At 46.0% G+C, this 144,179-nt stretch overlaps 1 protein-coding gene across 4 annotated transcripts; it reads left to right on the top strand.

Moving 5' to 3' along the window:
• The first annotated feature begins 51,143 nt into the window (after nucleotides 1–51,143).
• On the top strand, nucleotides 51,144–119,312 carry TMEM45B (transmembrane protein 45B). Of its 4 annotated transcripts, none has more exons than XM_063941961.1 (6): nucleotides 51,144–51,230; nucleotides 109,185–109,376; nucleotides 109,639–109,848; nucleotides 109,962–110,146; nucleotides 118,105–118,250; nucleotides 118,841–119,312. In XM_063941961.1, the coding sequence occupies exons 2-6, from the start codon at nucleotides 109,193–109,195 to the stop codon at nucleotides 118,953–118,955; spliced, it is 840 nt and encodes a 279-aa protein (XP_063798031.1). In that variant the 5' UTR covers nucleotides 51,144–51,230; nucleotides 109,185–109,192; the 3' UTR covers nucleotides 118,956–119,312. The 4 variants fall into 4 exon arrangements, with proteins under 4 accessions (XP_063798031.1, XP_063798029.1, XP_063798030.1 ...); XM_063941959.1 differs by having other exon boundaries at nucleotides 51,160–51,279; XM_063941960.1 differs by lacking the exon at nucleotides 51,144–51,230 and adding an exon at nucleotides 51,290–51,378.
• Nucleotides 119,313–144,179: the final 24,867 nt, after the last annotated feature.

Genomic DNA, 144,179 nt, shown 5'->3' with positions numbered 1-144,179 from the left:
CACCTGACTCATACATACAGACGTGTCCCTGCTCTTTGTGACGTCTATTTTCAGCAACTGCAATTGGTTGCTGCAAATACTGCGCTCGTTTCCATAGGAATGCATGGTGCGTACGCACCCACAAATTGGTTGCGGGTATGGTGAGCAGGAACGTATCTGTATAATAGAGCGTATACTTTAAGGTCCTTTAATAATCAAAGCTGTCTGCCCGTTGGCTGCAGTTATCAGCAAATTAAGTCAAAGTTGCTATTTATTAAGATTATAATGCAGGAGATATGGTAGATCTCTCCTGCATTAATGTCTGTGTCATATCACACATCTGGCCCCATACAACTCATGGAACTGTTGCAAATATACTATTCATTAAGCTCCAAAAAGTACACATTTTTGAAGCTTGACGATGATAGCTAATTCTAAAGACGGTAATAGCGCACTTGAATGGAAAGATGTTTCGGACTGCGACAAGGGGTCCGTGTACAGTAGATCCTTTCACCTCTTCCGGCTCTTACTGTGCTCATTCGTGACCTAACGTCATGTGTGTGCAGTAATGCTGCCGGCCCAAAAATCAATTGCTGTCATTAGCCGTGAGGCTCGGAGGCACTTATATATAGCCCCGAAACATAATCCCAAATGGCCGAGGACAAGGTTACATTTTGGAGCATATATTTCAATCCTGATAGGTCTATGAGGGGTCTGTTTACTAAGCCTTGGAGAGAAAATGGAGAGAAAATGGAGAGAGATAAACTACCAACCAACCAGAACCTCACTGTCATTTTACAAACACAGCCTGTAACATTGCAGTTAGGAGTTGATTGGTTGGTACTTAGGGGTCTATTTACTAAGCTTTGGATGCAGATAAAGTCGCTGGTAATAAAGTACCAGCCAACCAGCTCCTAACTGTCATTTTTCAAACACTGTCTGTGGCATGGCAGTTAGGAGCCGATTGACTGATATTTTGGGGGGAATTTAAATGTTTGAAAAGTCAGTTGGTTGTCTGTTTTTTCCTGTCTATTAGATAGGAAAAAACAGACTCCCAACTGACTTTTAAAACAATTGAATATCCCCCTTTATCTCCATCGACTTTATCTCTCTACAAGGCTTAGTAAACAGACCCCTAAATCTACAAATACAAGATCAGGTAGACACACATACAAATGTTTTCTGAGAATGACCGATTCATCAAATATCCTTTCTATATGTGGAAGATGCTGAAGGCATACATTGGCAGATATTCTCTAGTAATTATGCTCCAACCCTTACTCAACCATACATCTGTTGTCCTTTGTCTAATTAATACAGTTATGATCATAGATAATTGCTGAGTGGTTTCAACATTTGCAACAAGGTGGGTAGCCAAAAAATGGAGTCCTGAGTCCTTTTCATCGTAACACTCTCAATATGTTATCCCTCTGTTCAGTGTCTGACTGGGGTATGAAGGGCCCAACGGGGGAATGCAGTGATAGGGGCCCATACTTAGGGGTGTGAACCAGCCTACAAAGGGGGTGTGGCCAGACTCCACAGAGGCTTAAAATGCATAATAGTTTTGTGCAGTGTAATGCAACATATCTTCCATGTATGATAGAAGTAGAGATGAGCGCCTGAAATTTTTCGGGTTTTGTGTTTTGGTTTTGGGTTCGGTTCCGCGGCCGTGTTTTGGGTTCGAACGCGTTTTGGCAAAACCTCACCGAATTTTTTTTGTCGGATTCGGGTGTGTTTTGGATTCGGGTGTTTTTTTCAAAAAACACTAAAAAACAGCTTAAATCATAGAATTTGGGGGTCATTTTGATCCCAAAGTATTATTAACCTCAAAAACCATAATTTACACTCATTTTCAGTCTATTCTGAATACCTCACACCTCACAATATTATTTTTAGTCCTAAAATTTGCACCGAGGTCGGGGCTGCCGAGTGCCGACACAGAGGTAGCCACAGCCGTGAACTACCGCACTGTACTGTGTCTGCTGCTAATATATAGACTGGTTGATAAAGAGATAGTATACTCGTAACTAGTATGTATGTATGTATAAAGAAAGAAAAAAAAACCACGGTTAGTGGTATATACAATTATGGACGGGCTGCCGAGTGCCGACACAGAGGTAGCCACAGCCGTGAACTACCGCACTGTACTGTGTCTGCTGCTAATATAGACTGGTTGATAAAGAGATAGTATACTCGTAACTAGTATGTATGTATAAAGAAAGAAAAAAAAACCACGGTTAGGTGGTATATACAATTATGGACGGGCTGCCGAGTGCCGACACAGAGGTAGCCACAGCCGTGAACTACCGCACTGTACTGTGTCTGCTGCTAATATATAGACTGGTTGATAAAGAGATAGTATACTCGTAACTAGTATGTATGTATAAAGAAAGAAAAAAAAACCACGGTTAGGTGGTATATACAATTATGGACGGGCTGCCGAGTGCCGACACAGAGGTAGCCACAGCCGTGAACTACCGCACTGTACTGTGTCTGCTGCTAATATATAGACTGGTTGATAAAGAGATAGTATACTCGTAACTAGTATGTATGTATAAAGAAAGAAAAAAAAACCACGGTTAGGTGGTATATACAATTATGGACGGGCTGCCGAGTGCCGACACAGAGGTAGCCACAGCCGTGAACTACCGCACTGTACTGTGTCTGCTGCTAATATAGACTGGTTGATAAAGAGATAGTATACTACTAATATTATATACTGGTGGTCAGGTCACTGGTCACTAGTCACACTGGCAGTGGCACTCCTGCAGCAAAAGTGTGCACTGTTTAATTTTAATATAATATTATGTACTCCTGGCTCCTGCTATAACCTATAACTGGCACTGCAGTAGTGCTCCCCAGTCTCCCCCACAATTATAAGCTGTGTGAGCTGAGCAGTCAGACAGATATATAATATATATAGATGATGCAGCACACTGGCCTGAGCCTGAGCAGTGCACACAGATATGGTATGTGACTGACTGAGTCACTGTGTGTATCGCTTTTTTCAGGCAGAGAACGGATATATTAAATAAACTGCACTGTGTGTCTGGTGGTCACTCACTATATAATATATTATGTACTCCTGGCTCCTGCTATAACCTATAACTGGCACTGCAGTAGTGCTCCCCAGTCTCCCCCACAATTATAAGCTGTGTGAGCTGAGCAGTCAGACAGATATATATAATATTATATATAGATAGATAATAGATGATGCAGCACACTGGCCTGAGCCTGAGCAGTGCACACAGATATGGTATGTGACTGAGTCACTGTGTGCTGTGTATCGCTTTTTTCAGGCAGAGAACGGATTATAAATAAAAGTGGTGGTCACTGGTCACTCACTATCAGCAAAACTCTGCACTGTACACTACTGAGTACTCCTAATGCTCCCCAAAATTAGTAAATCAAGTGTCTCTCTAATCTATTCTAATTCTAAACGGAGAGGACGCCAGCCACGTCCTCTCCCTATCAATCTCAATGCACGTGTGAAAATGGCGGCGACGCGCGGCTCCTTATATAGAATCCGAGTCTCGCGATAGAATCCGAGCCTCGCGAGAATCCGACAGCGTCATGATGACGTTCGGGCGCGCTCGGGTTAACCGAGCAAGGCGGGAAGATCCGAGTCGCTCGGACCCGTGAAAAAAAACATGAAGTTCTGGCGGGTTCGGATTCAGAGAAACCGAACCCGCTCATCTCTAGATAGAAGTGCACAGTCTGGAACCTGATCCCTAGAGGAAGGAGTGGGCCCTCAGGCAGTGAGGCCCACAGGTGGTTTCCCCTGTACTCCTGTGGGCCAGTCCGACCCTGCCTCTGTTCTTACTTTTTAGCAGAAGTTGTGGAAATGTATGTTCCGACAAATAAAGTTATTTGACAATGAAAAAAACAATTTAGCCACTCCTCTGTTTCTTCCGTTGTCACTTACCAAAGTGGAATTTCAAATATGGAATGTTCCTAGAAAAATATTTGCTGAAAGTGCCTTTCTGCTGTTAGCCCACAGGCCACTTGCCAATCCCCAAAGTGTGGGGGAGATTTTCTTATGTATTTGGTTGTGCCTCCACCCCACATGTTACACTGAATATTTCTCCTTCATTACGTTACCTGCAGAATCTCATTCTCTCTCTACTAGTTTTTAGGTTTATTTAGAATTTTTAGATTTTTTTTCTGTATTATGTAGTATTCTGTATTATGGGGGTAATTCCAAGTTGATCGCAGCAGGAAATTTGTTAGCAGTTGGGCAAAACCATGTGCACTGCAGGGGAGGCAGATATAACATTTGCAAAGAGAATTCGATTTGGGTGGGTTATTTTGTTTCTGTGCAGGGTAAATACTGGCTGCTTTATTTTTACAGTGCAATTTAGATTGCTGATTGAACACACCTCACCCAAATCTATCAAAGGTTCTTTGAGGAAGCCCCTGTGGGAGGAGCGAAACGCGTCAGAAGCTGAACTGTTGGACCCCAGCTGGAGTTAGACCCGTAGTACATACCGGCCACAGCATTCATCTGCTGGTTGTTTATTCTTGAGTGGAGAGGAGCCGTTCACCGGTGCCCGCAAACGGCACGTAGAGGTGGAGACCTGTGGAGCATTCAGACCGAGCAGGACAGGTTGTAGCAGGCGCCAGTGCAGGTGCCGTTTTCCCCGCAGCTAGAAGCCAGTGTGGTGGACGTCGGGATGTACTCCTGCTGATACTACTTGCTCACACCTCACGTAAGATTCCGGTTGAAAACGGCTCTCATTCATTTTACTGACCTATGTTGGATTATTACATTCAAAGGAACTTTGATACAAAGTGACTGTCTATTGGAAACATCTATTATACGGGTTCTACCAGCAGCTACACTTGATCTATTTTTTTGACTTTGTAAATCAAGTCATTTAGCTATAGAGCTAGTTTTTACACCTCTGTGCACAGAATATGCTTAAGTCCACCTCCTTTTATTGGAAAGTATATATACTTGTCATCTTAGATGTTTAAACTACTAAGACCGGTCTTGTTTTATGATTTGTGATTATTCATATATTATTAAACATTTTTAATTCAATAGGAGTCTGTTATTTTTGTCAGCCATATCATATAAATTTATAATATAGCGCAAAAGTTTCTAACAATTGGAGTTTTGTGGTTAATTGCACTTGGGTGGCCCAGTGCAATTTGATTGACCTGCTAACCCCAGGTCATTAACTTTTTGCAGCTGATTGTTATTATATCCAAAAGGGTTTTTTATAACATTTGATATTAGCGCCTGATAAAAAAGTTTTTTTCAGTTGTTCACTTTGGGGCTGGTGCAGATTGGAACACAATTCTGGTTGGCTAACAAATCACAATTGTTTTTATACTGCACGTGCTCAGAAACCAAGATTACACAGCACTATGGCGTCACCTCAGATACATCTCCATTAGCAGCTGCAGAGGCGTTACTGGGTAGTAACTGGGGGTTCACACATAGGCGAAGTTGTGGGTGTGTCGATGGAATTGCAGGCTATGCAGAGTTGTGGCACATGTATAAATAACGCCTGTTCTCAGATAGATCTTTTCGCACTAGCGGTCTGGCTTGTGCAAATGTGTGCGAGTAATTACAGCCTCTCTGTCCTTTTAAAAACTGGACTGAACTTGCATCCGTACTGGAGCTTTAAATGTTCATATTGGGGGTCATTCTGAGTTGATCGTAGCTGTGCTAAATTTAGCACAACTACGATCATCTTCCCTGACATGCGGGGGGACGCCCAGCACAGGGCTAGTCCGCCCCGCATGTTAGTGCTGCCCCCCCCCCCCCCCTCAGAAGTGCAAAGGCATCGCACAGCGGTGATGCCTTTGCACTTCAAGAGTAGCTCCCGGCCAGCGCAGCTTTAGCGTGCTGGCCGGGAGCTACTCGTCGCTCCCCGGCCCACAGCGGCTGCGTGTGACATCACGCAGCTGCTGTGGCCCGCCCCCCGTTCGGTACGGCCACGCCTGCGTTGGCCGGACCACACCCAAGAAACGTCGGCCAAATGGCGCCGTTCCGCCCCCTCCCGCCCAGCGAGCGCATCCCTGCTACGGCCTTCGGCCATCTGGCACGCGCCGGCGCACTACGGCGCCGGCGCATTACGGCGCCGGCGCATTCGCAGTAGGGACCCGTTCGCTCTGCTGCGTTAAAAAGCAGCGAGCGAATGGGTCAGAATGACCCCCATTGTCCTTCATTTAGATGACAATCCTCTTCCTAGTCTTTCAGTTATGTGCAGTAATTAGCTGTTACAATGTCTGTACTTAATCATCATGACTGTACAGTACACAGGGAGACTGAAACACATTCTATTACACCTTCATTTTTCCAGTTCCTATTGAAATGGAATTCAGGCGCAGTGAACAGCCTAATATGAAATGCTCGGAAAGGTAAGCAGCTAATGTTAGAGGTTTTCTCTAAAAAATTTAAATAATGTAAATTTCAATATCAATTTCAGCGTTACGTTAAAAGTATTTTAGGGGACAAGTAATGGATTTCAGACCTTACAGCTGTTCCGCAGCAGTAAAAATTATGCTTTCCTGACACATGAAGCCTTGTGGTGAGGGACATCCTCCCCCAAACCCGCCCCTCGCCCCGCCCCCCACCCCCCATCTCACACACACACACACACACAAAATAAAGTGGCAGGATAAGCAATAATCTATATTTTGGTAGGTTCTCTTTGGGAATATGAAGATAATTTAGGGGAATGGGGCATTCGCAAATCTCACACCATTGGGTTTGTGTCCATCTCTGATTTAGCCACAAGGATACTAGAAGGTCCACGTCCTTGATTTACAAATAATGAGCCAAAAAACCTGGATAGAAAATTTCTGTTGTCAAGTGACTTAGCTGGGCTTGTTCTTTCATGGAGATCATGAGTTCTATAGTTCCCCTCAGAATTGTTGTTTTCTTGGCTTCCTAGAACTTGTAGCCCAGTTTGTTCCATTTACTGAAAATTATATTAAGATATCTGCAAGATATGGAAGATGGAGGAGCAACTACATGTCCTCAACCACATTTAAGGACTGTGATGGCACTAGTTGCCAGCCTGTCAAAATGACAGCACAACATAACAGTAATTGTCAGCGCCTGCGGCTGTGTGCGCCCGTACGGAGAAGTATTTCAAGTTCTCCATCAGGCACCATCTAGTGGCCGCTGGCATGCAAAACACTTGAATAGAGGTAAGGAGCAGCGTAAGCCTTTTAGTATATAGGATATGAGCAAAAGTTATAGACACAGTAGTCAGGGACGGCTCTAGACCTTGTGGCACCCAGGGCGAAAGTTTCCTGTGGTGCCCCACCCAAGGTAAAATAGAGTTGGAGAGCGCCCAAAAATAGGGGCATGGCTTCTTCATAGGGAAGGGGCTTGTGAACCCCTGTAGCAGTGCCCCCTGTAGCAGTGCCCCCAGTAGTTGTAACCCCTGTAGCTGTGCCACCAGTATATTTGCCCCCGTAGCGCCGCTTACAAACACACACACAAAAAAAATACTTACCTGCCCCGCTCCTTCCCGACCGCTGCTGCGCTGTCCTCCGTCTCTGACCACTGGCTCCTCTCTATGGGATAGACGTCATGGCGTTTCTCCCATAGCAGCACCGCACAGACACTAGAGGTCAATTACGACCTATAGTGTCTGTCAGTGGCACCGGCTGCATGCAGGCCAATCTAGCACCAGCGATAGCCGCTATCGCTGTGGGGGGTACACACGGAGCGATAATGCTCAAATTCTAAGCAATCTACTCAGATTGCTTAGAATATCGCTCCGTGAGGTACACACGGAGAGATCCGTGTTTAAAATCTAAGCAATCTGACTAGATTGCTTAGATTTTAAGCACGGATCTGTCGTGTGTATGCCCCCCCAGCGATAGCGATGCACGGCCCCTCGCATCGCTATCGCCGGTGCTAGATAGCGGGTCGCTCACTTCAGCGCTGTGTGAAGTGAACGCCCCCCCTTGCTCAGCACACATTGCGCTTTGCTGAGCAGGGGGAGAGATGTGTGCTGAGCCGTCTGTGTTAAGATCGCTCAGCACACATCTCTCCCGTCAGTACTGGCCTTAAGCGAAAGCTCTGGAACACCAACTACTGTAGATAGATACATTTGAAGCTGCCAATTTACTTGTTGAATGGGGAAACATGCTTGAGGAGCTGAATGCAACAAGGGAGAATTTACACAAAACAAACATTTGTTTTCGATGAAGTTCTGTAGTGACTCCTCAGTTTCTAAGTAGGCGATGTCCAAAAAAACATTAGTCATCTGTCAAAATGAAGCTAAAGAGAAGACACCAGCAATTTCTACTCAGATGAAGAGTATGCAAAAAAAAAATAGGAGAAGCAGAAAGGAATGATGAAGATAATATTTCAGCAAAAGAAAAATGAATCTGACACCATAGACACAATAGCAGACCATCTCTTTGTGGAGCTTGTCAGATGTTGCATATCCTATCAAGTCATCAGTGAATGTTTTGTAATCATTAAATCCATGAGTAATACCCTGAAGGAGCTGTGCAGTTTAACCGGTACTCTGTAACTCAATCATGGTGAACCTGTACGGCTTTATCTCTGAATACATACATTGCCTCCAGGAAGTTTGCATGGGAAGACGCTGACGCTGGCCTCACCGCTGTCACTTCCCACGTCCCCAAATGGTATACTGTGGCTTGGGGGTCACTGCGTGCGATCAGTGTTCATGGAGGACTCGTTCTGTCATGCACGAAAGGGGTCCTGCGTATCTACAGTCCCACAAACATCGGAAATATACAGGATCCATTGAATTACGGCTTTCAATCTGAAAACACAATATGTGACTCAAAATAGGGACTGTCATTGTTTAGGGTTAGGTCCACTCTACAGTATTTGCGGAAGCATTTTGGCATGGCAGATAGCTGATCTGCTTCTGCGTGTTGAGCCTGCTTCAGATCCAAAGTAGCTGCATCTTCTGGGGGTTTTTTTTTGTTGCACTGCACTAGAGGCACATAGCATAAATGTGTCCTGGTTGTGTAGATGGAATTACAGACAGTTGGGGGGGGGTTAGGTGCACTTAGAGATCGGATGGATCATTTGTACCCAGTATAGGTAGGTAGAAATGTGCGCTGATGTTGATGACAGCTGCTCTCACTAGCTGATGTGTAGGGTCGATGAGACTGACTCGGAAGGCAGAGATGCACATCTATATTACTTTCAAGCATCAAGTGGCTGGATGGCTTGTGAGTGACTAAGAGGTCTATGTACTAAGCCTTGAATGGAGATAAAGTGAACATAGATAAAGTACCAGCCAATCAGCTCCTAACTGTCATTTTTCAAACCCAGCCTGTGACATGACAGTTAGGAGATGATTGGCTGGTACTTTATCTCCATCCAAGGCTTAGTAAATAGACCCCTATATCGGGCCTTTTCTGTACAAATAGAAGAGCATTGTGCTTACTGGTTCAAAGCGGTCTGAGTATGGTATGGGATACCGGCAGACAGAATGCCAGCGGTCAGAGTACCAACCCTGGCATGCTGATTGGTTGAAATCCTGACAGGGGCACCGCACTAAATGAACCCTAATCCCAACCCTGACCCTCCCCTCCTGCAGCCTAACCCTCCCTCTCCGCAGCCTAAACCTAAGCCTCCCTCCCTGCAGTCTAAACCTGACCCTCACCCCGCAGCCTAACTGACACTCTCCCCGGAATACATAATTCTGAAAGGTACCAATAGAAAATAGGTGTTGTCTAAATGTGACATATACATTGATGACTGCTGCCGTGAATAACCACTTGTTCCAGCGGATTTGTAAAAGCATTAATTGTTTATGGTAATTATAAGATTAAACTAAGCATGTTGTTCATTCTCAGCAGATCTATGTAGGTCACTTGCAGATAGGTGGAGAATTACATTTACAGAGCAGAAAGCATGGGAGTCCTATATTTCTCCTACGTCCTAGAGGATGCTGGGGACTCCAAAAGGACCATGGGGTATTGACGGGATCCGCAGAAGACATGGGCACACTATAAGACTTTGAATGGGTGTGAACTGGCTCCTCCCTCTATGCCCCTCCTCCAGACTCCAGTTCGACTCTGTGCCCAGAGTGACTGGACACACACTAGGGGAGCTGTCCTGAGTTTCTCTTGAAAGACTTTATGTTAGGTTTATTATTTTCAGGGAGCACTGCTGGCAACAGGCTCCCTGCATCGTGGGACTGAGGGGAGAAAAGCAGACCTACTTCTGTGAGTTTCAAGGCTCTGCTTCTTTGGTTACTGGACACTATTAGCTCCAGAGGGTCTGATCACTTGGTGCGCCTAGCTGCTCGTTCCCGGAGCCGCGCCGTCACCCTCCCTCACAGAGCCAGAAGAAAGAAGCCGGGTGAGTAAAGGAAGAACAGAAGACTTCAGTGACGGCAGAAGACTTCAGAGTCTCGGAGGTACCGCTCAAGCGGCACTACAAGGGTGCAGGGCGCAGGGGGGGCGCCCTGGGCAGCAATATACCTCATATATATGGCCTGGCAAAGTGATATACAGTGCATAGGCACTGTATAAGGACCCCCGCCAGTATAAAATGTAAAAAACTAACGGGACTGAAGCGCGCCGAGAAGGGGGCATGGCTTAGTCCTCACAACTCTATACAGCGCCATTTTCTCCTCACAGAGATGTTGGGCCCGCCAAAACACTGTTGAACAGCTAACAGTGTAAAATGAGGGGGGGCACAGTTGTTTAGTGCAATATAGGTTCAACCATGCAGCACTATACATATGTATATATAATGAGCGTGTGTAAAATGAGTTGGTAAAAGTTTCTGTGTTTTCCCTGTCAGATACTGGAATCTACCCATTTTAGCAATGTCGGTGGGTGTTTAGTACACGTGTGTCAACATGTGTGAATGCTCTGCCACAAACAGATATGGGAATCCCTCTGTCGGCATTGCTGACTCCAGATGGTACTTGATTTGTGAGATTAAGTGTCAGCATGTCAGTAGTTGTAAGCTTTTCCAAAGGAAACACTGTATGGGAGACACAGACGTATGTGGATGACCCTGTCGGCACCAACTATTATGGCTGGGTGTAAAATAATGTAAAAAAACCTATACCTGTATATATATATATATATATATATATATATATGGTACGATTGCATTGAGCTGTAGCTCAAGCACAGACGTGGTAGTATTTGTGGGGGCGTGATAGTGAAATTATGTATATATTTCCCTTAGACCCCTCAGGGTCGCAAAAATTTTATTTTGCCCAGTTACTACTCCCTGTTGTCGACACGAATAGTATGTTTTATGTCGGCCATAATGTTTCCTGATTAGATCCGCAACATTGGCATTCAGTACATATCCATACACATTCAGAACACATTAATGTCACTATGAGATGTAATGTATATATAGATATATGTGTGTATGTGTATTTAAATGTGTATATTCATATTACAATTTATTATGAATGCTGAAGTAAAGTTATTCCTTCTCATGTGCTGGTCGCTCTGTTGATGAAGCTCTAGGTCAGCCGTGACAAGATGGTCTCGAATCCTCACGAGGAGTCCGAGTGTTTATTCTTTTCCCGCCATGGATAGAATAAAGTGAAAGTCAACCCCAGGTCTGCACGGGGCCCTATCACAACGGATCGTATACAGGAAGCTAAGTGATATTTTAATTATATGCTTTGATGATATTTGCATTACATACGCATGGGGGAGTGCTTGTATTCAGAAATGGTCGGTTACCTTGTCATCCGATATAATTACCCTGGGAGAGATGGGGTATTCTTTCAGTTGGGTCTTATCTAGAACATTGCAGCATGCTGCCGTCCGATTACAAGAGGTAGGGGACTCTTGGGTTCGCGGGCCAATTCCATGGCCGTCTCGACTAGGAGGGCGTTGTGGTTTCACCAAGGGAATGCTGAGGCTGACTCCGAGAAATACTGGAGGATCTTTCCTATGAAGGTGTAAACTGGTTTGGGGATGGCTTTGTTAAGTTGATCTCGGCAGATACCACTGGTAAGTCTACCTTCTTGAGCTATGTTCCCTCACAACGGTTGGTGACGCCTTTTTTGTAGGATGCAGTCATTTGGACCGGTTGGATTCCGTTTGTTCCCCTTCTTTGCAGGTACTGGAAGGTGAAAAGGTAAGAGGTCTGCAGCCTTTTCAAGTTCACAGAAGCAGATATTGTCCTCTGTTTCTACCACATCCACTGCATGTCGCTGGGTCTATCTTGCTGGAGCCCACACCGGTGAGAACTCGTCTAATACTCTTCAGTCAGTCCTGGAATGGACTTGGACCAGTGAGTTAGGAATTGAGTCCAGAGGGGGACATACTGGAGTTTCCAGATGATTCCCCTCACTGTTTTTCAAATAGATCTTACCGATTCTCCTCTTGACGGGGAGGTAGTATGCAACGCCATACAAGAGTTGGATCAGGACGTTGTCCTGCTGTCCCTGTCACACACAAAAAAAAAAAAAAGTCTGTTATTCAAGCTTTTTCGTGCTTCTGAGCCCGGACAGCTCGGTCAGAATAATCCCTAAAGATTTCTACTTAAGAAGTTGAACTACAAGATGGAATCTCTCAGGGCAGGGATCTCCAACCTGTAAAGAAGAAAGAGGGTTTAAATGCGGTTTCATCCGCATTAACCTTACCTGGGTTTGCTATTCAGGATTGTCATTGCCATTTCACCGGAGTGATGGCAGTATGATGGTTTTCCTTCAATAATAAGAGCCATTATTAATCTGTACTGCAACGCTCTCCTGACTACGGCAAGGTCAAGAAACAAGTGGTACAAATTGTTGTTTCTCTCTGGCAGTTCTTCAACACATAAGAGATCTCAGGATCCGGAGTCGGATCAGATTTGCAACAGTGTAAACCCATCAATACGTTCCGTTGATGCAGAAGATGGTTGCGGCATTCGAGGCCATTCGGTGAGCAGGTCAAATGCCAGAGTGGTTTTTGCGGGACCAGTTGGACATGTGGTCCGGGTCTCACCTGCACATGCACCAGAAATTAATCCTAGTTTCCAGGTCCAGGATATCTCTCCTGTGGTGGCTTCACAGTTCTCACCTCCTAGAGAGACGAAGGTTCGGGATCCAGGATTAGATCCTGGTGTCCATGGATACAAGTCTCCGAGGCGGGGGAGCAGTCTTTCCAAGTGAAAGGATTTCCAGGGAAAAAGATCATGCCGGAGGGCTTGTCTGCAATAAGCATTCTGGAATTAAGAGCTATTTACAACGGAACATATTCTTTGCGATCTGCCCGTCTTAATTCTGTCGGACGACTTAACAGCAGTGGCGTAAGTAAGTTGCTAGGGCGGAATGAAGAGCGAAGCGGCAATGTCAGAAGCCGCAAAAGTTTTTCGCTGGGCGGAAAGGCAGGTAAACGCTCTATTGGCGGTCTTCATTCCGGGTGTAGACAACGGAGAAATAGACTTCCTCAGCAGACACGATCTCCATCCAGGAGAGTGGGGTCTTCATCAAGAAGTTTTCACAGAAGTGACAAGTCTTTGGGGAATTCCTCACTTAGACATGATGGCGTCTCGCCTCAACAAGAAACTTCAGGGATATTGTTCCAGGTCAAGGGACACTCAAGCAATAGCAGTAGACGTTCTCGTGACACCGTAGGTGTTTCAGTCGGTCTATGTGTTCCCCCCACTTTCACTCTTTTCGAAGGTGGTAAATATACGAAGAACAAAGGGTTCAGGCGATCCTCATGGTTCCGGTCTAGCCAAGGAGGGCTTGGTATCCAGATCTTCAAGACTTACTCATAGAAGATCCCTGGCCTCTTCCTCTACGAGAGGACCTGTTACAGCAAGGACCGGGCATGTATCAAGACTTACCGCGGCTGCGTTTGGCGGCATGGCGGTGGAACGCCATATCCTAGCCCGAAAGGGTATGTCCAGTGAAGTCATTCCCACATTGCTACAGGCTAGGAAGGGAGTAACGGCGAAGCTTTATCACCGTGTTTGGAGGAAGTATGTGTCTTGGTGTGAATCCAAGAAGGTTCCTACGGAAGAATTTCAGCTGGGTCGTTTCTCCATTTTTTGCAAGCAGGTGTGGATGCAGGCCTAAAGTTAGGCTCCATTAAAGTGCAGATTGCGGCCTTATCACTTTTCTTTCAGAAATAATTGGCCACCCTTTCGGAAGTTCAGACATTCGTGAAAGGAGTACTGCACATCCACCCTCCATTTGTGCCCCCAGTGGCGCCATGGGACCTTAACGTGGTGTTGCAGTTTCTTATGTCACACTGCTTGGAACCTTTATGAAAGGTTGAGTTAAAATTTCTCACTTGGAAAGTGGTCATGCTATTGGCCTTGGCATCCGCAAGGCGGGTGTCGGAATTAGCGGCTTTGTCTCACAAGAGCCCCTATTTGATCTTCCATGTAGATAGAGCAGAATTGAGAATTCGGTAACAATTACTGCCAAAAGTGGTTTCTGCTTTTCACATGAACCAACCTATTGTGGTGCCTGTAGCTACTGAAGCCTTGGCTGATTCGAAGTCTCTCGATGTAGTCAGAGCTTTGAATATTTATGTCGCCAGAATGGCTCAGATTGGGGAAACAGAGGCTCTGTTTATCCTGTATGCTCCCAAACAAAATTGGGGTTCCTGCTTCTAAGCAGACTGTTGCACGCTGGATCTGTGATACGTTTCAGCATGCTCATTCTACGGCTGGATTGCAGTTACCGAAGTCAGTGAAGGCCCATTCTGCCAGGAGGGTGGGCTCTTCTTGGGCGGATGCCCAAGGAGTTTCGGCGGTTCACACCCATTCAAAGTCTTATAGTGTGCCCATGTCTCCTGCGGATGCCGTCTATACCCCATGGTCCTTTTGGAGTCCCCAGCATCCTCTACGGACTAAGAGAAAAGGATTTACCGGTAGGTATTAAAATCCTATTTTTGTTATCATTATCATCGGCAACCAATCAGCTGCTACGCACAATTTTATAGAATGCACTTTATAAATGTTACCTCAACATTGATTGGTTGCCTTGGGCAACTTCTCCACTGGCTCACTTCTCCAGTCTTTTCACTGCTTAATGAATAGACCCCCAAGTCCTCTAATATGACATATCAGCTGTCAACTGATGACTGAGACTCCAATCAGTGACCCTCACTATGGAAATGAGCCCTTGCATCTATATTGTTTGCAACATACTTTATATGCCCCTGAAATCCTCTGTTAAGACAATGAACCTGTCAATCAGTGACAGGCAAGACATCCACTGTCGGCCAACGCGGACCTCTTTATTGGTCCAGATATGTCTGTCATAGGCTTACTCATAACGTTGGATGGCAAAGAACACTTACATCCGGTTCTCTTACTGCAATACTTGTGACAGTGTACAAGGGGGGTCATTCCGAGTTGTTCGCTCGTTAGCTTTTTTTGCAACGGAGCGATTAGTCGCAAACTGCGCATGCGCAATGTTCGCAGTGCGCCTGCGCCAAGTAAATTAGCACAAAAGTTTGTTATTTTACTCACGGCCTTACAAAGTTTTTTCATCGTTCTGGTGATCGTAGTGTGATTGACAGGAAGTGGGTGTTTATGGGCGGAAACTGGCCGTTTTATGGGAGTGTGCGAAAAAAACACTGGCGTTTCTGGGAAAAACGCGGGAGTGTCTGAAGAAACGGGGGAGTGTCTGGGCGAATGCTGGATGTGTTTGTGACGTTAAACCAGGAACGAAACTGACTGAACTGATCGCAGTGTAGGAGTAAGTCTCGAGCTACTCAGAAACTGCAAAGAAATGTCTATTCGCAATTCTGCTAATCTTTCGTTCGCAATTCTGCTATGCTAAGATACACTCCCAGAGGGCGGCGGCCTAGCGTGTGCAATGCTGCTAAAAGCAGCTAGCGAGCGAACAGCTCGGAATGAGGGCCAAGATCCGTTGACATTTGTGTTTGTGTTCTTTTCTGAGTTCCTATTGTGCAGAAATGGAACCCCACCAGTACTGTGGTGTGCCGCCGCCACTTATCCAGATTTAGCACACAACATACAGGGAGGGCAAGGGATAGGCTGCAGTGGGAGGTTGAGGGAGGGGTTTAAGGCTTAGGCACTAGGGCAGGGCTGGCCAAACCAGTCCTCGAGATCTACCAACAGTTCACATTTTCCAGACCACCTAGCTGGTGCACAGGTGTAGTCATTACTAATTAAAATGTGCTGCATTCATTCCTAACTGACAATTCTACAGATCTCCAGGAGGCCTGGAAAACATGAACTGTTGGTAGATCTCGAGGACCGGTTTGGCCAGCCCTGTGCTAGGGGAAAGGTTTGGGTAAAGGGGAGAAATACCGGAATGCTGCAGCTACAGAGGTCTGCACTGGCCTCGTGACGCTGGAGTGACCACTGTGGTCGGGAGAAGGTAAGAAGCCACTAAAGCACCAGGGATGGTTTGTTGACAGTCCATCAAGTCAACATAGCATCCGGGTAAACATGAAGAACATCCATATGGTCACTAGTGACATGCTGAATGTCGACAGTTCTAATCTGTCAGCATTCTCTTGATGACTGTTGACCCCTCTATTCAGAGCTCTGGATACGCCCTTCTTATGTCTTGTGCTGACTCTCAGGGGATTGAGTCAACAGAGTGTCAACTGCAGGGACCTCTGCTGCTGCTCCATCAGGGGTGTAGCCGCTGGGCCCCTGCAATCTGCATAAAACCTTGAGTGACTGGAACGGAATCAGAAGTATATCTAGGAGTACTCTAACTAGTATTAATTCACCATGCAAGTCCAAAAGACGTATCTCCACCTCCTAATCTTGTTGCACATATGTTGACACCTTAAAAACATTGAAAGAAAAACACATTATTTCATACACACACACACACAATAAGATTTAGCTGAGAAATGTATTATCTTGCCAGTGTACTCAGTGTCTTATATATTGTATATAAATAGGTGTGCTTGGTATTAAACTTCTCTAATCTCTACACTTGACATCTGCTTAAGCATATCCCTTAGAGATCTTAACTTCTTACAAACACATGAAGTGTTTGTTATGTTCTTATTACGCTTACAATAATCCCTTTAACCCATGAGTAGAGCTATTAAGAATTATTTTGTTTGTATATTGATTTGAAGATTATCCCAGTAATTCCCAATCTCCGACACTACAGTCCAGGTTTGAAGACCAGCCATGATTAAGCATAAGTAATAAGCCGGGATGGTGACTGCTGATTGGAAAGGAGCCGATGCGGGTCGCAGCCGGGTAGTACCCGTGTCAGGCTCCCGGCTGCGACCCGCACCGTCAGATGGAAAAGGGGTATTAATTAGCGCATCAGTCAGTTTGATTTAATCATCTTGGCTTAAGCATGGATAGCCTGAAAACCTAGGGGTAAATTTACTAAGATGGGAGTTCTATTTAAGATGGGATGTTGCCCATAGCAACCAATCAGATTCTACTTCTCATTTATCTAGCACCTTCTAGAAGATAATACCTGGAATCTGATTGGTTGCTATGGGCAACATCCCATCCTAAATAGAACTCCCATCTTAGTAAATTTACCCCCTGGACTGCAATGGCGGAGTTTGCATTATCCCAATGTTATACTGTATGCTATTATCCATGAATTCCATTTTATTATGTTTTTATTTGTTTCTGCAATATATATATATTGTTTAAATCTTATTCATTTAGATTTATAAATTTGGCTATCATCTATTTTGTTTTTGAAGTCACCTGCTAGAGGTCTACACTACAGGTAAGTCACAAAGTAAGGATTGTTTACTCCTTGAGTTACAAATGTGGACTTCCATATTTGCTATCATAGTATAGTAACTGACAAAAGCAGCAGGACCCTTACAACGGCACAGACAGTCCTGTTTAAATGTTTTGTGTTCCGTCTAACCGGTAACAGTGACACTTGAGGATGCTTCTCTAAAATGAAGCCATGCTAGATGCTCCATGCACTGCGTGTCACTCTTAAATGTTTTAGTAAATCCAGCTAGCACACTTCTAGAAAAAAGGAATAATGAAGTGGTAGCCCAAAAATGACACATTCACTTATTGAATGTAGCACCTACCCCTTGTTTTCATACAACAAATAAAGAGCAAAGTTAAAATTCTCTTTTTATCTACCAATCTGTCTAAACTTAATAAACTGAAGTTCCTTACGTGAGCCACCTAGTGCAATGAAATCATTCCTCTAAGATCTCTGGGCCGAATTCAGGGATATATAAGCAATGCCAATATTTACGCAGTTTAGCGATTATCGGTCAGCTGCGTATGCGTCACGGATGCGTCTGCGAAGTTGCTCGCAGCGAGGATTTCTTTGCAAAGTGATTGATAGTCAGGGACCGTTTGGTGGTGGTTACGGGGAGTTGCAACAAAAATGCAAATGTGTCGTGACCATTTTCCGGGCATGTCTCAGTCTCCGTCTGCGATCCCCTATGCAGAAAACATGTTTTTTACTTTATTTTTTTCTTGTGTGGCCCAGCTAGAGCCACATCTGCTCTTTCGAGGGGGATCGTAATAACAGCTTATAGTATAAAAGGATTTAAAAAAAATACAGTTTTGAACTTTTCCCCTAAGAGTCCACTATTATGGGCACAAGTCAGTTTTGCAGATAGGTGTTGTAATTTTTTTTTTTGTATTGTTTTTGCACCGTGCTTGGGTCCAGGTCAAGTATACGCAACTGAGAGTAACTACGGCCTTTTATAGTCTTAATTGAAAGCTGCCATGATAGCACTAGGCATAATTATTAGGAACTAAACAGAACAGAATTATGCCCACGCTAAGTTCGCGCTAAATCGCGTCATCGTAGCCCCGCCCCCCACTTCACAGTGCCGGTAATGGGGCATTGAAAAGCGGTGGGTGAGGCTACGATGACGCGATTGCACGATTGCATCACCACGCCCAGGGCCGGTGCAAGGTTTCTCAGCAACCTAGGCAAATCTTCAGCGCCCCCTCCCCCCATGAGGGGGAGGCAGAGACGGGCCCCAGACATAGAGAGTCAGGGAGAGAGCGACAGTGTCAGGGAGAGAGAGCCAGTGTCAGGGAGAGAGTGACAGTTTCAGGCAGGGAGGTAGAGACAGTGTCACAGAGTGAGATAGAGTGTCATGGAGACAGAGGGGTCATTCCGAGTTGATCACTAGATAAAAATGTTCGCAGCGCAGCGATTAAGTGAAAAACCGGCACTATTGACATGAAGTGGGCGTTTCTGGGTGGCAACTGACCGTTTTCAGGGAGTGTTCGGAAAAACGCAGGCGTGCCAGGAAAAAAAAAGGCGTGGCTGGGAGAAAGCAGGGAGTGTTTGTGACGTCAAATCCGGAACTGAACAGTCTGAAGTGATCGCATGCGCTGAGTAGGTCTGCAGCTACTCAGAAAATGCACAATATTTTTTTGTAGCTGCTCTGAGATGCATTCGTTCGCACTTCTGCTAAGCTAAGATACACTCCCAGAGGGCGGCGGCATAGCGTTTGCACGGCTGCTAAAAACTGCTAGCGAGCGATCAACTCGGAATGACCCCCAGTGTCAGGAAGAGAGCACGAGAGAGACAGTGTGTGTGTGGGGGGGGGGGGGGGGGGGCAGTGAGACAATGTTAGGGAGCTAGAGAAAACAGGCAGAGAGGAGCAAGAGAGAGAGTGTCAGGGAAAGACAGAGAGAAAGAGAGGGAGAGGGAGAGCCAGCAGGAGATACAGTACACTACCTGAGTACAGCACAACACAGTAGGGATGGCCATCGACCATCGATGATTCTGAATCATCGATTATTTATCCTTGATGTTGAATATTTTTGCCATCTATGGCAGAGAACCAGATGGGCTTCCGCCAATGGTATTGCACAGTACAGTATACACAGTTTATGGCACACATATACCATATATAGTACAGTTTGTGATATGTATACACCACATAATACACACATAATACGCACAGTACATATAGTATAACTAGGTGATTCATCGCGCCCTGCGGGCGCTCTTCACACCGTCGTAAGGGGCTACGCCCCCGTAACCCCTATATAAAGGTGAAGGTCTAGAATAGTAGTTGTCAAATGTATTGTGGTCGACTGTGGTTTTTGAGGTTGGTTAAATGTTGTATGGCAAAAGGGAAATGTGATGGTGAATGGTGTGTAGGGGGTTGTGAGTGTGTGAAGAGTGTGTGTAGGGTACGATGTAGAGAATTAGGATGGGAATGGAATGAAATGTATATGAAAACGCTTTGTTTAGGTAAAGTATGTGAAGTCATGTTTTACATTTGAAACACTTGATTGAAAACGACATTTTTTGTAAAGTGACTGACCATGTATGGCGGTAACCGTGGATGGTGGCTGGTGACTGTGTATTAGGGGTCAAGGGGTAAGGGATGGTGTAGGTGCTAGGAGGAATTGTATGTGTTGGATTGGTGTTTGTGGGGGACATGGTAGGGTGTTGGAAGGTGGGATGCGTAGGGAAGTTGTACATGGGGAGAGTGTTGTGATGAAGGTGGGTATTTGGGGTAGTGTGTTGTAATTTAGGAAGGTGGGGTGGGGATTGTTGTATAGGATTATGGTTGGCCTGGTGAGGTATATGGGGTAATGGGTGGGTGGTGTATGTGTGGACGGAGGGAGTTTTGTTGTATGGGGGTTGTGCTTGTGAGGTGCAGGGGGTGTGCTGGAGGTGGGTGAGTTGTAGGTGTGGGTGGAGTTGTGTTGATGGGTAGGTGTTTGTTTGTGACGTCAGTGTTGTATGATGTAGGTAGTGTCATTATGCAGGGAGGGATGGTATTCGGTGGTGTGGATGTGGAGGATGGTTGTTTGGGAAAGGGGTTGTGGATTGGGGGGATGTTATAGAGGGGCTGAAGACAAAGTGGTGTGTACATGATGTGAGTGTTGGGTGGTTATAATTGGAGGGGGAGGAAGGGTTTGCGGACAGGTATTTTGAGAGGGGGTGTAGGTTGTGTGTATGGCATGTTGAAGGGGGAATTGATGGGGGGTGTAGGGTGGGGGTGTATGAGGCGTAAGGGTAGGTTTAATGTTTGGAGTTAATAGGTGTACGTTGGATTTGGTGTGCATTGTGAAGGGGAGTGAAGGGACGGTGGTTGCTGGAGTGTTGTGTGAGAAGGGGTACATGGATTAGGCTGTATGGGCGTAAGAAGCTGTGGTTGTTGGTTGGCCAGAGAAAGGGTGGATAGTGGATGTGGTTGGCTAACTGTATACTGTGGCGTAGGGGTGAGGGTTGGGGGAAGGGGACTGAGGTGCTGCATTTGGTGGAGTTGTAGGTGTGTTTGGTAAAGGTTTGGGTGTTCAAAGGTGGCATGGGGTGGTATGTTTCGATAGGGTGATGTGTGTAGGGAGGTGAGATGTATGCATGGGAGTGTGGGTGGTGAATAGGCTTGGGGGATGTGGAAGGGTGTGTTGAGGTGCAAGGTGGGATGGATTTATGGAAGGGCTTGTGTGAGGTACTGTGTGTGGGTGTTACATGGATGTGTTTGTGAGGTGGGGTGGTTGCATTACAGTGGGGGGGTGTAGAGTGGTGAGTTTGTGGGTGGTGGAGGTTTGTGTTTGGAGGTGTATTTTGGCAGATGGTGCAGGTTGTGTTGTGGTGTAGGGGGTGGTGGATAGGGGTTGTAGTTGTGGAGAGTGTGTGTTGGAGATATTGGGTTATTGGGCTGCCCATGTGGTGTGAGTGGGGGTGTTAGAGAGGTGGTCATGGGGGTGTGGGTGAGGTAGAGAATAATGCAGCTGCTTGGTTATGGGTTTAAGGGGTTGCAGTTGTAAGTAGAGAAATATTGCCTTTACGATATGGGGTAGTGTTGTGGGTTTTGTGGTGTGTGTATGGTTTGGCTGAATTAGTTGGTTGCACAGGGAGAGCGGTGTGTGTGTTATAGGGTTTGGGTGCTGGTGTTGTGTTTTGTTGTGGTTTTTGAAGGGAAGGAGCGTGGTGGAGTCTTAGTTGTAAGGGGTGTGTAGTTAGGTGTGTGGTGTTTTGTGATTTATGAAACTGTGGGGAGTGTGTAGAGTGGGATTGCTGCCTGTATATGTTGTTGCGTAGTGGTGTGGGCTGATGGTGGTGACTGGAGGTGCTGTGTGGGATGCAGATATGGGTGGGTGGGAGGGGGGTGAAAGTTACCATGGGTGGAAGAGGTGCACATAGGATGGCCGGGTGGATGGTGGAGTGTTTTGTGGGCGCTGTGGTGTGTGCAGGGGAAGAGATGGGAGGGAAGGTTAGGGAAGGGGGGGTGTGGGTTAGTCATATGGGTAATGTTGTAGAGGAGTGTAGGGGGTGTTTTATTTGCTGAGGTTGTTTTGCGGCTATGGGGTTACTGGGGGAGGGTGATGGTATTGTGGTGGGGTGGTTGGGTGTTGGAGAGATGGTTGTGTCGGTGTGGCTATGTGTGTTAAATGTAGTGTTGGTGTGTTTATTGTTTGGCTGACCCTAGTTGTCTGAGGGTGATGGCTGCAGGAGTGTTGGTTGGTGGGTGGTGGTTGAGTCAAGATGGTTAAGGTGTTTTGTGTGTGGAGGGGGGAGAGTTAGATTAAGGCACATGTGTTTGTGGGGGTTTGGGGGCAGCAGACAGTGGGGGCTGGTAAATAGGCAGGTGGGGATGGTGGGCGGCATGTAGAGTAATGTGTTGGTGTGGTCCACAGCAGCGTTTGGCTGTGGCTCCTGGGCAGTATGTACATGTGGGAGTTATGATGGGGGGGGGGGGGATGCATGTGTGTGGTGCTGCGGGTGTGTTGCGGCTGTCAAAGAGCGTTGTATGTGAGAGGCTGGAGGTGGGAGCTGGGGAGTTGTGTTTGGGGAGGCAGCCTGTGGTGGATTGTGGTGCGGGTGTATTGGGGATTTAGTCCTGTGCTTCATGCGAGAGGCTGGAGGTGGGGAGGGGGGGGGTGGAGGCAGGCAGCGTTGATGCGGTGTGCGGGTATCTTGGGGCTCCCGTCCCCCGCCTTCATGTGAGAGGTGGGAGCTGGGGAGGTTGGCTGTGGTGGGTCAGGGTGCGGCCGGCTGGCGTGGTGCGGTGATGTGAGAGGCTGGAAGTAGGAGCTGGGGAGGGGGATTAGCGGAGGCTGCCTGTGTTGGGTTGGGGTGCGGGTGGCTCCCGTGTTGCGGGAGATGAGAGGCTGGAGGTGGGAGCTGGGGAGGGGGTTAGCGGAGGCTGTCTTTGGTGGGTCGGGATGGGGGGTGCGGGTGGCTCCTGTGCTGCGGGTGATGACAGACTGGAGGTGGAAGCTGGAGATGGGGGGGTTAGCGGCGGCTGGATGGGCTGGGTTGGGGTTGTGGGGTGCGGCCGGCCCCCGTGCGGTGGGTCATGAGAGGCTAGAGGTGGGAGCTGGGGAGGGGGTTTAGGGGAGGCTGGATGTGGTGGGTGGATCTGGGGGGTGCGTGCAGCGGGTGATGACAGGCTGGAGGTGGAAGCTGGGGAGGGGGGTTAGTGGAGGCTGGATGTGGTGGGTCGGGGTGTGGGGTGCGTGTGAGAGGTGGGAGCTGTGGAGGGGGGTTAGTGGAGGGTGGATATTGGGTGTGGGGGGTGGGGGCTGCTCCCGTACTGGGGGTGATGACAGGCTGGAGGTGGGAGCTGGGGAGGGGGTTTAGGGGAGGCTGGCTGTATTGGTAGCGGGTGGGGGTGCGGGTGATGAGAAGCTGCAGGTGGGAGCTGGGGAGGGGGTTAGTGGAGTGTGGTTGTGGTGGGTTGGGGGTGCATTGGGTTCCCGTGGTGCGGCCGCTGAGCAACTGGAGGAGGTTGCTGGGGAGGGAGGGTGGCGGAGGCAGGCAGCGGTGGTAGTTGCAGCTGTCTTTTGGTTGCCGTCCTCCGGCTTCATGTGAGAGGTGGGGACAGGGGTGAGTGGAGGCTGGGTGTGTTGGGTCGGGGTGGGGGGTTCGGGTGGCTCCCGTGCTGCGGGTGGGAGCTGGGCAGGGGGGTTAGTGGAGTGTGGCTGTGGTGTGTTGGGGTTCGGAGGGTTCCCGTGGTGCGGGCGATGAGAGAGTGGGGGAGGGAGGCAGCAGTGGTAGTTGTGGCTGTCTTGCGGTTCCCGTCCTCCGGCTTCATGTGAGAGGTGGGAGCTGGGCAGGAGGTGAGTGGAGGCTGGCTGTGTTGGGTCGGGGTGGGGGGTGCGGGTGGGTCCCGTGCTGCGGGTCGGGGTGTGTAGGGTTGCCGTGGTGTGGGCGGTGAGAGAGTGGAGGAGGTTGCTGGGGAGGGAGGTAGCGGTGCTAGTTGCGGCTGTCTTGCGGATCCCGTCCTCCGGCTTCATGTGAGAGGTGGGAGCTGGTGACGGGGGTGAGTGGAGGCTGGCTGTGTTGAGTCGGGGTGGGGTGTGCGGGTGGCTCCCGTGCTGCTGGCGATGAGAAGCTGCAGGTGGGAGCTGGGGAGGGGGGTTAGCGGAGTGTGGCTGTGGTGGGTTAGGGTGCGAGGTGCGAATAGCAGGTGTCATTAGGGGTGTGAGTGGGTGTTTGTGGTGGGGAAAGCAAGGGAGGGGTGTGTGGTACCGTGCTCAGTGGGGTGTCCGTCCAGTGCTGGTTCCCTGTGATGATGGTGGCTGTCCATCTAGGCACTGGTCACAAGCAGTTCCTATTATCCTATATCTCTTAGATCTATGACTTGACTCCACCCAACATTGTGACTCCACCCAGCGTTAGCAAATGAGTCACAAAGTCACAGATCTAGGCTAATATATAGGAGATGTACACTTACAGTTTGCTGGGTAAGATATATATATATATATATATATATATGCTCCTATGGGTGCCCGGCACTCCTGCAACTGATAGCAACGTCCCCGAGTGCGGGATACTTTCTGGGATAGATAGATAGATAGATATATATATATATATATATATATATAATATCTATCCGAGAAATGTCCACACACACAGTAAATCCAACAATGTGCTGGGGTGCTTCTTACCATGTTCAGAAGATAAACTCCTCATTCCAGGTGCATAAGTAATATGAAGGGGTGCACTCTCCAGGCTCTCATTAGAATCCAAATCACAGTGAGGACCGAAACGTCAGCAATACTGATTGTATCTATGTCTTCATAAAAGATTTGGATTCTAATGAGAGCCTGGAGAGTGCACCCCTTCATATTACTTATATATATAATACACACAGTATATAACACAGCGGACACACAGCGTAATCACACTGCTGTGTATATAATATACACAGTACAGTATTATAAGATATAATGCACACATATAGTGCACTGGGTGATATATACATCCTGTATATAGTATAAGTCAGTGGGACACACGGTGTAATCACACTGCAGGCCAGGCTGCAGCACATATATTAATAGAGACTCACAGTCACAGCTGTAAAGGAGGATACCGACCAGAGGGGAACAGGTCTATGATGGGGGCGGGACTTCGCGGCATTAGGCCCCGCCCCCTAAATACCAGCAAATTGGCATCCAGCCTGGGCAGGGCAGGCGGGGCCAGGATATGTCTCCTCCCCTCCCATCCTCCGTGGTTGAAAGCTGCAGCGTTACACAGCTTTCACTGTAGCAGCTTCAGCTCCTCCAGACCTCCACACAAAAAAACATGACACCGGGTGAGCAGGCGCCATACATCCCTCGCGGTGAGCGCAGTGCAGATCCTGTAAGTCTGTGACATCATTGATTTTGTTGCTTCACTCAGCGCCGCCCTCCAAGTGCCGGCGCCCATAGGCAGTTGCCTAAAGCAGCCTAGTGGTGGCGCCGGCCCTGACCACGCCCCTGTACCACCTCCTCCACACACCCCTCCAATATGACTTGGCTGCTCCTTCCCGGAGGGAGCAGCTCAGAAGTAGGCAAGTATGCATATACTGTATGTATACATAATAGAAAGACAGCTTTCAATTAATATAATATGATATAAAAGGCCTAGCTGGGTGAGGCTCACAAGCCAGCCCTGTATAAATGTTCCCCTCTTTATCTGGGAGGTGAGTACATGTAACTGCAGTGTAATGGTGTGCTGAGCCTATACTTTGTGCTAGTGTAGGGACTTGCAGAAAATTGGGGTCCCTTGATGTGGGCTGTAAAGCTTAAATGTTGTGATCAAAATATGACAAATCCCCTCTGATTTATTTGCTACACACACAGATGTGCGGGTATAATATTATTAGCGCAGCTAGGATAAAAACTTCTGTTTTGTGTACACAATCAGAACTTACACCACAGCTACTGTGGCTGTCTGGGTTTAGTATGAAATACCTACAATCAAAATCCCGACAAAGTCAAAATACTGACATTTAAAATACAGACAAAGGGGGTCATTCCGAGATGATCGTAGCTGTGCTAAATTTAGCGCAGCTACGATCGTTCACACTGACATGCGGGGGGACGCCCAGCACAGAGCTATCCCGCCCCGCATGTCAGTGCCGCTCCTGCCCCTCCCGCAGAAGTGCAAAGGCATCGCACAGCGGCGTTCAGTCCGGTCACGCCTGCGTTGGCCGAACCGCGCCCACGAAACTGCGTCCAAACGCCGCCACCCCCCCTGGCATGCGCAGTTCTGACCCGATCGCACCGCTGTGATAATCTGCAGCGTGCGATCGGGTCAGAATGACCCCCAAGGTCAAAATACAGACAAGGTCAAAATACAGACCTTTAAAATGTCGACAGGTCAAAAAGTCAACACAACTTTTTTTTTTAAAATGGGTGTGTATGTCAACATAGGCCGACGTGGACACCGTGTAAGTGTACCGCGTCCTCTCGCATGGGTCGCTGCGCTCGCCATGTTTCGGGCACGATGCTTTGCTGCGCTTGGAACAATATTATATTCCCCCTCCAAGTCTACTGGGATGGTAAAGTATGAACAAGTCGGTTTCAATGAAAAACTCATGTCGACTTTTTGACCTGTCAACAATTTGGTATTCGGTATTTTGACCTTGTTGGGATTTTGACCATCGGTCAATGGTCGTCTGTATTTTGACCGTTGGGATTGTGATTGTAGGTAAATTGACCGCATCCCGGCTGGCTGACTTCAACATTTCACCTGGATTTAGTCAGCCATCATAGGTGTCCCTGATTAAATGGATACTACTACGGTTGCGATGTATTTATCTGACCCGCGCTATGTTATATCTTATGGTAATATTACCCTAACTAGATTTCGTATATTTTTTTATGTGGTATCGTTTTATTTGCATGTGTTTATACATATATTGCAGTTAACCAGAATATTACATAATTCATCTTCCTTCAATATAAGTGTTGAAGATACAGTATATTTGTGCTTGGTTTATAGATGACACCTGGGACGTTGCTCTGAATTGAGTCTTCCCTCGGTGCCATTGTGTGATTGTGTATTATGAGACTAGTGGCATTATTTGGTATTATCAGAGCAACGACTTTATTTGAAGTGCTTAAGCTGTTTGACTACGGAGATTGCTTGGGTGTATGGTTTCTTAGGAATCTGTTAGCAAATGGGGTGGCAGAAATAGGCAACCACTAATTATAAGGTGTGTCTACTTGCAGTGTACATAAAACATTTTTATAGTGCCTAGTGTTGCAGTTTCAGTTTTTTTCCTCTCTCTACGCTAGTCTTTCCATCTTTCTCCTCCTCTTTCCCCTATTTCTGCTCCTGCCTTATTCCAGGTTTATATCCCCCTTTTGCCTTTGGCTGTCTCTTTTCCCCTGTACTTCCGATTTCTCTTGTGGCCCCCTTCCTGTTTTCTATTTCTATTGCTGCATTTTGATATGTACATCCATATAGGCTGCATTAAAATCGTGTACACAAAATACTTATGTAACTTTTTTAATATTTAAACCAGGGAACTGTCTGTGTGTAGTTTTTATTTTCTCTCCATGTTTGCATGGGTTTTGTCCCATAACCCCGAACAGAGTCGGCCATAGGCATAGGGAAACTAGGCAATTGCCATGGGCATTTGATATGTCTAGGGGCATCAGCAGCTTCTGCTGATTAAAGTATATTCTGTGTGTAGCATTTCATATGCAGATACAGCCACAGTCTCACACAGTATATAGGCATGCTGCGTATCATTTTAATCAGCAGAAGCTGCTTGTGCATCCTAGCCACATAGCAATGCAAATAAGATGCATTTTCATAAAAAAAGGTGCCCGACGTTAGCATTGAGGCAAGATTTATGAGGACACATCTGTATCCAAGCAGAGGCAGAGGTCACAGTGTTAGTGGCAGTGTGAGTGCTGTGTGCGGGTGGGTTGGTTCTGCAGTAGTGTATTAGAATGCTTAATATTTGTAGACACTCCTTTACTAATCTGTGAAAGCCTGTGTAACATGGTAACATAGAAACATAGAATGTGACGGCAGATAAGAACCACTTGGCCCATCTAGTCTGCCCTTTTATTTTTACCATATTTGATATCTCAAACCTTAATTGATCCTTATTTCTTTGTAAGGATATCCTTATGTCTATCCCATGCATGTTTAAATTGCTCTACTGTCTCACCCTCTACCACCTCTGATGGGAGGCTATTCCACTTGTCCACTACCCTTTCTGTGAAGTAATGTTTCCTCATCTTTCTCCTGAACCTCCCCCCCTCCAGTCTCAGTGCATGTCCTCGTGTCCTATTGCTTCTCTTCATTTGGAGAATGTTTCCATCCTGCACTTTGTTAAAACCATTGATATATGTGAAAGTTTCTATCATGTCCCCCCTTTCCCTTTTCTGCTCCAAACTATACATATTGAGATTTCTTAGTCTTTCTGGGTATGTTTTGTGATGTAGGCCATGCACCATTTTATTTGCCCTTCTTTGTACAGTTTGTAATGTATTAATATCCTTTTGAATATATGGCCTCCAGAACTAAACACAGTATTCTAGATGAGGCAGTACCAACTACCTATATCAGAGGTTCCCAAACGCGGTCCCCAAGGCACCCCAACGGTCCAGGCCCTAAATGTATCCATGCATTGCCAAAGGTGACCTAATTAGCAGCTCAGTCAATTTGATTTAATCATCTGTGCTAAGTCAAAGATATACCTAAATCCTGGACTGTTGGGGCGCCTTGAGGACCGCGCCTGGGTACCTCCAACCTATACAGTGGCATTATTACTTCTTTCTGCTGCTGATTCCTCTCCCTACGCAACCAAGCATCTGACTAGCCTTCCTCATTGCTGTGTTACATTGCTTACCTATACCTCCCAACATGGCCCTCTCCAGGAGGGACAGAATGCTCCGTTCCCGGACTTCCCTGTCAATGTCTGAATGCCATCACCTGTGGTGAAACACCTTTCCTCTCTATTAACCTGTTCAACTAAGGGGCCAGCAACCATAAATCAAGAGGAAGTTCCAGAAGCAGAGCATTTTGTCCCTCCTGGAGAGGATCACGTCGGGAGGCATGCTTACCTGCCACACGACTGTGACTGAAATGACTGGTTGGTTTGGGCCCCCACCAAAAAAGAAGCAATCAATCCCTCCTTGCACAAACTGGCTCTACGGAGGCAAGATGTCCACCTCATCATCATCCTCCGATTCATCACCCCTTTCACTGTGTACATCCCCCTCCTCACAGATTATTAATTCGTCCCCACTGGAATCCACCATCTCAGATCCCCGTGTACTTTCTGGAGGCAATTGCTGCTGGTGAATGTCTCCATGGAGGAATTGATTATTATTCATTTTAATGAACATCATCTTCTCCACATTTTCTGGAAGTAACCTCGTACGCCGATTGCTGACAAGGTGAGCGGCGGCACTAAACACTCTTTCGGAGTACACACTGGAGGGAGGGCATCTTAGGTAGAATAAAGCCAGTTTCTGCAAGGGCCTCCAAATTGCCTCTTTTTCCTGCCAGTATACGTACGGACTGTCTACTTGGATGCGGTCACTCATATAATCCTCCACCATTCTTTCAATGGTGAGAGAATCATATGCAGTGACAGTAGACGACATGTCAGTAATCGTTGGCAGGTCCTTCAGTCCGGACCAGATGTCAGCATCAGCAGTCGCTCCAGACTGCCCTGCATCACCGCCAGTGGGTGGGCTCGGAATTCGTAGCCTTTTCCTCGCACCCCCAGTTGCGGGAGAATGTGAAGGAGGAGATGTTGACGGGTCGCGTTCCACTTGACTTGACAATTTTCTCACCAGCAGTTCTTTGAACCTCTGCAGACTTGTGTCTGCCGGAAAGAGAGATCCAACGTAGGTTTTAAATCTAGGATCGAGCACGGTGGCCAAAATGTAGTGCTCTGATTTCAACAGATTGACCACACGTGAATCCTGGTTAAGCGAATGAAGGGCTCCATCCACAAGTCCCACATGCCTAGCGGAATCGCTCTGTTTTAGCTCCTCCTTCAATGCCTCCAGCTTCTTCTGCAAAAGCCTGATGAGGGGAATGACCTGACTCAGGCTGGCAGTGTCTGAACTGACTTCACGTGTGGCAAGTTCAAAGGGTTGCAGAACCTTGCACAACGTTGAAATCATTCTCCACTGCGCTTGAGACAGGTGCATTCCACCTCCTTTGCCTATATCGTGGGCAGATGTATAGGCTTGAATGGCCTTTTGCTGCTCCTCCATCCTCTGAAGCATATAGAGGGTTGAATTCCACCTCGTTACCACCTCTTGCTTCAGATGATGGCAGGGCAGGTTCAGGTGTTTTTGGTGGTGCTCCAGTCTTCTGTACGCGGTGTCTGTACGCCGAAAGTGGCCCACAATTCTTCTGGCCACCGACAGCATCTCTTGCACGCCCCTGTCGTTTTTTAAATAATTCTGCACCACCAAATTCAAGGTATGTGCAAAACATGGGACGTGCTGGAATTTGCCCAGATGTAATGCACGCACAATATTGCTGGCGTTGTCCGATGCCACAAATCCCCAGGAGAGTCCAATTGGGGTAAGCCATTCTGCGATGATCTTCCTCAGTTGCCGTAAGAGGTTTTCAGCTGTGTGCGTATTCTGGAAAGCGGTGATACAAAGCGTAGCCTGCCTAGGAACGAGTTGGCGTTTGCGAGATCCTGCTACTGGTGCCGCCACTGCTGTTCTTGCAGCGGGAGGCAATACATCTACCCAGTGGGCTGTCACAGTCATGTAGTCCTGAGTCTGCCCTGCTCCACTTGTCCACATGTCCGTGGTTAAGTGGACATTGGGTACAACTGCATTTTTTAGGACACTGGTGAGTCTTTTTCTGACGTCCGTGTACATTCTCGGTATCGCCTGCCTAGAGAAGTGGAACCTAGATGGTATTTGGTAACGGGGGCACACTACCTCAAGAAATTGTCTAGTTCCCTGTGAACTAACGGCGGATACTGGACGCACGTCTAACACCAACATAGTTGTCAAGGCCTCAGTTATTCGCTTTGCAACAGGATGACTGCTGTGATATTTCATCTTCCTCGCAAAGGACTGTTGGACAGTAAATTGCTTACTGGAAGTAGTACAAGTGGTCTTCCGACTTCCCCTCTGGGATGTCGATCGACTCCCAGCAGCAACAACAGCAGCGCCAGCAGCAGTAGGCGTTACACTCAAGGATGCATCGGAGGAATCCCAGGCAGGAGAGGACTCGTCAGACTTGCCAGTGACATGGCCTGCAGGACTATTGGCTTTCCTGGGTAAGGAGGAAATTGACACTGAGGGAGTTGGTGGTGTGGTTTGCGCGAGCTTGGTTACAAGAGGAAGGGATTTACTGGTCAGTGGACTGCTTCCGCTGTCGCCCAAAGTTTTTGAACTTGTCACTGACTTATTATGAATGCGCTGCAGGTGACGTATAAGGGAGGATGTTTCGAGGTGGTTAACGTCCTTACCCCTACTTATTACAGCTTGACAAAGGAAACACACGGCTTGACACCAGTTGTCCGCATTTCTGTTGAAATACTTCCACACTGAAGAGCTGATTTTTTTTGTATTTTCACCAGGCATGTCAATGGCCATATTCCTCCCACGGACAACAGGTGTCTCCCCGGGTGCCTGACTTAAACAAACCACCTCACCATCAGAATCCTCCTTGTCAATTTCCTCCCCAGCGCCAGCAACACCCATATCCTCATCCTGGTGTACTTCAACACTGACATCTTCAATTTCACTGTCAGGAACTGGACTGCGGGTGCTCCTTTCAACACTTACAGGGGGCGTGCAAATGGTGGAAGGCGCAAGCTCTTCCCGTCCAATGTTGGGAAGGTCAGGCATCGCAACCGACACAATTGGACTCTCCTTTGGGATTTGGGATTTCGAAGAACGCACAGTTCTTTGCTGTGCTTTTGCCAGCTTAAGTCTTTTCTTTTTTCTAGCGAGAGGATGAGTGCTTCCATCCTCATGTGAAGCTGAACCATTAGCCATGAACATAGGCCAGGGCCTCAGCCGTTCCTTGCCACTCCGTGTCGTAAATGGCATATTGGCAAGTTTACGCTTCTCCTCAGACACTTTTAATTTAGATTTTTGGGTCATTTTTTTACTGATCTTTTGTGTTTTGGATTTTACATGCTCTGTACTATGACATTGGGCATCGGCCTTGGCAGACGACGTTGATGGCATTTCATCGTCTCGGCCATGACTAGTGGCAGCAGCTTCAGCATGAGGTGGAAGTGGATCTTGATCTTTCCCTATTTTTTTAACCTCCACATTTTTGTTCTCCATATTTTAATGCGCACAACTAAAAGCCACCACAGGTATACAATGTAGATGGATGGATAGTATAGTATTATATATTACTTATGGACGACGAGTGCACTGACGACACAGAGGTAGGTACAGCCGTGGCCTACCATACTGCAGTGCTTATATATATAATATACTGTATAACGGACCCGGTGGACACTGTCAGCAGACTGCTAAACTAGTATGAAGAAAAAAAAAAACCACCACAGGTATACAGTGTAGATGGATGGATAGTATAGTATAATATATTACTTATGGACGACGAGTGCACTGACGACACAGAGGTAGGTACAGCCGTGGCCTACCGTACTGCAGTGCTTATATATATAATATACTGTATAACGGACCTGGTGGACACTGTCAGCAGACTGCTAAACTAGTATGAAGAAAATAAAAAAAACACCACAGGTATACAATGTAGATGGATGGATACTGGATAGTATAGTATTATATATTACTTATGGACGACGAGTGCACTGACGACACAGAGGTAGGTACAGCCGTGGCCTACCGTACTGCAGTGCTTATATATATAATATACTGTATAACGGACCTGGTGGACACTGTCAGCAGACTGCTAAACTAGTATGAAGAAAAGAAAAAAACACCACAGGTATACAATGTAGATGGATGGATAGTAAAGTAAATATTACTTATGGACGATGAGTGCACTGACGACACAGAGTTAGGTACAGCCGTGGCCTACCGTACTGCTTATATATAATATATACTGTATATAACGGACCTGGTGGACACTGTCAGCAGACTGCTAAACTAGTATGAAGAAAAAAAAAAACCACCACAGGAGTGTTTTTCAGGCAGACAAACGTATACTGGACTGGTGGTCACTGTCAGCAAAACTGTGCACTGTACTCCTGCTATAACTGCTCCCCAGTCCCCACAATTAGGCAGTGTGAGCAGAGCAGTGCACTCAGCACAGATATATCATGCAGCAGTGCAGCACACTGAGCACAGATATGGTGGAGCATTTTTTTCAGGCAGAGAAACAAAGGATTAAACTCACTGCACTGTACTCCCTAACAGCTGCTCCCCCCGTCCCCAATCCTCCCCACAATTATAACTAAGTCACTGAGTCAGTTTACTATTTTCTTTTCTAATATAATGGGGAGGACGCCAGCCACGTCCTCTCCCTATCAATCTCAATGCACGTTTGAAAATGGCGGCGACGCGCGGCTCCTTATATAGAATCCGAATCTCGCGAGAATCCGACAGCGGGATGATGACGTTCGGGCGCGCTCGGGTTAACTGAGCAAGGCGGGAGAATCCGAGTCGCTCGGACCCGTGTAAAAAAATGTGACGTTCGGGCGGGTTCGGATCCCGAGGATCCGAACCCGCTCATCACTAATTGACAGCATGTCTTAACATGGTCTTAATGTTGATAATGGACATGTCAACATAGTGTCAACACTGATGTTGAAGTATCACTGTTTTCTGCTGCGGGGTACACTGGGCTCCACAAGGATTAACATAGGGGTGTAGAGTAGGATCTTGATCCGAGGCACCAACAGGCTCAAAGCTTTGACTGTTCCCAAGATGCACAACGCCGCCTCCTCTATAACCCCGCCTCCGTGCACAGGAGCTCAGTTTGTAAGTTGGTGCCATGCAGTAAGCAGGCAATCAACAGGGGGGCTGCCCTTGCAACCCATATTATAGCTTAAATTGAAGAAAGAAGAAAAACTTTTGAAGACTTCAAGGGCTCCAGCTTTTATGTATGTCACATAAGACATATTTTGCTGCAGCTCCATCACTCCCCCAGCGACGCTGTATACTCCCGCGCCCTGGTTGCCGGGTAACTACAGCGGAGGCTCCGGTGTCTTTCCTGTCAGTCACACACACCCGCCGCTGCCCTCCAGGATCGCGTGGCCGCAGGTACAGGGTGAGGTAAGGGGTCTCTTTGGCCCGCTGTTAACCGCGTTCCGGCACGGCCGTGGGAGGCGGGCCGCGTGCGCTGGCGTGGACACTGTAATTGGGCAGCCGCTCCACTAGTCATTGGGACACTGGGCACAGGTGGGAGCTGCATGTCTCTCCCTCACTCCCTGTCAGCAGCCATCACAACAGAGCTGAGCTGTTCCTGGGACTGCTGGGGCAAATCCTCATCTGTAAAGCCGCCTGATCGCCAGCGCTGTGCATTTTACAGGACACTTAAGTATTCTACCTGTCACTGGGACAGTGTTAGTTAAGAAAGAGTGCATACATTCAGGGCTGTGTGGTACAAACACCCTGTGATATACATCCAGTATCTATTGTGTTTTGTTATATCTATTGTTTACATATATAGCTATACTGAGTATTACTTTGTATTGCTAGTCCAGTGCAGTTTTATAGTGTATAATTTCTACATGGTACGCTTGTGACTATATATGTGTGTGTGCATGTAGCTGCTGCGTGGCTTCCTTATCGGGTATTTCACTCAGCCTGCTGCTCCTATATTCTGTAACCTGACTAAGGGGGTCATTCCGACCCGATCGCTCACTGCAGTTTGTCGCAGCGCAGCGATCGGGTCGGTACTGTGCATGCGCCGGCACATGGCAGTCGTCGCTGCCTAGCGATCGCCTCTGAGACAGAGGTGGTCGCTGGGCGGGAGGGGGCTGAACGGCGACATTAAGCCTCCGTTTAGGAGGCGCGGTCCAGCCAACGCAGGCGTGGCCGGACCGTTGGGGGGGCGTGCCGCTGCGACTGCGTGACGTCTCACGCAGCCGCTGCGGCCAGCGGCAGTGACAAACAATTCCCGGCCAGCCTCAGGAGCTGCGCTGGCCGGGATTTACTCCAGAAATACAAAAGCATTGCCACTGTGCGATGCTTTTGTATTTGTGCGGGGAAAGGGGGGGCGGGACTGACAAGCGGGGCGGACTAGCCCTGTGCTGGGCATCCCCGCGCATGTCAGGGAAGATGATCGTAGCTGTGCTAAATTTAGCACAGCTTCGATCAACTCGGAATGACCCCCTAAGTGTTTCAGGTTTTTCTGAATAATATAGGTATTTCACAAGATATACTTGCTGTGTATTTTTCTTTGTGATTTATAGTCACCATATATCTCTTGGATTCCCAATTTGTGCTGACAGGAAGGTCACACTGCACTGAGAGTTCTTGCTAGGGTATATCGCTGCTAAGATTGTACCAGGTTGCCCAATATTGTGCTTACTAGTATGTCGGCTAAACGAGGCAACAGAGCTGGGGCTTCTCCCACATTGCGTGGTGGTGATGCCGCGGACATTTTGGAGGAAAATATGGCAGCTGAGAGTTCAGGTTCAGTGGGTCTGTAGCACCGGGGGCAACAAATGACCCACCTTGGGCTACCTTTTCCACGCTGTTAAACACGCTTGTAACTAAATTGGCGCCCCCTGTGGGACCACCTGTGCCAATGCAGCAGTTTATGGTCCCTGCAATTAATCCGCCATGGGCAGATCAAATCTCCACTCAGTTACAGCAATTGAACCGGTCACTGACTAAATCTAAATCTTACTCTCGCCCACCTAAGACTAAGACATCTTCTAAACGGGCCATTACCTCCTCACGATCCACTGCTATCCCGGACACATCCTCTGAGGAGGATGGTGCATATACTGACCCCACAGACACTGACTCAGATGCTTCTGATGGGGAGGGGAAGTCAATGGTGGATGTCCCTGATTTGATTGAGGCTATCAGGCTCATTCTTCAGGTCTCTGATGATCCTGAGCCTGAGGCTGTCTCTAAAAAAACGGACAGATTTAAACGTAAGAAGGTGGTTAAACAAGTTTTACCTCATTCTCAACACCTGGCTGACATACGTCAGGAGTCCTGGGAAAATCCGGGGACAAAATTCAGACCGAATAAGAGACTGTTGGCTCGCTATCCTCTCTCTGCGGAGCTATGTAAGAATTGGGAAACTCCTCCACCCGTAGATTCTCATGTGGCTCGTATGGTAGTTTCCTCTGCTCTGCCAGTAAATACCGTCACCTCTCTAAAGGAACTGATGGATAGACGTGTGGAGGGTTGTTTGAAAGCGATTTACACCCTAACGGGGGCTGTGCATAGGCCAACCATTGCAGCAACTTGGGCTGCTGAAGCTGTTGAGGCGTGGCCTCAGGAGCTAGAGGCGGAGCTGCCTTCTAATGCATCTGAGCATGCTCAACAATGTCTCTCGTATATGACCACAGCTTCTCTGTACCTTAAGGAGGTGGCCTCCGATGCCGGGGTGCTGGCGGCCAAGGCTGCTACTACGTCCGTCTTGGCCAGACGTATACTTTGATTGAGATCCTGGTCGGTGGATATGGTTCCAAGAAAACCCTGGAGGTGCTTCCTTTCAAGGGAGACATTCTCTTTGGAGAAGACCTCAATTAGATTGTGGCTGATCTGGCTACTGCTAAAACAGCTTGCCTACCTAGTACGGCTCCTTCCACGCAGAAGGCTAAAAGTACTTTCCCTTGGCCCTTTCGTCCTCCAGGTAAAGCAAAAGGTCAGGCGTACCCAAAGCAAGCTCGTGCTTCCAGACCTGCCAAGCCCAGACCGAAGCGAGCCTGGTCTACCCGTCAGCCTGCTTCCAAAACGGACAAGCCTGCCACATAACGGGGCGGGCCTCCCTCTGGGGGATCCCAGGGCGGGGGGCCAACTTCTAGGTTTCGCCCAGGAATGGTTGAAGATCACTTCCGATGCCTGGGTAAGGGAAGTCGTCACTCGAGGTTACGCCGTATCCTTCAAGAATCGTCCCCCTCATCGATTTTGCCTTACGGATGTTGCTCTGGATTCGGCATTCGGTGGTACATTCTCTCCTGTCCACAGGAGTGGTAGTACAGGTGCCTCTGGCTCAGAGAGGCAAGGGGTACTATTCACCGCTGTTTCTAGTCCTGAAACCGAACGGGTCGTCGCGGCCCATTCTCAATCTGAAGTCCTTGAATAAGTACCTACGGGTCTCCAAGTTTCGTATGGAAACTCTGCGCTCTATTGTGCTGGCCTTGGAGCCTGGGGACTATATGGTCTCCCTGGACATACAGGATGCCTACCTGCATATTCCTATTGCAGTGTCTCATCAGCAGTACCTCAGGTTTGCGGTGGGAAATCTTCATTACCAATTTCAGGCGTTACCCTTTGGTTTGACAACGGCTCCCCGAGTTTTCCCCAAAGTAATGGTGGTCATGACGGCTACACTCCGCCGTCAAGGGGTCAGGACCCTACCGTACTTGGATGATTTGTTGATTCTGGCAAATTCCCCAGAACTTCTCCTGTGTCATCTAGATCTGACGGTCCAGTTCATGACGGCCCACGGGTGGCTGATCAACTGGAAGAAATACTCCCTGGTTCCTGCTCGGAGCATGGTACACCTGGGAGCGTTATTGGACACTCACAGCCAACGGTTGTTCTTGTCTCAGGAGAAAGTCCTAAAGCTTCAGGACAGGATTCGATGCTTTCTATCTCGTCCGCAAGTGTCGATGCAATCGGCAATGCAAGTGCTAGGTCTCATGGTGTCGGCTTTCGACATGGTGGAGTATGCTCAATTTCATTCTCGCACTCTGCAGAAGTTAATTCTGACCAAGTGGGACGGCCTGCCTCACCGAATCAGATCTCACATGATCTCCTTGTCTCCGCAGGTCCGCCTGTCACTGAGCTGGTGGCTTCAGGACCAACGATTGAGCAGGGGCCGTCCCTTCTGGATACCCAACTGGGTCCTGCTGACGACGGATGCCAGTCTGAGAGGTTGGGGCACAGTGTTGGAACAACACTCTCTTCAGTGTTGGTGGACCAAGGAGGAGTCTCTACTCTCGATAAATATTCTGGAACCGCGGGCAGTGTTCAATGCGTTGACAATGGCCCAGCATCTAATACAGAACAGACCTGTTCAAGTACAATCGGACAACGCCACCACGGTGGCGTACATCAATCATCAAGGCGGCACTCGAAGCCGCATGGCAATGAGGGAAGTATCGCGGATTCTTCAGTGGGCAGAATGCCATCTGCCGGCCTTATCCGCAGTGTTCATTCCAGGGGTCCTAAACTGGGAAGCGGACTTTCTCAGTCGTCAGGACGTATGCGCCGGAGAATGGAGCCTCCATCCAGAGGTGTTTCAACTTCTCGTGGACAAGTGGGGCCTTCCAGATGTAGACCTGATGGCAGGGCCGTAACTACGTGTGTGCCAAGTGGGCTTGGCACACAGCGCAGTTGCCCTGAGGGCGCACAGCCAGCGGCATGTAATGAGTCAAATTGACTCATTACATGCCGCCTCTGCTGTGTGCCGTGCGCCGCAGCCGCGCTGGAGGAGAGAGAAGCGCCGGAGGCAGGTGAGAAGGAGGAGGAGGGAGGGGGACTGGAGCCGCAGCAGCGCTATTTCATTGGTAGTAAGCGCCGCTGCAGCATCCCCCTCTCCTTCCATATAGGCTGCCCGGCGCTGCTGTGGATGCTGGGATGCGGTTCCTCCATCCCAGCATCCACAGCAGCGCCAGGCAGCCTATATGGAAGGAGAGGGGGATGCTGCAGCGGCGCTTACTACCAATGAAATAGGTCCCCCTCCCTCCTCCTCCTTGTCCGATGCCTGCACAGAGGGAGATGCCAGCACGAGGAGCCTGTCAGCGGGGAGAAGGTAAGTATATCCCTCTCTCTCTTTCTCTCTCTCTCTCTCTCTCTCTCTCTCTCTCTCTCTTTCTCTCTCTCTCTCTCTCTCTGGGGGTCACCGTCTGCCATAATGTGTAAAAAGGGGTCCTGGCTGCCGCAATGTGTAAAAAGGGGGCCTGGCTGCTGCAATGTGTAAAAAGGGGTCCTGGCTGCCGCAATGTGTAAAAAGGGGTCCTGGCTGCCGCAATGTGTAAAAAGGGGTCCTGGCTGCCGCAATGTGTAAAAAGGGGGCCTGGCTGCCGCAATGTGTAAAAAGGGGGACTGGCTGCCGCAATGTGTAAAAATGGGGACTGGCTGCCGCAATGTGTAAAAAGGGGGACTGGCTGCCGCAATGTGTAAAAAGGGGGCCTGGCTGCCGCAATGTGTAAAAAGGGGTCCTGGCTGCCGCAATGTGTAAAAAGGGGTCCTGGCTGCCGCAATGTGTAAAAAGGGGCCTGGCTGCTGCAATGTGTAAAAAGGGGGACTGGCTGCCGCAATGTGTAAAAAGGGGGACTGGCTGCCGCAATGTGTAAAAAGGGGGACTGGCTGCCGCAATGTGTAAAAAGGGGGCCTGGCTGCCGCAATGTGTAAAAAGGGGGACTGGCTGCCGCAATGTGTAAAAAGGGGGACTGGCTGCCGCAATGTGTAAAAAGGGGGCCTGGCTGCCGCAATGTGTAAAAAGGGGGACTGGCTGCCGCAATGTGTAAAAAGGGGGCCTGGCTGCCGCAATGTGTAAAAAGGGGGCATGGCTGCCGCAATATGTAAAAAGGGGGACTGTCTGCTGTAATGTGTAAAAAGGGGGATGCTGTCTGCTGTAATGTATAAAAGGGGCTCTACCTGGTGTAGTGGCGCTACTGTGCAGCGTAATTTGAATAATGGAGACTACTGTGCACCGTAGTATGAATTGCTATTATTTTGTGGCCATGCCCCTTCCCCATGAAGCCACGCCCCTATATATTTTTCGCGCGCCTACGGCGCGCACTGCCCCTATCTTGCATGGGGGGGGGCGCCAATGTCGTTTCTTGCACACAGCGCTAAAATGCCTAGTTAGAGCACTGCCTGATGGCATCTCGACACAATCACAAGGTTCCGGTCTTCGGAGCAAGGACAGGGGATCCCCAAGCTACATTCGTGGATGCTCTGTCAATCCCATGGAACTTTCGGCTTCTGGGCAGGAGTCTGGTGTCACTCCTGCCCAGAGTTATACGGAAGTTCAAGCAAGAAGGAGGAAACCTACTTCTGATCGCTCCAGCGTGGCCCAGACGGCACTGGTTCTCTGATCTACAGGGCCTCTTGCTAGATCATCCCCTTCTACTTCCACAATGACCAGACCTCCTCGTTCAGGGCCCTGGTGTTTACTAGAACTTGGCACATCTGGCTTTGACGGCATGGCTCATGAAGCTTCCGTCCTGAGGGCCAAGGGTTTTTCTGAGGCGGTCGTTCAAACTATGTTGAAGGCCCGTAAGCCGGCTTCTGCTCGGATTTACCATAGGGTCTGGAATGCTTACTTTACTTGGTGTGCGTCTCACAATCATGACGTTTTCAAGTTTAGCACGGCCAAACTGTTGGCCTTCCTACAACAGGGCCTGGACTTAGGCCTTCGTCTGGCCTCCCTGAAGGTTCACATTTCTGCCTTGTCGGTTTGGTTTCAGAGAAAGATTGCTGCCCTTCCGGATGTTCATACATTCACTCAGGGCGTGTTGCGGATTCAGTCTCCTTATGTACCTCCTGTGGCCCCTTGGGATCTGTCGGTGGTACTGGAGGCCTTGCAAGAGTCTCCATTTGAACCTCTTGCCTCTGCTGACTTTAAGTGGCTGTCCCTTAAGGTGCTATTTTTGCTGGCTATTGCTTCAGCTAGAAGGGTCTCGGACTTGGGTGCCTTATCTTGTAAGTCCCCCAATTTGATTTTTCATCGTGACCGGGCGGTTCTTAAGACGCGACCGGGTTATTTGCCGAAGGTGGTGTATTCGTTCCACCTTAACCAGGAGATTGTGGTTCCGCCTTTAATTCTCCTGAGTTGTCTTCCAAAGAGCGGTCTTTGGATGTGGTACGGGCTCTCCGTATCTATGTGAAGAGAACATCTTCCGTTAGGAAATCTGATTCTCTGTTTGTACTGTTTGGTTTTCACAAACGTGGCTGGCCTGATTCCAAGCAGACTCTGGCCAGATGGATTAGAATGGTGATTGCACATGCTTATGTACAGGCTGGTCATCCAGCTCCTGCTACCATCAAAGCCCATTCTACTCGGTCGGTTGGACCTTCTTGGGCGGCCCACCGTGGTGTGACCCTTGAACAATTGTGCAAGGCGGCTACGTGGTCCTCAGTGAACACGTTCATAAGGTTCTATGCTTTCGATACTTCCGCCTCCCAGGATGCTTCCTTTGGACGCCGGGTTCTTGTGCCCACTACAGTGCGTCCCTTCCCATAAGGAACTGCTTTAGGACATCCCCGATGTTAATCCTTGTGGAGCCCAGTGTACCCCGCAGCAGAAAACGAGATTTATGGTAAGAACTTACCGTTGTTAAATCTCTTTCTGCGAGGTACACTGGGCTCCACAAGGCGCCCACCCTGACGCACTTAGCTTCTTTGGGTTGGTGTGGTATAGCCGCTGACACCCTCTCCTGTGGTGAGTGTGTGGTGTAATTGGCTACGAGCGATTGTCGTCTCTAGTACCTGCTACTGCATTGGGCTGGTTAACGAAACTGACCTCCTGTGAACGGAGGCGGGGTTATAGAGGAGGCAGCGCTGTGCATCTTGGGAACAGTCAAAGCTTTGAGCCTGTTGGTGCCTCGGATCAAGATCCTACTCTGCACCCCGATGTTAATCCTTGTGGAGCCCAGTGTACCTCACAGAAAGAGATTTAACAACAGTAAGTTCTTACCATAAATCTCGTTATTCTAACTAACCCTAACAGAAATGTCAGCATGACAACGTCAACATTTACATTTTTCAGGTGTCAACATTAATGGTGTCAACATTGTAACCATGCCACCATAATCAATACTGACCTCCTTTTGGCATTTTAACAGAGACCTTCTGACTGTATACCAGTGAGATGGTATGACTAAGCACTGCAGAACGAGCGACACTATAACAGGCTTGTGCACTAATCTTGTGTTGTATAAATAATGCTAGCCATTGCTACTCACGTTGTACCTAATGATTTGGTGTAGATTCATGTGTATGTTAGGGTTGTTGTGTAGGTAATGTGCAGTGGCATACAGTATATAGTTATATACTGTACACTGGGTGACAGAGTGAGCTGTTATATTGCAATTTTCTGGATTTTCATCTCATCATGACTACACGATGAATATTACTAGGAGGCATATATTGGATGTACAGTATTTATTATTACTAATGGTCAGAAGTTTTTAAATGGTTTATTACAGATTTTTTTTTATGTAGATACCTAGTCAGTAGGGGTTGTCATCGACCATCGATGTTTCAAAATCATTGATGGTCTACGTCCAATGTAAAATACTTTTGCCATCAATGAGAAAACCAAATGATTTACCGCCATCGATGGTACAAAACCATCCAGATTTTTTTTTTTCCTTACAATTGCCGGAACACAGAGCCGGAACTCCGACACCCGCAAAGCCCTGCCCCCAAGTTGAGATTGTCCCGCAGCCCCTTCAATAGAACAGCAGGCATGATCATCGATGGTACCATCAATGGTAACCACTGATGGTTAATCCACCGATGACCATCCCTACTTGTCCGTGCTTCTATATTTGTACGTTCCTGGTTTATCCGGCTGGGTCCACAGGTGATTCACAGGATGACAATGGGATATGATGGAGCGATAGCGGATTGGCACCAAATGATCACAAGCTTTCAGTCCTCCCAGGATGCAACGTGCCCGTCCATATATCCCTGCTCACTGGCTCAGGCAAATCAGTTTTTTGTTTGGTGCGGTAGGAGCCGGACTATGGTCTAGTGATCTTTCCTAACAACATCATATAAGCATATTGGAAAGAGTCGCTCCAACAACTCTCCGCTGGGTCGCAACAACGTACAGTGCTGTCTCGGCGGGCGTCTGTGTCGGATATACTAGCAGGTCCAGCAGACGTTACCAGGCTGTGGCCGGAGCACGGGGAGAAGGTAAGGCATCGGTTCCACTTAGAAGGGGAATACGGACACAGCCACACTGTTTTTAGAGGAGACTACCAAACAGTAGCTGGCGGCGCCGCCACCATGGGTGCTCCAGCGCTAGGCCTTAGGGATCATAAGGCACCAGGAATAGTATGAGGCTGCGATCCCTAGGGTTGATGTCAGCGGTGGGGAGTCAGACGCTCTCCTGGTCGTCCTTCCCCCCAGTTCATGACCAGTTTTCGTCGGTCTCCCGCCATGAACTGTTGCCTCACTTCCGTCTCAGACGCTACCACGAGGGGTCTCGGTCGCAGCATAGACCGCTGTGTCTGTGTTCACTAAAAATCTACCCGGTCGCAGTACAGGCATCTGTGTGACCGGAGTGTGTGTGTGCACGGAGTGTCTGTGTTCACTAATAGTTCCCGGAGTGACAGTGTACACTAGTAGCGTCTGGATCGAACGTATTTATCGATCTTGGAAATTAGGTGAGTCTCCCTATAGCCCACTCTACTGAGTACGGGCTATACAGCACTAAATTTCTATCTACTTTTGTTAGTATGAATAGTTAAGTTTAGTGCCCATTGCATATGAGTCTGTGTACATTACTGTGGTTCTCTTCGCATTTGCGTCTAAATACGTTAAAATCTGTATAGAACAGAATTCAATAACATACTTTGAAATGTGTTTGTAGTTGATAATATGCTCATATGACTAATATATAACATGTGACTGACTGCTAGTTTGATTGCTGACTTTATATATGTTTGTCAGTGGTTTCTTCTGAGCCTCAATGCTGGTGCATGGGTAGGGTCAGATTGATATCACTTTGAAAAAGTAAAGTGATTTCAGTCACAAATTGTGTAGTACACTGTGGAAGTGCTGATTATTTATCATGTCTAAGAGTGGCAAAAGTGACGAGGTTACACTGACAGTAGCACCAACACTCATATCATCATGTTTGTCCTGCAAAACGGTATTATCCTCTCAGGATCTGGTACAGGATGGTTTATGTGCAAATTGTTTTGCTTTTCAGCAGATTACAAGGCAGATCCCTGTTCAACGTCAGGTAGATCCACTTTGGGCAATGTTTGCACAGAGCTTGTCCAGTATAGCTGAACGGGTAATTCCTACAGCTTCAATACCAGGAGTACGGTCCACTCTTAACCTATACATGCAGCTCCCTTCCTACGGTATATCCCCAACAGCTTCTCCAATGAAACAAGCTGATAAACCGAGTGTAAATAAATCATCAAATTCACAGGCTACACAGGATGATACATCAGATGATGATAGCTCCATATAGTCTGCTTCAGCATACGAAGAACAGGTAGAAGGTATCAGCTCAGTGGATGTAGCTGAATTAATTAGAGCAATGAAAGCTCTTCTGTCCTTAGAGGATTCAGCAGAGCCGGTGTTAAAAACTAAGGCACCTGTGTTTAAACGTCCCAAAACAGTTAGTATAGAGTTTTCAGGACCAGATCAGCTGACGGAAATCATGGAAGAAGCTTGGGCTACACCCAATAAAAAATACAGAATTCCCAGAAAATGGGATTCCAATTATCCTTTTCCAACTGGGGACTGTTTAAAAAGTGAAGTGCCTCCTAAAGTAGATACGCATGTCATTCGATTAGTGCGAAAATCTATATTGCCTTTGCCATCAACGTCATTAGATGATGTCACAGACAGGAGAGTGGATGGGTTTTTGAAAACCATATTTTCTCTGTCGGGGGCAGTCATAAGGCCAGCTATGGCTTCAGCTTGGATGGCAAAAGCAGTAGCTGAATGGGCTGAGGTACTGGAAGACAGGCTTTCAGCACCTTCTAGGGAGCAAGAATACCATATAGCTCACATGAAACAGGCTGCAATATTCTTGGAAGAAGCGGCAATAGATATGGGTACTATTGCTTCTAAAGCATCAGCCTTAACAGTAGCTGCTCGCAGAGCAGTTTGGTTACGTACATGGAAAGTTGATTCAGAATCAAAAAAGGTTCTGGAATCTTTGCCTTTTGCTGGGAATATTCTGTTTGGTAAGGAATTGACAGATATTCTGGAATCAGAAGCAGAATCCAAGAAGGTCAGGTTTCCTGCCACATATAACCCCAGGCCTAAGGGTCCGGTTTTTCTGCCATTTCAGTCACAAGGAAAAGCAAAAGGAAAAAGTGATCGTAAGCAGCCCCAATACAATAAGTTTGGTAAGGCAAAGAAGCACTGGGCCACCAAAGGGCCAGCTTCCAAACCAGAACATAAGCCATCAGCCTGTTGGTGCTGGCCTCCGCCTGGGGGACCCCAGGGTGGGGGGCCGACTTCTTCATTTTGCACAGATATGGTAGCAGTCTACAACAGATGCCTGGGTGCAGGAAGCGGTATCTCTGGGTTATGGTTTCCCTTTCAAGAAGCAGCCTCCTCGAAGGTTCTACTGCACCAGCCCATCTTGGGTAGAGGCGAGGGCCAGAGCCCTGCAAAAAGCAGTTCAGAAATTGCTTCAGTCAGGAGTAATTATTCCAGTACCCCCTGCACAACGGGGACAGGGTTTTTACTCCAACCTATTTTTTGGTTCAGAAGCCAAATGGGTCGTTTCGGACCATTCTCAATCTCAAAATGCTAAACAAATACATTTGGGTACCACAGTTCCACATGGAGACATTACGCTCCATAGTTTTGGCCATTGAACCAGGGGATTATATGGTATCCCTGGATATACAGGATGCTTACCTACATGTTCCTATAGCACTGTCTCATCAGTGTTATCTCAGGTTCGCCATCCTCCAGCAACATTTTCAGTAAAAGGCTTTAACCTTTGGGCTAGCCACGGCACCCAGAGTATTTGCCAAGATTATGGTGGTTATGGCAGCTTATCTCCGCAAGCAGGGGATAAGAATTTTTCCATACCTCGATGACCTTTTAATCCTGGGACAATCCCAGGAATTGCTCTTGGGCCATCTCCAACAGACAATAACTTGTCTACAGGAGCACGGATGGCTCATAAATTGGGCAAAGTCATCTCTGATTCTGTCACAACGGATGATTCACTTGGGGGCTGTATTGGATTCAAGTCGGCAGAAAATATTTTTACCTCGGAACAAGATATCCAAGGTGCAGTTAAGGATTCAGGAGTTGTTACACAGTCAAACAATATCAATTCATGCAGCAATGCGAATGATGGGTTTGATGGTGTCAACATTCTACATGGTGGAGTATGCTCCTGACAACAGATGCCAGTCTTAAGGGCTGGGGAGCAGTGTCCAGAAAATTATGGTTCCAGGGACAATGGACCAAAGAAGAAAGTTGCCTGCCAATAAACCTGTTGGAACTTCGGGCCATATACATGGTACTGATTCAGGCAAAGGACACTCTGCAAGGAAAACCAGTCCAGATCCGCTCGGACAATGCAACGGCAGTAGCGTACCTCAACCATCAGGGAGGAACTCGCAGCCAAAAAGCAATGGAGGAGGTAAGTCACATACTAAAGTGGGCAGAACTCCATCTTCCAACCTTGTCCACAGTGTTCGTTCCAGGAGTCCTAAACTGGGAAGCGGACTTTCTCAGTCAACACACCATTCAAGCAAGCGAATGGGCTCTACACCCGGAAGTATTTCAGACTCTGGTAGACAAGTGGGGTTTGCCAGAGATAGATCTCATGGCGTCCCGTCTGAACAACAAAGTGCCAATATACGGGTCAAGAACAAAGGATCCCGGAGTGATCTTTGTGGACGCCTTGTCAGTGAAATGGGACTTTCATCTGGCATATCTGTTTCCTCCAATTATCCTGCTACCCAGGGTGGTGAGGAAAATAAAACAAGCAAAGGGTGTCGTGATTCTAATAGCTCCGGCTTGGTCCAGAATGCATTGGTACATAGATCTGCAGAGGATGTCGATGGATGCTCCAATTCTGCTCCCTCAATGTCCAGATCTACTGATGCAGGGTCCTTGTTATCACAGGCATCTGGATCGACTGTCTTTGACGGCTTGGCTCTTGAAACCTCTATCCTGAAGTCAAGAGGATTCTCACAACAGGTAATTCAAACTATGCTCAGAGCAAGGAAACCCTCCTCAGCTCGCATTTATCACCGAATATGGCAGGCCTATATTCATTGGTGCAGTGAAAGAAATATAGACTCAAAATCTTTCCAAGTTTCCAGGGTCTTAGATTTCCTTCAAGCAGGAATGGATAAGGGTTTGAAGGTGGCTTCCTTGAGAGTGCAAGTATCAGCATTAACTGTATGGTTCCAAAAGAAAATTGCCAATTTACAGGATGTGCATACTTTTTTCCAGGGAATGCTGCACATTCAGCCGCCTTTTGTTCCTCCTACAGTGACTTGGGACTTAAGTCTAGTTCTCAAAGCCCTTCAAGTTGCTCCATTTGAACCATTTAATAAAGTGGATCTTAAATGGTTGCCAGCTAAAGTTCTCTTTCTACTGACTATGGCATCAGCTAGAAGAGTGTCAGATTTAGGAGCGCTGTCATGTAAATCTCCTTTTCAGATTTTTTTTCCAGATAAAGTAGTTCTCAGAACTCGGTCTGGGTATCTTCCTAAGGTGGTATCTAAATTCCACCTTAATGAAGAAATTATAGTCCCGGCTTTTCAGGTATCGGGACTTTCTGCGGGAGAAGCGTCGCTGGACATAGTCCGGGCATTAAGGATCTACGTGGATCGTACCAGTGCCATCAGAAAGATTCTCTCTTCATTCTCTATGGATTTCACAAGAGAGGATGGCCTGCTACTAAACAGACGCTAGCAAGATGGCTTCGAATGACGATTTCAGAAGCATATTCTTGAGCTGATCTCCCTGTTCCAGCTAATGCCTCTGCTCACTCTACACGTAAGGTAGGTCCTTCATTGGCAGCACAACATGGTGCTTCAGCAGAACAGATATGTAAGGCAGCCACATGGTCTTCCATTAACACATTCATTAGACATTGGTGGTCATTCCGAGTTGATCGCTAGCTGCATTCGTTCGCTGTGCAGCGATGAGGCAAAAAAACGGCACTTCTGCACATGCGTATGCGGTGCAATGCGCACGCGCGAAGTACTATTACAATGAACGTTGTAGTTTCACACAAGGTCTAGCAAAGCTTTTCAGTCGCACTGCTGGCCGCAGAGTGATTGACATGAAGTGGGCGTTTCTGGGTGTCAACTGACCATTTTCAGGGAGTGTTCGAAAAAACGCAGGCGTGCCAGGAAAAACGCAGGCGTGGCTGGGTGAACGCAGGGCATGTTTGTGACGTCAAAACAGGAACTGAACAGTCTGAAGTCATCGCAAGCGCTGAGTAGGTATTGAGCTACTCTAAAACTGCACAAAAAAAATTGCCGCCGCTGAGCGATCCTTTCGTTCGCACTTCTGCTAAGCTAAAATACACTCCGAGTGGGAGGCGGCATAGCGTTTGCACGGCTGCTACAAACTGCTAGCGAGCGAACAACTCGGAATGACCACCATTATGCCTTGGGTACTTTTGCCTCTCATGACGCTGAATTCGGGCGTAAGGTTCTCCTGTCCAATCAGGAGCGTCCCCACCACTAAAAATTGCTTTGGGAATTCCCATTGTAATCCTGTGGATAACCTGTGGACCCAGCCGGAGAAATATACGTTATGGTAAGAACTTACCGTTGATAACAATATTTCTCCTATGTCCACAGGTTCCACAGGGATCCCACCCTGACGCACCTGATTTGAGGATCTTTCTACTCACTAAACATCTTCCTTCTTATACGGAAGGGTGTGCATGTGTGTTCATCTCGCTTGAATAGGGCTCTACATGATGCTCCTGCCTAAATGCTTTGGAATCCAACTGATTTGCCTTAACCAGTGGGCGGGGATATATGGACGTGCCTGTTGCATCCTGGGAGGACTGAAAGCTTGTGATCGTTTGATGCAAATCCGCTATCGCTCCATCATATCCCATTGTTATCCTGTGAAGCCTGTGGACATAGGAGAAATACCGTTATCAACGGTAAGTTCTTACCATAATGTATATTTTCCATACTAGAAGGTTCAGTTGCCCTATATACAGCAGCAGCTAGGGATTCCGTATCGCATAGTATACATCTCCCCTTCTTCTTTTTGGGGCTGACACAGAGGTGCATGCAATTGCATTCTGATGCTAATGACTCAGCTGCTGTCTTGTCTACAGAGCCTCCCACTGCCGGTGTCTCAGATCTGCTCCATGCATACAAAAGATGCAACAATCGGAACATCCGTTGAACCATCAAACTTCCGAGAATCCTGTTGTGTCACACCGAAAAAAAGGGAAAAAGTACTAAGAACACTAGTAATCAAACAAATTTTCATTAACTGTACAATTTAACATGGCGTAAAATTGAGATTCTTAGCACAGTTTTGGCCAAAAATGTGGGTCCATCTACCACGTCACGGTGACCTCATCAGGTGGATCCCTAACATCCCTAATACTGACATGTAATATAAGTGTATTCAGGTCTTACCTATCATAGTGCCCATTCTTATATGCAAATGCAAGGACCCATACTAATTAAAAACACCTAAGGGCAGGTGTGTGGGGTGCTAGTCCAGGTAGAAGGGTCTCCACCTTCAAGTGTAGATACATAAACAATTATAGAGTAAAGGGGGGGAACACCCTAGTTTTAAGCACGCGTAGTGCCACCTTACTGAGACTTATAGTGACCCTATGGTGTCTCAGACTGTCCATCTCAACTCAAATAGATACTAAAACAAGGCGCTTGTGACAATGTGTATTATATTTTGCAACAATTTAAATGTTGCAATGCTGTAGTGCAATACCTGTAAAAAGAAAAGGATTAGTAATGTTTACAGCTCCTTTTAGTTAATTTTCAGTCCGGCTTCTTGTCCCATTAAAATCTCTGTACGGGGTGACGGTGACACTATCTTTCCCTATACTACCCACCTTGTATACAGCAGTGGTGGGACGAGATCCTTATTCCAAGCGGTGAGTCTCAAAAACCGGTATTCCGAGCGCCCGCAGCAGCAAAACACGGCGCACTGGAGACGGAGAACACAGAAGAAATCACCAGTCTCCTCTCCGTTTCACAAGCCGGGATTCCGAGCAGCCGCCATAGCACAGCACGGGACATTGAAGACGGAACAGAGACAAACAGCGGTTACGAAGAGGAATACATCTCACCGCTTGGAATAAGGATCTCGTCCCACCACTGCTGTATACAAGGTGGGTAGTATAGGGAAAGATAGTGTCACCGTCACCCCGTACAGAGATTTTAATGGGACAAGAAGCCGGACTGAAAATTAACTAAAAGGAGCTGTAAACATTACTAATCCTTTTCTTTTTACAGGTATTGCACTACAGCATTGCAACATTTAAATTGTTGCAAAATATAATACACATTGTCACAAGCGCCTTGTTTTAGTATCTATTTGAATTGTTTATTTTTATCCAGGGCAGCTAAAACACTTAAATCCCGGCAACAGCGCGGTTTTTCTCATTTATAAATGTCCATCTCAACTAAAGTGGCCCATGTATCAGCTGGGTATCAGGCTATTCCCCATTCTCTCAATGCTTGGGTTGGAGGATCAGGGAAATCTGACGTTGGAAATCCTCGATTCACCGGATCTGACGAAAAAAATCATCGGGATCAGCAGTGGCATAACTAGATGCTTGGAGGCCCCTGACAAACTATCAAGGCGGGCCTCCATAGGTACCAGCAGAGCCAAACAGGGTACCGGGCAGCACCCTGTGGCCGCCCACTTCACGAATGAAGTGGTAGCTGAGAGTTTGGAACTCACCTGCCCCCCCCCCCCCCCCCCGCCCCGGCCATCTGAGTATAAGTCTATTTTAATGTTTAGAATACATATACAGTGTGTATTTTTATCATACTGCCCATTTTAATATAACATTGATAACCCTGTTTTATATATGTATCAAGTTTTTATTCCTGATGTATAATTACGACCATTACATGTACACATGCAGGGCTGGTAAAACAAGTTTTACCATTAGTTCACACAATTGTGTTTTGTTTAGTGAGCAGCCCAAGTGACTGTAAAATGGAAACTAATGGAATAATTCTAGCGTGTTTAACACAAACAGAAGTGGATTTACTATGCTTATGTCATTCTGTGCGAAGGTCACATAACTGTGTACACCTCCCCCAGGCTGTCCTGGGATGTTCACCTGTTACACATCTTCCTGCTGAGTTCGGAGGAGTGTGTAGACGGACAGGTGAGCCAGCACACAGGAGTGATCAGAGGAGCGTGGAGACAGCACACAGGTGAGATTGGAGGAGTGTGGAGACAGCACACAGGTGAGATTGGAGGAGTGTGGAGACAGCACACAGGAGTGATCAGAGGAGTGTGGAGACAGCACACAGGTGAGATTGGAGGAGTGTGGAGACAGCACACAGGTGAGATTGGAGGAGTGTGGAGACAGCACACAGGTGAGATTGGAGGAGTGTGGAGACAGCACACAGGTGAGATTGGAAGAGTGTGGAGACAGCACACAGGTGAGATTGGAGGAGTGTAAAGAGAGCACACAGGTGAGATTGGAGGAGTGTGGAGACAGCACACAGGTGAGATTGGAGGAGTGTGGAGACAGCACACAGGTGAGATTGGAGGAGTGTGGAGACAGCACACAGGTGAGATTGGAGGAGTGTGGAGACAGCACACAGGTGAGATTGGAGGAGTGTGGAGACAGCACACAGGTGAGATTGGAAGAGTGTGGAGACAGCACACAGGTGAGATTGGAGGAGTGTGGAGACAGCACACAGGTGAGATTGGAAGAGTGTGGAGACAGCACACAGGTGAGATTGGAGGAGTGTGGAGACAGCACACAGGTGAGATTGGAAGAGTGTGGAGACAGCACACAGGTGAGATTGGAGGAGTGTGGAGACAGCACACAGGTGAGATTGGAGGAGTGTGGAGACAGCACACAGGTGAGATTGGAGGAGTGTGGAGACAGCACACAGGTGAGATTGGAGGAGTGTGGAGACAGCACACAGGTGAGATTGGAGGAGTGTGGAGACAGCACACAGGTGAGATTGGAGGAGTGTGGAGACAGCACACAGGTGAGATTGGAGGAGTGTGGAGACAGCACACAGGTGAGATTGGAGGAGTGTGGAGACAGCACACAGGTGAGATTGGAGGAGTGTGGAGACAGCACACAGGTGAGATTGGAGGAGTGTGGAGACAGCACACAGGTGAGATTGGAAGAGTGTGGAGACAGCACACAGGTGAGATTGGAGGAGTGTGGAGACAGCACACAGGTGAGATTGGAAGAGTGTGGAGACAGCACACAGGTGAGATTGGAGGAGTGTGGAGACAGCACACAGGTGAGATTGGAAGAGTGTGGAGACAGCACACAGGTGAGATTGGAGGAGTGTGGAGACAGCACACAGGTGAGATTGGAAGAGTGTGGAGACAGCACACAGGTGAGATTGGAGGAGTGTGGAGACAGCACACAGGTGAGATTGGAGGAGTGTGGAGACAGCACACAGGTGAGATTGGAAGAGTGTGGAGACAGCACACAGGTGAGATTGGAGGAGTGTGGAGACAGCACACAGGTGAGATTGGAAGAGTGTGGAGACAGCACACAGGTGAGATTGGAGGAGTGTGGAGACAGCACACAGGTGAGATTGGAGGAGTGTGGAGACAGCACACAGGTGAGATTGGAGGAGTGTGGAGACAGCACACAGGTGATATTGGAGTAGTGTGGAGACAGCACACAGGTGAGATTGGAGGAGTGTGGAGACAGCACACAGGTGAGATTGGAAGAGTGTGGAGACAGCACACAGGTGAGATTGGAGGAGTGTGGAGACAGCACACAGGTGAGATTGGAAGAGTGTGGAGACAGCACACAGGTGAGATTGGAGGAGTGTGGAGACAGCACACAGGTGAGATTGGAGGAGTGTGGAGACAGCACACAGGTGAGATTGGAGGAGTGTGGAGACAGCACACAGGTGAGATTGGAAGAGTGTGGAGACAGCACACAGGTGAGATTGGAGGAGTGTGGAGACAGCACACAGGTGAGATTGGAAGAGTGTGGAGACAGCACACAGGTGAGATTGGAGGAGTGTGGAGACAGCACACAGGTGAGATTGGAAGAGTGTGGAGACAGCACACAGGTGACATTGGAAGAGTGTTGAGACAGCACACAGGTGAGATTGGAGGAGTGTGGAGACAGCACACAGGTGAGATTGGAGGAGTGTGGAGACAGCACACAGGTGAGATTGGAGGAGTGTGGAGACAGCACACAGGTGAGATTGGAGGAGTGTGGAGACAGCACACAGGTGACATTGGAAGAGTGTTGAGACAGCACACAGGTGAGATTGGAGGAGTGTGGAGACAGCACACAGGTGAGATTGGAGGAGTGTGGAGACAGCACACAGGTGAGATTGGAGGAGTGTGGAGACAGCACACAGGTGAGATTGGAGGAGTGTGGAGACAGCACACAGGTGATATTGGAGTAGTGTGGAGACAGCACACAGGTGAGATTGGAGGAGTGTGGAGACAGCACACAGGTGAGATTGGAAGAGTGTGGAGACAGCACACAGGTGAGATTGGAGGAGTGTGGAGACAGCACACAGGTGAGATTGGAAGAGTGTGGAGACAGCACACAGGTGAGATTGGAGGAGTGTGGAGACAGCACACAGGTGAGATTGGAGGAGTGTGGAGACAGCACACAGGTGAGATTGGAGGAGTGTGGAGACAGCACACAGGTGAGATTGGAAGAGTGTGGAGACAGCACACAGGTGAGATTGGAGGAGTGTGGAGACAGCACACAGGTGAGATTGGAAGAGTGTGGAGACAGCACACAGGTGAGATTGGAGGAGTGTGGAGACAGCACACAGGTGAGATTGGAAGAGTGTGGAGACAGCACACAGGTGACATTGGAAGAGTGTTGAGACAGCACACAGGTGAGATTGGAGGAGTGTGGAGACAGCACACAGGTGAGATTGGAGGAGTGTGGAGACAGCACACAGGTGAGATTGGAGGAGTGTGGAGACAGCACACAGGTGAGATTGGAGGAGTGTGGAGACAGCACACAGGTGACATTGGAAGAGTGTTGAGACAGCACACAGGTGAGATTGGAGGAGTGTGGAGACAGCACACAGGTGAGATTGGAGGAGTGTGGAGACAGCACACAGGTGAGATTGGAGGAGTGTGGAGACAGCACACAGGTGAGATTGGAGGAGTGTGGAGACAGCACACAGGTGAGATTGGAGGAGTGTAAAGAGAGCACACAGGTGAGATTGGAGGAGTGTAAAGAGAGCACACAGGTGAGATTGGAGGAGTGTGGAGACAGCACACAGGTGAGATTGGAGGAGTGTGGAGACAGCACACAGGTGAGATAGAACACAGGTGAGAGTGGAGGAGTGTGAAGGCAGCACACAGGTGAGATCGGAGGAGTGTGGAGACAGGTGAGATAGAACACAGGTGAGAGTGGAGGAGTGTAAAGGCAGCACACAGGTGAGGTCGGAGGAGTGTGGAGACAGGTGAGATAGAACACAGGTGTAATTGGAGGTGTGTGAAGGCAGGAGAGACAGCACACAGGTGAGAGTAGAGGAGTGTAAAGACAGGAGAGACAGCACACAGGTGAGATAGCATACATGTGAGAGTAGAGGAGTGTAAAGACAGGAGAGACAGCACACAGGTGAGATAGCATACATGTGAGAGTAGAGGAGTGTAAAGACAGGAGAGACAGCACACAGGTGAGATAGCATACATGTGAGAGTAGAGGAGTGTAAAGACAGGAGAGACAGCACACAGGTGAGATAGCATACATGTGAGAGTAGAGGAGTGTAAAGACAGGAGAGACAGCACACAGGTGAGGTCGGAGGAGTGTGCAGACAGGTGAGATAGCATACATGTGAGAGTGGAGGAGTGTAAAGACAGGAGAGACAGCACACAGGTGAGGTCGGAGGAGTGTGCAGACAGGTGAGATAGCATACATGTGAGAGTAGAGGTGTGTGAAGGCAGGAGAGACAGCACACAGGTGAGAGTCGAGACTTCATCCTTCCAGCAAATAGTTTTTACATTATCCAAATTACTTTCCAAAGTTTTCATAACAAAATCTTGTTGGTCCTCAGTGTTTTTCTTTACATACATTATAGTTGCATGCAGTTAGTATGTTATTTTACATTGTAGTGTTTTGTGACATTTGCATGTTTGTGTGTTACAAATATTCCCTAATAATTTATACACAGTTGGCAGCTGCGGTGCCACTGTCTTGATGAAAATGGGTAGCTTTATACAGGTCTTAAATCCTGTTCATAGAACCGTATTACTAGAAAATATAAACGGTGTCATTTACACCTGGAAAGTGTCCCTGGTGGGAGAGAGCACCTGCTGGAGAGAGTGCAGAGATAATTAAGGACCTGTGTGACTGATCGCCTACCTGCATTCATGGGAGTGGCAGACAATTCCACTTGTAGTGCGACACCCTGTTCTTGTAGTCACATTACTAATAGACCTGCAGAGCGGATATAACGTGTGAATCACGTGAAAATATGGATCCAAAGTACTGTAATGTGTTGTACAGGGAACAGCCCTCACCCAGGTGTACGCTGTACAAATAGACAGGTAGACTCTGCGTGGAGGAAAACACCTGTTCCTGCTCGCTGATAACACTTTCTGGCTTTGCCAGGCTCTCAGAAGAGGAAGTGTGACAACAGATTGTGGATAAATGGGCATTAAGTCATTCAGCTGGGGGGAGTGGTACCTTATCGCTTGTAATATGTAATGGATGTACACCAACATTCTATGCTGTCTCATGAGAGAATGGTCATATGTTTTAGGTAGGGGGCAAGAGCAGTGGAATATGTTTATCATCACCCAGGGAGCTTGGACAAGGGCCCTCATTCCGAGTTGTTCGCTCGCTATCTGCTTTTAGCAGCATTGCACACGCTAAGCCGCCGCCTACTGGGAGTGTATCTTAGCTTAGCAGATTTGCGAACGAAAGATTAGCAGAATTGCGAATAGAAATTTCTTAACAGTTTCTGAGTAGCTCCACACTTACTCCTACACTGCGATCAGTTCAGTCAGTTTTGTTCCTGGTTTGACGTCACAAACACACCCAGCGTTCGCCCATACACTCCCCCGTTTCTTCAGACACTCCCACGTTTTTCCCAGAAACGCCAGCGTTTTTTCGCACACTCCCATAAAACGGCCAGTTTCCGCCCAGAAACACCCACTTCCTGTCAATCACACTACGATCACCAGAACGATGAAAAAACTTTGTTAGGCCGTGAGTAAAATAAAAAACTTTTGTGCTAATTTACTTGGCGCAGGCGCACTGCGAACATTGCGCATGCGCAGTTTGCGACTAATCACTCCGTTGCGAAAAAAAACTAACGAGCGAACAACTCGGAATGACCCCCAATGTTTGTTATTCATTAACTACACAAATGTGCAGATGGTTATCCCGTTCCGCAGCAGTTTACGCCACAGGTCAGGCTGTGAGACCTGGAGGATCATTGTAGAGCAGATCTCTCCCAGTTTGCTGGGGCAGACGGCAGTAATCATACTTGTCTACTTTTGTAGAAGCATTTTAGGGAGATTGTGAAAACAACACCTATTAGCGCGGCATTTAAGTGCGCCGCCTGGGAGGCATGTATTAAAATTGACTTGCATAGAAATGTATATGAGCCCCAAAGCCGTTACGTTGTTTGACATATACTGTACATTAGCCATGAAAAGGAATCGGTACAATATCCCGGCAGTTGTAAAACCGAAGCCGGGATCCTGATGATGAAAAGACAGATAGGGTTGAGTAAGGGGTGTTCTCCCCTCTCCACACACCCCTAACCCTCCTTCCCGTATCTTAACCCTTGCCTCCCCCTTAGTGCTAAACCCTAACCCACCCGCTGAGGTTCCTAATCCTAACCCCCGTCCCTGCTGCCTAAACCTAACCCTCCTTCCCCTGCAGCCTAACCCTTACCTCCCCCGGGGATGCCTAACCCTGCCTCACCCTCTCCACTGCTTAACCCTTAACCTTCCCCACAACCCGCAGCAGCCTAAACCCCCCACCAGACGCCTTAATCTAAAACCCCTGCCCTAATCCCGAGATCATGGGGATACTTTCTTTCGCGATGCTGGCTGTTGGGATTCCGGCATCGGGATCCTAACCCCTTCTGAGTTCCGATGTCAAGATTCTGAAGGGTGTCGGTATTTCAAATGCCGGAATCCCAACAGCTGCCATCTTGACCGCATCCCCATGAGAAACCTTATTTAGAAATGCATGTAGCCATAGAGATCATTGGGGCAGATGTATTAACTTGGAGAAGCCATAAGGAAGTGATAAACCAGTGATATGTGCAAGGTGATAAAGGCACCAGCCAATCAGCTCCAATATGTAAATTAACAGTTAGGATGTGATTGGCTGCTGCCTTTATCACCTTGCACATATCACTGGTTTATCACTTCCTTATGCCTTCTCCAGGTTAATACATCTGCCCCATTGTGCCTACTAATCAAAGCAGAGGTATGGCACTAGTGATGCCAAATGAATGTATATCTTTGTTTTTGTTTTTTTACCAAGTATGTAACAGCCACATAAAGGGGGTAAAGTGCAATCAGGGAGATTGCTTGACTCTTCGGGGAATGAGGGCGATTGTTACTATTTCAGGGAGACTCCCAGAGATTGCTACTATTTCAGGGAGACTCCCTGGGCAGTGGTTCATCCAGATGGGAGGAGGTGCATATTGCATTTTTTCCTTAAAGGAAATCTGTAAGGACTGGAGTCACTGACATGAGCAGAAGTAGAAGTAATTGTACTGTTTGGGATTGTATGTGTGCTGTATGTAAATGAGCATGTACACCTACCAGTAACATTGTAGGGAGTAGTAGAGTAGAGGTGAGCAGTGCAAACGCACCTTATCCGTCATCAGCTAGCATTATTGGTGATCTTACTTTGCAACAAGGTTTCGTTGTTGGTGTAGCAGCAGCTACATTATGTGTGTATGGAAGTGGATGGTTGTAAGAGGTATTGTCTGTCTCTTGTTTGCTAAACTGCCACAGACAAGTTTTGAAGAATCAGATTAAGAGGCTTGAAAAACCGGATTGTGTCCTGTGCAGTGTATGTGAAACTAATGAGTTAAGGCTCAGATGGCTTTCAGTAATCTATTTATAATCTGTTTATGCATTGGATGCTTTCAGGCATTTCCATTGCCAGTTGTAGCCTATAGCAGTGGTTCACACCATGTCAGAGTCCATTCGCAGAATGGCAGCCAGCGATGATCAGCGATCCATCGGGGAAATGACACATGCTAAAAATGAGAAAAAGGTTGGGATAGGGGAAATGGGATTTTTCAACATATGTAATATACCGTACCTAATTTCCCATCCCAGCTGTCGGGGGTTCAAGACAGTGAGGCAAATGTATTAAGCCTGGAGAAGTGGAAAGCAGTGATAAGTGCAAGGTGATAACGTACCAGCCAATCAGCTCTAATATGTAAATTGACAGTTAGGAGCTGATTGGCTGGTGCGTTATCACCTTCCACTTATCACTGCTTTATCACTTCTCCAGGCTTAATACATCTACCCCATTGCCCCTAATACATGTGTGATGTATGGGTGCCTTAAGAGTACTCGGATACACAGCAGCACACATTGGTAGCTGAAATGGGGTTGGGCGAGGGGGGCCCTTAGACACTAAGGGGGAGATTTGTCAAATCTTGGGGACCTAAGTAATTAACAATCCATATAATGATGGACATTTTAATTTTTTATGAAAATATCCCCTCTATGTAATAAAGTTAACTTGCAGGCGTGAGTGTCGGAATGAGGAAGGGGGGGGACAAGTGGGTGGATTTATTTATCATATCTAAGAGAGGCAAGGGTGAGGAGGATACACTTTCCACAGCAGCACCAACACTCATGTCATGGATTATGTGCAATTTGTTTTAGCTTTCACCAAAGCCTCTTGAATAATCCGAGGCAGGCACAGGTTCAGGTTGAACCCCCATGGGCTACTTTTGCACAGTCATTATCCAGTATATTTGAGCAGATAATGCCAGCTCCTATACCAGGGATAGGTTACCCTATTAACCCTTACATTCAACATTCCACCTGTGGTTATCACATCCAGTACAGGAATCGGCAGCCTCTCAACAGAAACAGGCTGAAAGGCCAGTGGTAAGTAAATCACATAGACATGAAACAACATCTTCACAGTCTACACATGTTTCAGATGAGGACTCGTTGGAGGATGAGGACTGGTTGGAGGATGAGGACTTGTCGGAGGATGAGGACTCATCGCACTCCGGGTCTGCATACAGAGACGAGGAGGAAGGCCATTCTATCCTTAGAGGAGGCAGCGGAGCCTTTGTTAAAATCTAAGGCACCTGTGTTTAAACATCCCAAAATAGTTAGGACTAAGTTTCCTGGGTCAGAACAGCTGACTGAAATTATGCAAGAGGCTTGGGTTACACCCAGTAAGAAGTTCAGAAATCCAAGGAATTTGAATTCCCATTATCCTCTTCCATCTGGGGACTGTTTAAAAAGGGAGGTGGCTCCCAAAGTAGATACACGTGTCATCCGATTTATGCGAAAATCTACATTACCTCTGCCTTCAACATCATTAAATGATGTCACGGATAGGAAAATAGATGGTTTTCTTAAAACCATTTTCTCCTTGTCTGGGGCAATCATAAGACCAGCCATGGCTATGGCTTGGATGGCAGCCTGGGCTGATGCATTGGAGGATGACCTTTCAACGGCATCTAGAAAGCAAAAATTCCATATTGCACATATCAAACAGACAGCTATTTTTAAGGAAGAAGCCACCTTGGATATGGGTACATCTGCCCCTCAGGCATCAGCCTCAGCAGTAGCAGCTTGCAGAGCGGTTTGGCTACATACATGGAAAGCTGACTCAGAATCTAAGAAGGTGCTGGAGTCTTTGCCTTTTACTGGAGATATTCTTTTTTGTAAAGAATTAAACAGTATTTTGGAGTCAGAAGCAGACTTCAAGAAAGTGAAGTTTCCTTTCATACATAAAACCAAGCCTAGATTTCCACTTTTCGGCCCTTTCATACTCAAGGAAAAGCAAAAGGAAAGAGTTATGGCAAACAGTCTATATCTGACAAGTCTGGTAAGTCTAAAAAGCACTGGGCTACCAGAGGACCGGCTTCCAAATCATAAGATAAACCATCAGCCTGATGGTGCGGGCCCCCACCTGGGGGACCCCAGGGTGGGAGACCAGCTTCTTCAGTTTGCACAGATCTGGCAGCAGTCTACCACAGATGCCTAGGTGCAAGAAGCGGTATCTCACGGTTATGCGTTTGCTTTCAAGAAACACCCTCCTCAGAGGTTTTGTTGTACCAGCCCGTCTTCAGTGGAAATGAAGACCAGGGATTTGCATGAGGCAGTTCAGAAGTTTCTTCAGTCAGGAGTGATAATTCCAGTTCCTCCTGCACAACAAGGACAAGGTTTTCATTCCAACCTGTTTGTAGTCCAGAAGCCAAATGGGTCGTTCTGGCCCATACTGAGTCTCAAAGTGCTGAACAAGTACATTTGGGTGCCTCCGTTTCATATGGAGACTTTACGTTCCATTACTTTGGCCATGGAGGCGGAGGATTTTATGGTATCCCTGGATGTCCAGGATGCTTACCTTCATGTAGTGCTATCTCAGGTTTGCTATCCTCTAGCAACATTTTCAGTTTCAGGACCTACCATTTAAACTGGCCACAGCTTCCAGAGTGTTCACCTAAATTATGGTGGTACTGGCATCTTATCTCTTCCAGCAGGGGATAAGGATTTTTCCATACCTTGATGACCTATTAATCCTGGCACAATCTCAGGAATTGCTTCAGTGTCATCTGCGGCAGGCAATAGCTTGTTTGCAGAGACATGGTTACCTCTGAACAAAATATCCAAAATTCAGTTAAGGATTCAGTAGCTGCTACACAGTCAAAGGGTAACCATTCACGCAGCAATGCGTTGATGGGGTTGATGGTGTCAACATTCAACATGGTGGAATACGCTCAGTTCCACTCGAGGCCCCTGCAACATCTGATCCTTTCCAAATGGAATGGCTTTCATCAGACAATAAAAACGCAGACCATGGTCCTTCCTCTGGAAGTAAGTACAGTAGGTCATTAGCCTGGCGGCTGCAGATATCCCATCTGGACAAAGGGAGAACCTTTTGGATATCAGATTGGGAAATTCTGACATTGGATGCCAGCCTTCAAGGCTGGGGAGCGTTGTCAGGAAGGAGTTGCTACCAGGGGCAGTGCACCAAGGAAGAGAGTTGCCTGCCAATAAATATATTGGAACTTCGGGCCATATATATGTCACTTATTCAGGCAAAGGACATCCTTCAGGGGAAACCAGTCCAAATCCACTCAGACAATGCAACGGCAGTAGCATACCTCAACCATCAGGGACGAACTCGCAGCCAAAAACGCAATGAAGGAGGTAAGTCACACGTTCAAGTTGGTAGAACTTCATCTTCCAGCCCTGTGTTCATTCCGGGAGTCCTAAACTGGGAAGCGGAATTTTTTTCGACACGCCATTCATGCAAACGAATGGGCTTTACACCCCGAGGTCTTCCAGATTCTGGTAGACAAATGGGGGTTACCGGAGATAGCTCTCATGGCGTCCCGTCAGAACAACAAATTTCCGCACACGGGTCAAGAACAAAGGATCCCAAAGTGATCTTTGTGGATGACCTGTCAGTGAGATGGGACTTTTGTCTGGCCTATGTGTTTCCACCAATCGCCCTGTTACACAGGGTGATGCTAAAGGCAAAACAAGGAAGGGGCGCCGTGATACTAATAGCTCCGGCTTGGCCCAGAAGACATTGGTACACAGATCTGCAGAGATTGTCGATGGATGCTTCATTCCTAATCCCTCAACGTCCAGATCTACTGTCTCATGGTCCTTGCTATCACAAGCACCTGGATCGACTGTCTTTGACGGCGTGGCTCTTGAGACTTCTATCCTGAAAGCAAGAGGATTCTCACAACTGGTAATTCAAAAAATTCTTAGAGCAATGAAACCTTCCTCAGCTTGCATTAATCACCGAATATGGCAAGCCTATATTCATTGGTGCAGTGACCGGAAATTTGATCCTAGGTTTTTCCGAGTTTCCAGAGTCCTAGCATTCCTTCCGTTAAGAATGGACAAAGGGTTGCTTCCTTGAGAGTGCAAGTGTCAGCATTGACTGTATGGTTCCAAAAGAAAATTGCTAACCTACAGGATGTGTGCACTTTTTTCCAGGGAATGCTGCACATTCAACGTCCTTTTGTTCCTCCTACAGTGCCTTGGGACTTAAGTTTAGTCCTAAAGGCCCTTCAAGTTGCCCCATTTGAACCACTAAAACGAGTGGATTTTAAATGGTTACAAAAAGGAGAAAGACGAGATTGCCTGATAGTGGTGCACACTAATAATAATAAAATGTAACTTTTAATTCATATTATTAAAAACCATTGCGAAATATAGGATAAAATATAAAGGTGAGAAAGAAAAGTGTTCTAAAATATATGACTTCCTGCACACAGGGCGCCCGCAAACTGTAAGTTTTATATGCCTTTATGCTATGCAGATATCTGTATACTTTATTGTGTTTATTAATAAATGTTATATAGTTTCTAGCAGTGATTCATGTCTTGTTGTGTACTCATTATTAAATGTTATACAATTACCAGCAATCCACGTCTTGTTCTTTATTCCTTATTCTCGATGTAACCAATGAGAGTCATGTATGACAAAATATGCTGACATACAGTCTATATATAAGAAAATCACTTTAGAGGTTTTTAATGAATCAGTGTGGCCACAAAGATCCCTGGGTGATCACTCTCTTTAATTGTACCACATGAAAGTCCAAATAGACACAGTGACCCAATGTTATATGTACTTCCTAAAAAGATTATAATTCAATATTATCAGATATGCTAATTGATATAGAGATACATTTCTTTACAGCAAGGTATTTATAGGTGATTTTATTAATTTATATTTATACACAGTGTATATGTGACTCCTTAAAGTTAATTTATCCCAAAGGACGAAACAGTCCTCACTTGGCTGTGTTCTCAGGGTCTAATAGATATTGTTATATTACCTGTCTGTTCTTTATCTATAATGCACTCACACAATCTAGCTATAACTCATATATTACCACATATACTTTAATGCTGTAGTTAGTTTTGTGAGGTTAAATCTCCTCTATGTAGTCAACTATTGATAGAAATATTCATACAGTGTTTGTGTCCTTCATTAGCAGCACAATTCATACAGCCTGACTACAGCTCATGTATGGCTCCAAATGTTTCAATATTGTAGCCACTTCTCATAAAGTTGGCTCCTACCAGCATAAGCAGCTGTTAATAATACCCCTTTTCCACCTACGTACCGTGTCCGATCCGGGATGTTTAACACGGCTACAACCCGTGTCGGCTCCCCCGTTTCCACTACACTTCGACACGGGTTATTCCCGTGTCTGATCTGTTTCCACTTAACCCGGGTAAGCTCTGTAAAAGCCTATTGCTGTCATTACAAATGGACTTTTTACTGTCTCATCAAGATGATGTCATCAAAAGGACCAAAAGGGAGGGGTGGGGCCTGCTCACAGCATTGCAGCAATGGACACCGGTGCAGTAGCTGTGTCTAGCATGGAGTCGCAGACTGTTTGCAGTTTACTGCTGCTTTCTGCTACAGACAGCTTGATGCAGCTTTGTAGACGATAGCATCCTTAACTGTTCCAGTCACCTGCCTTCTTATTTCTTCCTCTCCCCGAATATTAAGCAGCTCCTTGATCTCTGTGTCTGACCAGATATGGCTAGCCATGTTGCTGTGCTGGAGCTTCTGCTGCTGTATATTGTCTGTTTGTTTGGAAGCTGCTGCAATAAAAAGATCTGTATGTACCCAGCGCGACTTCAGAGTGTTTTGTTTGCTGCCTCAATGCCTGCATGTGCCCAGCGTGTCTCCCAGGGATGACATCATCTTCCAGTGCCCCAGAAGCACCAATCAGCGTCTCAGAGCGTTACTCGGGTCTGAAAACACGTGTAATGACCGTTTCCACTGCACCGCTATCCGTGTCATTACCGTGTTCTACCCAGGTAAATAGCCGGGTTGGATTCCCGGGTCACTCAACCCGTGTTGACCCGTTTCCACCTACTAAAAATCCGTGTTGATGCGCGCCCCCGTGCAAAAACACGGGTAAAAACAGCTAGTGGAAAAGGGGTATAATGTTGTCACACTGTATCCGTGTTCTTCACTGGTATGGGTTACACACAGTCTACAGCCACACAGTCTAGCTATGACTCATACGATGCTGTGAATGTTACATTATTTTAACTGTTTTCGTGAGATTCGTTTCTTATCATTACGGACAGCTCTTGGATCATGGTTTCTGTTTAAATCCACAGTGTAGTTTATTTCTGTGTGGTTAGTGTGGATTATTGATGCACCCTTTTATTGCAAATTGCTCCACCTAGATGATTAACATAGTTAGTATGTATCCTTCCCTAATTATATATAGGAAGTTTTACTGTATATATGTCACTCATTAAATCTCATAGTAGAGTGTGCTGGTAATAATAGGTGACAGGGCTCGCTATTATTCTGTCTTTCCACACAATGAGGATGTATTATATAATGCTAAGTCTAATAAATGTCATTATATTACGTATCTGTTCCTCATTCGTAAACCACTCACTCTATCCAGCTGGGGTGTGGTTCGTTTTATCGACAGTATCTAGGTCGACAATGTTTAGGTCAACCACTATAGGTCGACAGTCACTAGGTCGACATGGATGGAAGGTCGACAGGGTTTCTAGGTCGACATGTGCTAGGTCGACAGGTCTAAAGGTAAACATGTGGATTTTATTTTATTTTGTGTCGTTTTCTTCGTAAAGTGACCGGGATCACAAATTAGTGCACCGCGTCCCCTCGCATGGCTCGCTTCGCTCGCCATGCTTCGGGCATGGTGCCTTCGCTCCGCTACCGCTTCGCTCGGCACACTTTACCGTTCCAATCGTAGTCCACGTGGATCGTTAAGTATGGGGGGGAAAAAAAATGTGAAAAACTCATGTCGACCTGTCGATCTAGCACATGTCGACCTAGAAACCCTGTCGACCTTCCATCCATGTCGACCTATAGTGGTCGACCTAAACATTGTCGACCTAGACACTGTCGATCTTCAGACCGGATCCCATCCAGCTGTGACTCGTATATTCCCACCTATGTTTCAGTGTTGTAGTTGATTTTTTAGGATTAATTCCCACCAGCACAGGTAGCTATTAATACATAAGGTCACACAGCATCTGTATCTTTTATTAGCAACATAAATCTCACGATCTAATTCTAATTTATGTGTGGCTCCAAATTTTTCAATAAGTTGCTATTTCTCATAAGGTTAGCTTCTAGCAGCACAGATGGTAATTAATTAGTATTGTTACACTATGTTTGTACCCTTTATTGGTAATCCACTTACACAGTCTATTCGCGGCTTACACAGTGCTGTGCATATTACAATGCTTTGGCTGTTTCAGTGGAATTAATTTTTGTCCGTGCAGACAACTATTAGAACATGATTTCTATTTAAGTCCAAAGTGTGTCTTGTTACTGTGTGATTCGTATGAGTTTGTTAGTGATTTCTTATTACAAGATATTCCACCTAAATAAACATATGTCATACATTGAGTCTCATGGTAAGGTGTGTTTGATAATAACAGCCCATTAAAACACTGCTCTCCGTGTGCTTAGTTATGCACGCTTTCTATATATATAATTGTACCCTTCGAGGGGTGTGACGTTAGCGTATCCACCTAAATCACTAACATGCTGAATTGCTGTGGTACACAAAACTATCTAAATACACATTTCTCTATCTAAATGATCGGTCCCTTCCGGGAGTGTGTCAGATCTGTGTTTCACTGCATCGGCATTAGAACAGTAGCGGACGCCGTGTGCGCAGGGAGGCCTGACGCACGTTTCGCAATTGCTTCTTCTGAGTAGAGATGGCTACTGACTCACTGTCTCAACACAGTGACTCGAATCATCAGGAAGTGTGAATGATTCGAGTCACTCACTGTTTGATGAGTGGAGACAGCTGCAGCAGCAGCCTCTCTCAGAGGGAGGAAACTCAGTGTGTCCTTCAGTCAGTGTGTTCTGCTGAGTGTCTTTAGCTGTGATTGGCCAGAGGCTATACCAGGTGACACCCAGTGGGAGGGGGGAGGGAGCAGTCACGACTCACCAGTCAGTAAGTGCTGTGCCTGATCCATGTCATGAATCATGATTCATCCTGAGTCTGCCAGTGAGTTGAGACAGTTGTACACTGTGTAGACTCAGTGACTCAGTGGATGGATCTGATTCATGCAGCATAAGCCTGCAGGAGGTGGAGCCCCTGTGGACAGGGCTCTCAGCTCAGTGCTCACTGATCCTGCTCAGTGTGATTGTGGGTGGCAAACTCCCTGGAGGCTAGATAGTGGATAATATAATAAATCCAAGCCCATCTAAGAGAAAGCCCATCTAAAATAACCAATTAGCAAAGTATGCACAGTAAAAAAAAAATGTTTTTATTTGGTTCAGTCACAGACTGAATGATGTGTTTCATGGCTGTTAAGCTTTCTCTCCTCAACCAGAAGTAATGTGCATATTCTGTAACTAGTATGCAATAAGTGGTTATTAATAATATATCAACATAACAGTGAATCTATGTTAATATATTATTAACAATCAGTGCATAAGCAGCTGAATCCCCCAGATACACTGCACAATCACTGCAGCTGAATAACTCCCTCCATGAGTCCAGCACTGATCTGCCAGCACTGGCAACTCACTGATTCATGGGGGTCATTCCGAGTTGTTCGCTCGTTATTTTTTTTCCGCAACGGAGCGATTAGTCGCAAACTGCGCATGCGCAATGTCCGCAGTGCGACTGCGCCAAGTAAATTTGCTATGCAGTTAGGAATTTTACTCACGTTTTTTTCTTTGTTCTGGTGATCGTAATGTGATTGACAGGAAGTGGGTGTTTCTGGGCGGAAACAGGCCGTTTTATGGGTGTGTGCGAAAAAACGCTACCGTTTCTGGGAAAAACGCGGGAGTGGCTGAAGAAACGGAGGAGTGTCTGGGCGAACGCTGGGTGTGTTTGTGACGTCAAACCAGGAACGACAAGCACTGAACTGATCGCAGATGCCGAGTAAGTTTGAAGCTACTCAGAAACTGCTAAGAGGTGTGTAATCGCAATTTTGAGAATCTTTCGTTCGCAATTTTACTATGCTAAGATTCACTCCCAGTAGGCGGCGGCTTAGCGTGTGCAAAGCTGCTAAAAGCAGCTTGCGAGCGAACAACTCGGAATGAGGGCCCATGTGCAGTCTCTGCAACACATTCCAGTACAAATGAGTCATAACTCATGTGCCGAGACACTGACTCGAGACACTTCACTGAACTGAGTCATCTGTTTCAACTCAGTTCAGTGAATCACTTTGCCCATGACTACTTCTGAGGCTAACCAGATTGCCTCCCAGATCCGGAATTTGTACCGATACATGGGCTCTCGAGAACCAATCATTATCCCGGTTCTCTGTGACGTACATTCCTCTCCCGTGATCCAATCTCTCCGGTCATGTGATCGACACGTCCACCACAGCGTACAGATCTGCCTAAGGTTGCTATAATCAATTACCGATATCAATCCAATATTTCTAAAATATAATATATTCCAGAGCATGATATATTTAATAAATACCCATTAGATATTCCTCATATAACAGTAAATACGGATGTCTTCTCTCAACCCGTATATAAATATAGGGTACCAAATCTAACATTGAAGTTTATTCCGACATAGTAATCAAATATCGGACATCCATCTCCATCATTTATCCATCAATTGGACCATTCTATTCATCTCCCAATGATTACTTACTGTATTAGAATTACTATATGGTGGGGGGTTCCGGTATGAATGGTCGACCATGTTATGGTCGACAGTCATTAGGTCGACCACTATTGGTCGACATTGACATGGTCGACGTGGACACATGGTCGACACGTGAAAATGGTCGACACATGAAAGGTCGACATATGAAAAGGTCGACATGAGTTTTTTTAACTTTTTTTGGTGTCGTTTTTTGCGTAAAGTGACTGGGAACCCCAATTAGTGCACCACGTCCCCTCGCATGGTGCCTTCGCTCCGCTGCCGCTTCGCTCGGCACACTTTACCGTTCCAATCGTAGTCCATGTGGATCGTAAAGTATGGAAAAGTTCCCCAAAAGAAAAAAAGTTAAAAAACTCATGTCGACCTTTTCATGTGTCGACCATGTGTCCATGTCGACCATGTGAATGTCGACCAATAGTGGTCGACCTAATGACTGTCGACCATAACATGGTCGACCATGTGAACGGATACCATGGCGGGGGACCCGTAAGTCTGTACTTTCATTAGTAATAATGAAGCTCCGTGAATTTGTGTATAATTGTATTACAAGTCTCTTCATGTGTCTAATTAAATTTGTACAATATTCCGTTATCTAGACTGTTATTAATTAATATTAATAAAAAAAATTAAAATACATTTTTTAATCCTCAATGTGCAAATAAAATTGTGAATAAGTGAAAATCGTGGTGCAGATAAATAAATATAATCCCATTTTACACAGGATTCTGTGTGGTTCACACACTATTAGTGAAAAATATTGTTACTTTAGTGATAATTTATATTGGTGTTGTGGAAAATTATATACATAAAAAATTATTATTGTGAACACATATCATTAGTGACTAGTGAGAAAAAATATTTGTGACCAAAACACTAAAAAAGAAGGTGATGTGATACAAACAACGTGATTAAAACTAATTGAAAAGTGAATTGTAATGAATTATTATTTTAAATGGTTGACAGCTAAAGTTCTCTTTCTCCTGGCTATTGCTTCAGCTAGAAGGGTTTCAGATTGAGGGGCATTGTTATGTCACCCTCCTTTTCTGATTTTTTTATCCAGATAGAGCAGTTCTCAGAACCAGATCTGGGAATCTTCCTAAGGTGGTGTCTAAATTCCACCTTAACAAAGAAATTGTAGTCCCGGCCTCCCAAGGACCTGACCTTTCTGCGGGAGATGCATCGTTGGACGTATTCCGTGCTTTAAGGATCTACGTGGATCGTACCAGTGCCATCAGAAAAACAGATTCTCTCTTCATTCTCTACAGATTGCACAAGAAAGGATGGCCTGCTGATAAGCAGACACTGGCAAGATGGCTTCGAATGATGATTTCAGAGGCATATTCTCAAGCTAATCTCCCTGTTCCAGCTAATGTCTCTGCTCACTCTACTCATAAGGTAGGTCCGTCATGGGCAGCACAACATTGTGCTTCAGCAAAACAGATATGTAAGGCAGCGACATGGTCTTCCATTAACACATTCATTAGACATTATGCCTTTGATACCTTTGCCTCTCAGGATGCTGAATTCAGGCGAAGGATTCTCCTGTCCAATCAGGAGCGTCCCCACCACTAAATTGCTTTGGGACATCCCAATGTTATCCTGTGGGTAACCTGTTGACCCTGCAGGAGAAATAATCGTTATGGTAGACTTACCGTTGATAACTCTATTTCTCCTAAGTCCACAGGATCCACAAGGATCCCACCCTGACACACCTGATTTCAGGATCCTTTCACTTACTAACCTCTTCCTTCTTGTACGGAAGGGTGTGCATGTGTGTTCTTCTCGCCTGATTAGGGCTCTCTATGATGCTCCTGCCTTGAGCTTTGGAAAACAACTGAATGGCCTGAGCCACGAGGCGGGGATATAGGGATGAGCCCATTGCATTCTGGGATGCCGAAAGCTTTGATCGTTTAGTGCCAATCCGCTGTCGCTACCTCATATCCCAATGTTATACTGTGGATCCTGTGGACTTAGAAGAAATAGAGTTATCAACGGTAAGTCTAAAATAACGATTATATCGTCCATATTAGCATGCAGGGCTATGGGCCCGGGTGACGTCAACCCCCCCCCCCCCCCTTCCCTCGCCCGCCTCAGGGTCGGCCGTCGGGCACCTTGGCGGCAAATCGTTAAATGTGTAGGGGCTTTTACCATGGGCAGTGTCATGATGGAGATAATCCCCGTTCCGGCTGCTCCACCTCCTTCCTCCCCATAGCCCTTCTCCAGCGCCTCCAGGGCCCTCCTCCGCAGTTTCTACATAATTCCATGAAAAATAGCTTGATAAATAGCGGAGAGAGATAAAGTGGAAAAGTTGCTCATAGCATCCCTTCAGCTTGTGTCATGTTTCCAGCACAGCCAATTTTCTTGTATGGGCAAATATTCTTCTTTATCTCTCTCCACGATTTGATAAATCTCCCCCTAGCTGTTTATTATAATTATAATTATTTTTATGTTGTTTTTTTTCTGTGATCAACAGAATATCACCAGAAAATAGAGGCAGCTGGCTGCCCAAAAGCATTATAGCACCTTCCTACTGACAGGAGTAAGATGGGGAACACATCATGATGACTATGTGTTTTTTTAGGTGATGGCACTGCCAATTTACTTATATTGCATGTCTGTACACACTGCACGATCCGGTGTAAGGACTATGCGATAAAGCAGTACATCCCGTATTCACTTGCATGTGGTCGTCAGCGGGGTCATCCCATCTGATGTGCAGCACATCACATGGGATGACCCCACTGATGACGCTCGTGCGATATGGACGATATATCGTTCCATTTAGCGTTGGAATGATATATCGCCTAATGTGCACCCGGCCTTAGGAAGGCAGAAACACCAGGCACATGTGTATATAGGGCCTTATTCAGGTTTGTTAGCAATCCAAAAAAGTTAGCAATTGGCCAAAACCATGCTGCACAGCAGGTGGGGTAGATGTAACGTGCGAGATTTAGATTTTAGTGGGATGTGTTCAAACTGAAATCTAAATTGCAGTGTAAAAATAAAGCAGACAGTATTTACCCTACACAGAAACAGTGTAATCCACCCAAATCTAACTCTCTCTGCACATGTTACATCTGCCCCACCTGCACTACACATGGTTTTGCCCATTAGAGAAAGATTTTGCTTTTGCGATCCATGTTGAATCAGGCCCTTATAGGCCCTACACACTGGCCGACATCAGCCAAAGATATGAACGATCTCGTTCATAAATGAACGAGATACCGTTCATATCTTTGAGTGTGGAGGCTCCAGCAATGAACGATGCGCGGCCCCGCGCTCGTTCATCGCTGGTCCCCCGTCGGCTGTACATGCAGGCCAATATGGACGATCTCGTCCATATTTGCCTGCACTTCAATGCAGCCGGGTGATGGGGGGAGTGAAGAAACTTCACTCCCCCCGTCACTGCCCCCCCCCCCCCACCGCTGGGTCGCCCGTCGGTCGTATCCGCCGTCGGGCAGCTCGGTCGCGGATCGGCCAATGTGTAGGACCCTTTAGTCAGCAGAGAGTTTTTGGGACCACCCCTGTGAGCATTATCTGCAGGGCCGGTGCAAGATCTTCCTGCACCCTGGGCAAAGCTCCAGCTTTGCTCCCCCTAGTGGGCTGGGATGAATTGCATCATTACACATACAGAGAAAAGGGTCAACACCCATGGACTTTTAAAGTGATAATGTATTTTATAAACAAAGTTACAAAATGTTGTGACTTTGCTCACAATACACTTTCACTTTAAAAGTTCTTGAGTGCCATCTATTCTGTATGTATACATGCTAGCCAGCATGTTAGGAATCATATAGGACACTGAGGCCAATGTCATTTTTTAGATATATTGTACATGGGGGGTCATTCCGAGTTGTTCGCTAGCTGTTTTCGGTCGCTGCGCAGCGAGCAGGCAAAAAAGCGGCACTTCTGCAGATGCGTATGCGGCGCAATGCGTATGCGGCGCAATGCGCACGCGTGACGTACTTTCACAACGGCTGATGCAGTTTCACACAAGGTCTAGCAATGCATTTCAGTCACACTGCTGGCCGCAGAGTGATTGACATGAAGTGGGCGTTTCTGGGTGTCAACTGACCGTTTTCAGGCAGCGTGTTTAAAAACGCAGGCGTGTCAGATACAAACGCAGGCGCGCCTGGGGAAACGCAGGCGTGGCTGGCCGAACGCAGGGCGTGTTCGCGACGTCAAAACAGGAACATTGATAATGTCGATATTATCTTAAACCATAAAGTTATACCTCTAAATGCACTTTTACCTTGGGGCCGCTTAAACCTTATACAGTTAAATACGCTTTAAACCCCAGCAGGGAAATGAGGACACAACACCGATATGTAGTGAACCACAGGGTTCTAAGGCCACAGTGGATTATTTCAAAAGGGATAACAGTACAAATTATACACTACAGGCTAACAAGATAAATCTACAACAGAATAATGGCTACAGTCAATGTACATACGTGAGAATGTTCGCTTGCGCAACCCGGCCGGTCCTCCGCTTATCAGGTAGAAAGCGTTCAGAGTCTTCTGCCCGGCCAGGCAACAACAGGCTTTTTATACACAACTTCCATACACAATACAATGGTCACTGTAATCTCATTGTCCATTGGACACAGAGATGCATCTTTACATTACAGGAGAGGTCATAGGTTGATTTGAAAAGGTGGGCGATGTCTTTCTCAACTGCTCTTGTGGGTGGTATCCTCTGGATTCCCGCCGCATACATAATATACAGTAAATAGTTTATATCTATATTCTACTTCTGCACATAACTATACGCAGGAACATGCAATCTTTCTCTAACCAAAACCGGAATGTTACCCTTAAAATACCCTACAGCTGGATACTAGACATCACCTTATAACCTTTGTCTGTCCCTTCCTATCATGCAAAGGTGAATCCCTTAGTCCTGGAATCATTTAAACTGTTGATACTTGCTGATGTGGTGTAGGGGAGCTATGTGTACAAAATGCACTATTTGGGTTAAATATGTAATGTTCTGATAACCCTCTATGCGCTCACAAACTCCGCCGTAAATACCCATACCCCGCACATGATCGCAGGAGCGATCCTACGCAAATTGCAGATATGTGCACGCACGGCGGAATAAGTGCACGCGCAGCGGGCATGTGTATGGGGTTAGTACATGGTGTATGCATTACAATATTTTTCGACTTTGACAGTCCACCCTTTGACAGTCAACAATAACTGCCACTATCTAAACATTAAACAGAAAAATATACAATACAATATCTACAGATGATTGGATGGTAGGAGGAGAGGTGTAGGTGGGAAATGTATGACCTAGTGAGATAGTAAAAGCATGTATGTATAAATCCATGTCTGAGGGGCATGTATCATCGTGCCGTATATGTTCTAGATAAGCTTCGAGGTATTGCGAAGTATACATTAAATCCTTCTCATCCCGTATTAAGGGTCTGTAAGTGTGCCAACAAACACTACCGAGCTCTTTTTGGTTTCTTGTTCCAACAAATGGGGTGCACATTTAGATGATGATACATGGAGGGGGAACATATGTGAGTGCTAATATATGTGGATATCACCTGTCGACTATGTGTGTCTCTAACTGAAGGTTGTAGAGATGAATATAAGAAACATATCAAAAATACATTCACATAACATTTGCGTAGTCATTCTTGGGTGTTGATTGTAGTCTTTTCCGGATGGGTGTATTTTTGCTGAGGGAAAACAAAGGAAAAACGGGTGAAAGAAACGGGCCGTGGAATCACGTCTTATCACAACATGGTCTCTATTGATGGGTCATAAATTAAATCTGCTGCTGTGCCAATGCCCCCGCTCCTTAAACTCATCAATTTTGTACTGCGCTTGCGCCGCGTTAAAATTCGAACACACCTAAATATCGAACCAATAATTATGACGACTCCCAGGATACAAAGGAGAATCTTTCCCACACTCATGATAACATTTTGAGCCCATTCTCCTAAACCCGAGAACCAATTGCGTGGGTTCAACCATGAGACCCAGCCGGTTAGTTCATTACTCACAGCAGTAAGGGTAAGGTTGTGTCTCCTTCGGAACTCCCACTTCAACTGCAAGATATCGTCCATCTTTTGATCTATGACCTCGGTTGGGTCATCAGTGCTGTTTGTAATATACGTGCAGCACTTCACACCATACTGAGTTGCCAAAGTGACACAGTACCCGCCTGTCACCGCTGTCATATAATTGAGGACCATCCTGTGCTGGATCAGTTCCATTTTGTAAGCTTGCAACTCCCTTCCTGTATACCTGAAGGTGTCATCATACATCTCGGTGATATTATCTATCAGGTTCGCTAGCGCGTGGATATACCTATAATTAATAATTCCTCTGGCGGTACGGGTGATGTCTAACGCGAGTAGGAATTGAATCCCGGTGGATTTGTGGATTAAATCAGAGGCTACGTGCTTTGTCCTATCTATGAGGTGTCTCTTAACGATGTGTTCATAATGAGTATGAGTATAAGGAGCTTGAGCACTGTGGTGAACGTCTTTCATCTTATCATGGGTTATGGTCATAACCTCTGGCAACACTCTTTCAATGTAACACAATCCCTCTGAGTTTGGGGCAAGCCACTTATACGCCTTCCTCCCACATATGAAATAAGCATCATCAGGGAGAACATATGGGACAGAATATGACATTACCATATTGCAAACTTTCCAAGTGAAAAATCCTATCCCTAACTCTCTCATCTGTTCAGTACACGTATCAGGCTGTATGATATGCGCACAGTACCCTGGTGATACTTCTCCAACCCGCATGGTCTTACTTCCTTGAGTATACCTATACCGAAAATACCTTCCACTGTTGGCTATTTGGCGTATAAGTTCAGAGTCTACGGGTATCCTATCAGCTCTGTGCGAAAATGCCATGGTCTGGTTATTCCATGTCACCTCCCAATTTCCCGGCTTTTGGGAATTGGAAATGTTGAAACATACTAAGGATCTATCTACGTGATACTGGTGGAGCTTCAAACTAGGGGGCCTAGAAATATTAAATTTCTTGTCCACCGGTCTCCCACCCCGTAATTCGAGTACCTCATCTATTGCTAAAGGGTACGGTACTAATCCTGACTTGCTCTGACCTTGAGGTACTTGTGAGCACACCCAGCATTCTGTCTAGTTTAAGACCTTTCCCACTAGTGAGTGGTAATCACTCAATGGATGACGGTCCATGTTGATATTAAGGCTGGACTGACATCTCTGGATGCACCCATCCTCAACTATGTTTTCACAATTCCTACAAATGCAATCTTCCTCAGCCAATAACCCTTCACAGTGCCTCCTAGTTTCTAGACTACCAGATCATTTTCTGATACTCGCCTTTGCTCGATGGGTGTGTTGCTCTTGGAATTCTACAAATCCGTCCTTGCCATCAGAACCCATTCCAGATCCTTTCTCGACCTCTCTGGTACTCTCACCGAAACAGACTGTTCTCGTCAACAACAGGATTAACAGGAAAACCCGGAATGCAGTCTCTTGGGGTAAGTCCATCTTGTTAAGGGGAGAGAAAGGAAACAAGAAGGGGGAGGAAAGGAAGGTAATGGGAGATGGAGAAAATAAAAAGGAAAAAGAAAACTGGTGCGACAACCGCCTCTGATCTTGTTGTTCTCCGCGCTCAGGTGCCGTGACAACAGTCCTGCCTCTCAGCCTTCCTGGAACAGACACTCCAGTGATACGATGTTCTCTACACTCTGCTCTTTGTCACAGGCTCTCTCTGGGTCAGCGACCTTCTTACAGTGGGACGAGTGGACCCAAGTCTCTCTCTCGGCAACCTTTAATGCTGTCGTGCTGGTTAGTAAGACTTGGTACGGTCCTTCCCACCTGTCAATGAGGCAACCTGAGCGTAGAAAATTTCGAATCATTACATAATCCCCAGGTTCAATGCCATGACAATTACTGTTTGGTAGGTCAGGAATCACCAGCTTTAGATTTCTGTTTTGATTCCTCAACTGCTGGCTCATCTTAACCAAATATTTTACAGTCACCTCATTATTGCATTTCAAATCATTCTGGGGGTCAATCATTACATGGGGTTGTCGACCAAAAAGAATCTCAAAGGGTGATAGGTTAAGTGGGGACCTGGGAGTGGTTCTGATGCTGTACATTACAGGTGGCAAAGCTTCTGGCCACAACAATCCAGTTTCAGCCATCACTTTGCTCAGCTTGTTCTTAATAGTGCTGTTTACTCTTTCCACCTTCGCACTCGCCTGTGGGCGGTACGGAGTATGCAGCTTGCTATTAATTCCCATCAGTTTACACATAACCTGAAAGACTTCACCTGTAAAATGGGTACCCCTATCGCTTTCAATTATCCTAGGGATACCATATCTGCACACAAATTCCTGCACAATTTTCTTTGCAGTGAACGTAGCAGTATTTGTGGCAGCAGGGAACGGTTCTACCCAATTAGAAAACACGTCAATACAGACTAACACATATTTTAAATTTCTGCAGGGTGGTAACTGTATGAAATCAATCTGTATTACCTGAAAAGGGCCGTCTGTTGGCGGGATATGGGATGGTTCTGTTGGTATTGACTTTCCAATATTCTTCCTCAAGCAGATAAGACATGTCATTGCTCTCTTACCCGCATGAGAAGAGAATCCTGGCGCACACCAGTAGGCTCTCACCAGCTTACACATACCCTCTTTGCCCAGATGAGTCAGACCGTGTGCCGCCTCAGCTAAGCTTGGAAGATATGCTCTAGGGGCTACTGGCTTACCCTGTCCATCTGTCCAGAGTCCTGAGGACTCCTGGCCATATCCTTTTGACTTCCAGACTGCCTTTTCCTGTGGAGAACACAAATTTTGCATTTCACTTAATTTTTGTGTGTTGACGGTGTTGAATACCATCAGTGATGTGATATCTGTTTGTATGGGGGTGCTGGCTGCTGATTTAGCAGCTTCATCTGCCCGGCTGTTACCAAGTGACACTGGGTCTTGACTGTAAGTGTGGGCTTTGCACTTGATAACAGCCACTCTGTCTGGTTCTTGTATCGCTGTTAGAAGTCTTTTTATATGGGATGCATGCGCTACAGGTGTGCCAGCTGCTGTCATGAAATTTCTGAGGCGCCATAGGGCCCCGAAATCATGCACTACTCCAAAGGCATACCTAGAAACTGTATATATATTGGCTGACTTACCCTTGGCCAATTCACACGCTCTGGTTAGGGCGACCAGCTCAGCAACTTGTGCTGAGTGCGGTGGGCCAAGGGGCTCAGCTTCTATGATACCTCTGTCATCTACGACTGCGTATCCAGTACACAAGTCTCCCGAGTCCGTCTGTCTGTGGCAACTACCGTCAGTGTAAAAAGTAAAATCTACGCCTTCCAGTGGGTTGTCACTAATGTCAGGTCTTGCAGTGAAAGTTTGGTTCAGATATTCCATACAATCATGTGTGTCAGTGTCTGTACTAAATCCTCCTTCACCATCATTCTCATCCTCCACCCTCTGTGCCTGTCCAGGCACACCTGGCAGATAAGTTGCAGGATTTAGTGCGCTGCATCTCTTTATGGTGATGTTTACAGGGGCCATTAGTGCTAATTCCCACCTTGTAAACCGTGCAGATGAGACATGTCTGGTTTGGGCAGAGTTCAGTAAGGCTGACACTGCATGAGGTGTATGGATGGTCAGGTTGTGTCCTAACACTACGTCTTCGCTTTTACTCACTAACAAGGCTATCGCTGCAACACTTCGCAAGCATGTGGGGAGAGACCGCGCTACGGTGTCCAACTGTGCACTGTAGTAAGCTACCGGCCTGCTGGCATCACCATGTCTCTAGGTTAGGACACCTGCCGCGCACCCAGCACTTACCGTACAATTCAAAGGGTTTCCCATAATCTGGCATGCCTAATGCAGGTGCCTGTGATAGACACTGTTTAAGTCTCTCAAATGCCAGTTCGGACTCATCTGTGTGAGAGATCTGATCTGGTTTGTTCGAGGAGACCATTTCCTGCAAAGGTAAAGCCAATATGGAGAACCCTGGGATCCAGTTTCGGCAGTATCCACACATTCCAAGAAAAGTGCGGATCTGTTGCTGGGTTTGTGGCAGAGTCATGTCGCGAATCGCCTGTATTCTATCAGCGGTGAGGTGTCTAAGTCCTTGTGTCAAGCAATGTCCCAAATATTTTAACTTGGTCTGGCACAGCTGCAACTTATCCCTTGAAACCTTGTGTCCCATATTAGAAAGGTGAAACAGAAGCTGTTTCGTGTCTTTCAAGGACGACTCGAGTGAATCTGAACACAGCAGTAAGTCATCTACATACTGTATTAATACTGATCCGCTCTCAGGTTGAAAGGATTGTAAACAGTCATGCAAAGCCTGGGAGAAAATACTTGGGCTGTCAATGAAACCTTGGGGTAGGCGAGTCCAGGTGTACTGTACTCCCCTGTGTGTGAATGCAAACAAATATTGGCTGTCAGGGTGTAGAGGTACCGAAAAGCAAGCAGAACAGAGGTCAATTACAGTGAAAAATTTTGCAGTAGGGGGAATTTGCATGAGAATGGCAGCTGGATTTGGCACTACTGGGAATTGGCTCTCAACTATCTTGTTTATCCCCCTTAGATCCTGCTCTAGCCTGTAACCCCTCCCCCCACTCTTTTTCACAGGGAAGATGGGACTATTGGCAGTGCTGGACGTCCTAACTAGGATGCCCTGTTGTAGCAAGCGCTCTATGACTGGGTATACTCCTAATTCTACCTCTGGCTTCAGAGGATACTGTGGGATTTTTGGAGCTATCCTACCATCTTTTACTTGCACTACTACAGGAGCTACATTTGCCATCAATCCAGTGTCTTGTCCATCTTTGGTCCAGAGGGATTCCGGTATCTGGGAGATCATTTCCTCTACCTTGGATGGACACCTGTCTATAACAGCAGAGTGTGACATTAACCTTTGTGGGGTGTCTAACATATCCTGCACTTCCTGAACGTGATTCTCGGGTATATCTAAGAAGACACCCTCAGGAGTACAATATATGACACACCTCATCTTACACAATAAATCTCTCCCAAGTAGATTAGTCGGAGCCGATGCAGCTAGCAAAAAGGAATGCTTGGTCTGCAAAGGCCCTATTGTAATCTCCGCTGGTTTACTTAAAGGGTAGTGTTGCACTATTCCTGTTACTCCCATTGCTGAAATTGTTTTACCCGTGGTTTTCATACCTACCGTTGAATTTAACACTGACCTGGCCGCCCCTGTATCTACAAGAAAAGGTAGTGATCTATCAGCTACATCAACTGTGACCTCAGGTTCACTACCTAGGCTAGCAATCAACTTCTCTGGCTGCAGACTACAGGTGTGGCCTAACCCCTATTGTATGTTGTGACCCTCCCGCAGCGCGCTGGCAGCTACAATATGTGAGGGGGGTAGCTGAGAATTTTCAGAGGTCTGCCAGTCCCTCCTAGGTGGGTACCTCCTTGTTTCCCCTGCATGTGGCTCATAACTCCTCCTATGCGATCCCTGATCCCTATTACGTGTATCATAATGTGGTTCATGTTCTGGTCTAGGGGGTCGATATACCTTATGTGTGTCCTTATACCTACAATTCCGTGCATAGTGTCCTTCCTTCTGGCAGTTATAACATTTTACTACATATGACTTACCATCAGGGGTCTGGGGTTTCGGCTGATGCGGCTTCGTTGTAAGGGCTTTTATACTTACTGTCATCAGCTTATCCCCCTGTGACTCCCTGTGCTTAATGATGTTCCGATCGTGCTCGATAGCGGACTCTCTTAATGCAGCCACCGAGATACCTCTCCAGTTAGGTTGAGTGGTTTGTACCCTTGTTCTCAATGTTTCTTTTAACCCGTCCATTAATACTGACACAGCTACCTCCCTATGATGTACATTTTCCTTAATGTCCTCGACCCCAGTGTATCTAGCCATTTCCTGCAGTGCTCGATGGAAATATTCAGACGCCGTTTCACCTTCTTTTTGTCTTATGGAAAAGATTTTATTCCATTTGACAACAGTAGGGAAATATACTCCTAATTGTAGATTGATCTGTCGTACATTCTCCTGAGTGTATTCATCAGTGAGAGGTACTTCTACGTCTAATTTACAATCAGTAATGAACTTCACGGGGTCAATATTGGAGGGTAAACATGCCCGTAGCACTGTTCGACAATCTTTGTTTGTGGGTTCGGTGGCGTTACCTAATTCTCTAACAAACCTCTGGCATGCGGCTAGATCCTTTCTGGGATCGGGAAATTCAGACATAATTGTCCTCAATTCTGTCCGGGACCAAGGACAATGCATAGCAATGTTCCTGATAGGAGTGACTCCCTGAGCATCAGTCCTCCCATTGGGGACTGCGATCACCCTGACAGGATTTAGTTCAATTACATTATTCTGAGTTGCTTCTACAATGTGAGGTGCAATTGTCTCTGCATAATGTACTGTACCGCTCTTACCTGTGGACACGACCTCACCTACTCCTCCGCTAGGGGCCTTCACTACTCTTATTGGTTGGTCCATGCCCACTTGGGTGTCTTGTATGGTGGCTGCTAGAGAGAGTGCCGATATCGTGCTGGGCTCATCTTCTTGCTCGCAGTCCTGAGGGAAGTTTAAAATGGGATACAACTTGCACGGGTTAGCATTAATACATTTATTAAGTTCACTCTTATCATATATCAGTATGCCATTGTCTGTAGCCACTTTCTCCCCTGTAATATATGGTGGTGGTGGTGGTGCGGTTGCCATCAGTTTCCTGCTAGGTTTGGAACCGGCTGCGTGAGCTAGTTCCCTCTGCATATCGCCCTCTTGCTGCCATAAATGTAAACAGTTTGTGTGTCTGACCCTTTGTTTTCGGGATTTTATCAGACATATCCTAAACCTTAAATTCTGCAACACCTCTGGTTCAAAACTGCCTACCTTAGGGAATGGTTCCCTATCTTTCGCAGTCATACGTTCCCATTCATTGCATAAAACCTCTGTGTGTGATCCATACTTCTCACACATTATGTACCTCGCTGACCCCCATGGCCGCGGAATATCAACCTGAACCCTGGTTGCACGTCCCTTACTTGAGCAACTGGCCCCCATATTTTTTTGCAGGTATTGCCTTCTCAGCTAATTCCTACAAAAAAAAAAAAAAATACTCAATATAAGGCAACGGTGAAAGTTCAACGAGTGCTCTCACCCACTCACGCCCACGTTGGCCAATACTACCAAATGCTGTCGTCAGCGAAGTTAGTATCCAACCTAGGGCCCCTGTGTAACCTCTATTTACTGAAAGTATAAGGGAGTGACTTACCCTTCCCAGTAACTATTGGTTGTTGGAGATTTCCTGAGTGACCAGCGAAACTCCCTTAAAACAAAAAAAAATTTACACAAATCACGCTTGCGTATGCTACACCCAGCGCTAATGATCCCGCGATTTTACACAAAGCTCGTAAAAAGGGTATCACGTTGCACTAAGTATTGCACTCACGAACACGCGGTACAATTGCACAGCGTATAGGTAACTGTTACTTATCCGCCGTACGACCAATGGAATCGTTTTCCGGCTGCGAAACCTCAGCCAGAGCGTATCAATCAAATGGCCTATATGGGTTACTTCGCTAACCCCTTTTGGTAGCGGCACCTAAACAAAACCTCGCTGACCTTTTGGTCTGCGGTACTCTAAACCTTCGCTGACCTTCTGGCCTGCGGTATCTGCTACCTTGCTCCTTTGTACCTTAATCTATATTAACGTGAGCAAGCCAGTCTCACGCCACCAAGTGTCCACTCACCTCCGGGATCCCGAATTCCCTGGGTCCACAAAAACCTTTATTGTTTGCACACTCACGTTCGTTCACTCAAATACACTTTGGTTTTTCTGTACAGAAAATTAACTTTCATTCAGGTGAACAGCCTTAGTACAAGAGGTAATGCAGTAAAAAAAAGTTTTATTTCAACTAAATCTTGGACACTGAGCAATTTGTGCTATTACCGCATGGCTACCGTCCCGCGCCTAAACTAAACAATGCTATTGTGTACAGATGTAGCCACCTTTATCTTGACTGATTCTCCGCCTAGACGGACGTTTAGTCACGCTAAGGCGATAGCTTAGCTGGCTGAGTTTAATCACAGGCAGGCGCGTTGAGGCGATTCTAGATACTCAGCATGCATTACACATCTCCACCACTGGGTGGCTAATGCTCCACTAATCCAGTACTTTCGATCATATAGCGGCGGATTGATCTCAGCTCTGGCAAATGGTCAGTGACGACTGTAATATTTATAGATGGTGACCAATGGTCAGACGGTTAGAGTTCTCAATATAAATAAATAGTTTATACAGACACAAACGAACATGTTAAAACACTTGTGTATGCAGACGCAAGATTGTGTATGGAGACGCAAGTAATTGTGTAAAAGGAAGTATGTACAATGCATAAACACTGTGCTTTTGAAATACATGTACAGTATGAGCGTCCGAGTTCCTGTGACATTCACTTTATTATTATTTTTTTTCTTTGTTATACATTCAATGGAAGGGTGCACACAGGTTTCACAAATCTTGTCTTGTAACCTGATCGAAACTCCCTACCTGTCTACTGCATGAACTGTGCAGGCTCCCAGGGGGGAAGGGGAAAGTGGGATGGGGGTAGGGTGAGGAAGTGGAAAATACCGTGTTTAAAGAACGGGCCATTGCTGAAGGAGCGTCAGAATCCCCTAGCTAAAATACACAGGGTCGATAGGGATAAGCGCATGCACATAACAATACACCAGACCCCATCACATCACAAAGTGACAAAATGTCCAAGGCACATGAACCCCTGTTTTGTAGAATTATGTGCATAGACCTCGCTTAACCCTATTGCCCCTGTGTATTTTAGCTAGGGGATTCCGACGCTCCTTCAGCATTGCCCCGTGACCTACAAAATCTGTGCTGTTACTTGCTCCATAGCCGAGGGCCTCCATGGGGCAAGGAGTCACAGGCGGTAGCCATTTCAATTGAGTCTGCCCTGCTACAGAATTGTATGTGTACCGTATGGGGCATAGAACCTTAACAGTACAACGGCATCTGCAGCTCTGCCCTGGTTTATGTGAATAACTCCCTCCCTGTCTACTGCATGACCTGTGCAGGCTCCCAGGGGGGAAGGTCGATGGGCTAGTGGCAGGCGGTGGAAAATACTGTGCTTTTGAAATGCAAGTACTGTATGAGTCCGAGTCCCCAGTATGTTCTGCTAGTGTACTAATTAGCACGAACAGCTTGTAATGTACAGTGGCAAGTTTAATCTTTCTATGTATAATGGAGAGATAAAAGCTCCTCCCTAAGTTCCTAGATGCCAAATCACCGTCCTTAGTATCTCTGTACAGTATTTTCTACTAGAGTACTCTAGAATACTAATTAGCACGAACAGCTTTTAACTGGATGCCAAATCACCGTCCTTAGTATCTCTGTACAGTATGTTCTATTAGGGTACTAATTAGCACGAACAGCTTGTAACATACAGCGGCAAGTTTAATCTTTCTATGTATAATGGAGAGAGATAAAAGCTCCTCAGTAAGTTCCTGGATACCAAATCACCGTCCTTAGTATCTCTGTACAGTATGTTCTATTAGGGTACTAATTAGCTGTTTTTGCTAATTAGTACCCTAATAGAAAATACTATACAGAGATACTAAGGACGGTGATTTGGCAACCAGGAACTTACTGAGGAGCTTTTATCTCTCTATATTATACATAGAAAGATTAAACTTGCCGCTGTACGTTACAAGCTGTTCGTGCTAATTAGTACACTAGTAGAACATACTGTACAGGGATACTAAGGACGGCAATTTGGCACCCAGAAATTTAGGGAGGAGCTTCTATCTCTCTCCATTAAACATAGAAAGATTACAATGGAGAGAGATTAAAGCTCCTCCCTAAGTTTGTGGATGCCAAATCACTGTACTTAGTATCTCTGTACAGTATGTTCTACTAGTGTACTAATTAGCACGAACAGCTTGTAACGTACAGTGGCAAGTTTAATCTTTCTATGTATAATATAGAGAGATAAAAGCTCCTCAGTAAGTTCCTGGTTGCCAAATCACCGTCCTTAGTATCTCTGTATAGTATTTTCTATTAGGGTACTAAGTAGCACGAACAGCTAATTAGTACCCTAATAGAACATACTCTACAGAGATACTAAGTACGGTGATTTGGCATCCAGGAACTTACTGAGGAGCATTTATATCTCTCCATTATATATAGAAAGATTAAATTTGCCGCTGTATGTTACAAGCTGTCCATGCTAATTAGTACCCTAATAGAACATACTATACAGAGATACTAAGTACAGTGATTTGACATCCAGTTAAAAGCTGTTCGTGCTTATTAGTACACTAGTAGAACATACTGTACAGAGATACTAAGGATGGTGATTTGGCATCTAGGAACTTACTGAGGAGCTTTTATCTCTCCATTATACATAGAAAGATTAATCTTGACACTGTACGTTACAAGCTGTTCGTGCTAATTAGTACACTAGTAGAACATAGAGTACAGCGATACTCTGGACGGCAATTTGGCATCCAGGAATTTAGGGAGGAGCTTTTATCTCTCTCCATTATGCTTAGAAAGATTACAATGGAGAGAGATTAAAGCTCCTCCCTAAGTTCGTGGATGCCAAATCACTGTACTTAGTGTCTCTGTACAGTATGTTCTACTAGTGTACTAATTAGCACGAACAGCTTGTAACGTACAGTGGCAAGTGTAATTTTTCTAAGTATAATGGAGAGAGATAAACTCCTCCCTATGTTCCTGGATGTCAAATTACCATGCTTAGCATTTCTGTACAGTATTTCCTATCTAGCCAGAAACCCTGCATCCTGTGCAAGCTAGGCGGACAACTGGAGGGGATCCGATACACGGTTGCTTACTGCTTCCCTTTCCAGTGTCACATAAACTAGTGGTTTGTCTGCCCTGAAAGCCAAGAGTCTCCTCTTTTAAATGGTATCAGTCCCAAGTCTCTGGGACACCCAGAACCAGAGATATCAGTACGCAAATTGGACCCATTTTCCCATAGACTATAATGGGCCCGTTAATTCAGACCCACCATGGGTTCCGACGCTTGCCATGAGCCTTGTGGGGGTCACAGAAACTTGGGGTTGGTACCCTCCGGTAGCTAATTGTCTCCTCTTCCATACCAACCTAGCGATGAAGGCTCCCACCTCCCACACTGAGAGTCCCAGCTTTGAGTCCCAAAGTGCCAACCTTTTTTTTTTTATATGTTCCCGTGACATTCACTTTATTATTTTTTTTCTTTGTTATACATTCAATGAAAGGGTGCACACAGGTTTCACATAAATCAAAGTAAATCTGCAGCAGCGATTCATTCCGCTATATATACAAATACACAGCGGTAATGAGTATAAACTAGTGTATTCCAACGCAACTAACTGAGCAACACAGTACTGTAGATTGTCGGCATTTGTGTATTGTACCTGACCTGAACTCCCTCACTGTCCACTGCATGACCTGTGCAGGCTCCCAGGGGGGAAGGGCGATGGAGGTAGGGAGAGGCGGTGGAAAATACGTGCTTTTCAAATACAAGTATTTGCATCCGAGACCCCTAAGGCATAAACCAACACCAATGTGAAGGAAGTGCCAACCTTTTTTTAATGTGTTCCTGTAACATTCACTTTATTATTATTTTTTTTCTTTGTTATACATTCAATGGAAGGGTGCACACAGGTTTCACATAAATCAGAGTGGGCGGGGGATTTTCCTACATACAGTAGTATACCGTTGCACATGTCTTGTAACCTGATCGGAACTCCCTCCCTGTCTACTGCATGTACTTTGCAGGCTCCCAGGGGGGAAGGGGAAAGTGGGATGGGGGTAGGGAGAGACAGTGGAAAATACCGTGTTCAAAGAAAAGGCATAATCAAAACCATGGGGAACTTTGCAGTGTATCATTAAGTGCATAGACCTCGCTTATCCCTATCGACCCTGTGTATTTTAGCTAGGGGATTCTGACGCTCCTTCAGCATTGCCCCGTGACCTACAAAATCTGTGCTGTTACTTGCTCCATAGCCGAGGGCCTCCATGGGGCAAGGAGTCACAGGCGGTAGCCATTTCAACTGAGTCTGCCCTGCTACAGAATTGTATGCGTACCGTATGGTGCATAGAACCTTAACAGTACAACCGCTCCTGCAGCTTTGCCCTGGTTTATGTGAATAACTCCCTCCCTGTCTACTACATGACCTGTGCAGGCTCCCAGGGGGGAAGGGCGATGGGCTAGCGGCAGGTGGTGGAAAATACCGTGCTTTTGAAAAGCAAGCACTGTATGAGTCCGAGTCCCCAGTATGTTCTTCTAGTGTACTAATTAGCACGAACAGCTTGTAACGTACAGTGGCAAGTTTAATCTTTCTATGTATAATGGAGAGATAAAAGCTCCTCCCTAAGTTCCTAGATGCCAAATCACTGTCCTTAGTATCTCTATACAGTATGTTCTATTAGGGTACTAATTAGCACGAACAGCTTGTAACGTACAGTGGCAAGTTTAATCTTTCTATGTATAATGGAGAGAGATAAAAACTCCTCAGTAAGTTCCTGGACGCCACATCACTATACTTAGTATCTCTGTACAGTATTTTCTATTAGGGTACTAATTAGCTGTTCGTGCTAATTAGTACCCTAATAGAAAATACTATACAGAGATACTAAGGACGGTGATTTGGCAACCAGGAGCCTAGGGAGGAGCTTTTATCTCTCTATATTATACATAGAAAGATTAAACTTGCCACTGTACGTTACAAGCTGCTCGTGCTAATTAGTACACTAGTAGAACATACTGTACAGAGATACTAAGTACAGTGATTTGGCATCCACGAACTTAGGGGGGAGCTTTATTCTCTCTCCATTGTAATCTTTCTAAGCATAATGGAGAGATATAAAAGCTCCTCCCTAAATTCCTGGATGCCAAATTGCCGTCCAGAGTATCGCTGTACTCTATGTTCTACTAGTGTACTAATTAGCACGAACAGCTTCTAACGTACAGTGGCAAGATTAATCTTTCTATGTATAATGGAGAGAGATAAAAGCTCCTCAGTAAGTTCCTGGATGCCACATCACTGTACTTAGTATCTCTGTACAGTATTTTCTATTAGGGTACTAATTAGCTGTTCGTGCTAATTAGTACCCTAATAAAAAATACTATACAGAGAAACTAAGGATGGTGATTTGGCAACCAGGAACTGAGCGAGGAGCTTTTATCTCTCTACATTATACATAGAAAGATCAAAACTGCCACTGTACGTTACAAGCTGCTCGTGCTAATTAGTACACTAGTAGAACATACTGTACAGAGATACTACAGACAGTGATTTGGCATCCAGGAACCTTAGGGAGGAGCTTTTATCTCTCTCCGCTGTAATCTTTCTAAGTATATTGGAGAGAGATAAAAGCTCCTCCCTAAGTTCCTGGATGCCAAATCACTGTCTGTAGTATTACTGTACAGTATGTTCTACTAGTGTACTAATTAGCACGAGCAGCTTGTAACGTACAGTGTCAAGATTAATCTTTCTATGTATAATGGAGAGATAAAAGCTCCTCACTAAGTTCCTGGTTGCCAAATCACCATCCTTAGTTTCTCTGTATAGTATTTTCTATTAGGGAACTAATTAGCATGAACAGCTAATTAGTACCCTAACAGAAAATACTGTACAGAGATACTAAGTACAGTGATGTGGCATCCAGGAACTTACTGAGGAGCTTTTATCTCTCTCCATTATACATAGAAAGATTAAACTTGCCACTGTACGTTACAAGCTGTTCGTGCTAATTAGTACACTAGTAGAACATAGAGTACAGCGATACTCTGTGTTATGATTCCCGTACTCCAGACCAGCGGAGATCGTATGGCTGAGGTCAGAGTACTGGGAAGATATGCTGGTTGTGGGAGCAGGAAAGCCTAGTAACCCCTGGCGCCCTAACTCCGTTGTCTCGCCCGTGTTATCAGAAATCCCCTGCGAGACTATGGTTGCTTGAGCCCATGGCAGCCGCGTTCGAAGGGCGGATTATGTCTGCCCAACCCCGATGCCCCCTCAGGTCTTAATGGGAGACAAAGGGAAATCCGAGACAGGGTGATAACAAGGGGCCCTCTGACTAAGCAACCAGGCCAGGGGTTACAAGCTAACTAACTAAATCAAAAGGTATGTGCGGACTAGCCGCCAGGGAAAAGGACAACCAAAGATCCACTGATCCGTTACTCCTATCCAGCACCGCTGGATACCAGAGTGGATCAGGGAGAGCGGAATCCTCCGCAAAAGCTCCAGGACACAAATATACTAAATAATAAACAGTAAGCGGACAAGCCGCAACACACGGCTGCGCCGTGACTCACGAACACCACAAGATGTTAAAGGTGCTCAGTCAGACTCCAGGAAAAGATGACAAATCTCTGAGTACAGGACCACTGAGGACAGGAACAACCGGCTTGAGCAGGACTGGATACTTTCTGCAACTGACATAGGCAAACAGGAAGCTGCCGACACCGACTTTCAGAACTGGAGGACAGGCAGAATCCACTGGAACTCAGGGTAGGACACGGGATCAGACACAGGGACTGACACAGGAATCAACACAGGGACTGACACAGGAATCCACACAGGGACTGACACAGGAATCCACACAGGGACTGACAGGAACCAGCTCAAACTTAAAGCAGACTGCAAACCAAGGAATATCATCAGCATCTGCTAACTGCAGTGAGCCAGCATATATCAGAGAGGCCTAATTAATTATCTCTTGCAGCTGGCCTGCTGCACGACTAAGCTGACAAGATGCAATCAGCAGCCAGATGAGGCTGAACACATGGGAACAAGCTGCAATTGCACAGACTCACCAGCGGCAGCAGACAAGAGTAATCCAAAACAGAGCAATGGGAAATCCTGGCATGCAAGACAACTAAATAAACATAAAATAGGAATGAACCACTACCTGTGGTTCATAACAGTATCCCCTCCTTAAGGGTGAGCTCCGAGCACCCCATGACACCCACGGGGAACATAAACAGAAGTATAACATGAAATACAGAACAAAACTGCAAAACAGGAATGAGCCACAGCCGTGGCTCATAACAGTACCCCCCCCTTGAGGAGGGGTCAAAAGACCCCAAAATTCAGACTATCCAGAACAAGGGATACAAAAAAAAACCTGACACATTGGTCTCACAGACACGAAAACAGAAACAAGCTGCAACCACAGCTTGTAACAGTGCCCTCCCCTTGATGGTGGCCACTGGACACAAGACAAGGGGAAAAAAAATCTTTTTTTTTTCTTTTTTTTATCAAGGCAAGAGTCAAAAAATTATTTCTTTTTCTTCTTCTTCTTTTTACAAAGCTCTTTAGGTCTGACCAAGGTAATTCCCCAAACATTGTCTGAACTGATGGTACCACCCAGCAAGGCTGCGTTCAAATCAGAGACAGGTCTCTTACCCTTGGGAGCTGAACTTTCTGGTAAAGTACTATTATTAGAAGAAGTAGTCAGAAAAGCACATCCTGCAGTCACAACAACGGGCTGAGACTCCTGTGCCGAGTTTACAGTATTTTGTGGACTCTCAGCAGACAAGACGGGTGACTTAGAGGAACCTGAACCAATTTCTTTGGAACCATATCTTTTAATAATTGCATCACTGAATGCTGGGGGATCCTGAAGAATGGGATCTTCAGCTTTCATTAGGCTGGTCGCCCACTCAAAAGGCTCTCCTCTAAAAGAATAAATAAGATAGAGCACAAGGTTCTCTGGAGTGATGCCCAGAAATGGTCTAGACAACATAATAATGTAATAGTGTTTGTAAAGCGCCAGAAATTGGGCTAAGTCCCCATCAAAGATTATGGATGTTGAGATATCAGAGTCAGGATCTGTTTCCTTCTCATCTGACTGACTGGAGTGCTTTGCTAGGACCTGGTCACTATTGACCTTACTCGAGGCTGAGACTCTCTGAACCCCACCCGGGGCTGAGACTCTCTGAACCCCACCCGGGGCTGAGACTTTCTGAACCCCACCCGGGGCTGAGACTTTCTGAACCCCACCCGGGGCAGTGACTTTCTGAACCCCACCCGGGGCAGTGACTTTCTGAACCCCACCCGGGGCAGTGACTTTCTGAACCCCACCCGGGGCAGTGGCCTCCGGGAACCCCGCTGGGGCAGTGGCCTCCGGGAACCCCGCTGGGGCAGTGGCCTCCGGGAACCCCGCTGGGGCAGTGGCCTCCGGGAACCCCGCTGGGGCAGTGGCCTCCGGGAACCCCGCTGGGGCCAGCACCTCGGATTCTTTTACTGGGACCGGGTCGTTGGCCTCCCTGACTGGGATCGGGCCATCGGCCTCCCTCTCTGAGTCGATAATAATCGAAAGTTCTCCCGGGACTATGACTTCCGGGACTTTTGCTGAAGCAATAACGTTCAGATCCTCCACTAATGCTATGCTTCTTAAGTTCTTTCCTGGGGAAGCGACTTCTAGACCCTTCTTTGGGGCTGCGTCTCTCGAGACCCCACTTGGGGATATTACTTCAAAGATCCCTTCTGGGGTTTTGCTTCTCGAGTTCCCTTCAAGAACTATGGTTTTAGATACCCTTTCTGAGGTTGCGCTCCTCAAGTCCCTACCTGGGGTAACAGCTTCTGAGACCCCTTCTGGTATGGAAACCTGAGCTACAATATTTGATGTCCCTCTATAAGCTTGGGCATCGGGTACCGCTCCAGCACTCTGGGCATCGGGTACCGCTCCAGCACTCTGGGCATCGGGTACCGCTCCAGCACTCTGGGCATCGGGTACCGCTCCAGCACTCTGGGCATCGGGTACCGCTCCAGCACTCTGGGCATCGGGTACCGCTCCAGCACTCTGGGCATCGGGTACCGCTCCAGCACTCTGGGCATCGGGTACCACTCCAGGACCCTGGGCTACGGGCACCACTCCAGGACCCTGGGCTACGGGCACCACTCCAGGACCCTGGGCTACGGGCACCACTCCAGGACCCTGGGCTACGGGCACCACTCCAGGACCCTGGGCTACGGGCACCACTCCAGGACCCTGGGCTACGGGCACCACTCCAGGACCTTGGGCTACGGGCACCCCTCCAGGGACTTGCAACTCCGCTTCCACAGGAACCTCAAGAGAGGAGAGAAACATTCTCTTTTGATTCCTGAATCTATAATGGGGCTCCCTTGCCCAAGGACCCCAATTATAGGACAGAGAGTTTTTTTGTGTGGGTTGTGTGACAAGTACCTCTGCCACAGTAGAGACAGGAGTAGGTCTTGTATCATGACTCAACTTGGCCAGAGGGCAAGACTCGTCACCACACTTTGGCTTGCGCAACTCACAGGTCTGCAGATAATGGCCTAAACCCCCACAATATAGGCATAAGTTTAAGTTTCTGCGACGCAGACGCTCCTCTTCTGAGAGCCTGGGCCGCAGAAAACTTTTAAACTTTTTCTCTTCAATTAAACCAGAGGATTCTCTTGTCACCATACTGTGAACAAGAGTCTCTTTAGAGATAGATGTACTCTCAAAGACTTCTGGCAAAATAAGCAAGATTTTAGTCAGAAGGTTTTGCAGTTGCTTTAGGGATTGCTGCAAAACTTCTAGTCGCTCTGGTCTCAAAGCACTGAATACAGAGTTCAGGGCTGCGAGAGATGCCTGCAGGGCTTGCATAGTAGACATAGGAGGATTTAAAACTAGACAAGACAAGACAAGGCAAGGCAAGGCAAGACAAGGCAAGGCAAGACAAGGCAAGGCAAGACAAGGCAAGGCAAGACAAGGCAAGACAAGGCAAGACTAAATTTTGCTAAACAAAACAAGACTTTTTTTTTTTTTTTTTTTTTTTTTAAACACCGGACTGGATTCTAAACACCGGACTGGATTCTAAACACCGGACTGGATTCTAAACACCGGACTGGATTCTAAACACTGGATTGGATTCTAAACACCGGACTGGATTCTAAACACTGGATTGGATTCTAAACACCGGACTGGATTGGATTCTAAACACCGGACTGGATTGGATTCTAAACACCGGACTGGATTGGATTCTAAACACCGGACTGGATTCTAAACACCGGACTGGATTCTAAACACCGGACTGGATTCTAAACACCAAATTCTAGACAGGACTGGATTCTTGACACCGGATTGGATTCTGCACACTGAATTCTAGACAAGACTGGATTCTAAACACCGGATTGGATTCAGCACACTGAATTCTAGACAGGACTGGATTCTAGACTAGACACTGGACTGGGCCAAAAAAGAAAAAAAAAGTTTTATTTCTTTTTTGTGGTATGGCTGATGATAATGTTATGATTCCCGTACTCCAGACCAGCGGAGATCGTATGGCTGAGGTCAGAGTACTGGGAAGATATGCTGGTTGTGGGAGCAGGAAAACCTAGTAACCCCTGGCGCCCTAACTCCGTTGTCTCGCCCGTGTTATCAGAAATCCCCTGCGAGACTATGGTTGCTTGAGCCCATGGCAGCCGCGTTCGAAGGGCGGATTATGTCTGCCCAACCCCGATGCCCCCTCAGGTCTTAATGGGAGACAAAGGGAAATCCGAGACAGGGTGATAACAAGGGGCCCTCTGACTAAGCAACCAGGCCAGGGGTTACAAGCTAACTAACTAAATCAAAAGGTATGTGCGGACTAGCCGCCAGGGAAAAGGACAACCAAAGATCCACTGATCCGTTACTCCTATCCAGCACCGCTGGATACCAGAGTGGATCAGGGAGAGCGGAATCCTCCGCAAAAGCTCCAGGACACAAATATACTAAATAATAAACAGTAAGCGGACAAGCCGCAACACACGGCTGCGCCGTGACTCACGAACACCACAAGATGTTAAAGGTGCTCAGTCAGACTCCAGGAAAAGATGACAAATCTCTGAGTACAGGACCACTGAGGACAGGAACAACCGGCTTGAGCAGGACTGGATACTTTCTGCAACTGACATAGGCAAACAGGAAGCTGCCGACACCGACTTTCAGAACTGGAGGACAGGCAGAATCCACTGGAACTCAGGGTAGGACACGGGATCAGACACAGGGACTGACACAGGAATCAACACAGGGACTGACACAGGAATCCACACAGGGACTGACACAGGAATCCACACAGGGACTGACAGGAACCAGCTCAAACTTAAAGCAGACTGCAAACCAAGGAATATCATCAGCATCTGCTAACTGCAGTGAGCCAGCATATATCAGAGAGGCCTAATTAATTATCTCTTGCAGCTGGCCTGCTGCACGACTAAGCTGACAAGATGCAATCAGCAGCCAGATGAGGCTGAACACATGGGAACAAGCTGCAATTGCACAGACTCACCAGCGGCAGCAGACAAGAGTAATCCAAAACAGAGCAATGGGAAATCCTGGCATGCAAGACAACTAAATAAACATAAAATAGGAATGAACCACTACCTGTGGTTCATAACAGTATCCCCTCCTTAAGGGTGAGCTCCGAGCACCCCATGACACCCACGGGGAACATAAACAGAAGTATAACATGAAATACAGAACAAAACTGCAAAACAGGAATGAGCCACAGCCGTGGCTCATAACACTCTGGATGGCAATTTGGCATCCAGGAATTTAGGGAGGAGCTTTTATCTCTCTCCATTATGCTTAGAAAGATTACAATGGAGAGAGATTAAAGCTCCTCCCTAAAATTGTGGATGCCAAATCACTGTACTTAGTATCTCTGTACAGTATGTTCTACTAGTGTACTAATTAGCACGAACAGCTTGTAACGTACAGTGGCAAGTGTAATTTTTCTAAGTATAATGGAGAGAGATAAACTCCTCCCTATGTTCCTGGATGTCAAATTACCATGCTTAGCATTTCTGTACAGTATTTCCTATCTAGCCAGATACCCTGCATCCTGTGCAAGCTAGGCGGACAACTGGAGGGGACCCGATACACGGTTGCTTACTGTTTCCCTTTCCAGTGTCACATAAACTAGTCGTTGGTCTGCCCTGAAAGCCAAGAGTCTCCTCTTTTAAATGGTACCGGTCCCGAGTCTCTGGGACACCCAGAACCAGAGATATCAGTACGCAAAGTGGACTCATTTTCCCATAGACTATAATGGGTCCGTTAATGCAGACCCACCATGGGTTCCGACGCTTGCCATGAGCCTTGTGGGGGTCACAGAAACTTGGGGTTGGTACCCTCTGGTAGCTAATTGTCTCCTCTTCCATACCAACCTAGCGATGAAGGCTCTTACCTCCCACACTGAGAGTCCCAGCTTTGAGTCCCAAAGTGCCAACCTTTTTTTTTTATATGTTCCCATGACATTCACTTTATTATTGTTTTTCTTTGTTATACATTCAATGAAAGGGTGCACACAGGTTTCACATAAATCAAAGTAAATCTGCAGCAGCGATTCATTCCGCTATATACAAATACACAGCGGTAATGAGTATAAACTAGTGTATTCCGACGCAACTAACTGAGCAACACAGTACTGTAGATTGTCGGCATTTGTGTATTGTACCTGACCTGAACTCCCTCCCTGTCCACTGCATGACCTGTGCAGGCTCCCAGGGGGGAAGGGCAATGGGGGTAGGGAGAGGCAGTGGAAAATACGTGCTTTTCAAATACAAGTATTTGCGTCCGAGTCCCCTAAGGCATAAACCAACACCAATGGGAAGGAAGTGCCAACCTTTTTTTAATGTGTTCCTGTAACATTCACTTTATTATTATTTTTTTTCTTTGTTATACATTCAATGGAAGGGTGCACACAGGTTTCACATAAATCAGAGTGGGCGGGGGATTTTCCTACATACAGTAGTATACTATTGCACATCTTGTAACCTGATCGGAACTCCCTCCCTGTCTACTGCATGTACATTGCAGGCTCCCAGGGGGGAAGGGGAAAGTGGGATGGGTGTAGGGCGAGGCAGTCGAAAATACTGTGTTCAAAGAAAAGGCATAACTAAAACCATGGGGAACTTTGCAGTGTATCATTATGTGCATATACCTCGCTTAGTCCTATCGCCCCTGTGTATTTTAGCTAGAGGATTGTGATGCTCCTTCAGCATTGCCCCATAGCCTGCAAAATCTGGACTGTTACTTGCTCCATAGCCTAGGGCCTCCGTGGAGCAAGGAGTCATAGGTGGTAGCCATTTCAATTGAGTCTGCCCTGCTACAGAATTGTATGTGTACTGTACGGTGCATAGAACCTTAACAGAACCGCTCCTGCAGCTTTGCCCTGGTTTATGTGAATAAAAAAATAATAAAGTGTCTGGAAAAAACTAACATGCATTCGTACTTTAGAAATCGAACTCGGGACTCTGAGTATAGGAAGCGGAACACTTCACCACTTCGCCGCAGACAGATGAATAAATCCATTGGTTTTGATTATGCTGTAATGGCTATGGGATTAGGACGCTAACATACTGTACAAAATTCCTAATCTCAAGAGGCAATAGTGAACTTCTAACACGTCCATTTGCGACAGTGTACACTACTGGTTTTATGTTGTTTTGTCTGCGGGACTTGGACGCTCACATATTCATAAAGTACTGTAGATGGATCATATACTGTATGCTGTACTATTTGCGTCTGTAACGTATATACTGTATTAAATAATGCAGCGTAATGAGTATTTACTGTATTAAATAATGCAGCGTAATGAGTATTTACTGTATGCAGCGTAATGAGACGCTTAGTAAAGTAGTCCTTATTATATATTTCAGTATTGTATTTTACGGGAGACCACACGCATGCGCAGTGGTGATTGTAAAAGGCGACATCTGGTGGATGATCGCAGGTATTACACGTAAAGGTAACGCCAAACGCTCTGTCTGCCTCCGTGCGATTAGGTACGCCTCTCTGTGACTAGGCGCGCCTCCCTACGCCCTGGTACGCTGCGTATGCTCGATCGGGACAAACGCCTCAGCCAGTCAAGATAAAGGTGGCTACATCTGTAATTTGTACTTAGCGGCCGTATCCTTACGCACGTTGCGTAACCACGCGATTGTGCGTACGTCTTTACGTTGCATACGCAGTCCCGTACTTTATCCAAGACACGTGTACAAAGACCGCACGTCCCCAATACAAATCCCACACTTCTATAAATGTAAGCGATATTACCTATAATCGTTTACTTAACACAACACAGTATTTTCCTGTATAAACCTGTTTAACTAGGCCAGACTGTATTTGTGTTTTACGTTTTACTCCTTTAATATCTAGTCTATATTTTAACTAAATAGCAACAAATTTCTCAGCACAGGTCAAAATTAATCTAATAATCAATACTTATGGCAACAATGCGAGCAGATAGTACAAAATACAGGTGTATGCGTGTGTTGCGTGCGCATTTGGCGCCAAACAGAAATTCAGACTTTTAAAAATAGCTTTGCGTTCTTACCTTACGGATCCCACCAGCATCCCTACAAACCATGCAGAGCAGACGCTTATCTTATCAGCAATTGAGAAAGAGTTTACCAGAGTATCCACCAACCAGGAGAAGGCTTACGTGGATACCTGTCCGCCCTTTGCTGATAGATAAAGCCTGCTGTACCCTGCTAGGCTGTGGGTATGAGGAAAAACAGGACGATGCCCCCAATTGATAATGTCGATATTATCTTAAACCATAAAGCTATACCTCTAAATGCACTTTTACCTTGGAGCCGCTACGGCCGCTAGACTGAATATACACGCTACGCACTTTGCACGCTATTTGCGTACAGAGTCCCGTAAGTTGTACGGTCTTAGCGTACGAACGCCGCGCTGGGGGTACAAAGTACACACAGAGCGCGCACACTCAATTGATAACCTTTTAACCTTATAAGTAATACAATGTAATGATATGATTACACTTTAAACCTTTATGCAGCAAAGTACTGAAATGGTGTTATACCTTAAACCTTAAGTAGCGCTGACGGTATAAAGTACCCGCAGTGCTTACACCTTATCAATATACTCTTAAACCTTATACAGTTAAATACGCTTTAAACCCCAGCAGGGAAATGAGGACACAACACCGATATGTAGTGAACCACAGGGTTCTAAGGCCACAGTGGATTATTTCAAAAGGGATAACAGTACAAATTATACACTACAGGCTAACAAGATAAATCTACAACAGAATAATGGCTACAGTCAATGTACATACGTGAGAATGTTCGCTTGCGCAACCCGGCCGGTCCTCCGCTTATCAGGTAGAAAGCGTTCAGAGTCTTCTGCCCGGCCAGGCAACAACAGGCTTTTTATACACAACTTCCATACACAATACAATGGTCACTATAATCTCATTGTCCATTGGGCACAGAGATGCATCTTTACATTACAGGAGAGGTCATAGGTTGATTTGAAAAGGTGGGCGATGTCTTTCTCAACTGCTCTTGTGGGTGGTATCCTCTGGATTCCCGCCGCATACATAATATACAGTAAATACAGTTTATATCTATATTCTACTTCTGCACATAACTATACGCAGGAACATGCAATCTTTCTCTAACCAATACCGGAATGTTATCCTTAAAATACCCTACAGCTGGATACTAGACATCACCTTATAACCTTTGTCTGTCCCTTCCTATCATGCAAAGGTGAATCCCTTAGTCCTGGAATCATTTAAACTGTTGATACTTGCTGATGTGGTGTAGGGGAGCTATGTGTACAAAATGCACTATTTGGGTTAAATATGTAATGTTCTGATAACCCTCTATGCGCTCACAAACTCCGCCGTAAATACCCATACCACGCACATGATCGCAGGAGCGATCCTACGCAAATTGCGGATATGTGCACGCACGGCGGAATAAGTGCACGCGCAGCGGGCATGTGTATGGGGTTAGTACATGGTGTATGCATTACAATATTTTTCGACTTTGACAAAATAGTCTGCAGTGATCGCAAGTGCTGAGTAGGTCTGGAGCTGCTCTGAAACTGCACAATCTTTTTTTGTAGCCGCGCTGCGATCCTTTGGTTTGCATTTCTGCTAAGCTAAAATACACTCCCAGAGGGCGGCGGCCAGAGCCGGATTAAGGGGAGGTCACAGGGGGTAAGTACCCCGGGTCCCCCCAATCTAAGAGGGCCCCCTGCCGCGACCACAGATCAGACCTTAAATACGATCCGCAGTGCCGCAACAGTGCCGCACCTGTTATGTGCTGCTGTGCTTCCACCGGCTCTCTGACTGGCCGCGCGTCTTGAAGGGAGGAGCCGACCCGGGGGGTAGTGGAGTTGTCGGGCAGCCGAGGCACACATTGAGCTGGAAGTGGGGGGCCTAGGGGGTCAGTAATCCCGGGTCCTCTGTGTCATGGGGCCCCCCCATTGGAGCTGCTGAACGGGAACGAGCTCCGCTTCTCCAAGCTCTGCTGCAATCAGCAACCCACAGCAGCAGTGCAGCAGTTGTCCACAGCAGCGCAGGGAGCTGCAGCGGCGGAGGAGCCCATGAGAGAAGTAATATCGTCCCAGACACCTGCACCTGCCTGTACTTGCTTCACTCCCCTACTCCAGCGGCACCGATGACAAGCAGACACCGGTGATGTGCTTCTGAAGGTCGGTGACAGGAAGAGGGAGGCTGGACTGACTGACTATGCTGGGATCTAGAGGACTAAACAGAACGCAGCCCACTCCAATCAGCAGCAGTCTGTATCGCTTGATATATTTCATAAAGTGTGGAGGGTGAGAAAATATTTCATATTTAAGGGGGGAAAGATCATTAAAATACATAATGGGTGAAGGGGATCTTCAAATATATAAGAAGAAGAGGTGATGAGTTGCTGCTGAGAGAGGGGAAAGAGGGAAGGAGTTGGGACAGAATCTTTTACTACATATAATAGAGTGGTATATTGATATGCCTAGAGAGATCCATCCATATAGATAGATATCTATCTATCTATCCGACCTGCACTGCTGCCATTCATGGAGGTGCAGGAAGAGGAGGCACACATACAGTGGGTGTCGCAACACCAGGGGGGCAGTGCTGATATGAGGGCCCCCTCTCTTAGGTGCCCCGGGCCCCTCAAAGGCTTAATCCGGCCCTGGCGGCGGCATAGCATTTGCACGGCTGCTACAAACTGCTAGCGAGCGACCAACTTGGAATGACCACCATGGAGTCTGGTGGGAATATTTAAGTGGGGTTGGGTAATATGGGATGCAGCATTACCATGACGCTGCAGGTGCAGACTTGTAGTCAGGTGCTGCTTGCTGATGGAAAGTCGGGATCCAGAGGCCTAGAGGAGGTGCATCAGTGCTATGAGGAGCGGCCGTGGGCTTGCCCCTAGTTACATTCACCTCCTATGTGGCTTCATATGACTTGATGTTACACATGTCGGCATGGAGGAAGCACTGAGGCACTATGTGTTACAGCCTGATAGTGGCGGCTGCACCTGATCAAACCTACAGCAGCAGCCAGTACAGTGTAAAAGGAGGAGGCGGCATACAGAGACATCCTTCAGTTTTTCGCTTGATTAATTCAGTGGCGCCCTCCAAGGCCCGGCGCCCCTAGGCAGCCGCCTAAAGCTGCCTAATGGTAGAGCCGGCCTTGATTATCTGTGTCTATTAATAGTGTCAAACCAGCCACCTTCTCTGCATTCACATGATATGCTAAGAGCAATGAGCCTCTGTTTGACTGGCAGCCATATTTTGCCCCCTCCATAGATATTTTGAAAAAGAGATGATGATTTTTTTTTACTAGGGCGGCTAAGAAAGCATATTTATATGCTTAACATGTACTTAACTTGCTATCTAAACAAAAAAATAATAAACTTATGTGAAATTGCTGGTATTAATATAAATGTGATCTATTTTTTGTTTTGTAGAAAGGAAGAAACTTCTTTTCTATAACAAATTATATTCAGGAATGGAGTTGTCTTAGAAACTGCAGGAGTTGAATAAGGGATGTGTGGAAATGTAAATCCAGAATTAAACTCTTTAATAACATGGGTTTTAATACTGGTTTGCATAGAGATACCTTATAGTCATTATACACGAGTCTCAGCGTTTTTACGATTTTAATGTTGAATGTTTTTTGATCTAATTAAGACCGTTCTTAGACAGCGTAATTTTGCTTCTCCAGAAATAATTAAATAATTATTGTGTCTGACAAGTAGAAGCATGCAGCTCGTGCCACCTGGGAATTACTACTTCTCCTAGGTGAGTTTCAACCAGGAGCTGTGCGTTTCTCACGACATGGGAAGCGGAAGCCGTGAGAGACACTAAATTGTCTCTACAGCTCTGCTGTCATTAATTCCGTTTTTTTCTCTCCACATCTTCTAACCAGATATAGAGGCTGCGCTATTCCAAAGATGTACCAACAATAATATAAATGTATCAATAATACTTTTTAATGTTAAAATATCTAAAATAGCATGGTGAATGCACCATAGACATGCAACATAAAATGCAATGAAAAATTGAAAACATGCAATTTTAAACTGTATGTATTGGTTAGGTTACCCAAGTGGACAGGAATTGGAAATAATTGAAGAGTGGAAAGTCCGTTCCTATATGGTCCCCCAAAAAGAGTAAAGTGTCCAGTTCAAGCAGTTTAGGAGATAAGCAATGTCCGATTTAGTAGTAAGTTACCGCTAGAGGTTATGATGCTCCAAGGTTATAGATGATGAGCTCCTCATGCGATGCGGTGGAAAAAATGTCGGTTCAACTTGCTATTAGAATCCTCCATAAACAGATGGTAATCTGGATTGAGATGGGGGTGGTTCGGTCTTCCAACAATATCCAAGCTTGGGTCCTGGTGTACCTGCCGCGTTTCGCTGCTGTCAACTAGCAGCTTTTTCAAAGGTATCCTTGGTTAAAATATATGGGGTTTATATACCCTTAACAATATGGTGGCTAATTAGCACCTGATGTGTATTGTTGCATGATTATCTAATAATATATATAACAGTATAAAATCAAGTATGAGGCAGACCTATCTCTCACATGATGGGAATATTCTAACTCTAAGTTTTGGATAAAATTTAATCATATATAGATTATATTAAACTTGTAAAGCGAAGGGAAACAGGAAGTGTAGGTATGTTTGCTAACCAATCATTACTTTTGTTATGGTTAGCATCACTATGGAAACGTCACCCATAAGTATGTCATTGGTTGGGGATCAAAAAAGAAGTAACCCAAACTCCTCTCTGCGTAGGGAGGTCCGGTCACGTGATACTGTATATGTCACGTGATCGGAGCTCCGTCTACGGCTGCTTGTATAGTCTATTGGAGGGTATATGTAGATTCTTACCTACAACCATGGGTGTCCACACTCAGATCCCACATCAAAGACACTATCCATTTTCTATCTCTTATTAATGATATAGAATGGAACGATACATATGCATTCCTCACCTTGGATGTACAAAGCCTATATTCCAATATACCCCATGAGAAGGGTATACAAACAATACAAAATCGTTTAAATAAAGGTTTAAATAAAGATGGGGATCTGAGTGTGGTACACAGAAAATTTATTTTGGATTCTATTTCTTTCATCCTGCATCATAATTATTTTTTGTTTCTTGATGCATATTATTTACAAGTCAAGGGTACCGCCATGGGGACCAGGTTCCCGCCCAGTTATACCAACCTCTATATGTGGGAGTTGGAGGAACATCTGATTTGGGGGGAGACTGGGGTGCGGACCTGGTCCTATATGGCAGGTACATTCACGATTTATTTATAATTTGGGATGGGGATGCACTTTCAGCACAATTGTTTGTTGACACTCTTAATTCCAACACTTATGATTTGGTATTCACTCACCAGTACCATGCACGTTCCATTAATTTTTTGGATGTATCTCTGCAAGATAGAGATGGCCAAATATATACTACAAATTACACTAAAGAAGTTAACAGTAATTCTTATTTGCACTATTCTAGTGCACACTACCCCCGCCCCCCACCCCCCTGGAAGAGGAGCATCCCCCGGGGGAAAGTTTATACGCCTCAGACAGAATTGTTCCGATTTAGAATCTTTTGAAATACAGGCATTGGAGATGATGGGGTCCTTTCAACAGAGGGGATATCCAGAAGCCCTTCTTAAAAAGGCCTTTGAGGATACTAAAAAAATGGATAGGAATACGTTGTTGCTCCACAAGAAAGAGAGAAATAATGAGTCAGGAGAAAATCAACAATTAGCTTTCATTTCTACATATACTAATCGTTGTTCCCAATTAAACAGATTATAAAACGAAACCATAAGATACTCAAACAGGATTATCTGTTTGTTACCAGCTGATCCTGTTTTTGTTTTTTGAAAAAACAAATCCCTTAAGAACACACTTGCACCCAGTTTTTTTAAACCAGAAATAAAAACAACACCTCAAATGAACTCTTGGCTTCCAACAGAAACCAAGGGTTTCTTTAGATGTGGTGCAAGTAGATGCATCACCTGCAATTATATAGATAATAAAATTAAACATGTCAAAACAGAAGATAATAACGAACTGTATGAAATTAAACATTTTATTAACTGTAATTCGACTTATGTTATTTACATTCTTATATGTGAATGTGGCCTTAAGTATGTGGGACGCACAACCAGGAAATTTAAAGTTAGATTTCTTGAACATCGTAGAAATATTTTTAAGAGACTTGAGTCTCATAGTGTTTCTCAGCACTTCCATACGGCCCATAATGGGAATCCAAAAAATCTTAGACTTATTGGGGTAGAACATAGTGATGAGCGGATTCGGTTTTACTCGGTTTTACTCGGTTTTACTCGGTTCTCAAAACGGCATCTTATTGGCTCACGGATGTCACGTGTTTTGGATAGCCAATAAGATGCCGTTTTGAGAACCGAGTAAAACCGAGTAAAACCGAGTAAAACCGAACCTCGCTCATCACTAGTAGAACACATTCCTCTAACCAATAGAGGGGGTGACAGATATAAAAGATTATGCCAACAAGAAGCCTATTGGATGTTTCGAATGGGCACCATCCATCCGGATGGTTTAAATGAAGCTATAGAACTCAATAATATCATTTAACAAGATATTCCTCAGATTGATCCCTCTATTCCCCTCTTTCGTATTTTAGTTCTCTATCCCTATTTTTGAGATAAGATGCAGATTAACTGATAGACAATAAGGGTTCCCACTAATCTATAAATATCAGGATAATACATAATATAAAACATATCCCCAACAAGTTTCCATCTGTTAATCTATAAATATCAGGATAGCACATATTATAATATCTCTAACAAGGCTCCATTTGTTTTAACGTAATAACATTCTATTTCATTTACGTCCCCTGAATCATACTGCTTTCAGAATTTGGTCCTAATATATTCTGTTTCCCTCTTAAGGGATCATATTTCCATCAAATTATAGTAATTTTTCATTGGTTTCATTATTATTTATGAAACTATAATGTTTTTTCAGCATCATTATTAGCATGTTGCTGATTACAATATTATACTCAATTATTACAACAGTGATCATGTGATAGTATATCAAATATAATTTACTACCGCCATTATGAACATGGGGCGGGTTTTTTCATGTCTGTTATATCGGTTATCAACACCAATAGCCCCTTCTTTCTTTCTCATCTTTTCCCTTAATTAATTTATTAATTATTCATTTTTTTATTTTTATATATTTCTTGTTAATAATTTCTTTTGAAGAATTCTTTTTATTTCTTTCTTAAATGTTATTATAAACAGCTATTGCTATTGGCCCAAAGCGGCTATGTGACTTCCTATTTAGATTTGATATATCTTTGCTATGTCAGCCTATGCCAATTTATGCGTTGAACGTTGAGGGCAGAAGTACTATTACCGCCCATGAAAGCCTTCCCCCGTAAAGTGCGGGCGGAAGTGCTAGGGAGGGCGCCGCTCATGATTGCTCCCCTTTGAATTAGGGCGGAAGTAATCAATACAGCGCCAATTCCGTGACGGTCCCTCTCGTCCTGACGCACACGACGGAAGCTCCGGTCACGTGGCAAACTATGGTCACGTGACCGGACCTCCATATTTGGGCGTCTATTGTGCTGCTCCCGTCCCACCCTCCAATAGACTATACAAGCAGCCGTAGACGGAGCTCCGATCACGTGACATATACAGTATCACGTGACCGGACCTCCCTACGCAGAGAGGAGTTTGGGTTACTTCTTTTTTGATCCCCAACCAATGACATACTTATGGGTGACGTTTCCATAGTGATGCTAACCATAACAAAAGTAATGATTGGTTAGCAAACATACCTACACTTTCTGTTTCCCTTCGCTTTACAAGTTTAATATAATCTATATATGATTAAATTTTATCCAAAACTTAATTAGAGTTAGAATATTCCCATCATGTGAGAGATAGGTCTGCCTCATACTTGATTTTATACTGTTATTATATATATTATTAGATAATCATGCAACAATACACATCAGGTGCTAATTAGCCACCATATTGTTAAGCAGAGCCGGCCTTAGGCATAGGCAAACTAGGCAATTGCCTAGGGCATTTGGTATGCTTAGGGGCACCAGCAGCTTCTGCTGATTAAAATGATATGCGGCATGCCTATATTCTGTGTGTAGCAATTCGTATGCAGATACAGCCGCAGCCGCGCACAGAATATAGGCATGCTGCATATCATTTTAACCAGCAGAAGCTGCTTGTGCATCCTAGCCACATAGTGATGCAAATAAGATGCATTTTCATAAACAAAAGGCACCCGACGTTGGCAGAGCTGCCAGCTGACTCATGCCAGGCATCTCTTGCAGAACTAGAGGTGGTGCTAGGGGGCACCAGACAAAATCTTGCCTAGGGCATCATATTGGTTAGGGCCAGCTCTGTTTTTAAGGGTATATAAACCCCATATATTTTAACCAAGGATACCTTTGAAAAAGCTGCTAATTGACAGCAGCGAAACGCGTCAGGTACACCAGGACCCAAGCTTGGATATTGTTGGAAGACCGAACCACCCCCATCTCAATCCAGATTACCATCTGTTTATGGAGGATTCTAATAGCAAGTTGAACCGACATTTTTTCCACCGCATCGCATGAGGAGCTCATCATCTATAACCTTGGAGCATCATAACCTCTAGCGGTAACTTACTACTAAATCGGACATTGCTTATCTCCTAAACTGCTTGAACTGGACACTATACTCTTTTTGGGGGACCATATAGGAACGGACTTTCCACTCTTCAATTATTTCCAATTCCTGTCCACTTGGGTAACCTAACCAATACATACAGTTTAAAATAGCATGTTTTCAATTTTTCATTGCATTTTATGTTGCATGTCTATGGTGCATTCACCATGCTATTTTAGATATTTTAACATTAAAAAGTATTATTGATACATTTATATTATTGTTGGTACATCTTTGGAATAGCGCAGCCTCTACATTTGTTTTTTGTTTACCTCTGTGGGGGTGACTTCCCCGTTTTCGAGGCCGCAGCTTGTTGGAGCACCCCATACTTAAGGCGCCTGAGTATCCTGGGTAACCGAACTTTACATGTTCTAACCAGATGCCTTTTCCCCTCCTCCATCACAGTTACTGTCTTGCATTCGTAAGCTTTAATGACTGGTGCTCCAGCACTTTACCTGTTTAAAATATATTTTTGCAAGGCCTTACTCTGAGGGCGTAATGTAAAAATATCTATTCAAAATGTATTTACGTTTAATTGTTTTACTTTACCCTGGTGGTCTAGTGGCTGCAATCGGGGCTCTGTGTCCCATCTTTAGGAATCAGAGTGCTGTAATGGTGGCTGGTGTCCCTTCTCACCAATAGTCCAGTGTAGGTGCCACCAGAGCAACCTCTGAACCAAGCAGCAACATGTAACCGTTAAAAGTGGCTTGCAATTGTGTCTCCTGAATACAGGAGATGCAGTGCCTCCAGTGAGTGCTGCCATGGGATCTGGCTAACCATTTCCACTTTTGGTGTGGAGCTAGAAACCAGGGGAGGTCTCCTGGGAGTATTTACGGATTGATGGTCGGATTCTAAGTTGGAACGGATCACTGTTCATGGACACAAGTGGCAAGTTTTTGCAGAGCAGTTGCAAATGTTACACGTTTTTGCGCATGTCCATCCTATTCTGAGCTGGATAGAACTTAGCTGGATTTGTCTTTTTGTAAAATTGGGTATTTTGGTGTGGTAACTGGGCGGTGACCATATGAGGACACAGAACCATCCTGACTTGTGTGAGTATTGTGGGCATGTATCTAATGCTCTGTGTCCTTCTGAGGCCTGCGAACAGAGAAGGGACACCTGCTTTGATGGATCTCTTGCACCTAGTATAGGGGTGGTGCAAGTGGCAACAATAATGAAGACGCGTGTCGCGGTTGGCATAAAATCAGTTGGCTTTCCGCTTGCAGACGCATGGATGCCCGCATTAGTTGAATAGAATCTCACATTCCAGATAATAGTGGAGATCCTTAAGCTGTATGTAGAAACTGCTGTGATGCCAATATCGCTGATTACTGTGGGATTAGTTCACTACTTAATGCATAACACTATTCTAAGGAGAGATTTCTCCCACTTCTAGGAACTGTATTGCCAGATACCATCTCAGCCCTTGTTAGCAGTGGAGACAGAGGACTAGGCCAGGAATCTAGAGCAGAAGTATCTTCCCTTTCTCTTTCATTCACTAGGGGACACTGGAGGCTGTAGACACTGGGGTATAAACGGGTGGCTATTGGGAGCCTGGTACTTTAAAAATCTCAAGAAGTGTGTATTAGTTGTCCAGACCTGGAGTATAGCCCCCATCTGGTGGCTGCTGGTTTCCACGGGGAGTGCAAAAACCAGTGTAGGGGCCTAGGGCACTCTGGAAACATCTCAAATGTTCTTTTTAGTAACAACATACCAATTATCTCCCATAATACTCACCTACATATGTGCGCTAAGACACCTGCCAATCGCCACCCAAGAATGCCCACTTCTCCCTTCGTGCACCTGACTCTCTGCACAGGGATAATCGGGACACTTGCTCAGTTCAACTTGGACGCATGCGCGGTACCAAAAGATCACTCTACTATGTCCAACATCGGCAGTGTCTACCCCTCTGAATCAGGACCTCTGTGTCTTTCCTTTCAGTCTTCTCACAACTGTGTACATCTCTCTACCGTTGGTATTAAATCTATAGGGAAGAGGGCTTACATGTTTTGCCTTAGACAGAATGGGTTTAGTAAACTGTTCCCAGGCCTGTACAAGTCCAGCCTCCCCAGCAGACCCACCTGCAATGGTGAGTGCATGACCATCATGTGCCTGAGCTGCATAGCTAGACGCTGCGCAGGAACTCAGCTTGTTAAAGGATATATTGTGCAGTTTCTGAGTAGCTTCAGACCTACTCAGCGCTTGCGATCACTTCAGACCATTCAGTTCCAGATTTGACGTCACAAACACGCCCTGCGTTCGGCCAGCCACGCTTGCGTTTTTTCAAACACTCCCTGAAAACAGTCAGTTGACACCCAGAAACGCCCACTTCATGTCAATCACTCTGCGGCAACCAGTGTGACTGAAAAGCTTCGCTAGACCTTGTGTGACACTACATTGGCCGTTGTGAAAGTACGTCGCGCGTGCGCATTGTGCCGCATACGCATGCACAGAAGTGCCGTTTTTTTGCATCATCGCTGTGCAGCGAACATTTTCAGCTAGCGATCAACTTGGAATGACCCCCCATGTGCACTGCAGGTGGGGCAGATATAACATGTGCAGAGAGAGTTAGATTTGGGAGGGTTATTTTGTTTCTGTGCAGGGTAAATACTGGCTGCTTTATTTTTACACGGCAATTTAGATTTTAGTTTGAGCACACCCCACCCAAATCTAACTCTCTCTGCACATGTTATATCTGCCCCACCTGCAGTGCACATGGGGGTTCATTCCGACCTGATCATAGCTGTGCTAAGTTTAACACAGCTATGATCGCTTACACTGACATGCGGGGGGATGCCCAGCACAGGGCTAGTCCGCTCCGCATGTCAGGCCGGCCCCCCGCACAAGTACTTGAAGAGTAACTCCCAGTACAGCTCTTGCGGCTGGCTGGGAGTTACTCCTTGCTACCTGGGTCGCAGCGGCTGTGTGTGATGTCACGCAGCCGCTGTGGCCCGCCCCCCGCCGGACCGGCCAAATGCCCTCTTCCACCCTGTCAATCAGAGGCAATCGCTAGGCAACGACAGCCATTGGCTGTCAGCCATGTGCCGGCACGGCGCAGTTCTGAACTGATCGCTGCAATAAAATGCAGTGAGCCATCAGGTCAGAATGACCCCCATGGTTTTGCCCATTTGCTAACAAATTTGCTGCTGCAATCAGGTCTGAATTAGACCCATTGTCCTTTAATACTGCGGGGTCCGCTGATGGCTAGACTGTAAAAAGAAGCATCGGGTAGCTGGTAAACGTAATACTTATTTAGGGCCATAAATATGTTAGTGTTATTACCAATGGAGAAGCTTTAAGGTTGGAAGACGTGGTGCTTATCTTGCAGGTACTTCCACTTCTTTTCAGTGGTAAAGGTTTCATATCTCTCTGATGGTATCCGATTCGCAGGTCGACCCTACTTAGGTCGACAGTCACTAAGTCGCCCACTTTTGGTCGACACTGACATGGTCGACGTGGACAAATGGTCGCCACGTGAAAATGGTCGACACATGAAAATGTCGACATGGCTTTTTAAAAAAAATATATAAATACATTTTTTTACCTTTTTCATACTTTACCATCCACGTGGACTATGATCGGGAATAGTAACCTGTGCCGAGTGCAGCGGTAACAGAGCGAGGCACCTTGCCCACAGCATGGCAAGCAAAGTGATCCATGCAAGGGGACGCGGTACACTAATTGGGGTTCCTGGTCATGTTACGGGAAAATTTCAACCAAAAACAGTTCAAAAATCCACGTCGTTTTCATGTGTCGACTGTTTGTCCATGTCAATGTCGACCAATAGTGATCGACCTTAACATGGTTGACCATTCATACCGGAACCCTCGCTGATTGAGGAACCAGGTTATTGTAGACTGTATGCTCTCGCTCTGCCCTTTGCCTCACATCATCTGCACCTACCCCGTCATCCCGGCATGTGTGACTGAGCGTTGTGTGATTTGTAACTCTGCACAGTCCATGAAGCGTTTTATATATGATGATGATGATGATGATGATGATGATTGTAATGCATCCTGTAAGACTGCTCCAACTGTACCCTTCTCAGTCTGCCCAAGTTCCATTAGCTTTTCCATATGCTACTTACCCTTTGTCAGTGATAAGCTATCGGTAAATCGCTGCTTTCTGCCCCTCATCACTGTTCTATACTGAGTTGAATGAAGCCTTTGTTGAAAGTTAGTGATGCTGTATAATACACCTTGTGTACTCTTACCAACAGGTCCTTTTATTCAATATCATTTTCTTTTGTTTCCAGGCACATAAATGGCAAACTTCAAAGGTCATGCCCTGCCCGGCAGCTTCTTCCTGGTTTTCGGCTTGTGGTGGTCCGTGAAATACCCCCTCAAATACTTCCACAGCAAAGGGAAAGGAAACTGCCGCACCAGCAAATGTTACCAGCGCCTGGAGCTTATTGAAGGAATAATGAAAGTTTTCTTCACTGTTGTGGGTAAGAACTTCAAAGCTACAACCCGACTCCATGTCTGTACACGGCGGATGTAATCACTGTTCTCGTAGAAAGTATGTTGAAGCCAAGATTAGCTCACTATGTTTTTTATAGTGCATAGTAGACCTGAGTGGTCCTTAGTAGTCCATACGACTACCAAGGCAGCAATCGACTTGATTTTTATTACACGGCTCTGGACGATTGACCACATCTTTGTAGATCGTTTGTGGTATATAGCATACTAACATTCTCACGTCTCCTGCAGGCATGTTGGCGGAGCAGTTTGTACCAGATGGCCCTCACATGCATCTTATCGACCAGGACCACACCTGGGTAAAGCTCATGAATTGGCAGCATACAACGATGTACTTCTTCTACGGCCTCTCCGGAGTGGTGGACATCTTGACGTATTTCCCTCTGAGAGTCCCAAAGGGAATGGACCGCTTGTCTTTGGCTTTGGCTGTTTTCATTGAAGGTGAGAGGGCTGTATGTCATTTTATGGAGTCCCGAACACAGTCCTAGCAAAATGCTGGTCTTTACCCCTATTTGCATTGGACCTCAGACCTCAGTTTACCATTTCTTCCACAGGTCTCCTCTTCTATTACCATGTCCACAATCGGCCGCCGCTTGACCAGCACATTCACTCCTTGCTTCTCATAGCTGTGTTTGGGGGGTCTTTTAGCATCATGATTGAAGTGTTTTTGAAGAACAACATTGTCCTTGAATTATTCCGCACCAGTTTAACCATCCTCCAAGGAACCTGGTTCTGGCAGGTAACTATCAACTTAAATTAATTTCTCTAACGTCCTTGAGGATTCTGGGACTCCGTAAGGACCATGGGGAATAGACGGGCTCCGCAGGAGATAGGGCACTTTAAGAAAGCTTTGGATTCTGGGTGTGCACTGGCTCCTCCCTCTATGCCCCTCCTCCAGACCTCAGTTTTACACTGTGCCCAGAACAAGATGGGTGCACTGCAGAGAGCTCTAAAGAGTTCTCTGCCTGAAAGCATTTTTGTTTGGATTTTTATTTCTACTTTTTACTACTTTTTCACAGGGAGCACTGCTGGCAACAGGCTCCCTGCATCGAGGGACTGAGGAGAGAGGAGCAGACCTTCTTGTCAAAGATAGGCTCTGCTTCCTCGGCTACTGGACACCATTAGCTCCAGAGGGGGTGAACGCAGGTTCTTACTGGGCGTCCACCCCCGGAGCCGCGCTGCCGTTCTCCTCACAGAGCCAGAAGTACAGAAGTCAGAAGACGTCTCAGGCGGCAGAAGCCATCAGCTTCACTGAGGTAACGCACAGCACTGCAGCTGTGCGTCATTGCTCCCATACACCTCACACACTCTGGTCACTGTAAGGGTGCAGGGCGCAGGGGGGGCGCCCTGGGCAGCAATATCAACCTCTGCATGGCAAAAAGACTATATACATGTACAGGTGGGCTCTGTACATGTACATAAAAGAGCCCCTGCCATAGTTTACTAAGTTTGAGCGGGACAGAAGCCCGCCGCCGAGGGGGCGGGGCTTCTCCCTCAGCACTCACCAGCGCCATTTTCTCTCCACAGCACTGCTGAGAGGAAGCTCCCCGGACTCTCCCCTGCTTACACACGGTGAAAGGGTGCTTAAAAGAGAGGGGGGGGCACATAATTGGCGGTTTACATATTACACAGCGCTGCTGGGGAAAAACATTTTGTGTTGGTCTCCAAGGTTATTGCGCTGGGGTGTGTGCTGGCATACTCTCTCTCTGTCTCTCCAAAGGGCCTTGACAGGGATACTGTCTTCAGAAAAGGATTCCCTGTGTGTGTGAAGTGTGTCGGTACGCGTGTGTCGACATGTTTGACGAGGAAGGCTCGCTTACTGTGGAGGGGGAGTGTTTGAATGTCAGGTCGCCGTCGGCAACGCCGACACCGGAATAGGTGGGTATGCTGAATGTCTTGAATGCAAATGTCAATCTATTGCATAAAAGGTTAGACAAGGCAGAAGCTAGGGATCAGTCAGGTACCCAGTCCATGCCTGTCCCTGTGGCGCCAGGCCCGTCGGGGTCTCAGAAGCACACCATATCCCAGATCGATGACACAGATACCGACACAAAAGAAAAACACACAAAAAGATACCAAGTATCACCTGGCGCCAATTATTTGCTCAATCTTTAAACTGTCTGCTGCTATTCTATATCGAAGGGGCTACTTTCCCCTTCAAACACCAAACAAGTCCAAAAAGATTCAGAAAGCGCTGACAGAGTTATTTAAAAGTAAATCTTTTTTATTTATTAATAAACTATTTTTACTCACTAAAAGAATACATGTATATACTCATAAAAATATCTCCCTGTGGACCAATTATACCAAAGATAAAAAAGCAATTTCTACACAGTCTATGATTATTCACTAACTCAATTTATCCTTTGCCTTCACATATTCCTTTATTTATCCTATATAACCTGCATGATATAAAACCACTTTTAATAAATCACAATATCTCCTGATCACATTGATTGCGGCATATATGTTTCTAACTTAATTATAATCAGTCCTTCAATATAGATATAGATATTCCGTGCTTGGAAACAGTCCTTTCCTGCCAAGTTGATACTTGGTCTATAAGTTGGTTTTGTACTTTACCAAGCAGAAAGCGGATTAATTGTTAGTTTGCCGACCAAGAAGGAAATATGCAAATTAACTTGGAATAGTTCCTGTGCTGGTTTAATATAAGCAGATCTTGTTTATGCATGCATATATATATGGATAATTTTCTGCAGAGTTTAAAATATGCAATTGCTTTTAAGCATGGCCATGCTAATTTAAAACAGGTGATTTACCACATCCTCATTGTAGGCACGGATTTTCGTTTTCTCCCGGCTCTGGTGCTATGAACCCTTATTGTAAGCCTTATCCGGAGGTCTATCCAGTACCAAACTTTAGAGGTTGTGCGGCCGATCTTAGCAGTGTGGTCTCACCGAGCAGTTCAAACTGAGACGCGTTTCCCCGCCTTACGAGAGCTCCGTAATTCAGCGGCTTCTTCAGTCAGTGACTGAAGAAGCCGCTGAATTACGGAGCTCTCGTAAGGCGGGGAAACGCGTCTCAGTTTGAACTGCTCGGTGAGACCACACTGCTAAGATCGGCCGCACAACCTCTAAAGTTTGGTACTGGATAGACCTCCGGATAAGGCTTACAATAAGGGTTCATAGCACCAGAGCCGGGAGAAAACGAAAATCCGTGCCTACAATGAGGATGTGGTAAATCACCTGTTTTAAATTAGCATGGCCATGCTTAAAAGCAATTGCATATTTTAAACTCTGCAGAAAATTATCCATATATATATATGCATGCATAAACAAGATCTGCTTATATTAAACCAGCACAGGAACTATTCCAAGTTAATTTGCATATTTCCTTCATGGTCGGCAAACTAACAATTAATCCGCTTTCTGCTTGGTAAAGTACAAAACCAACTTATAGACCAAGTATCAACTTGGCAGGAAAGGACTGTTTCCAAGCACGGAATATCTATATCTATATTGAAGGACTGATTATAATTAAGTTAGAAACATATATGCCGCAATCAATGTGATCAGGAGATATTGTGATTTATTAAAAGTGGTTTTATATCATGCAGGTTATATAGGATAAATAAAGGAATATGTGAAGGCAAAGGATAAATTGAGTTAGTGAATAATCATAGACTGTGTAGAAATTGCTTTTTTATCTTTGGTGTTATTGGTCCACAGGGAGATATTTTTATGAGTATATACATGTATTCTTTTAGTGAGTAAAAATAGTTTATTAATAAATAAAAAAGATTTACTTTTAAATAACTCTGTCAGCGCTTTCTGAATCTTTTTGGAGATACCGACACAGATTCTGACTCTAGTGTCGACTATGAAGATGCAAAATTACAGCCGAAGGTGGCAAAAGGTATTCGGTACATGATTATGGCCATTAAAGAGGTTTTGCATATTACTGAGGAACCCCCTGTCCCTGACACGAGGGTACACATGTATAAAGGGAAAAAGCCTGAAGTCACTTTTTCCATCATCATTTGAATTAAGTGAATTGTGCGAAAAGGCTTGGGACTCTCCAGATAGGAGACCACAAGTTCCCAAAAGGATTCTTATGGCGTATCCTTTTCCACAAACTGATAGGATACGCTGGGAATCTTCACCAAAAGTGGACAAGGCGCTGACACGCTTGTCCAAAAAGGTGGCACTACCTTCTCAGGATACGGCTTCCCTCAAGGAACCGGCTGATCGCAGGCAGGAAATTACCTTGAAGCACATTTACACTCACTCCGGTACTATTGCTAGACCGGCTATGGCGTCGGCCTGGGTTTGTAGTGCGGTTGTGGCATGGGCAGATTCCTTATCTGCGGAGATTGACACCTTAGATAGGGATGACATTCAAATGACCATAGACCATATCAGAGATGCTGCCTTGTATATGAGAGATGCTCAGAGAGACATTTGTTTATTAAGCTCCAGAATAAATGCTATGTCTATTTCTGCTAGGCGACTCCTGTGGATCCGGCAGTGGACGGAAGATGCCGATTCTAAGCGGCACATGGAGTCCTTGCCGTACAAGGGGGAGGAGTTGTTTGGAGACGGCCTCTCGGACCTTGTCTCTACGGCTATGGCTGGTAAGTCGAATTTCTTACCTTATGTCCCCCCGCAGCATACTAAGAAGGCACCTCATTATCAAATGCAGTCCTATCGTTCCAATAAAAACAAGAAGGTGCGGGGATCGTCCTTTGTTACCAGAGGAAAAGGCAGGGCAAAGAAGCTGCACACAGCTAGTTCCCAAGAGCAGAAGTCCTCCCCTGCGTCTGCAAAGTCCACCGCATGACGCTGGGGCTTCCCGGGGGGAGGCAGATCTGGTGGGGGCTCATCTTCGGTTTTTCAGCCACGTCTGGGTTCAATCGCAGGTGGATCCCTGGGCAGTAGAGATTGTTGCTCAGGGATACAGACTAGAATTCGAAGACTTGCCTCCTCGACGGTTTTTCAAATCGGCTCTGCCGACTTCCCCGTCAAAGAGGGAGTCAGTGTTGACAGCAATCCAAAAATTGTATGTTCAACAGGTGATTGTCACAGTTTCTCATCTCCAGCAGGGAGAGGGATATTATTTAACCCTGTTTGTGGTCCCGAAACCGGACGGTTCGGTCAGGCCCATTTTAAACCTGAAATCTCTGAACTTGTACTTGAAAAGGTTCAAGTACAAATTGGAATCACTCTGGGCGGTCATCGCCAGCCTGGAGGGGGGGGATTGGATGGTGTCCCTGGACATAAAGGATGCATACCTTCATGTTCCAATATCCCCCCCCCCCCCTCCATCAGGCGTTCCTGAGATTTGCAGTGCAGGACTGTCACTACCAATTTCAGACGTTGCCGTTTGGGCTTTCCACGGCCCCGAGGGTTTTCACCAAGGTAATGGCGGAAATGATGGTGCTCCTACGCAGGCAGGGGGTCGCAATTATCCCATACTTGGACGATCTCCTAATAAAGGCGAGATCTCGGGAGAAGTTGCTGGACAGCGTGTCTCTGTCCATGAAGACGTTGCAGCTACACGGCTGGATTCTCAATATACCGAAGTCCCAGCTAGTTCCTACAACGCGTCTGACCTTTCTGGGCCTGATCCTAGACACAGACCAGAAAAAGGTATTTCTTCCGATCGAAAAAGTTCAGGAGCTCATGACCATGGTCAGGAACCTATTGAAACCAAAGAAGGTTTCAGTGCATCAGTGCACGCGGGTCCTGGAGAAGATGGTGGCTTCATACGAGGCCATCCCTTTCGGCAGATTCCATGCGAGGACTTTTCAATGGGACCTCTTGGACAAGTGGTCCAGGTTCCATTTACAAATGCATCAAAGGATCACCCTGTCTCCCAGGACCAGGGTATCTCTCCTGTGGTGGCTGAACAGTGCTCACCTTCTAGAGGGTCGCAGGTTCGGCATTCAGGACTGGGTCCTAGTGACCATGGACGCAAGCCTCCGAGGCTGGGGAGCAGTGGCACTGGGAAGAAATTTCCAAGGTCTCTGGTCAAGCCTGGAGACTTGTCTCCACATCAACGTCCTGGAGTTGAGGGCCATATACAACGCCCTGCGTCAAGCGGAGAACTTACTTCGGAGAAGATCGGTTCTGATTCAGTCAGACAATGTCACGGCAGTGGCTCATATAAACCGCCAAGGCAGAACAGGAAGCAGAGTGGCCATGGCAGAAGCGACCAGGATTCTACACTGGGCGGAAGGCCATGTAAGCGCGCTGTCAGCGGTGTTCATCCCGGGGGTGGACAACTGGGAGGCGGACTTCCTCAGCAGGCACGACCTGCATCCGGGGGAGTGGGGACTTCATCAAGAAGTCTTTGCACAAATCGCGGATCGGTGGGGCCTGCCTCATATAGACATGATGGCGTCCCGTCTCAACAAAAAGCTAAAGCGGTATTGCACCAGGTCAAGGGACCCTCAGGCGGTAGCAGTAGATGCTCTGGTGACACCTTGGGTGTTCAGATCGGTCTATGTGTTTCCTCCTCTTCCTCTCATACCCAAGGTGTTGAGAATTGTAAGAATAAGCAGGGTCAGAACAATCCTCATTGTTCCAGATTGGCCACGGAGGACTTGGTATCCGGAACTGCAAGAGTTGCTCACAGAAGATCCGTGGCCTCTTCCTCTAAGGCAGGACCTGCTGCAGCAGGGGCCCTGTCTGTTCCAAGTCTTACTGCGGCTGCGTTTGACAGCATGGCGGTTGAACGCCGGATCCTAGCGGAAAAAGGAATTCCGGAGGAAGTCATTCCTACCCTGATCAAAGCTAGGAAAGACGTGACGTTGAATCATTATCACCGTATATGGCGGAAATATGTTTCTTGGTGTGAGGCCAGAGCTGCTCCTACGGAGGAGTTCCATTTGGGCCGTCTACTTCCCTTCCTTCAAACAGGAGTGACCTTGGGCCTAAAATTAGGGTCCATAAAGGTCCAGATTTCGGCCTTATCCATTTTCTTTCAAAGAGAATTAGCCTCTCTTCCTGAGGTACAGACTTTTGTGAAGGGGGTGCTGCATATCCAGCCTCCCTTTGTGCCTCCGGTGGCGCCTTGGGATCTTAACGTGGTGTTACGTTTCCTCAAGTCACCTTGGTTTGAACCACTTAAAACTGTGGAGTTGAAATACCTCACGTGGAAAGTGGTCATGTTGTTGGCGTTAGCTTCGGCGAGACGTGTTTCAGAATTGGCGGCTTTATTGCATAAAAGCCCATACTTGGTTTTTCACGTGGATAGGGCAGAGTTGAGGACTCGTCCTCACTTTCTGCCAAAAGTGGTATCATCTTTTCATGTGAACCAACCTATTGTCGTGCCTGTGGCTACAAGGGACTTGGAGGATTCCGAGTACCTGGATGTAGTCAGGGCTTTGAAGATTTATGTGACCAGAACGGCTCGGATCAGGAAGACTGAAGCTTTGTTTGTTCTGTATGCGGCCAACAAGGTTGGCGCCCCTGCTTCAAAGCAGACTATTGCTCGCTGGATCTGTAACACGATTCAGCAGGCGCATTCTATGGCAGGATTGCCGTTAGCGAAATCGGTTAAGGCCCACTCCACTAGGAAAGTGGGCTCTTCTTGGGCGGCTGCCCGAGGGGTCTCGGCATTACAGTTGTGCCGAGCAGCTACTTGGTCGGGGACAAACACCTTTGCAAAGTTCTATAGGTTTGATACCCTGGCTGAGGAGGACCTCCTGTTTGCTCAATCGGTGCTGCAGAGTCATCCGCACTCTCCCGCCCGTTTGGGAGCTTTGGTATAATCCCCATGGTCCTTACGGAGTCCTAGCATCCTCAAGGACGTTAGAGAAAATAAGATTTTACTTACCGGTAAATCTATTTCTCATAGTCCGTAGAGGATGCTGGGCGCCCGTCCCAAGTGCGTACTTCTTCTGCATGACTTGTATATAGTTATTGCTTACATAAGGGTTATGTTATAGTTTTCGGTGATACCGTGGCTATGTTGTTGTTCATACTGTTAACTGGGTAAGTTTATCTTAAGTTATACGGAGTGATTGGTGTGGCTGGTATGAATCTCGCCCTTAGATTTACAAAAATCCTTCCTCGTACTGTCCATCTCCTCTGGGCACAGTTTCCCTGACTGAGTTCTGGAGGAAGGGCATAGAGGGAGGAGCCAGTGCACACCCAGAATCCAAAGCTTTCTTAAAGTGCCCTATCTCCTGCAGAGCCCGTCTATTCCCCATGGTCCTTACGGAGTCCCAGCATCCTCTACGGACTACGTGAAATAGATTTACCGGTAAGTAAAATCTTATTATCTGCCGTTCATGCACTGCATTCTTTTCATATCCCACAAAGTCTGTGCTGTCACTTGTGTTCACAACACTACCCGTAGGTGGAGATATGTCGAGCCTAGGAGAGAAGTAAAGCGGAGAAGAAGCGACCAGTCAGCTTACAATTGTCACTTATCTAGCACAGTCTTGAAATGGCAGTTACATGCTGATTGTTTGTTTTGGGCAACTACTACACTTTATCTTTCTCCAAGACTTGATACATCTCCCCTCTAGTCAGTTAACTACTGTGATGTAGGGCCAGGGGATGAGCAGGGGCCGTAGACGCAATACTCCATGCACAGGGCGTATGGCAAACGCATTGTTCTTCTAAGAAATGTGTATTACTACCACATACAAATAAATAAATAAATAAATATTTGAGTTACTTTGATGAACAGTGTGAAATACATAGAGTAATTATTGTTTTCTTGTAGATCGGGTTTGTTCTGTTTCCACTTGGAGGAGCCCCTGAATGGGACCAGAAAGATCATGAAAATATCATGTTTATCACCATGTGCTTCTGCTGGCATTATGCTGTTGCTTTGTTGATAGTCGGTGTCAATTATTTCTTAGTGCACTGGTAAGTTCTGTGATGGGTGGTTTGGTAAGGATTGGTTTCTTTTCCAGTCCCAGTTCTGGTGTTCTACAAAAACAATAATCTCTCCTACGGGCAGAGAACTGGATACTATGGAGTATTCTGTATCCTTTACTTGCTTTATGCAAATGTCAGTGTATGGTACTAATTTTTAATTATTGACAAAGTAAATATAAATATAGGTTCCGGAGTAGATCCAGCTATGGGTGCAACATTTACACTTGCAAAAAACATTTGGTGCTGCAGGGAAAGGAGGGGGAATGTAAAATGTAGACTTGTGAGATGGGGAGGTGCACAGCCTAGCCCAACATGCAGTGTAAGAACAAATGCATAGGAAGTATTAACACTGCTAATATAAGAAAAAGGTGTTTGCATTTGTTCCCCTTGCATTGCCACATTTTTTACTTTGCTGCAAATTCTGCCCCTGTGAAACCCAGTTTGTGTACATGTCCAGTTCTTGGCATTCATTAGAGGTCTAGTTCTGATCTCAGCTTTTTGGGTAAATAAAGAAATATATGCACTTTTTTTTATTTACACTGCATTATATGACATGTTTGCAATGCTTTCTGTTTCAGCTGTTTACGGAGGAACAAGGGGCAGGTTGGAGAAATGAATATTGGGATCAAGAAGATAAATTCTCACAATGCAGAGTCACAGACTGCTCTTCTTGCAGCCTCTGACGAGGAATAAATAGGGACTTGCAGACTGTTAATATGGTTATTGACCACAAATGATGAGGCTGCCATCCCTCCATCCGCTGTCTAGCTATTTATTCAGACTGAATCCTCTGGTACAATAGCTTTGTCAGCCTCTGGCTGATGTTGCCCTTATGAAGACTTCCAATGTGGAACGAAGAACAATTTACACACAAGTTCTATGAACCTCATGTATAGAAATTTTATCTGATATGGACATTGTACTAAATTGACTTATTGCAAAAGTAATTCTTTTAATCGGCACAATGTTAAACTGAAGACATTGTATTTTTTTTTATGTTTTGTTTTTGAGCGTGGAAGGAAACATTTATTATAACAGCAGTGAATTCTACATGCAGGCTGCAATTACTTGGAGTCATAGTGATGCAAATGAGTTTTCATGATATATTCACTGCTGACATAGATGGGCATTTGCTGAATGTGTACGGTTAATACATACATAGGGGCTGATGGAGACTGGCAACAGGATTAACTGGATAGTGTATATAGTATTAAAAACAAGGTAATCTAAAAAACCTTAATTGTTCAAATGTTTAATTCTGGTTAAAAAATTATATATATATAAGTAAGTATTCATTAATACACCCAGCTACACAAAGCTGGGATACACATGTACAATCTAAAAACAATAAGCATACAGCATTAATATAGTGTCCTCTCTCCAAGATCAAATATCAGGGATTTTTTGTATATATACAGTTCTGTATGCATACAGTCCTAGATGGTATTATGCATATATTTACCAGTCCCAAGGTATTTATAAAGGGAAGAATCCTCCTCGTGTTGGGCCTTTTATGGCAAAGCAGCACCAAGTTGGCAATGGTGTGCAGCACGTTCAATGGAGTCCCCTTTAACCTGTGTAGCTTGGACCGAAGGTGACCTGAAGTTATCCAATGGGTTATGAATGGAATCAGAGTCCACAGAATCCCTTAGACCGGAGAGAAGCAAGCCTAGGTCTAAGGGATTCTGTGGACTCTGATATGCATAATACCATCTAGAACCTCTGCCATCGGTCCGTGACCATACATCTTTATATGGACTGTAGCCCACAGAACTGTATATATACAAAAAATCCCTGATATTTGATCTTGGAGAGAGGACACTATATTAATGCTGCATGCTTATTGTTTTTAGATTGTACATGTGTATCCCAGCTTTGTGTAGCTGGGGGTATTAATGAATACTTACTTATATATATATATAATTTTTTAACCAGAATTAAACATTTGAACAATTAAGGTTTTTTAGATTACCTTGTTTTTAATACTATATACACTATCCAGTTAGCGCTGTTTATTTGTTGTTTGTTTTGTATTTATATATCATTGTGGGGAGTGACTACCCCATAAAAACAGCTGCTAGGAAAACCTTCTCTAAGTAGCGCCTGTTTAGAGATATTTGTTTCTTTTTTTTGACTGGCAACAGGATGTCTGTTAATGACTAATTAGCATATTTTTCAAACTTATTTAGCATTATGGGCTCATGCTGAGTAACACTTCCAAGTCACGGCCTAGGAACACCTATCACTTTTCCACCACCTTTCTGATATTGCCCGAACCCATCACAACAGCACCTCTGTGTATCGCATGCATTGTAGGGTCTTTCAGAAATTATTTGTAACTGCGCACTTAAAGCCCACTCAGATACGTGAAAAGCGGCAAGAGTCAGGCCTAATATGCCTATTTTCTGACAAGCGGTAGAGTGCATTTGCTCTTTAGTAGGTAGAGAAGATATGCCTCTTATCAGCACTAATTGCTGAGCCGCATATGCTGGACTTTGACTACAGCAGATCTCCCCCTGCCCCGACCCACGCAAGGCTTGGACATGTGAGTCGGTAATCGCGTATATGTGTGCGCTCGCTTTCTGGGACTGTGCATAGTATAATTACACAAGTCTGTGTCAGCTCAACAGTCTGAGCTGTAACTAGACGTTGTGCCCTATGCCAGGAAGATGATTGATATCCCTTCATATGCTAAATAAGGACAGTGCAGCCCCAAAATGCAATTAAAATTACACCACATAGTTGTGCAACCTTGTTTACATTATAGCGCACAGTAGTGTCCCTTTGTGGCTGGAGGGACCCCCCATCCACATGTGTAATGGCGGCCGTGGCACTGAAGGGGTTAAGCCTCAGCTGCCAGGCGCCATTTGGACAATGGCTACTAGGTGCCATTTTAAAAAGGAACACTTGGCTCTAGGCACCATACATAACTAAATGTATGTTTAATAATGTGTCTTAATATGTTATATTGCTGCGCTGTGCGTAGTTGGAGAATTATGAACTGCGCGGTTATAGAACTGCATGGACGGGGCACTTATGAAAAAAGTACAGTATGAGTTAGTTTGATTCTAAAGGGCTTTGATTGTTCTTCAGCACCTTGTACATAGCAAGTCATATGGTAATTGCCCTAGCTCCAGACTTGCTATGTACAAGTAAGTGTCAATTAGCCGGCCTTTTGGTGGCCAAACATTTTCTTTGAAATACAAACGAAGGTTTGGAAAGAAGACTGGTTGTGTTTCCAGTCTTTTCTGTTGTAAGCCCAAAAACTGGGTTTGCATGGAGATGTGAATGAGACAGGAACATGTTAATCAGATTGTGTTTTATGAATGCAAACTTGTGGGTTTTGTTTAACAACAGTTTGATCTAACATTCCCTAGGCTGCATTATGTAGGGGGCAGATTTATGTTTAAATTACAAGAACTTTGTGTGTGACAGGAAAAGGATGAGAAACATTTGTTTGGGGAATCAAATACAAACCGTATTATGAAGCTATGTGATAAATGTCTCAAAGTGGAAGTGTAAACTCCCAGGTGGTAGGAATTGGACTTTAGATGACCCCAAACGTTGTGTGTGACAGGAAGGAGGAAATTGTTTTATGCACTTATATCCTTTTAAAATTTAATTTATTTAGATTTTGTAAGTTATCCTGATCGGATGGAAAGGACTCAGGTGGAAACTGCCCCCCGGAGATGCATTATGGTACAACTGTATAAAAAGAGGAGGCCTGTGAGCTTCAGAGTGTGTTATACCAACTACTTTCTGATGTAACATCTTGCTGTATTGCCGAGTCTTTTTGAAGGCTGTATCTGGCAAATAAACATCATCTTAGGACAAAAGGATCAGCTGCGCAATATATCAGGGAAAAGGACAATAAGAAATATGAGAGCCGATGTATATACCATAAATTTATTAACCATAAATGTAAGATAATTGATCAATCATAAATGCAACATTAAAATGTTTTAAAAGAGCACACCTCAGATAAATGTATCCATTTAAAAGGAGTAACAGTTATATTGGTTCTCTAAATAAAAGTCCACACATAATCTGAGATTCAGCTGGTGTTCAGAGTAGTGAGTGACAAATATACTCAGGAAAATGACCGTAGGCAGAATATTGGAGATGCAATGAATGGTCAGTTGGATGTATGTCCCATAACATCAAAAGACGGGTTAACCCAATATTTAACACAGCGTTGATACCTCTCCTTGTGTGGGCTGGTCCAGAGCCGATTTTCTCGGCGGTGTATCCTGCAGTGCCCACTGGTGCGAATGCCGCAAAGGAGAGGGAGCCGCAAATTCACTGTGTGGAGCCGTAAATTGGTATAGACGGCTAGCGGGGAAGACACACCCGCGGCTGCTATTACGGCCTCTATAGATGGTGTAGACGGCTTGCGGGGAGAACAAACCCATGGTAGTTTGCAAAGCTGCTTGCAGAGCCGGATAACCTTGGCAAGGTGTGCTGAAGAAGGCGTGGCCTAACGCGTTTCGTCACGTGACCCACGACTTTATCAAAGGAGTATACCAGCCTTAGTCCGGATCAGTATTTAAAGCAAAAATAATTATACAAAGGTGTAAACACTGATTGAATCACTCTAATTAAGTACATCGGCTCTCATGAAATAACAACAGATACAAGTGTCCAGCAAGGACTAAAAGTATATTTGCAGTGTATTAGAATTACTAGCAAATAGCTACATTAGTATATTCAGTACAATAAAGCTGCTCATAAAATGATATTGATAATAATAAATAAAATAATGAAACAATAAAAACATTATGGAGGAATGTAACCAAAGATACTCACAATAGACATAGTATTTGACCAAAGAGTCTGAAATTATATCAATATGACTACCATATAATTATGCAAATACAAAGTTACACAAACAAGTATAATACTAAATGAATTAAATAAAAAGAACACTAATGATCACCAAAATACAAATTAAATACAAAGTAAAAAATAATGTTGGTAAAGATCACAGTTTAGACCCAGGATCGAACTTGGGTCACCTAACTTCTTAACGGCAGTGAGCTATCCCAATACGCCACTGAGGCATAGACAAAGAGCTATGACTAGTAAGGGAGTCATATGATGACATATTCATATTAAAAGGGTATTAACCAAGAATTATGCATCAGGGAAAGCACAAATTGAATAAATTGAATGTAGATTAGTGTTGATATATATGAAAATAATACTAGAAAGATAGACAAAATATATATAAAAAATTAATTAATGAAGAATAATAAAACAATAATAATAAAGGATTTGTAGAAAATTGTAATTAAAGAATAAAGAGTTAAAAATTAAAAAATAATAAAAAATAATAATAAATAATAATTAATAATAAAACCCCGAAAAAAATAGGAGGGAGCTTTTTAGGGATCAAATTCGATGGACTCATTTAACCCTTCGGGGACAAGTGTTCTGAGTTTATGGATCCAGTAATTTTCCCTAAGACAAAGTTTTCTGTATCTGTCTCCCCCACGCGCAGTAGGCATGATTGTTTCTATACCAATTAAGTGAATGTCATCAGGATTCCTATGATGGATTTCAGAGAAATGTCTAGAGACACTGTGAAACAGGAAGCCCTTTTGTATGTTGCGTCGATGTTCTAAAAATCTAATCCTGAGCTTACGTGTAGTTCTTCCTACATAAAGGAGATTGCATTTGCAAATCAAAATATATATTACATAGGAACTGTTACAATTGATAAAGGACTTTATTTCGAACAGTGTCTGGTCCGAAGAAATAAAACTTTTAGAATTATTTTGAATTAAAGAGCAGGTGATGCATTTGTTAGCACCACATTTAAAACATCCTTTTGTTCTCGTAAGCCACTGAGAGGATTCTATCGGGGTAGCAGACGTAACTAAATCTCTTTTATCTACGAAGTGACTGGGGGCTAAGTAATGTTGTAAGTTATTTGATTTCTTGAAGATAACAAGAGGTGTCTCTTTTAGTTCGGTTCTAAGTGTTTGGTCTGTAAGTAATATAGGGTAATTAGTACGTATGATATTTCTAATTTTAGCAGAGGCAGTATTATACTGTGAAATGAAAACTGGTTGATTATCTTCAAATTTATGTTGTCTTGCTTTATAGGCAAGAAGGTAATTCCTACCCAATAGGTCAGCTTTTTGTCTGGCCGATTGGATAAGTGCCACGGGATAACCTCTATCCATAAAGGATAGGGAGAGTTCATCAGCATGTAGATGGTAATCCTGTAGATTACTACAGTTGCGTCTAATACGCCTAAACTGACCAAAAGGAATATTATCTAACCATGGTTTATGGTGTGAACTACTGTAATGTAGATAATTAGGAGTATCAACCTCTTTCCGAAAAGTTTTGGTGGAAATTTTGTCATCAATTATAGACAGTGCAATATCAAGGAAAGTGATGAAGGATCTGTGTGAAGTGCTCGTGAAGTTTAAATTAAATTCATTAATATTCAACGAAGAGACAATGTTAGAAGAAAGTGAAATATCACCGTCAAAGATGAAGAACATGTCATCTATATAGCAGCCATAGAAGACGAGGCCCGCGCCAAAGTCACGCCCCCACACATGGGCGTCTTCAAAGGCCCCCATGTATAGGTTGGCGAAACTCGGCGCGAACCTCGTCCCCATGGCCGTCCCAAGTATCTGTAAATAATAATTCTTATTAAATATGAAATAATTATGAGATAATATAAAAGAAATGGAGTCCAGTATAAATTGTTGTAACTCAGGTTGAATAGAATTAGACTTCAACAGAAAGTCTGCTATAGATGACAAACCCTTCTGATGCTGGATATTAGAATATAGAGACTGTACGTCACAAGTCATGAAGAAAAAAGAGCTTTTCCAAACAACCTTGGAAATAGCATTAAGAAAAAAAGTTGTGTCTTGTATGTGTGATGGAAGAGAAGAAGCAAGTGGCTGTAAAAAATAATCAACAAAATGTGATAAATTAGAAGTGAGGGACCCAACACCAGAAATAATAGGTCTTCCAGGGGGTGCTGTAAGTGATTTGTGAATCTTAGGGAGGTGGTAATAAGTAGGAGTGATAGGGTGAGCGGGTATCAAATATCTCGATTCTTCCCTCGTTATAGTGCCTTTAGCAGAAGCTGCTTGTACTAATAAAGTCAGAGATTTTTGAAAATCCAAGGAAGGGTTTGCAGACAGTCTAATATACAGTGGGGATCGAAAGTTTGGGCACCCCAGGCAAAAATTCATTTTAATGTGCAAAAGAAGCCAAGGAAAGATCGAAAAATCTCCAAAAGGCATCAAATTACAGATTAGACATTCTTATAACATGTCAAAAAAAGTTTGATTTTATTTCCATCATTTACACTTTCAAAAGAACAGAAAACAAAACATGGCGTCTGCAAAAGTTTGTGCACCCTGCAGAGTTAATACCTTGTACTGCCCCCTTTGGACAGCTGAGACCTGGCAGTGTCATGGATTGTTCTAAATCATCGTCTGGAAAGACCAGGTGATGTCAATCTCAAAGGTTTTAAAAGCCCAGACTCATCTGACCTTGCTCCAACAATCAGTACCATGGGTTCCTCTAAGCAGTTGTGTAGAACACTGAAACTGAGAATAGTTGACGCTCACAAAGCAGGAGACGGCTATAAGAAGATAGCAAAGCGTTATCAGATGCCCATATCCTCTGTTCAGAATGTAATTAAGAAATGGCAGTCATCAGGAACAGTGGAAGTTAAAGCAAGATCTGGAAGACCAAGAAAAATATCAGACAGAACAGCTCGCAGGATTGTGAGAAAAGCAAGTCAAAATCCACGTTTGACTGCACGATCCCTCCAGGAAGATCTGGCAGACACTGGAGTTGTGGAACACTATTCCACTATAAAGAGATACTTGTACAAATATGGTCTTCATGGAAGAGTCATCAGAAGAAAACCTCTTCTACGTCCTCACCACAAAAATCAACGTTTGAAGTTTGCAAATGAACATATAGACAAGCCTGATGCATTTTGGAATAAAGTTCTGTGGACCGATGAGGTTAAAATAGAATTTTTTGGCCGGAATGAGCAAACAGTACGTTTGGAGAAGGAAGGGCACAGAATTTAATGAAAAGAACCTCTGTCCAACTGTTAAGCATGGGGGTGGATCAATCATGCTTTGGGGTTGTATTGCAGCCAGTGGCACAGGGAACATTTCATGAGTAGAAGGAAAAATGGATTCAATAAGATTCCAGCAAATTTTGGACGCTAACTTGATGCAATCTGTGAAAAAGCTGAAGTTAAAGAGAGGCTGGCTTCTACAAATGGATAATGATCCTAAACACACCTCAAAATCCACGGTGGATTACATCAAGAGGCGTAAACTGAAGGTTTTGCCATGGCCTTCACAATCTCCTGACCTCAGCATAATTGAAAATCTATGGATAGACCTTAAAAGAGCAGTACGTCACAGACAGCCCAGGAATCTTAAAGAACTGGAAGACTTTTGTAAGGAAGAATGGGCGAAGATACCTCAAACAAGAATTGAAAGACTCTTGGCTGGCTACAAAAAGCGTTTACAAGCTGTGATACTTGCCAAAGGGGGCAGTACAAGATATTAACTCTGCAGGGTGCCCAAACTTTTGCAGATGCCATTTTTTGTTTTCTGTTCTTTTGAAAGTGTAAATTATGGAAATAAAATCAAACTTTTTTTGACATGTTATAAGAATGTCTAATCTGTAATTTGATGCCTTTTGGAGATTTTTCCATCTTTCCTTAGCTTCTTTTTGCACATTAAAATGAATATTTGCCTGGGGTGCCCAAACTTTCGATCCCCACTGTAGGTATTATTATCACCCAACTGTCTGAATGCCTCAATTAAATAATCCTTAAACATCATCTGCCTCAAGACGAACGCTTCATCTTATTACCTGCAGGGCTTGGCGAAACCTAGCTCCGTTTTCCGGCTGTCCAGGGTGTAACTAGCGTCTCCAAGTTCCGCCAGCTACCGGCAGAGGCTAGTGGGGATTCGTCAGCACCACACAGGTGTGGTAAAGCGGCGTGTCAATGCATATAGAGCAGAACCGTGGTTCCAAACGCAAGGGCAGGTTAGGAGTTTGGTGGTAGCAGCGCAGAACCCGCCCACTGCGCAGTGGGTGGAGTAACAGGTGGTTACTGACGGTAAGCGGGACTCCCCTATGAGGCCAGGTCCCGTGTGACCTAAACATCCATTCTGTGACTGGGGACAGGACGCGAAAGCGCTGAGGGCTTTCGTACGGGACTGTCCAGTCACACCGTTATTCACATTAAATCACACAGTAGTGTCCCTTATTCATTAATTATGCAGTAGTAGTGCCTCTTATAACACATTATGCCACACAGTAGTATCCCTTATTTATGTTACACCACACAGTGCCCTTTATACACATTACACTGTACAGTAGTGCACCTTATTCACATTTTGCCACACAGAAGTAGTGCCCTTATAACACATTATGCACACAGTAGTAGTGCCGCTTATTCACATTATGCCACAGTAGTATCCCTAATAACACATTTTGCCACATAGTAGTAATGCCCCTCATAGCACATTATGCTACACACTAGTAGTACCTCTTTAGCACATTATGCTATACAGAAGTAGTGCCCCTTAAAACACATTACGCCACACACTATTCTTGCTGCTAGAAAAGAGGCAATCTGTTGAGCTACAGCTGTCAGGGAGTTCTTTCAAGAATGCATAATGCTTGCTCTGCCTTTCCATACTGCTGCCAAGTAACAGGAGAACACAGATAACCTTAATCTATAATGTAATCATTTCTTCTTTCTAGCCCCCTATAGCTAGAGCCTCATATTTTATTTTTGTTTCAGCTTCTTTTTCTCACTCCCTCCACCTCTGCTCTTCCAATAGACTTCTAACACCAGTTTACTTTAATCTCTTTGTTCTTTCTTCCATTTTCTCATCCATATTTCTCATTCTCTTTGCCTCCGATATCATTGTTTGTCTTCGTGGTCATTTTCTGATGCTCCCCTTACTTTATTATCTCCCTGTTCTTTATTCTGATACTCTTTTCTCTGTATCATGCAAGTTCTCCTGTCTCTCAATCTCTACTCAGCGTCATACTTCTTCACCCCTTCTGTCTCTTCTTCCACATCATCTTCTATGTTTCCCTATTCCTTTCTTATATTATATCCTTATCTATCCTTTTTTCTCAAACGTCCTTGAGGATGCTGGGGATGCTTCAAGAACCATGGGGTATAGACGGGATCCGCAGGAGACATGGGCACACTATAAGACTGTGAATGGGTGTGAACTGGCTCCTCCCTCTATGCCCCTCCTCCAGACTCCAGTTAGATTCTGTGCCCAGTGAGACTGGATGCACACTGAGGAGCTCTCCAGAGTTTCTCAGAAAAATACTTTTTGTTAGGTTTATTATTTTCAGGGAGACCTGCTGGCAACAGGCTCCCTGCATCGTGGGACTGAGGGGAGAGAAGCAGACCTACTTCTGTGAGTTCAAAGGCTCTGCTTCTTAGGCTACTGGACACCATTAGCTCCAGAGGGTCCAATCACTTGGTGCGCCTAGCTGCTCATTCCCGAAGCCGCGCCGTCACCCCATTGCAGAGCCAAAAGAAAGAAGCCGAGTGAGTAAAAGAAGAGAAGAAGACTTCAGTGACGGCAGAAGACTTCAGTGTTGAGGTACCGCGCAGCGGTCGCACTGCACGCCATGCTCCCACACACACAGCGGCACTGGCAGGGCGCAGGGGGGGCGCCCTGGGCAGCATGAATTGTTAGGATTCCAGTACTCCTGACCGGAGGAGATCTTATGACAATGGCCAGAGTACTGGAAGGGAATGCTGGTTACGGGAGCAGGAAAGACTAGTTGCCCCTGGCGCCCTAACTCTATTGTCTCACCCGTGCTATCGGAAATCCCTTGCGAGACTATGGTTTCTTGAGCCCCTGGCAGCCACGTTTGAAAGGCGGATTATGTCTGCCCAACTCTGGTGCCCCCCGGTCTTAGTGAGAGACAAAGGGAAATCCGAGGCAGGATGATGACAAGAGGACCTCTGACTACAACAGGCCAAGGGCAACAAGCTAACTAACCAAACTTGAAGTATGCGCGGAAAAACCGCCAGATAAAAGGACAACCAAAATCCACTAGTCCATTACTCCTACCCAGCACCGCTGGATACCAGAGTGGATCTGTGGGAGCGGAATCCTCCGCAAAAGCTCCGAAACACAAATAATAAATAATAAGTAATAAAGCGGCCAAGCCGCAACACACGGCTACGCCGCGACTCACGAACACCACTGGATGTTTAACGGTGCTCAGTCAGGACTCTAGGAACAGATGACGACTTCCGAGTGCAGGACAACTGAGGACAGGAACGACCGGATACAGCAGGACTGGAAACACTCTCAGCAAACAGATACAGCATGCAGGAAGCTATTACCGGCGTCTGTGTGAGGCACTGCAAGAGCATATAAACCGAAGCCCTCCAATCAACTGCTGCCAGTGCTGATTGCATGAATGCCGTGCAGCTGCCTTGCTGCACGGCCAGGAAACAGGTGCCCTTACTAATTTAAATGGACCCAGCAACGGGGAACGCGGTCCGCCAGTGGCGTCCCCGTTGCTAGGGTCCGTGCGGCTCCGTGCGCCCGGCGTCTAGCGTTGCCAGGGAGCCGGCGGCTGTACGCGCACGGCGTCCCTGGTTGCTAGGCGCCGGGCCGCACTGACGAGCGGACCCCGGCGCCTAACAGTACCCCCCCTTGAGGAGGGGTCAAGGAACCCCTAAAGCCAGGTTTCCGAGGAAATTCCTGAAAGAATGCCCTCTTGAGCCTTGGGGCATGGAGATCCTTATCCAGGACCCAAGACCTTTCCTCTGGACCATAGCCTCTCCAGTGCACCAGAAAATAAAGCCGACCCCGGGACAATTTGGAATCGAGAACCTTCTCCACCAAGAACTCCTGTTGTCCCTGTACATCTACTGGTGATTTCCCCTGAGAGATCTTCCGAGGAAATCTACTGGAAGAAACGTATGGTTTCAACAGGGAGCAATGGAACGTATTTCCGATCCGGAGAGCTCTTGGTAAACGTAACCGGAAAGCAACTGGGTTGATTTTTTTAATAATATGAAATGGTCCAATAAATTTTGGGCCCAATCTAGCTGAGGTTTGTCGAAGTCTAATGTTACGAGTCGACAACCATACCCTGTCTCCCACCTTAAAAGTGCAAGGACGTCGGAGCCTGTCCGAAAAAATTTTCTCTCGAAATGCCGCTTTTCTGAGGGCAAGATGCACTTTTTTCCAAATGACTCTGAGATGAGAGGTTAAGGTTAGCGAGGAAACTGAAGAATGTTGAAAAAAAGAATTAGCTCTGGGGTGAAAACCAAAAACTGAAAAGAATGGAGACACATTAGTGGAGGAATGACAAGAATTATTGTAAGCAAACTCCGCCAAAGGAAGAAACTCGGACCAATCATTCTGGAGTTTGGCTGAGTACAAACGCAAATACTGTTTTAATGATTGATTAACTCGTTCGGTCTGCCCGTTGGATTGGGGATGGTAACCGGATGTTAAAGACAATTTCATCTTTAATGAGGCACAAAAGGACTTCCAGAATTGTGCAATGAATTGTGGACCCCGATCAGAAACAATATCAGTGGGCAACCCATGAAGTCTGAAAACATGGCGGAGAAACAAAAGAACCAATCCCTGGGCAGATGGCAGTCGGGGAAGAGCAATGAAATGAGCCATCTTGCTAAAACGGTCCACTACCACCCATATGACTCGGAATCCGGCTGACAGAGGGAGGTCTACCACAAAATCCATGGAAATGTGAGACCATGGCCTGAGAGGAACATTTAAGGGCATAAGTTGCCCGATAGGCAAGGAACGGGGAACCTTATGCTGTGCACAGACCTGACAAGAAAAAACAAACTCCTTAATGTCTTTAGAAAGACCAGGCCACCATACTGAGCGGGAGACTAATTCCAAAGTCTTAGAGATCCCCGGATGCCCGGCAACTTTGCTATCATGAAATTCAGTCAAAACAGTAGCTCTCAAAAACTCAGGGACGTAAAGACGACCAGCAGGAGTATTTCCAGGAGCTTGATGTTGAAGCTGCTTTAACTGGGTAAATAAATCTTGTGTGAGGCCTGCCCAAATGACTGAAGACGGAAGTATGGGAGTAACAGGACTGTTATTATGAACTGGAAGAAAACTGCGTGACAGGGCATCCGCCTTGGTATTCTTGGAACCTGGCCTAAAGGTGATAATAAACTTGAAACGAGTAAAAAATAAAGCCCAACGAGCCTGCCGGGCATTCAGCCGCTTAGCTGATTCGATGTACTGAAGATTTTTGTGGTCAGTCAATACTGAAATGGTATGTGTTGCTCCCTCAAGCCAATGTCTCCACTCCTCGAAAGCCCATTTAATAGCTAGTAACTCCCGGTTACCAACATCGTAGTTGGATTCAGCGGATGAGAATTTCCTGGACATGAAGGCACAAGGATGTAGTTCCAGAGACTCCGGATCCTTTTGAGATAGGATAGCCCCCACTCCAACCTCCGAGGCATCAACCTCAACAATGAAGGGCAATTCTGGGTTGGGATGTCTGAGGACTGGAGCTGAGACAAAAGCTTGTTTCAAGGCCTGAAAGGATAACTCAGCTTCACGTGACCAGTTGGTAGGATCCGCTCCCTTCTTAGTCAGTGCCACCATGGGAGCAACCAGGTCGGAAAAAGAATGAATAAATCTTCTATAATAATTCGCAAACCCTAAAAAGCGCTGAATTGCTTTTAAGTTGGTGGGTTGCGCCCAACTAAGGATGGCTTGGAGCTTCTTAGGTTCCATGTAGAATCCCCAAGGGGAAATAATGTACCCTAAAAAGGATACCTCCGTGACATGAAACTCACACTTCTCCAGCTTGGCATATAGATGATTTTCACGTAATTTTTGAAGAACCTGATGCACCTGGGTAACATGTTGTTCAATTGAGTCAGAATAGATCAGGATGTCGTCTAAGTAAACGACCACGAATCTTCCTAGAAAGTCACGGAGCACATCGTTAATGAGATCCTGGAAAACTGCCGGAGCGTTAGACAAGCCGAACGGCATCACCAGATACTCGTAGTGACCCGACTGAGTACTGAAAGCCGTCTTCCACTCATCTCCAGACTTGATTCGGATGAGGTTATATGCTCCCCTCAGGTCAATTTTAGAAAAAATCACAGCCGAACGCAGCTGATCAAAGAGGACAGAAATCAGCGGCAGAGGATAAGTATTTTTAACTGAGATCTTATTCAGGGCTCTAAAGTCAATGCAAGGTCTGAGTGATCCATCTTTTTTCTCCACAAAGAAGAAGCCTGCACTTAAAGGGGATTTAGATGGCATGATAAATCCTTTCCCTAGACTCTCCTTAACATACTCATTCATGGCCGCAGTTTCTGGCCCGGATAAAGCATATAACCTTCCCTTTGGCAATGTGGCACCGGGAATTAGCTCAATAGCACAATCATAAGGCCGATGGGGAGGCAGAATGTCCGCATTGCCCTTGGAAAACACATCAACAAAGTCCTGGTATTCCACGGGAATGAGTTCGGGAATGGCAGCAGCTATTCTAACGGGAAACGTAATACATTCCTTATTACAGATGGTACCCCATTGTGAAATCTCCCCCGACTGCCAATCAATGGTGGGATTATGAAAGGCCAGCCAAGGGTGACCCAGAACCACTGGAACTGCTGGGCAATGAGTAAGGAAGAACTCGATCTTTTCGGAATGAAGAGCTCCTACCGTAAGTAGTACAGGAGGTGTACAGAGGGAAATAGCCCCATTGGACAAGGGACTCCCATCTAAACCATGCATGGTGATACACCTACCCAAGGCTAACTGAGGAATACCTAAGGCCTTGGCCCAAGTTAAGTCCATAAAGTTCCCTGCAGCTCCACTGTCGACAAAAGCCGACACCGAAGAACTGAGGCTGCCAAAGGAAACTTTAGCTGGGACTAAAAGGGAGTTATTCGAGGAGATAAGCTGCAGACCAAAGTGAACCCCCTCACAATTCACTTGGTCGAGGCGTTTCCCGACTTGTTCGGACAATTACGGGCAAAATGTCCCTTACCCCCACAGTACAAACAAAGACCAGAGTTTTGCCTTCTGGCTCTTTCTTCTGGAGACAATCGGGAGAAACCCATCTGCATGGGCTCCTCTACGTCCTCAGGAATGGAAAATACACATGGAGTAGTCCTGACTGGTGCTCCTTTTTCAGCCCTCCGCTCTCTGAGACGTCGATCAATCTTAATAGAAAGCTCCATGAGTTTATCGAGTGTCTCAGGAGCGGGATACTGAAGGAGACTGTCCTTTATAGACTCAGATAAGCCGAGGCGAAACTGACTGCGCAGGGCTGGGTCATTCCAGCCACAGTCGTTCGACCAACGGCGAAACTCTGTACAATAAACCTCTGCAGGATTTCTACCCTGTCTGAGAGCGCGTAACTGACTCTCAGCGGATGCCTCTCTATCAGGGTCATCATACAAAAGCCCTAAAGACCCCAAAAAAGCGTCGACTGACAACAATGCCGGATCCTCTGCTTTTAAACCAAATGCCCAGGTCTGAGGATCCCCCTGGAGCAAAGAAATAATGATTCCTACCCGCTGAGATTCAGTACCTGAGGAGATCGGTCTTAAACGAAAATAAAGTTTACAGGATTCTTTAAAATTAAAAAACTCCTTCCTATCACCAGAAAAACGGTCAGGCAAGTGCATTTTTGGTTCAGGGACTACCCTCGGGGAAGTTCGTAAAAGATCTTCCTGCGACTTCACCCGCAGGGAAAGATCCTGAACCATCTGAGTAAGTTCTTGAATCTGGCTGACTAGGAGCTGACCAGGATTTGGCCCTAAACCTGTGGGATTCATGAGGCCGATAACTCTTAAAAAACTGAATAAGGAAAAAATCAAACCCTGTTTAATTTTAAGTTTTGGTTTGGCCGGTAATAATGTTATGATTCCAGTACTCCTGACCGGAGGAGATCTTATGACAATGGCCAGAGTACTGGAAGGGAATGCTGGTTACGGGAGCAGGAAAGACTAGTTGCCCCTGGCGCCCTAACTCTATTGTCTCACCCGTGCTATCGGAAATCCCTTGCGAGACTATGGTTTCTTGAGCCCCTGGCAGCCACGTTTGAAAGGCGGATTATGTCTGCCCAACTCCGGTGGCCCCCGGTCTTAGTGAGAGACAAAGGGAAATCCGAGGCAGGATGATGACAAGAGGACCTCTGACTACAACAGGCCAAGGGCAACAAGCTAACTAACCAAACTTGAAGTATGCGCGGAAAAACCGCCAGATAAAAGGACAACCAAAATCCACTAGTCCATTACTCCTACCCAGCACCGCTGGATACCAGAGTGGATCTGTGGGAGCGGAATCCTCCGCAAAAGCTCCGAAACACAAATAATAAATAATAAGTAATAAAGCGGCCAAGCCGCAACACACGGCTACGCCGCGACTCACGAACACCACTGGATGTTTAACGGTGCTCAGTCAGGACTCTAGGAACAGATGACGACTTCCGAGTGCAGGACAACTGAGGACAGGAACGACCGGATACAGCAGGACTGGAAACACTCTCAGCAAACAGATACAGCATGCAGGAAGCTATTACCGGCGTCTGTGTGAGGCACTGCAAGAGCATATAAACCGAAGCCCTCCAATCAACTGCTGCCAGTGCTGATTGCATGAATGCCGTGCAGCTGCCTTGCTGCACGGCCAGGAAACAGGTGCCCTTACTAATTTAAATGGACCCAGCAACGGGGAACGCGGTCCGCCAGTGGCGTCCCCGTTGCTAGGGTCCGTGCGGCTCCGTGCGCCCGGCGTCTAGCGTTGCCAGGGAGCGGGCGGCTGTACGCGCACGGCGTCCCTGGTTGCTAGGCGCCGGGCCGCACCGACGAGCGGACCCCGGCGCCTAACATGAATACTGAAGTTTTAACTGGCAAATAAGTATATTAAAAGTGCCTAGGCACTAAATAATAGACCCCCGCCAGTATAATTATGTAGATTTGAGCGGGACTGAAGCACGCTGGTGAGAGGGCGTGGCTTAGCCCTCACAGCTCTCCCCAGCGCCATTTTCTCTTCACAGAAGCTGCAGAGACGCTGGCCCTGACCTCCACACTGCTGTACAAGTAACAGGGGGCAAAACGGGGCGGGGGGGGGGGGGGGGCGCACAGTGGATTTGGTGCTATTATCTTATATTATAAAAGCGCTAACAGGTCTGAGGCATTGTATGTAAGGTCTCAGTACCGGGTTGGGCGCTGGGTTGTGAGCTGGCAAACTCCCTCTGTGTCTTTCTAACAAACTTTGCTGTGGGTCTGTCCCCTATAGCCCAGTGTGATCGTAGGTGTCGGTACGTGTGTGTCGACATGTCTGAGGCTGAGTGCTCTTCCCAGGAGGCAGCCGGAGTGGGGGCAGAAAAGGAGGTGGGACTGCTGAGTGGGTAAATATGTTGAGTGCTTTGAATGCAAATGTGGCTCGGTTGACTAAGAGATTAGATAAATCAGAGTCTAAGAACCAGACATGGAGGAAATCCATGGAAGATGCATTGTCACAAGCTCAGACCCCTTGGGGGTCACAGAAACGTGCATTTACCCAGATAACAGATACCGACATGGACTCTGATTCCAGTGTCGACTATAGTGATGCCAGATTAAATCCTAAACTGGCTAAGAGCATTCAGTACATGATTGTGGCGATAAAAGACGTATTACATATCACGGAGTACCCTGCTGTTCCTGATACTAGGGTCTGTATGTATAAAGGAAAGAAACCTGCGGTAACGTTTCCTCCCTCTCATGAACTGAACGCTCTTTTTGAAAAGGCTTGGGAAAATCGTGACAAGAAGGTACAGGTTCCCAAAATAATTCCAGTGGCATATCCGTTCCCCTCGGGGGACAGGGAAAAGTGGGAGTTAACCCCCACAGTGGACAAAGTTCTATCGCGTCTGTCCAAGAAGGTGGCGCTTCTGTCTCCGGACACGGCAGCCCTAAAGGATCCTGCAGATCGTAAGCAGGAACAGACACTAAAATCCATTTATGTCACTACAGGTTCGCTACTCAGGCCTGCCATTGCATCGGCATGGGTGAGTAGCGCTATTGAAAAATGGGCAGATAACTTGTCATCTGAGATGGACACCATGGACGGGGATAACGTGCTTTTGACTCTGGGTCATATCAGGGACGCTGCAGCAAATTTAAAAGAAGCTGCAAGGGATATTGGCCTTTTGGGATCAAGGGCGAATGCCATGGCTGTCTCGGCTAGGAGGGCATTGTGGATTCATCAATGGAATGCTGATGCTGACTCGAAGAAGGCTATGGAGTCTCTACCGTTTAACGGTAGTGCCTGGTTTGGTGACGGCCTCACTGACCTGGTATCTACGGCTACCGCGGGTAAGTCGTCATTTTTACCTTATGTTCCTGCACAACAAAAGAAAATGCCCCACTATCAGATGCAGTCCTTTCGGCCCAATAAATACAAAAAAGGACGAGGATCCTCCTTCCTTGCTGCGAGAGGAAGAGGAAAGAGAAAAAGGTCACAGGCTGTGGCAAGTTCCCAAGAACAGAAGTCCTCTCCGGCTTCCACCAAATCCACCGCATGACGCTGGGGCTCCTCAACGGGAGTCCGCACCAGTGGGGGCACGTCTGAAGCTCTTCAGTCAGGTCTGGGTGCACTCGGACCTGGATCTTTGGATATTAGAAATAGTAGACCAAGGGTACAAATTAGAGTTTCAGGACGTGCCCCCTCACCAATTTTTCAAATCGGCCTTGCCAGCTTCTCTTCCAGAAAGAGAGGTTGTATGCGCTGCGATACTAAAGCGGTGTCAAAATCAAGTCATTGTCACGGTACCCCCGTCACAACAGGGGGAGCGTTTTTATTCGAGTCTGTTCGTGGTACCAAAGCCGGATGGCTCGGTGAGACCGATTCTGAACCTAAAATCCCTCAATTTCTTTCTAAAAAAATTCAAATTCAAGATGGAATCTCTCCGAGCAGTGATCTCCAGTCTGGAGGAGGGCGATTTTATGGTGTCGGTCGACATAAAGGATGCCTACTTACACGTTCCCATATATCCTCCACATCAGGCATACCTGAGGTTTGCTGTTCAGGATTGTCATTATCAATTTCAGACGTTGCCGTGTGGTCTGTCCACGGCTCCGAGGATTTTCACCAAGGTTATGGCGGAAATGATGGTTCTCCTGCGCAAGCAGGGAGTCACAATTATCCCGTACTTGGACGATCTCCTGATAAAGGCGAGATTCAAGGAACAATTGCTGAGAAACGTTGCACTCTCTCTGACGATTCTGCAACAACATGGTTGGCTCCTAAACTTGCCAAAATCACAGTTGATTCTGACGACACGGTTTTCATTCCTGGGTATGATTCTGGATACAGAATTACAGAGAGTTTTTCTTCCAGTGGAAAAGGCTCTGGAAATACAGAACATGGTAAAACAAATTCTGAAACCGGCAAAAGTGTCGATTCTTCAATGCACTCGGTTGCTGGGGAAGATGGTGGCGGCCTACGAGGCCATTCAGTATGGCAGGTTCCATGCCAGGGTGTTTTGGTGGGACCTGCTGGACAAGTGGTCCGGGTCTCACCTGGACATGCACCGGAAAATATTCCTATCTTCCAGGACCAGGATCTCCCTTCTGTGGTGGCTGCACAGTTCTCACCTTCTGGAGGGCCGCAGGTTCGGGATTCAGGATTGGATCCTGGTGACCACAGATGCAAGCCTCCGAGGCTGGGGAGCAGTCACACAGGGGAGAAATTTTTAGGGAAAATGGTCAAGCCAGGAAGCTATGAAGCTTGTCTGCACATAAACATTCTGGAATTAAGGGCCATTTACAACGGCATTCTGCAAGCGGATCATCTTCTTCGCGGTCTGCCCGTCTTGATTCAGTCAGACAACATAACAGCAGTGGCGTACATAAACCGCCAGGGCGGAACAAGAAGCAGAGCGGCAATGGCCGAGGCTACGAGAATTCTTCGCTGGGCGGAGAAACATGCAAGCGCTCTCCAGGAGTGGACAACTGGGAAGCAGACTTCCTCAGCAGACACGATCTCCATCCAGGAGAGTGGGGTCTTCATCAAGAGGTCTTTGCAGAAGTGACAAGTCGTTGGGGAATTCCTCAAATAGACATGATGGCGTCCCGCCTCAACAAGAAATTTCAGAGATATTGTTCCAGGTGAAGGGACCCTCAAGCGATGGTGGTGGACTCCCTAGTGACACCGTGGGTGTTTCCGTCGGTATATGTGTTCCCTCCACTTCCAATCATTCCAAAGGTGATAAAGATGATAAGAAGAACAAGGGTTCAGGCGATACTCGTTGTTCCAGACTGGCCAAGGAGGGCCTGGTATCCCGATCTTCAGGAATTACTCATAGAAGATCCCTGGCCTCTTCCTCTACGAGAGTACCTGTTACAACAAGGACCGTGCGTGTATCAAGACTTACCGCGGCTGCGTTTGACAGCATGGCGGTTGAGCGCCAGACCCTAGCCCGTAAGGATATTCCCAGTGAAGTCATTCCTACACTTCTTCAGGCTAGAAAAGAAGTAACGTCAAAGCATTACCACCGTATTTGGAGGAAATATGTGTCTTGGTGTGAATCCAAGAAGGCTCCTACGGAGGAATTTCAGCTGGGGCGTTTGCTCCATTTTTTGCAAGCTGGTGTGGATGCGGGCCTAAAGTTGGGCTCAATTAAAGTACAAATTTCGGCCTTATCAATTTTCTTTCAGAAAGAATTGGCCTCCCTTCCAGAAGTTCAGACATTCGTGAAAGGCGTACTACACATCCAACCTCCCTTTGTGCCGCCAGTGGTGCCATGGGATCTGAATGTGGTGTTGCAGTTCCTGCAATCTCATTGGTTTGAACCTTTGCGTAAGGTTGAGTTAAAATTCCTTACTTGGAAAGTAGTCATGTTTTGGCCTTGGCTTCCGCAAGGCGGGTATCTGAATTGGCGGCTTTGTCTCACAAAAGCCCCTATTTAATCTTCCATGCTGATAGAGCGGAGTTGAGAACTCGTCAACAATTTCTGCCAAAAGTGGTTTCATCGTTTCACGTAAACCAGCCTATTGTGGTGCCAGTGGCTACTGACGCTTTGGCGGAATCGAAGTCTCTCGATGTGGTCAAAGCTTTAAAAATCTATGTCGCCAGAACGGCTCAAATTAGGAAAACAGAGGCTCTGTTTGTCCTGTGGGCTCCCAACAAGATTGGGGCTCCTGCTTCCAAGCAGACTATTGCACGTTGGATCTGTAATACTACTTAGCAAGCTCACTCCAAGGCAGGATTGCCGTTACCGAAATCTGTGAAGACCTATTCTACCAGAAAGGTGGGCTCATCCTGGGCGGCTGCCCAAGGGGTCTCGGCATTACAGCTTTGCCGAGCTGCTACATGGTCAGGATCAAACACTTTTGCGAAGTTTTGCAAGTTTGATACCCTGGCTGAGGAGGACCTCTTGTTTGGTCAATCGGTGCTGCAGAGACATCCGCACTCTCCCACCCGTTCTAGAGCTTTGGTATAAACCCCATGCTTCTTGAAGCATCCTCAGCATCCTCTAGGATGTATGAGAAAATAGGATTTTAATACCTACTGGTAAATCCTTTTCTCTTAGTCCGTAGAGGATGCTGGGCGCCCGTCCCAGTGCGGGCTGTATCTGCAGTTTGGTTATGGTTACGCTCATGTTGAGTTAAGTTTAGTCAGTCTGTGACTGATGTTGGTCATGCCATTGCATGCGTTGTTGTTGAATGCCATGTTGTACGGCATGTTGGAGGTGTGAGCCAGTATGTATCTCACCTTAGTTTAAAAACATTAAATAAATCCTTTTCCTCTAAATGTCCGTCTCCCTGGGCACAGTTCCTATAACTGGAGTCTGGAGGAGGGGCATAGAGGGAGGAGCCAGTTCACACCCATTCAAAGTCTTATAATGTGCCCATGTCTCCTGCAGATCCCGTCTATACCCCATGGTTCTTGAAGCATCCCCAGCATCCTCTACGGACTAAGAGAAAAGGATTTACCGGTAGGTATTAAAATCCTATTTTCTGTCTCTATTCCTCACCTGATAAAGAAAAAGCTGATCTGCCGCCTGCACCCGCCACCCAGTAGCTCCTTGATCGGTAGTGGCACTGTGGTGGAAGAGTCATGACGTCTCTGCCTACTCACTGTGCGGGAGTCTGAAGACGAAGCTCCAGAGTGAGCTCTGGAGACTGCATAGAAGGAGCCGAACGCACTGCTGGTAACAACATTGCTGCAGGAACCCAGAAAATGGAGACTGCGGCATCCACTTCTGCCCCTGGGGCATTTTGTGCTCTGTGCAGTGGCACTGTCTGCACCAGATGTCCCTGCCAATAGTGATTGCATATAAAGCATTAGTACCAGATGTTTCCAACAGTGAATTATGCCTATTACACATTTTTGTCTTTGTTATAATGATGAGTATGTAAATCATTGGCTGCAGATGGAATCCACTCTGAAGTCTAGTCATGGACCATACTGGGTCGTGTTTTATTGGCTGGATCACAGTTCTGGATTCCTTCGATAATATCACATGTGCCTTGGTATTGTAGCAGTTATTATTATGTCAACAGTGATGACAAGTTGTCAGGATTAGAACGTTGACAAAAAGTTAACAGTGGCCCAGCAGTGACTTACCTTGTTTGGTGGGCCCTGCTGTGATGTTATAAAGACTTTTGGCTCATCCTGCAGTATGTCTGGTGTGAGTAATGCCCCTAACCTTCCACTCCTACAGCCTGACCCTCACCCTCATATGTCAACATTTCACAAATCGACATTGTGGTGTCAACATTATGTGACATTTTGTATGTCGAGATGGCATCCCCTTGTATGCACTAAAACAGATGATTCAGTGATACGTTTGAATGATAAATTCATGCCAGCTGGAAACTACACTTACATTTATCAAACCCTCGTTAAAAATTTAATAACCGTACCATTTAGTTTGTCCCGTAAACACCAATCCAGTGGAATACTTCCAATGAGGAATCCCTTTACCAACAGGCCATGCTTCTAGGCTTCATCCACTATCACATAGGATCCTGTAGTATTGTAGTAGTTACAGGAATTCTATTTTGGTGAAGTTGGTAGAGTTAAATTCAGCAGCAAAACAACCATGGTCGTAAACATGGTCACAATGTAGACAACCAAAAGGTTGAAATAGACCTACGGTCGACAGTTAAAATGTAGACACAGTCAAATTGTCGACAAGGAATAATACATGACAAAAGTGAAAATGCAGACACTTTTAAAATGTTGACCATCCTAATAAGGTTGACAACCAAAATGTCAATACAACATGGCCATAATGAAAGTTATTCAGGGCTGGCTGTAGCAGTAATAGGCGGAATGACTAAAGCAGCTGGCTGAGCCTATATAATCAGTGATTAGACTCATTGGAGCTTGCTCATTGTAAGGGCTTGTATTTTAAAGTGTTGCTTGGATTTGTAAGTGTATGTGAGCTGGAATCAGCAGAAGCAGGAGCTGGCAGCCGAGTGAAAAGGAGGTGCAGTGAGCTGGAACAACTGCTAAGTGGAGTATCGGTGCCGCAGGAGAGGTCCCACTCAGAGGGGGCACTGGAGTACTACAGCTGCATAAAAGCGAAGGACCAAGAACCGCACAAAGATAGTTAAGTATAAGCCAGCTTAATTATTGTATAAGTGAGTGTTTGCCCAGATTGTTTGTCTTCTACTTTTTCTTTTTGCTTCTTTTTCTTTGAGAGTAACAGGGAGTTAGACCTTACAAACAATATGGGAGGGGCTGTGATTGGGGACCTCACTCAGTGCATGTCGTGCAAGATGTATGCACGCCTGGAGCTACCGGCCCAGTGTGATTACATCTGCACGAGGTGTGTGCGAACGGTTGCCCTGGAAGCCCAGGTAACTGATCTAGAGCAAACTGTTACGCGACTGAGGGAGATTCACAATCTCGAGCGAAGTTTAGATAGAACGGTGGAGGAGTTGCGGGAGGGGTCACTGGTAGAAGAGGATGATGATCAGGTAGACAGCTGGGTCTCAGTTAGAAGGAAGAAAAATAGGGAGAGGCTCGACATCTCCGAACTATCAAACCCGAACAAATTTGCCTGACTGGACGAGGAATCAGAGGATGATAGTGAAGAAATAACGGTGCCGGAGGAGACTGCTCCCTCTAGCATCCAGAGGAGCGGTCCCTCTGGCGCAGTTGGGTTAAAATAAGATTTTACTTACCGGTAAATCTATTTCTCGTAGTCCGTAGTGGATGCTGGGGACTCCGTAAGGACCATGGGGAATAGACGGGCTCCTCAGGAGACAGGGCACTTTAAGAAAGAATTTGGATACTGGTGTGCTCTGGCTCCTCCCTCTATGTCCCTCCTCCAGACCTCAGTTAGAGAAACTGTGCCCGGAAGAGCTGACAGTACAAGGAAAGGATTTTGGAATCCAGGGCAAGACTCATACCAGTCACACCAATCACACCGTATAACTTGTGATAAACTTACCCAGTTAACAGTATGAACAACAACGGAGCATCAGATCAACCCTGATGCAACCACAACATAACCCTTATTTAAGCAATAACTATATACAAGTATTGCAGAAGAAGTCCGCACTTGGGACGGGCGCCCAGCATCCACTACGGACTACGAGAAATAGATTTACCGGTAAGTAAAATCATATTTTCTCTAACGTCCTAGTGGATGCTGGGGACTCCGTGAGGACCATGGGGATTATACCAAAGCTCCCAAACGGGCGGGAGAGTGCGGATGACTGCAGCACCGAATGAGCAAACACAAGGTCCTCCTCAGCCAGGGTATCAAACTTGTAAAACTTTGCAAAAGTGTTCGAACCTGACCAAGTAGCTGCTCGGCAAAGCTGTAATGCCGAGACCCCTCGGGCAGCCGCCCAAGAAGAGCCCACCTTCCTTGTGGAGTGGGCTTTTACTGATTTTGGAAGCGGCAATCCAGCCGCAGAATGAGCCTGCTGAATCGTGTTACAGATCCAGCGAGCAATAGTTTGCTTTGAAGCAGGAGCACCCAGCTTGTTGGATGCATACAGGATAAACAGCGACTCAGTTTTCCTGACTCTAGCCGTTCTGGCTACATAAACCTTCAAAGCCCTGACCACATCTAGTAACTCGGAATCCTCCAAGTCACGAGTAGCCACAGGCACCACAATAGGTTGGTTCATATGAAAAGATGACACCACTTTTGGCAGAAATTGTGGACGAGTCCGCAATTCTGCCCTGTCCATATGGAAAACCAGATAGGGGCTTTTATGTGACAAAGCCGCTAATTCTGACACACGCCTAGCTGAAGCCAAGGCTAATCTGCAGGAAGTGAAGGAAACGGCCCAGCTGGAATTCCTCCGTAGGGGCATTCCTGGCCTCACACCAAGCAACATATTTTAGCCATATACGGTGATAATGTTTAGCCGTCACGTCCTTCCTAGCCTTTATCAGCGTAGGAATAACCTCAACCGGAATGCCTTTTTCTGCTAGGATCCGGCGTTCCACTGCCATGCCGTCAAACGCAGCCGCGGTAAGTCGTGGAACAGACAGGGCCCCTGTTGCAACAAGTCCTGTCTTAGAGGCAGAGGCCATGGGTCCTCTGTGAGCATTTCTTGCAGATCTGGATATCAAGTCCTTCTTGGCCAATCCGGAACAATGAGTATTGTTCTTACTCCTCTTTTTCTTATGATTCTCAGCACCTTGGGTATGAGAGGAAGAGGAGGAAATACATAAACCGTCTGGAACACCCACGGTGTCACTAGTGCGTCTACAGCTATCGCCTGAGGGTCTCTTGACCTGGCGCAATACCTCTGTAGCTTTTTGTTGAGGCGGGATGCCATCATGTCCACCTGTGGCAGTTCCCACCGACTTGCAATCTGCGTGAAGACTTCTTGATGAAGTCCCCACTCTCCCGGGTGGAGGTCGTGCC

The sequence above is a fragment of the Pseudophryne corroboree genome, chromosome 10 (genome assembly GCF_028390025.1).
Source record: "Pseudophryne corroboree isolate aPseCor3 chromosome 10, aPseCor3.hap2, whole genome shotgun sequence".
NCBI lineage: Eukaryota > Metazoa > Chordata > Amphibia > Anura > Myobatrachidae > Pseudophryne > Pseudophryne corroboree.
Note: the sequence above shows the minus strand (reverse complement) of the source record. Positions and strands in the feature narration are given on the sequence as shown.

Coding starts and splice junctions, on each gene's coding strand:
- TMEM45B (XM_063941961.1), top strand. CDS start 109,193: ATGGCAAACTTCAAAGGTCATGCCCTGCCCGGCAGCTTCTTCCTGGTT. Junction 109,377..109,638: donor AGTTTTCTTCACTGTTGTGG/GTAAGAACTTCA, acceptor CGTCTCCTGCAG/GCATGTTGGCGGAGCAGTTT. Junction 109,849..109,961: donor TTTGGCTGTTTTCATTGAAG/GTGAGAGGGCTG, acceptor TTTCTTCCACAG/GTCTCCTCTTCTATTACCAT.